The sequence below is a fragment of the Erpetoichthys calabaricus genome, chromosome 11 (genome assembly GCF_900747795.2).
Source record: "Erpetoichthys calabaricus chromosome 11, fErpCal1.3, whole genome shotgun sequence".
In the NCBI taxonomy this organism is placed as follows: Eukaryota; Metazoa; Chordata; class Cladistia; order Polypteriformes; family Polypteridae; genus Erpetoichthys; species Erpetoichthys calabaricus.
Window position 1 is genome coordinate 85,954,706 of NC_041404.2, and position 121,365 is coordinate 86,076,070.

Here is a 121,365-nt window from a genome sequence, read left to right on the forward strand (position 1 = left end):
TGTATAAGCCATTTTCTTCGCAGCATAGACTGTCACTGGTAGATTTTCATCAATTTGTATTATGCTCAGTAAGCCGTTGTGTTTGAAAAGTCTATATTGAAAACTGGTTGGGAGATGTCAGTTCAACACACCTATTGCCAACTATCTTTCCATGCTCAAAATCACTTGTTTCAGTCATTCAAACACTCAACTGAGCTTTAGTTGATGCTAAAAACGTTGATCTGCCTGATTTATACCACACACTGCTATCGCTTGAGTTACAACACATTGAAATGTAGGACTTGTGTGAAAGTGCAAGAGTACCTGATAAACCCAGTAAATATTTAAATGTGCCCAAGCTAAAAGAGATGATACAGCCAGGCTGCAAGGACACAACTGCTTTACCCTGGCTTGGTCAGGTCAGTCAGAATGACATGCAGCTGTCAAACACTGAAGACCTGGACAGAGGCAGCCAGGGGCAGAAGAACAACTGAGATCAGCTAAATCAATACACTCCTCAGCCAAGTGTCCCCGCACTGCTGCTTCAGAGCCCAGCAGGAGTGTGACACTAAAGGCCACAAGACAGCTTTAAAGCCTGCAGTAACTGCAAAGTTTTTACTTACAAAACTAAATCCATTCATCCATACTTTCTGCAAATTATTTTTGCTATGCTCTAATGTCTCTACAGAGAATTTCAAAGCATGCTGGAATCCAAATAGCAACGCTACCTACTGTGCCATCAGAACAGCAATAAGTAGCCTTAAGAAAGTAAATCTGAACTGAACCATTTAATGAAAAATCTATAGTACTAGTGTGTTGTGCCGTTTTAGCTATTATGAATGTAGTGAACAGTCAAGCAAAATGACGCCTTTTATTGGCTAACCAAAAAGATTACAATATGCAAGCTTTCAAGGCAATTTAGGCCCCTTCTACATCTTGCCTGAAGAAGGGGCCTGAGTTACCTCGAAAGCTTGCATATTGTAATCTTTTTAGTTAGCCAATAAAAGGTGTCATTTTGCTTGACTTTTCACTACATGAAAAATCTAGAAATAGCTTGAACTATCTGATCACATGCCATCCACCGTTACGTCCTGCGTTGTACCCAATACAGCCAGTATAGGCCCAGCTGCCTCCCCTTTAACTAAGCAGGTGAGAAAATGAATAAACTTGCAAAAAAATTAAAGAAAGGTGCCAAGGCAGCCCCTTGTGACAATGTCTTCAAGTAACTGACTGAATAAGTGAATCTATGAATTGTGCCATTTCCTAGGCTGCTACCCCATCTGGAGCTGATCCCTGATTTATGTCGAGTCCTGACAGAAAAGTTTCTAACAGCAGTTTTGCCCCTGACTTGGAAAAAGTGGGTTTGGAAAGTAAAAGAATGAATGAATGAATTGTGCCAGTCCTAGGTTATTTCTGCTTTGTGTCAAATGCTGCCAGGTAAACTACAAAGCCCCTGCCTTGATTTTTTACTGTAAGTATGGTGGCAAAAATAGATGCCATCATGAAAAATGCCCTCCAATCTACTCCAGGTGGCGCTCTCTCTGAGCACTTTTAGTCACAGGCTCACGGTGTGCTAAGGATCATCTCTGGGGGTCTTTTCTGCCCACTGCTATCAGGCAATTCAATGCTTCCACGCAATGTACTTGTTAAGTTTATTTTTATTTATTTATTGATTAATTGACTGATTGATTGGCCTTATCTGTCCTGTGAGTCTGTATTCTTGAGTCTGTGTTCTTGTTTTTTTATGTTTCTGCTGTTGTATGCATCTGAATTTCCCCATGGGATTAGTAAAGTGTATCTAATCTATTTTATGTAATCTAATATGGAATTAATAAATTCATGGAAGAATAAAATATGCTCTGTAATGTGCTGGAAGTCCACCCATGGTTGATTCCTGGTTTGTACCTGATGGTACTAAAAGAGGTTCCAGTCACCTGTGACCTTGCATTGGAATAAGTGGGTTCAGAAAATGAATGAATGATGTGTGCCATGTGATGAACTGCCATCCCATGCAGGTTTTGTCAGACTTTGTATCCAGTTATGCAAGGAAAAGCACTGGCAGTGCCTATGACCTTAAAGTAGGAAAGTAGGTTTGAAAAAGAAATGAATGAAAAAATAAATTTTAGCCTAAGAGGATAGGAATCCTAATCAGGTTTATTTCCGCTTTGTGTCCTATGCTACCAGAAAAGACACAAACCCTTGTTTTTGGTCTTTTATTGCAGGAATTCGATAAGATTGATTGATTGATTGATTAATTGATTGATTGATTGATTGATTGATTTGCCCTGTGATTGGCTGGTACCCCATCCATCACCCTTGTACCTGATGCTGACAGAAAATGCTCCCATCTCTCGTGTGTTCTGTCAGTGAATTGGCAGATGAACCTTTGAGCAAAAACCAATATATGTTTATAAAATTCAAAGCAAAACAAGTAAAAAGATATAAAACGAAATGAAACTGAAGCCCAACACAAGAGACAATAATCGTGGTCAAGATAATAAGTGAGTTAAAACTGAAAGTAGACGTGAGACAAGAGCACAAAGATAAACTTTGAATACTCCAGAGATATGGCATCTGCAGATCAAATAAAGATTTGCACTCATAGCCGTCCTTTTATCCCTTCCCGACGATTACGCAAAGGTCCTTTCTCAGAGGCCATGCCCCTAGCAATGCTGGAAGCGGACCTAACAATTGAAATAAACACGGGGGCCTTTGAGGACCCAAAAGCATACCAAATCAGTACACCATGATCTTACACTGAAATAAGTGAATTCAGAAACAATTAATGAATCAATTATGCCCTGTGATGAACTGGTACTGCATGTAGGTTTATTCCTGGTTTGCACCCCTGCCATCAGGATAGACACAGACATGTGTCAGTCTTGTTTGGAAATTAGTTCATTTGTAAAGATGAAAGACTGGAAGGAAGGAAGGAAGGAAGGAAGGAAGGAAGGAAGGAAGGAAGGGTATCCAGTAATGAACAGATACAGTAATCCCTCCTCGATCGCGGGGGTTGCGTTCCAGAACCCCCCGTGAAAGGTGAAAATCCGTGAAGTAGAAACCATATGTTTATATGGTTATTTTTATATTGTCATGCTTGGGTCAAAGATTTGCGCAGAAACACAGGAGGTTGTAGAGAGACAGGAACGTTATTCAAACACTGCAAACAAACATTTGTCTCTTTTTCAAAAGTTTAAACTGTGCTCCATGACAAGACAGAGATGACAGTTCCATCTCACAATTAAAAGAATGCAAACATATCTTCCTCTTCAAAGGAGTGCGTGTCAGAGAGAGCGAGAGAGAGAGAGAGAAAGAAGCAAACAGTCAAAAATCAATAGGGCTGTTTGGCTTTTAAGTATGCGACGCACGCGGCACAAAGCAGTTGAAGGTAGCAGCTCACACCCCCTCCGCCAGGAGCAGAGAAAGAGAGAGAGACTCATAAAAACAAACAATCAAAAATCAATACGTGCCCTTCGAGCTTTTAAGTATGTGAAGCACCGTGCAGCATGTCGCTTCACGAAGCAGCTGCACAGAAGGGAGCAACGTGAAAGCATTTTTAGACGAGTGTTCGTATCGTCTAGGTGTGCGAACAGCCCCCCTGCTCACACCCCCTCAGAGAATGTCAGAGCGAGAAAGCAAACAATCAAAAATCAATACGTGCTGTTTGATCTTTTAAGTATGCGAAGCACAGTGCAGGAAGCATATCGCTTGACAAATCAGCCATATGCAAGCCCAGCAAGAAAGAGAGCAATGTGAAGGTAATCTTTCAGCGTTTATTGAGGAGCGGCCATATCCTCTAGGGGTGCGATCAGCCCCCGTTCTTACAATATATTTGAGGAGTTTTATTTAATAGGTAATACGTGCTCTGGTTGGGTAGCTTCTCAGCCATCTGCCAATAGCGTCCCTTGTATGAAATCAACTGGGCAAACCAACTGAGGAAGCATGTACCAGAAATTAAAAGACCCATTGTCCGCAGAAATCCGCGAACCAGCAAAAAATCCGCGATATATATTTAAATATGCTTACATATAACATCCGCGATAGAGTGAAGCCGGGAAAGGCGAAGCGCGATATAGCGAGGGATTACTGTAATTACACTTTGAGGCATTCTTTACAATTTATTTTGTCCCCAAGGGGAAATTAAAAATTTTACAAATGCTCAATAATATAATATAATATAATATAATATAATATAATATAATATAATATAATATAATATAATATAATATAATATAATGTCTGTCTGTATGTTCCCTATACAATCTTACACCCTTTGACCAATTTGGACCAAATTTTACATAGTTGCTCTCAAGGACCATATACACAAGACAGATTATTTGAATCCCAAAATGCTGACCCTGGGGGTCCCAGTATGTTTTTATCCTCTGTGCTACAGTTTGCACACCAGTGCCACCTGTGAGTCAGAGCAAGTGAAACAACCGAATAGAATGAAGCCAGACTAGCAGACAAAATGAGCAGAACTTAACATTACTTACCTGCATGCTCCTTCCATCTACTGTAATATAAAGAGGAGTATCATGCGCTTTTGAAGGGGGGTGTTGAGTGAGGCTTGATCAAGAGTGAAATGAAGAGTAACACAAAGGAGAATCAAAGGGTTATTTTTTTAATTTCTTCTTTGTCTGTATTTCTTCATAAATTAAGCACAAGAAACTGACCACCTTGAACAAAGAGAATAAATAAATCATGGTTACCACCAAGCAGGGAGTTACTGTGATTCTGGAATCTGTTTAGGTCCCTAAATGAACAAATTCTCAACTCACGAGAGCAGAGACATTAATAGGCAATGTGGACGACAGATGGGACAGCTAGTAATAACAACAAAGTCACCTGTTAAAGAAAACACAGACCTTTGCTTTCTTTTCTTAACTCATTCTACAAATACACTCTCTGGCTACAGTGCTTCTTGCACCTTGTTTTGGAATAAGCAGGTCTGGAAAATGAAATATGAATCTACAGATTATATTCTATTATAGACTGTCACCCTGGTCAGGGCTGGTTCCTTCTCTGAGCCTGAGGCTGCTTTTATAGGCTCCTGCTCCCCACAACTCTGTTACAAAAAGCAGGCTCAGGAAGTGAATGAATGGATGACTGCACCAGTATCCACATATGCCGTTCATTGTTAGCCTCAGCACTGAGAATTTACGCCCTGCTTGCTTGTTGTGGGTGTGTCTTGTGGGGTGCAGGTGGCTGGGCATGGCAGAAGATGCTTGTTTAGACAGCTGGCACTGTTTTGCTCCTGCCTGGCTCTCTTGTTGCTACAATCCAAGGGAGATGAAAGACGTCATGATTCTTCCACTGCAGCCTGACGGGTGCCACGCTTCACTTAGAGAGGCGCAGGGATGACTCAGCACGGAGAGCACCTACTTATTCAAAAGAAAACGATTAGCCATGATGACATTGTTGCAGTATGTTGGTAAGACAGGGCAAGGCCGAGTCATCGTGTATCATTTGTTCACATGAAACTGGTGCAGACTGTGGAAGACAGGAGACCAAGACAATAGAAGGCAGACTCTGTGTCTTTGTCTTTCTTTATCTGTCCTTTGATTAATTTCTGGCATCTGCTTGTCCACATCAGGGAGATGTTATTAACTCAGTAGGATGTATAGTTGATTTGACGTGGCCTTGTGATTAAAGGATTAGGCTGAATGTCTGCATGACCCTGAGTATGTCATTTAATTTGCTAGAAATGGAACAGCAGAGGTATTAAAGGTGGTACATGACAAGAAGTACTATATATAATAATATGTATTTGAAAAATTCCGTGACATTACCGTCATCCAGGGTTGGTTCCCATCTTGTGCCCTGAGACCCTGAACTTGATAAATGGGATGGATGAATTAATGTAATGAAGACCATTGCTCTGTAGATGTGGATCACTACGCAGTAAAATCGGCAACATTAAATTGGCATGGCTGCAGAGGTGTAGCTAGGGTTTTCAGCACCCGGGGACAACTGAAGATTTCGCGCCCCCTCCTGTTTGCCAAAATGCAATGGGGAAGGGAAATTTGGCGCCCCCTGGATGCTGCGCCCAGGGACAGATGTCCCTCCTTGCCCCCCTAGCTACGCCACTGTATGGCTGCCAGATTAGGCAGTTTCAAGCTCAGTTGGTCTAGTGTTAAATGTGCATGAGAATAATGACTTGGGTATGACGTCTCATTTTAGGAGAACTTTTCTTGGAATTGTTTATGATTTTGTAAACACTATAATGTCTATTTGTATTTCCCCATCCCTTTAGACTACTGCTGCATTCGACTAAAACACGGAACTTGAAATTTCCGACCTTCAACTTGGAAAACAGAAAGAACATGCACCCCAAATTTGAAATTCCTAGTCACAAATTTAGGACTGGTATCTCAAGTCCTTGTTTGTCTGCCTTCAGATTATGACATCAATCCAAAATGGCAACATACACCACGAACAGTACAGTAACACTTTATAGGTTTAATGTGTTTATTAGAAGAGTTTACTTTAAGTTAATAACCTCAGTGTACAATACTAAATATTGAGAACATAAACATTAACATTACCAGAAAGAACAATAATGGACTAGCCTATAGCTTGATATGTACAACTGTTAGTACATTGGGCTTAATGGTTACTTTGTGCAGTTTTTTAATGGCAGCTCCCAAGCAGAAATGGTACTATTTATCGTAGTCAAGAGCATTAACATTTTTTTAGACATTGCAATGTACATTTTGTACCTTTCTTGTTCTTCAGTTTCTTCTTTGATCCATACTATCTTTATATATAATACGCTACCATGGCTGTCCGTTTGTCTGTCCAGGATTTTAAGTCACCTGTACCTCTCAAACCGTTTGAACTATTGACCTGAAATTTGGTACACATATACTACATGATGTCTACTGTCTACTTTCAAGGTGATGATTGACCTCCAAGGTAATTCCTCTTCTTATTTTTATTTTACTGTAGAATCAACTCATCGGCAGCGGTCAGCAGGGCAGCGCATGCATACGGACGCCGTTCTCATCCCTGCCACCTTCGCCATCACTTCCCCTACCTCTTCATATCTTAAATCATTCTTGAGGTAGATTGAAGACTTAAGTGCCATCTTAAGTGAAAAATTAAAGAAACTAATTAACTGCAACACAGACACTGATTTACTCAGTTTAAACACGAAAAGATGCTGATGAAAGAAGAGAAGAAGTGGGCCGCTAGGGTGGAGAAAAGAGCTGCTCAGGAAGTAGCAAGCGCATCAGCCTCTGAGCAAATGAATGCTAAACGTACAGAGAAAGAGTATGAAAACTATGAATGCTCAAGTCAAGTGTCTTCACTGCACGTTATCATGCAGTGCGCAGTTACTGGTAGAACTACAATTTAGCATTTGTTGCTCCAACACCAGTCAAATTCCTGCTTTCATAGGAGCATCCATGTTTACTTTCATACTTGGGTAGCGTGAATGTATGGAGGTTTGCAGATAACACAATTACAACTTCTGGCTACCCATTTCTATTGTAGGATTAATGCAAAATTTGAAATCTCCTTTTTCTTTCCAACCTATGACAGTGAAATTTCACACAACATTAAAGTTTAAAACGTGTCAGTTTCACAGATAAACTTCATTTACCCATTGACCTTGCAGTCAAAGCTACTACTACCCAATTATCTATAAACTTGGGCAATCCAGTGGGAATCAACCAGTTATGGCTGATAAAACAGACTGTCTAAAAGTATAAACAGGCGGGTACAGAACTCCGGTACAGAAAGTATTTTCTCCGTAACTCAACGACTGTCAGACCACATTTTGTCAAAATGTACGAAAAATATAAAAATGTGTCTAAAAATAGAAAGGCAATGTATTAGAAGGAATGGGAAGATAATCCGTGATTTAAAACAATTGATCACTTTTGTTCTTTCAGACAATACTAATGTTAAAGCTTGAAGTATAGTTGGTAAGTAATACTTGCTTATAAAAAAAATGAAAAATGTTAAAACGTGTATGCATTTGGTACTATGTTTTTTTAAAGGATGGGTGCAATGTGTTATATTTTACCATGACATTTGTAATTGTATTGCTTGGGTTTAGCAATTTCAAAATAAGAAGAAAGTTAAAATGTTACATCCAAGCTGAACAAGAAAGTCTCTAAGAGACACAACATCTCGGTGACATGCCTGGTGATGGTTCTACTTTGGGTCTCTTAATTTCTTTCTTGTTCAGCATGGAAATAAACTGTTACCGTTTTGCCTTTGCAGTTGTAAGCGGACACAGCCCTTTACTATCTGTTACGTTCAAAATAAATTCAAATGGATGTTCAAATGCATTCTCATTATATTTTTTTGTACCATATATCATAGTTATTTAAAGAAATACATTTAAAGGCTTCCCTCAGTGAGTTCTACACTCAGATCTTAGCCATTCAGGAAAATTTCTCTCAAAATTTTACTCTCTGGCCCCACCCCCTCATGCAAATGAAGGTCCGGTTGGCCAGTCACAGGAGTGACATTCATGAATGTTTGCAGATTGGGGCTAGGAAGGCATATTTGGGTGGCAGTTTGCTTGCTTAAAATGGATTAATCAGCTCTGGGCTACATTTTGTAGGACTGGGTGATTTTGTTTTGACTTTGATTGGGCTGTAAAGTCCCTATCAATTCTGGTAACCCTGATAAATGGGCTCATTCTTTACACATATACTTTTAGGGGTTACTTTAACACTGAAGGAGTTCATGTTAACACTGCTGATTTTACTCTGTACCTCTGCTCTGTGTATCAAAAGGTCCTGTTTTGTCTTGGTAGAGTTCTATATTACTCTACTTTTCCCCTTTTGTATTCTTTAATGTGTAGCCTTTGTCAGAATGCCTCAAACCTCATTGACTTAGCACTGTTGATAAGGTATTGTACTTTATAACTTCTCCCCACCTTCCCTTCTACATCTATAACCTCAGGTAATTACATAGAGTAAAAGACAAGCAGAAGTAAAGTTACAACATAAACAATGTATTATTGATAATATTCATAAAATAATAAGCTAAGTACATTTGAATATTTACAATCGTACAACCTGATAAATGGCTGATATGTACTGTAGTTTCAGGCGGCACTCAGGCTTGTTAGTTAGTTAGCTAAAATGTTTCTAGTTGAGTCAGCGTTTTTAGTCAGCTTTCTTCAGTACAGGCCACTTGCCTGTCTCAATATTTAGTCCATGCTGTGTGAGATGCTCCTTCATCATGATAGTGTGAGAGCGAGGGAGGGAGGGAAGGGTAAAGCAAATGTATACATTCTTTGTCCAAATTCTTACACCATTAGGGCATTGTGCTACAAAACGGATATGCAGTCAGGGGAAGCAAGTGAGGCAGAGTCTCACCTGTCATCATGAAAAGTAAAAAAACTAATAATGATAACATAAAATTAATTTTTCCACTGGTCTGTGCTATAAATTAGTTTTCTGTATGATTCCAATAATTTTGAACATTTTATTAGTCAAAATCGCTGAATTAGCGCATTTCCTGTTCAAATGCAGGGGGGAAACGCAAAATACGGCACCGATGAGCCTCACCTCACCTCGGACTGCATTTTCCATCACACATGGGGTTGATGCATGCAATTGGCGCGTGCCTGTTGCTGTTTCTCTGTATATCGCCAGTATAATGTTTGCAGACATGTTTATTGTACACCCTGACTTTGCACAGTCTGGCTAATATCGTTAATGAATGTAGTCTTGCTGATCGGGCATAAAACCGCAGTGAGAAGGCACAAGGTGAGGCAGACAGTACCGTGTTGTACTGAACAGTTGCGCGTTGCTGCTGTTCTTCTACGCAGAGGCACCAATAAGTTAGTGATATCAGGAAGTCAAGTGCACTGCAGTGGTCTGTTTATTTTTATTTTTTGTTCCAACTGACTGCCAAAATGGAAGATCAAGATTTTTGAAACTAAAAGAAAATTGGGATATCTTTTACAAGAAAGTGATGGAGATTTTCGTGGAGAAGGATAGGCGCATGGATTTCATTTACAAATAAAGACCGTAAACGGTTTTCAAGTTTATAAAAAATTGGATCAGACTAAGAAAAAAAAAATCCAATATTTAAAAACTAATTTTTGACCTTAAATAAAATATTCTTTTGTTTTTCTTGTTATCCTTTTGTTGAACAGTCTGTATTAAAATTGATTAAAGCATCAAGGTTTTAAAAATGACTAAATATTTCAATTAAGGTCAAAATTGAAATCCATTTTTTTGTACACCACTCTATACTTTCATTTGTATTGAAAGAGTATGGAATTGTGGAATTGCAACAGCAAATTTAGAACACATGGAGAGTGCAGAGCAAATGCGCTCTCTCTGCTTTCTCTCGCCGCTATAAATGTAACGTTCTTTCTTAGCCAAATATGCGCCTTATTTATGTGTGTGTAAAGAATGCTGATGAGATATGAATCATAACCAGTAGTCATTGTGCATGCTGCCATCTGAATGGTGAATAAGCTACTCTTTTGGGTTGATATATTTGTAAATCTAACTCTGAAGAAGTCAGTGCCTCACCAGCCATGAACCTCACAGCACGTTACTGCTACAGAATGGCCTCTGATTCAAACCAATCCCAAACAGCCATACTTCAGACCAATAGGGGCACACAATGCCTTTCACATCTGCCCCCAAAACCATTTGTTGAGCTGATGCTTGCCAGCTAGATAATTCGGCTTTCCTGTGGGGGTTGATTAAGACAGTCCTGTGGAGAATCACTTGCCAAACTGGTTTTAGGCACTTCCCTCGACTGTGTTATAAAATTCCTCACTCAGTCCTAAAGATTGGGGAGGGGGGGTTCTTAAACCTCAAACTATTGCTGTTCTTATCAATGATATAACACTAATATTACACTGCTTTGACTAAGTTACAAATAAAGACATACAAATATTTATCAACTTGTATACAAAATTTCACACCATAACAGACACCCAATGGGCCATTCAAAGGCAACTGCAGATGGGCTCATTGTGTAGTCAGGAGAAAAAATTTGGTTATGCTCAGTGTCTGAGAGGGTGGTACAGTTCAAGGATTAGCTTGCTTTGATTCCTGGCTTGGTTGTGGTCTCTACAGCATATGCACATTCCCCATGTAAGTCTTCTCCAGGCACATCCAAAAGACATGAAGGTTGAGATAATGGGTGACTCTAAATGGGCTCACTGTTGTACCCTGGCCTGAGATGGACTGTCTTCCTACTGATGGTTGGCTGCTGCTTTGCACAAGCTGTATGCTGGAATAGTCGTTGATGTTCCTCAACCCCGAAAAAGTTAAAGGTGGCTTCAGAAAAAGGATAGATGGAAACTGTGACCCTTTGTTTATCCATCCCTCATGGGCTTCTACTGGATTCGTTCATTCACTGGCTCAATTATGCCCTGTGATGACTGAATTAGTTCTGGGAGTCTAAAACAAATGCCAGGTTGTCACCAAACCATTGATGAAAGAAGTCTCCAGCTCCTGGTATTCTAAATTTCCCTAAACTATCTGGTGCTGTATCTAGAAAAGGTGATCAGGGCTGCCTTCTACATGAGGTTCGTGGGTATGGTCACTTCCTTATAGATTCTGAAGGATTTTCTCCTGGTTGACTTACTGCCAGAGAGTCTTGTAGCCTTTTGTCTAAAGTCTCTATGTCATCTCAGAATCCACACAGACAGATATTATGGAACATCCTGGAGAGTCTCTTTGGGGTCTTGTTTGTCTGATCTGTGTTTGAGCAATCCTGGTTTAGTAGCATAGTGGCATAGCGTTAGTTCTGCTGCATCATGGCTCCTTTGTTTACAATTTGGCATAGTCACTGTATGAAGTTGCATTTTCTCTCTCTCTTCTACCTGTACTTCAATGTTCTTCCCGCACCCCAAGGACATATATATTAACTTGACTGTTTATTCATAACTGGCCCTGTATCCCAGAATGTGACTCTGTGCATGAGTGTAGCCCAACTGAACTGCTACACAGCCCAGGACTGTCCCTTATGTTACCCCCAGTGCTTTCAGGATTCCCCACAACCCTGGTTCCTATGAGCTGGGTGGCCACAGAGCTAATGGACTCCTTAAACAATAATCTCATGTGCTAACATCAAGACTAGATTAGTAGACAGTAGTCCCATGTGGAGGCCATTTCCACAGCTCTATAATTATCTGGGCTAGGAAAAAATGAATCAGCAAGAGGGTCCCTTGAGCAGCGTGAATCTTCCATTTTTTATTATAAACATTGTCTTCCCTGCCATCTGTGTTCCTCTATTTGTAGTTTGCAGCTCCTAAAAGGATCTGCAATGAAAAAACCCACAAATTTAAAGTAAGGGCCTCTGCAGAGCAGACGGATGCAGGTCTGGGCAAACTCCTGAATCCCTTCAGCTCTTGGCTCTCCTTTTTTGTAGTCACTTGCTCTATGTACCTCAGGGTGACTACTGCACATTTATGTGACAATAATTGGAGAGGTGGAGTGGAGTTAGGTTAAAAATTCATTTAGGTCACTGAGTGCATCTGTCAGGCATCAGATTGCCACTATTTGATCATCACTCAAGGTGTCAGACTCAACCCTGGGTGAACATGTGACCCTCAGTACAGATACGTCTTGTATTCTTCTTACTTCAAACATTTAAGTTTGGCAGATTGCATCAAGCTTGTAGCAACACTGAGACATAAAGGGTGGAACAGTACAAGAAAATGCCTTGTCTGCATGACGAAAGCAGCTTCAAAGTCCATCATAGAGTAGGAAAATGGTCCTAACTGGCTCAAAAATTTCACAATGACATAAATTTGGCTTTACTCTTAAGAGTAATTTAGGAAACTACTCCTAATTTCACCAGGGTTTAAGAAAGCTCATGAGCTATCCTAACTTACTAGGAGCTGCCAGAAGATGGCGTTCAGGCAGAGATCAGCACGTACATTCCTGGAAAGGCTGGATGATTTGGAAACACTGGACAACAATGAACTCATAAAAATATATAGATCTGCCAGAGATGGAACAATATTTGTAACAATCTTGTACGTAACGTGATCAATCCATCTATACAGAAAAGCCGATATTGTCAGTCAAAATTAAAGTGTTGGTCATGTTGGTAAGGCAGCTTTGCAATATTAAAGATTTAGGTATGTCACAATCAAGCATTTCTCAAATTTTGCACCAAACTTTGAATGCCCTCACCATGTGTGAGGTAATACGCAGATTAATTTGCGAACTAATGCTAAAGCAAGCAGCATTCATGCAAATTGGAGTGCACATAAAGATCATTGTGGATGAGCACACATATGTGAATCACAAGCGATATCACAGTATTAACACACATGGATGAAAGCTGTACTGCAGTGGCCAGCATATTAACCTAAAGACAGAAGGAGCTGGTTGGGCAACTGACAGGGACACGCCACACAGGTATGCTGAGCTTTGCATTCCATGAACCTCTGGGATATTTGCTTTACACTTTACAAAGTTCAAAAATGCAGATGGAGATTTCCAAGGCACTGGATAAATAGAGCCTCATGTAAGATAAGGGGGGAATCACACAGATAGACATGGCATGCAACTTTGGAAGATTACTGGGAACACTAGAAGAGTGAACGCAACTTCACAGTACAGGAATGGCCACAGCTAGTTTCAGTAATTGTTACTTTATGAGACGTTTCCCATAGCCATAACAGCACAAAGGTGATTTTTCTGAAAGTATGGCTGTGGATCATTCATTGTTTAACAAACATGCCTGTTATCAGGCTTAACTCTCATTCGGTGTGTGTGTCTGGGTGTCTTTTCATCTTTTTTGTTTGTTTTAAAGTGGAAACAGTTACGTGCAGCTTAGCACAGTATCCTACATTGTTATGCTTTTCTAATTCTTCTTAGATTATTACAATTATTATTATTATCTTTGTGGTGAAGACTCAACATTAGTATCAGAAAATTACAAAATGTCATCATGAGTGTCAATTTGCAGCTTGGGGTGCCATTAAAATGTGACATTGTTCATTCTCAAATGTGTACTTCTACTTCTTGCTGGGAGTGGGCGTAGGATGCTTCATAACTTCTTCTTTGGTTCTAATCTGATGTAGGACAAATTCTTGTCCTAGTCAGACTTTAAGGGCAATTTCTAGGAGTTATTTTTGAGACACTTGATAAATATGTGCCCTGGTCAGCAGATCTTGAGATAGAAGGTGGTGGGGAAGTCACATAGTGTAGACATGGGGCCAAGAAAGGTCAGGAAAAGCCCTGTAATGCAACAATTTAAAGAAAGCACAGTGAAAATCTGCAGCTTGACAGATTGACAAAGCAATGCCCCATCAAGGATCGTGCCCCTGGATTTCCTAACCTTTCTCTGATCTTTACATCAGATCAGTAAATTCTGCCTTTAACGCCCCGCTGGTGAATCACCTCCAGAACCTCCCCAAAATACTTTTTGGGATCACAGCCCTCTGTCACAAAATCCTGGGGCCATATTGATGCAGCGCCCACTGCTGGTGCAATATTCCATTACATCCATGAGCTCTTAACTTTGTTTTAAAGGACCAGACATCCATAAATATTCCTTTGCTACCTGGCCTGCTTTATATTTTCTTGGGCTCCTCCTAGATCTTTTTAGGGTCTCACTAACTGCAGGCCATACATAGTGACTTCCCCAAATCTTATACCTTGCCCTAGATAATGACCTATCTTATGGACCTGCAATGTTTCCCACAAGCATCAAGAACCAAACAGATGTCAAAGTAGCATACTGGTAACGTATCTGTATAACAGCTCTTGTAACCTGGGATTGATTGCCAGCCTGACCCCATTCTTTCTGTGTATATGTGGCTTTTGTCTCTTGGTGCCCCAGCCTCCTTCCATATGCTAAACATGCACGCGTTACATTGACTGGTGGCTCTGAATTGTTTCAGTATAGGTGTAGCCTGCAATGCACCCAAACCACATCTAGGTCTTGATTCTGGCTGGAACAGGCACTGGTACAATGTGACTATGAAATGGATGGCTGGGAAATACTGTCATAGCTACAAGCCATTCCATTTTTATAGTCATGGGTTCAAACTACAGCTCAGTTACTGTCTATACTGGGTTTGTATGTGCCTACTGTTCCTACCAGAAAAAGCCCTGGCACCCTAAAATCGTGTAATAGAAGGAGCAGATTCAAATTGACAGATGGATGAATTTATGGTTTGTTGCATGGAAAGTGATGCCGTCAGTTCTTCGGACCATTACACTTGATTTCAAGATCCTATTTAATCCTGCTGAGGCAGAAATGGCTCCACAAAAACCCAGATCCATTAGTGACATATGAAGCTGCTGCCTGGGCACATTCAGCATGACCCCCATAGGTTTGTAAAGTGATTATGTTTGACCACCAGGGATTTTTAACTTCTCACATAATCAAATTGACACCAAATGTTTGGTAAATCAGGCCCAACAGCTGCCTAAAAGCCTGGTTTTCTTGGATTGCACTCCCTTCCTCCACTCTGCCAGATATGGCATTCTGGAGGACTGAAGACCACAAATCCCTTGGTCACATAAGATCAGCCTGGTTTTGTTTACTAAGCAGTCCCACATTCTTAATGGCCTTGAAGGGCCAGGTAAAGATGCTATTGCTGGATGAAACCTCCAAAGGATACACTATGAACAGGAGAGCCTCCAAGGATTATAAATAGACACAGGGCAGCCCTGCTGTGCACTACAATATCTAGGACCCTTATAGTCAGTAAGACATGCTTTACATTCTTAAAAAGAGCCCCCTTACCCCCACATACATCTGGAATATGGCATTGCTACAATCTTGAAACATCACACTCTGATTGACCCTAATCATAAATACAAATCTCTTCTTTTCTCATGTTCAGTATGGCCAGCTTCTTCCCACCCTGTCTGGAACCCACCTTACAATAAACCGCACACATTCATGTAAAGCTCAACAACTTTATTCAGGTTACAAGTGTACACATTTTATTAAATTGCATTGTTCTCTCAAACCCATGACTGTGAGCCGATCCCACATGTGCAGTTTAGCTGCTCCCACTAAGGGTGTGCTTGTCAAACAGGTACTCAGCAAGGCCATTGTGTGGTGCCCCCATTTTCTGAAGGTTGGTGATATAGTCGCCCAGCTTCTTCATGGCTTCCACCTGCTCATTCAGGTAGTGTGTGTCCAGGAAATCACAAAGCTGAGGGAAGGAGGAGACAAATTAGAGCCATGAAGGGCTATATAATAAGCGAGAGCCTGATGTCAATCCTATGAACAATTACACCAGTCACCCAGGCCTATAACTTACATGAGGGTCGACACGGTCAGAGGCAAGCTTGTGCAGCTCCAACAGAGCCTGGTTGACAGTCTTCTCCAGCTGCAGGGCAGCCTGCATTGCATCCAGACCGGAACCCCACTCATCCCTGTCGGGCTTCTGCAGAGATAAAGACAGGAGTTGTAACGGACCATCCTGAAACTAGCCATTTTGTTAACAAGAAATGTAAGAAAAGAGAGGAACCCACCTTGATATCCTGGAGAAAGATGCGGCCACCCCTCTTGTTCTGGAACTCCATGAACTTGTTAGCATGCTCTTGTTCCTCCTCACTCTGCTCTTTGAAGAACTTGGCAAAGCCTTCGAGAGCCACATCATCCCGCTTGAAGTACTGAGCCTGTGGAGAGGGATAGAGCAGTCGTAAGCAAGATGGAGCAGCCAGAGACCGAAAAAGAAGGAGGAGAAGGAGGAGCTCCTCTCTAAGCAACAAACTGACAACACAAAGATGACAGGGACGCACTGATGAAAGGTCACTTTACTCTTTCTATATGGTTTAAATGACATGTCTTTGTATTTGCATCTCTAAAAAGGTGAATTAAAAAAAAATGACATTATTCTTAAACCCCATAAACAGGCACAGATGACACATCACATCCAAAGCATCAGGCCCTTCAGACACACTGATTTATCTATGGATTCCACATTTTCTGTTTATGTGCATGTAAACAGCCAAAGTGGCAGCAAGTCCCCAGTACCGATATACCCCTGTCACTACCCCAGACTCACCATCGACAGGTAGGTGTGGAAGGCAAACAGTTCCATGTTGATCATGCGGTTGATGGCGGCCTCACAGTCGCGGTCATAGTTCTGGCGGACCTGGGATGTCATGGTGGATATTTGAAGGTGAGTTCAGATGCAGAAAATTCAAAGGCTGAAGTTGGAGCACAAAGTGACCAGGACTCCGTTCAATCACTGTTGAAGCGAGAGCTCTGGATGAGTTGTCTGGGAGAAAACGCAGATATTTATAGCGAGGCAGCTGCTGAGGCGAGGGCGGTCCTTCAGGTGTGCTGTCACACAAGCTGGCTGTTATGTGCACGGGGCCTCCCCCCACTGCTCTTCTCATTATCTGTTCTCCATTGCAATTGTGTAACTTGAGAACAGATCAGGGAGTGTGAGGCAAGCTAGGAAGTGCGGCCAGCAGCTTGTGTTCCTCTTTAATACGAATTATGGCAGCCGTTCTTTGTCACAAGATCCACTGAGGATTGGGGGAGTAAACTAAGCATGACTCAACAAGAAGGCAAAAGCAATAGTGACAAGGGGCATGTCAGACTACATAAAGTTTACACAAACTCACAACGCTGCATGACACATGACAACTGCAACTGCAGTCAGCCATCACTTCAGCATCTCTTTACCTTACGTTTCTTATAATGACCAAGTGTGGCCTTCAGAGTCCAACATTACCCACAAACATGGACTTCTTCCTAGGTAAAACCAAACTTAATTTTACTTTCAAATGTTCTTTCTGAAGTTGTACATACTACTCAGGAATAACCATGTAATAACTGTTTGTTTTCCTTTTTTCTGCTAAACTGGTCCAGTATGAGCGAGTGTTGGAGTGTGTATGTTAGTGTACGCTATGATGGACTGGCATTCCATCCAGGAAAGGTTTCCACCTTGTATCTCATGCTGTTGCAATAGGCTCCAGCTTCTTGTAGGAAAGTTAAAAAAGGGATGATCTAGATGTTATTAGGGTCTTTCCTAGCCAGTCGTGAGTGGGTAATGACAGATGTTTCAGCTTTGCAGCTCCTTGTTTTTACAGCAGATATGTGAAACTATTAATGAGAACATGTTTTAAGGATTGCATAAGATATACTGTAGTGTATTTCTTCACAGGACTCGCAGCTATGCTTCTTCATCACTTGTGGCACTATACAGTCCATCCAATGTTCATAGGTTAAGAGTCTTTGACAGTGAAGGTGTACAAGCAGCCACATACTGACCTTGTACATCTATCTATCGATCTATCTATCTATCTAATAAATAGTATTATTATAAACAGTATAAATAAATAATATTTTTTAAATACAATCTGCCTATTATGTAGTGCCGTTCCTACCTATCTATCTTACAAAATATAAAAAAGTTTATCATGGATCAGAGACTGATGACATGTTGCATGCAGGTCAGACATTCAAGTAATCCATTAACGTGACAATATTAATACTAATGGTATTACAATGTTTCACTGTTTCTGACAACTGTTTTCTAGGAGTAAAATGAAATGGAATAACTTGATAAACAAAATATTCTGAATAGCTAGGATAATACTTGGATTTTTGTCAGTCATACCTTAACAAGCACACTGACGAAAACATTTACAGCATGATGTTTATTATTTTATATTCTTTATATAACACTGGTCTCCAAAAAATGTAGGTGCTCTTTTTAGACCTGAGGATGCTGAATCCAAATCTACAGAATAGTTCTAGTACAGCTAGTTTTTCAGAGATTAAGTTTTACAATGAAAAAGCACTATTTTAAGTATTATTTTTAAAATAATTATTCAGACTTGGAAAAAAATATACATAATACACCTACAGTATAGGCCTGCAATGTTCTGGCGCCCTCTCCAGGGTTTGTTCCTGCCTTCACTGCACCCTATGCTAGCTGGGCTAGGCTCCACACTTCCCATCACGTACCGACAACCCTGGTCTGGATTAGGCAGGTTAGAAAATGACATGACATGACATACAATTATTTAAAATATAATTATTACAAAATAGTAGTCACTTGGTAGTGTTTATTCTCTTATAACCCTCTGAAGTTGTTTTGCTTTGGAATAACCAACAGGTGTCTGCTAACATGGACACACTCTACTTTCCATTATACCATCTAGCTATCTGAGTGATGTCCAGGTAGAACATCTACCCAAGTTCATCAGACACCAGTCACATGTTCTATTTTACCATTTGCTTACCTGTTACCTGATGCAGAAAAGGGGTGAATCAACTTGACCTTCCATATTTCTGTAAAAACAATTTAATCAACAGCTTTCTGTCTTCTGGACAATAAAAATGCCTCTTACTTACTTTCTAAATATAAAATCATGGCTAGACAGAAGAAATAAGAAGAAGGAAAAAATACTGATTGGGAGCAAAAAATATGTAGCAAGTACTTGATTTTGGGTTGTTTCCACCTCAACTGACGGTAAGAAAGAAGAAGACTGCCATTTTTCAGCTCAATTTATACTTCAGATAATATTCTGCACATGAAAAATACTTATGACATAAAACAAATGTAAATGATTTTTAAAAAAATCAGCTATTTTGTTTTCAAAACTGTGTTTTTCACTGAATCCAATATCTCATGTTACTGGCTTGTGGTAGAGAAGTTCCAATTTCAGAAATGGATTTAGCACACCTAAATGATTTTTTTGTGTATGAGGATTTTGGTGCAGACCAGTGTAACTGACACAGGGAAATTCCTATTTGTATTCTCTGTGTAAATAATAAAAGAGTAAAGAATTACAATGGGATGTGAGTGACCTCAGCAATGCACTGGCACCTCGTCCAAGACTGGTTCTTGCTTTGTATCCAAGGCTGCCAAGGTTAATTCCAGTCCTTGGAGGTTTAGAAATGATATTATGTGATAAGTACAGAGGGAAAGCCCAAAGTAGTATGGGAAATCAAAAAAAGGCACAATAGTGTATGGCACTTTAGTTAGGTAGGGTGCAAAAATGACATACACACAGTGTGAAGAGTAAAAACTGAACTGTCTGTGAACATGGCAATGTCCAAGTGCTAATTTCCAGACCATTTAGGTTATAATACTTTGTGCCGGGGTACGTTCATAGTGGCATGATGTCAATTGCTGTCGTACTAAAGCTCTTCAAATGAAGACAAGTCAGAGTCTATGATTTCTGAGCATGTATCACAAACTTCTGAATGACCTTTCTATCCACCACACAGTAATGCCGCCAGGCAAGAGACTATGTGTCATGCAGCAACAAAATGTAAAGAATCCACTTAGTAATCCTACTTATCCTCAGACGTCTCACAAAACGAAGGCACTCTTATATTCTTTCTACTCTGACACCTGCATTATAAGTTCAAGCCACATAATAGCTAAACAAAAACAAGAATTATAATAAAATGTAATTGTTGTATATTACAATGATAAAAACAAAATTAAGAATACAAGTTTGATACAAAATTTAATGAGTGATATACAACTAGACGGCTACCACAACCTCAAAACTGCTGAATCACTAAATATTTTCATGTCCTGAGTCAGCAACAGTCAGCACAGGTGTTGATTGTCAAGGTCAGGCATTAAATGTGTGGGTCATGAAGGCTAAATGTGTACCTACTGTACTGTTCTTGTTCAAGAAACCTGATAACTCAGGCCTACACCGGTCACAACCAGTTGCTTAAAGACTTTGCTCATTAACTCACAGAAAGTGCAGTTTAATGCTGCTGGGATGATCTCACTCCCAGTGGAGTCAGTTTGTAATGGTTGTACACTGTTGCATCAGGTGCTCCTGTCTATTGCATTCAAAGTTGAGCATCTTTAGAGATCTGCTCTAACAAGGAGGCTTCAGGTCATTCAAATTGAGAATGTATAACTATACAGAAGTGTGGGGGGCTTTCACCTTACTTCGCAGCAATGTAATAATTTACAGTATAGGACAGAGAAACAAACACAAAACTCAGAAATGCAATGAAAGACATGGGAGAGTAGTCAAGAGGGGAGCTGGTTAGGCAGGACGGTAATGCCAGAGCAGACTCTGAGTGAATGCTAAAAGCCTGTGTACCAACCTCTTTGGCTTAACTTGGGAATATACTGTACTACAAGACTGAGCAAGCATTTGCAACTGGAACAAAATGATCACGAGTGTTGTTGTTTGGTTTTCTCTTTTGAACAAAGAGATCATGAAGAGACTCCAAATAATAAACTCTTAGTGGATCTAAAGGTAGGTCTGGTTAAATAGAGTTGGATTGTAGTAAACAAAGTGCTCTGTTTCTGTGCTTACATCTTTCTCTCATTATATTTCACCATCAACAGTCTTGGAGACCCTTTCAGATTTTGTGGCTTTAACTAAAACCATATATCTTATTAAACTAATGCTCTCAGAGCTTCTGATTTCCACCTTTCTCTCAACAGACCTGCCAATATCACATACAGACTGCTTCTCGTACAAATCATCCTCAATGGCAGGATGTCTTGTGATCACTCTCTCATTTTCACTCTGCAGGTCCGTCTTTTTGCTATCTTTGCACTATTTACAAGACACAATGAGAAGTCCACTGATCTGAAAGTCCAGAGTGAGAAAGGGGGCAGTGACACAGCAGAAATAGGACAATAGCCCCAGTAAACATAACGTCCGTATGGTCATGTTTCCTACAGATAACAAAAAATAGTTGGACTGTGCATTTCTTTTTTCTTCACAGCTTCTTTGGCGATTTCATGACTCAAAGAAACACGGCCCTCACCTTCCTTCCTGTGTTTTTGCTGTTAACAGCTATGTGGGAATTTTGCCAGCATCACCATGCCAACTGCTTGACTCTGTGAATGGAAGCAACTTTCCGTTTATCAGGAACAAAAGAGAGCCGCTTTATGTGTAAAATGTTACAACTACAAAGAAAAGAATATCTTGCTCAGATCATTTTACACCAGTGTGAGCGTGGACCTCTGTTATTACTCACGGCTACCCATGCAGAAAGCACACATTAGGATCTTTTTTCCTGTCATCTTGATGTTTGCTTCAACTGCACATGATCAATATTGCATTCTGACTGAAAATTAACAATGACATATAAAAACACAGATAACAAGCAATATTTCGTATCAGCAAATGGTAAAAAATAACAGTTTTTCACTTGAAGACAATTATTTTAAAGAAATATTTAATTTTATAATGTAAAATGTAATTTATTTTAAAAGTTATTATTCAATGGATAAATATGTTGAACTTGGATGTCTGCTGTTCCACTCTTACACTTTCATTAACCAAAATGCACTTTTCAAAGGAGAATTTAAGTGAAACAATAAATCCAGCTGGTTGAAAGTGGCCAAAATAATATGAAACCGAGATGCTGTTCCAATGCATCCCTAAAAAGTGATTTGGCATGAAAATATGAACATGCACATCATTCTATTATACATGAACCAGAACCAAATCAGGGGTTTGGGCTTCCTGTTAAGACCAAAACCTGCCTTGGCTTTTTCTGACTGGAGTGCTGGTGTGGTTAACACTGGCGCCTCATAGATCCAGCATGCTTGTCCATACCCGCTTCTTATCAATGTGAATTTTGCATGTTTACCTTGCGCCCTAAAAGGCCTATAATGGCAGCTTTCTGGTGTTTAATACTACTATAATAGGCTATAGTCCCCTGCAAACCTGAAATCGGATCATGCCAGTTTAAGAATGTTATGTTTGTGACAGGGACCGAATGTAAGAGCTTTACTGATAAAGATGAACTCCTTTTGGAGAATGCACATTTTTAACCTCCCTTCTCCTATTATTCCTCCTTATCTGTACCCACCTCATGCAGTTTATTTCTAGCTTCCAAGCGTGCAGTATCTTGGAGAATGCAATTGCCTTACAGTCACTAAAACTCTATGGTTATTCTTTAGAAAAGTATTCATGCCTCCAATTTCTGTACTTTTATTTGTTCTTGCTTCCATGTTTGACCTACTTCTTACTACACAGTGTAATTGCCAAACAGAAAGTAAAGATCTGTTGTGGGCTAGGCATAGTATACAGTGCCATGATAAAGTTAAGTTCAATTAATGAAAATTTTAATATACTATTGTAAGTATTGTTCTGGTTTTAAGGACAATTTCTGGAAATAGGTATCACCATCCAACAGGGATTAATAGTAACTACAATGACAGAGAAACTAAGCATAATAACAATTCTCTAACCAAGTCATGTACACACCCACACTCAATTAGAGATATTTTGGACTCGCCTGACAATCTAATCAGCATATCTTTGGTGATGTAGGAGAAAACCTTAAAAAAAAAAAAAAAAAACATGCAGACAAGGACAGAGCATACAAGCAACACACATGTAGAATGTATGGGCACAGGATTCAAACCCTGGATTCTGGGTCCAAGAGGCAGCAGTGCTAACCAATGTACCAAAGTATCATCCACAAGTAAAGTAGCGAGAGTTCATTTGGACTTGTAAGCCCGGTCACAAATACTAGTGGATTACCTGTACTGTCCGCAGTCAGGACCTTTGTTACCTTGCCTGTCAAAGCCTTAATCTTAATTAGGAAGCTATGCCATGAATGTGCATAGCCACCGTTTGTATCATACTGTTTGTTTTTTTTTTTGGTATGTTTCTATTAATTACAACAAACTTCTGCATTTTACGATATTCTTATTTATCATGGCACTGGTAAGTGGCAACATATTGCATGTTGGTCTGACATGCAAATAAGAATTTCAATGATACATTAGCAACAGCCAACCATTCTGTACTATGCACTTCACTCACAAACATTATTTTGTGCCCTGCATTTTCAATCTATATAAACTGGTATGGGTTTTCTGTCTGTCATGCAAAAACTTGTGATCCACTGGGCCTTGAAGCTTGAGCTTGGTCTTAATCAAGAGCGTTGGATGTGATATGTGCAACGCAATCCATGAATTGGAGGTGCGGGCTACCTCAGCCACGTAATTGGACTTCAGATGCTTCTCATGGAAAATGGTGCTGCAGCTACATGCCATGGCTGACAGTAAAAGCAGCACTTCAAACTGCATTTCTGACAGGAAAAGAACCTGGGAGACATCTGCTGACAGTGAAACACACTGCAAAGGCCTACTTACTGTTTTTGTCACAAACACAAGTCATACACTCCAAGCACAAAAGAAAGTCATACACAAACAAAGAATTTGAGGTGTGTGTTGTCTCCACCACAAAACCGGGCGTGGGGTCCTTCTCACAAAGAGCAGTGCCATGGCCATGCAAGTCAAGAACAGAACAGTGGTGACATCTGCTGCCAGTAAAGCACATTTTACAGGCTGACTGATAATTTTAATCGCATATACGTCATACACATCATTAGGTCATGAAAGAGGTGATGGCACCCTCACCAGAGTGACCTAGGGTGCTGTGTTTCATAAGAAGCACATGAGCTACCTTTCTTTGAGGACTAGAGGTCAGAGTGTTTCCTAGTTTATTAATATTATGATAGGCTCCAGCTTCCCATGACCCTGCTCAGGATAAGCAGGTATAGAAAATGGATGGTTTATTAAAAGAATGTTAGTTAGTGAAGCAAATTGCCTGCTGTGTGCACCTCACATACTGTAGACACTGTGTGCAATGTACTATGGCTGCTGATTGTTTACACTTTCTGTTGGTCTTAATTAATATTATTCAAGTCCTTTACCGATTTAATGTCTCATTGGCTTTAGTGAGCAAAATATTTTATCCAGTAGAGCTAGAGCTGATGTTAAACCTCCCTAGTAGCATACACCAACTTTGTAGCTAGTAGCATGTGTGAATTTCATCACACATGGACATACTTTGTATCTACAATAAACCATTATTTGTTGCTTAATGATGCAATTTATATGGCTGCATCACATTTCATTGTAGAGTCTGTGTGATCTGTAATATCTAAGGCTTTCAGAATTTCAGTACTGCATTTTTATTTCAAATTGTAAACTGGGTAATAATTGACTTTAAAAGAACCCATAATAATAGTAGTTCTAGAGCCTCTTTGCTGCTGCTCTGTGTCAGCCATCTCACATTCATTAAGGTCCTCTTTGTTTCATGTGTGCATAAAAAAAGCACACATTAAATCCACTTACCAGTTTTAATGAAAGTGTTATCAGATACCTAAAGTTTATTTGAGGCTTTATTTTTAAAAAAGTAACGATAATACTAATGTTGTGTATTGTTAACTATGCTAGAGGTGACAGTGGAGAAAACGGTAACAAAACGGTTGCCTTTAATATGTGCCACGTCACATTACATGACCTGTCACACATTTATCAATAGCATAATAGCATAACATCATTCCACCACAAGTAATGCAAGTAGAGGTCACCATGCAGAAAATACATATCACAAAAATAAATATAGGTAGGGGATGCCATTCGAGGTCAAAGTGAAGGACTGCAGTAAAGTTAAAGCTACATAAAATCTAATGGTACTAGGGATTAAATTGACATACTTTTTGACATCTGCCCCTTTTAATTGACTTGAAATAATAAATTACTAATGTATTTTTAGTCAATGTAATCTCATTCTAAGCTAAAATAGTCAATCCAATTCAAATCAACAGATTTTAGAAAATGTTCGTGACTGTCCATCCTCGATTTGCTTCATACGTACTTGCTGAAAATAATGTCACTGTATTCAGTAACTAGTGTACAAAATTTTAGCAGTGTATTTTAAAAATAGGGTGAGGCCAAAATTATGCTAAAAAAAAAAAGAGTGCTACTAAAAAAAATGACAATGTTCCAAAAGTCATAAATTTTGAAATGTTAATGATTGATGCATTACATTTTTAGGGATTGTTATTTAGTATTAGTGTAAATTTATTTAATATCTAAGTCAGGGGTCTCCAACATGTTGCTCGTGAGCTATCGGTAGCTTGCCAAAGGGTTAATGAATCCTACATAAATTTGAAAACTTGATTAGTTAAATTAGGGGTGGGCGATCTTTCCAAAAAATCATATCACGATCCTTTTAACACAAAATCACGATCCACAATCTGAATTGCAATCTATCTTTTCAATGTGGCATACCGGAATATCCGGACTCAAACTCATCAAGACCTAAGTAACACTTTATTTTAAATATCAAACAAAGCTGAATTCAATTGTTCTCTCTTTCGCTAGCTAAGCGGAGTTAAGGAACACGCTCCGAAGCTGGCGAGTGAGTGAGAAAGGCCCCTCCCCTTGGCCCGCTGCGTGGATCTCGGATTCTCACAAATAAATCGGTACCACAAGCAAACTATGATACATAGCGAAATGAGAGAAGTCGCAACATCAACCCGGAATGTTCAAGCAAATTATAGAAAAAAACCCAATCAAAATCCGTTAAGTAGTTCTCTCATGAAAAGCAGACAGATAGAGAGACATTGGATTTTATATATTAGTAAACCTTCAAAATAATGTGCAGTTAAAGTTTCAACAGCATTCTCAGCATTTCTGGACCTTAGTAGAGCCAGAAAACGACAAAAGTCTTCACCAAGCAGCTCTGAAAATGTCTGCTTTGTTTGGGTCTACATACCTCTGTGAGTCTGCCTTTTCTGACATGAAATCAAAGTTCAGAACAAGACTGACAGATGAACATTTAAATGACTCCATAAGAGTGAACCTAAGTGGTTACACTCCACCATACACCTCTCTTGTTGACTCCATGCAGTGCCAGTATTGACTAAAAAAACACTTCACACATGCAACTGGACATGTGAATACTCTTGTGAAGTGAAACAGTGACATGTAACAAAATGACATATAAATAAGTAATATATGTGTATTTGGAATTGCATTGTTTTGCTTTGACAGCATTCATGTTTTAATTCAATAGTATGGGATACACTAGAAAATCCATACAGACATACAAAATGCACTTGCAGGTGAACTAAACATTTTTTGTGATGTTTTACTGCAAAATGTAAGTTGTGGACACCAACATTTTGTAAATGTTCAGGCAAAACAAGCTTATTCAGTTTGTTTGGGTTGAAATAAGCTATGAGAATAAATGTTAGAAAACATGAGTAGCTCTCGGCCATTTTTATTTTGTAAAAGTAGCTCTCAGGGGAAAAAAGGTTGGAGACCCCTGGTCTAAGTTATTTTGGCCACAGTTTATGATTGCTGAAAATTGTATAAAATAAACTATACTGCGCTTCAGGGCAACTTTGGCCCTCTATATCTTCACTCTAAACCACAACAGATTTTTCAAATTTTGATAAATATTACTCATGTTATAGTTCTTCTTTAGTAACTAGGCATCTGTCTGCAAGAATCAAACTTTCTAACTTATGAGGCATTAAAAATGGAAAAAATCACTTCATGCCTATATTCCAAATGCATATTGTCCATGTATGACAAAGTCTGCCATAAAATAAATTATAACACTGGGCAAAGCCTGGTTTAATTACTAAATTAACAAAATATGAAGTTGGTACCTTGAACAAATTTTATCAAGAAACATTTCATATGGTTAGGTAAAGAGAAAATGCCAGAGTGGATTTTGTAGGTCAGCCACCATTACTGAAACAAGAGACAAGCACTCATTTGTTTCACTTATTCCAAATCATCTGCAGGTCAGCAAGGTCTCAGGTGAATCCAGCTTCAATGTGAATTTGAGTTGGAATCATCAAAACTGGGCAGCATGGTGGCACAGTGGTAGTGCTGCTGAATCGCAGTAAAGAGACCAGGGTTTGCTTCCCGGGTCCTCCCTGTGTGGAGTGGGTGTCAAACCCCTGTGTCAGCGTGGGTTTCCTCTCGCAGTCCAAAGACATGCAGGTTAGGTGCATTGGCGATCCTAAATTGCCCCTAGTGGGTGTGTGTGGCCTGCGGTGGGCTGGCGCCCTGCCTGAGGGTTTGTTCCTGCCTTGTGCAGGCTGGGATTGGCTCCAGCAGACCAATCATCAAAACTACTGTGAAATTAGGAGTCTGCCTTACAGATACAATTCTTGAGAAATATGCTGTGTTGATAAACAACAATCATGCAACATTACAGAAGGACAGAGATGTACAAGCAATATTTATACATCTGAATGGTCCCTCCAAGTCTTATATTTGGCCCAAGAGAGGGGATACCTGTTGGATCTCTCTTGTGCAAAGCCTACACATAACTGATGCACCACTTACATCAGCGGTGTCGAACTCCGGGCCTGCAGTGGCTGCAGGTTTTCATTCTGATCCTTTTCCTAATCAGTGACCAGTTTCCATTGCTAATTAGCTCCTTTTCCCTTCATTTTAATAGCCCTGCTTTTAAGGATTCAGTTCTCTGAATTGATTCGTTTCTTCATTAAATGGCAGCCAAACAGAAATGAGACGTGAAACGAGCCAACAGATGACCAGCTAAACTGGGATTTCAAACTCCAAATTGTTTCTTAATGAGAAGCCAATTCTGTGTTAATTAAACTCGTTATTTAATCCCACAGCTTGTTGCTGCTCTCATTCTGCCACAGCAGACATTTACAAAACTGTTGATTTTCTGTTTTTTCTAAGATCACTGTCAAGATGTTTTAGTGAGCTGAGAGACCAGCCTTACAGAGACCTTCACCTTTCTTTATTTTTACATATTGTGTAATGGGCGCAGGTGAACTGGTCATGTGGCGGCTTGTTTTGTGTCTCAATATTGTTTGGCTGCTAATTAAAGAAAAAGAAACAACTAAGGGGTCTGAGACAAGTTAATTATAACTAAGGCAAAAGAAGTTAATTAGCAGCAAAAACTGGTCACCAATGAAGATGGTCAAAATGAAAACCTATAGCCACTGTGGCACACCAGGACTGGAGTTCGACACTCATGACTTACATCAACAGGCAGGCAATATGAACTTCCAAATGGCATGGGAAAGGCCATTTGTGCATCATGTAAACTCTTAACTCTTGCAGTTGGTTTAAATTGGAGATTTTGGGTACAACAATGTTTCCATCCATCCATCCATTTTCCAACCCGCTGAATCCGAACACAGGGTCACGGGGGTCTGTTGGAGCCAATCCCAGCCAACACAGGGCACACGGCAGGAACCAATCCCGGGCAGGGTGCCAACCCACCGCAGAACACACACAAACACACCCACACACCAAGCACACACTAGGGCCAATTTAGAATCGCCAATCCACCTAACCTGTATGTCTTTGAACTGTGGGAGGAAACCGGAGCGCCTGGAGGAAACCCACGCAGACACGGGGAGAAGTGTTTCCATGAAGTATAATGCAAATCAGGGATGGTTAGTCAGGAGACCTCTGTTGATTTCACATGGATTAATAGTAAAGCAACATTATTTTTATTATTACCAAAATGTACACTTGTCACTGAAATACAGTAGATAAACTACCGGTCAAAAGTTTTAGAACACCTCAGTTTTTCTTCAAATGTAATTGGTTGAAATGCAATGATGACCTAAAATGATGAAAAGGTAAGCAATAAATTGACAGAGGTTTAAAGTTTAGGTTTGCAAAAACTAGACAAAATGGACGAACCAACATATTAGAAATGGGCCTTGTTTAGGAAACAATAGGTTACAACCTACAGCTGTTTTGCAGCAATTAAAGTAAATTAACAATTTACCCTGGTGTCCCAACTTCTGCCGATTACTTAAAAACCCTGTCTGTGTGTCTGTCTGTCTGTCTTAAAGCAGAGTTGGAACAGACTGTTACTACACCCTCTAAAGTACTACTTGGACAATATTCCAGTGATACTGGCCAGAAAATTATAATTTACAAATGAAATGAGACAGAGCCTAATTACCCTTAGAAGTATAGGCCTTTCATTTAGAGAAACTGAGGGGAAAAAAATCAAAGTGTCATCGAGTACGATGTTCAACACAATCCAAAGGCAACTGGAAACTGGAAGAAACTCTGATATGAAGATATCAGGCAGACCCAAAGTCACAACTCAATCAGAAGACAAGTTTCTATGGGCCATCAGCTTGCGCGATAGGTGGCTCAAGGTACAACAGCATCAAGCACAGCTTCACAGTGGTCGAAAAACACAAGTCTCAGTTTCTTTTATACAGAGGAGACTTTGTCTAGTCTTCAGTACAGTAATCCCTCGCTACTTCGCGGTTCACTTTTCGCGGATTCACGACTTCGCGGGTTTTTAAATACAAGTAATTGCTCGCCTATCGCGGAAGTTATGTTCCAGACCCATCAGCAACAGGAGAAAGTCCGCGATATAGAAAGACCATATAAATAAACATTTTTATAGTTTAAGCCTTAAAATACCCATCCTACATGCTTTAAACACATGTAAACTTATAAAACACACTTTGTTAACACATATGATATGTGGATGTCGGGCTAAGGATATGAGTAACATCTCACTATTATAAAACATTTTAACTTCACGCAAGACAAGACAGTGTGACAGGAAAATACAAGGCTTTAAAATTATTGACACGCAGAGCGACAAGCAGCACAAAGTCCACTTCTCCTTAATGTTCATTCAGCTCCCCACCCCCTTGACAATGCGAAGTGGCAGGAGCCTACTGCGCCTCCGGGGGGGTTTGAGCGAAAGTGCGTTCAGCCCTCACACACCCCCACTCCTCCTCATCCTTCCGAACGCGCAGAGCGACAAGCAGGCATTTTGGCAGAAGCAGCACAAAGTCCATTTCTGCTCAGCGTGAGTTCAGCTGCCCCCCTTCACAAAGCGAGTGCAGACACATCGACGTCTGATCGCTGCGTGCAGTGTTGGTCTGCGGTGTTTAAGAATGCAGAAAGTGTTTTAAGAGCATAGGAAGTGTTTATAAGAGTGTGGGAAAGGTTAACAAGAGAGTGAGAAAGGTTTATAAGAGTGTGGGAAGGGTTTATAAAGCCTTAAAATATGTATAAATAATAAAATAAATATAGGTCGCTACTTCGCGGATTTTCACCTATCACGGGGGGGCTCTGGAACGTAACCCCCGCGATAGGTGAGGGATTACTGTAATCCACAGACCGATATTTCAAGGCCCTATTTTGTCCTTTAAAGAATGGCTTTCTTTCTGCCACTTGTCCTGTCACACCAGCAGCACAAAGATACTTCTGGAGCCCTGAAGCTTAAGCTTCATTATTATTTCCCTGTAGTCTACATTGCTTAAAGGAAAGTATCTACTGTATGAGAAAGTTTTTTTTTTTAATTAATAATTTAATAATAGTGTATTTCAATACAAATCAATAGTTAGAGTAAAAACTAAAAGGTCATTAAAGTATCATGTAGGCTAGCCGTAAATGAAAAAACAAATTTTGCTTTTAAATATTTTTAAAACAAAATAATTATTAATAATTTAAAACACTATTAAAATTTGAGAGAAACTGAAATTTGTATTAAAAATTATTTCTTAGGCTAGCCATAATCAAAAACTGAAAGCATATTTCACTGCTTACGGTCATTGGAAAGAACATTTTGCTAACTTATTTACACAAATAATCGTACAAATTTTAAAAATATACTAAACATACACTATTACAATAAATAATTTTACCTGTGCACAATTAAAATGCAGTAAAGATTAAAAGGTAAAAACAAATATTCTTTGATGGATACTAGCAGGCATGTCTTTGGAATGTAGGGGGTGTCACAACAAAAAATGGGAGTTGTTGAAAACGTAATCACAGTGCTAACTACTGCCTTTTCAACGTGATATCACTAATGTTAGCAATCCTGACAAACATTGTTTTCTGAATAAATTGTTCATAAGGTTACAATACTTTAATTAACCCTACTCAAAAATAAACACTTTATTTAGAAATTCAAGATAAGTTAAAAAAAAGATTAGCCTAAGTCTATTGTTGTTATGAACAGTCAGACCAGTTGTTATGATCTACCAGACCTTGTCGCTTGATGCGAAGGGCCCCCCCACAACTGCTCGAGCTTCATGCCCCCAAATATGTAATTCCGCCACATCTGTTAAGGGATGTTAGCTAGCGGGCTGGCGCAGCACATAATGATGTCATCAGGCTGAGTCAGCATGCGGCTTGCTTATGGTGTGTATCATTACAGCAGTTTACAACACGACCAGCTTTGAACTGATTGCTCGAGTACTGTCATTATTAACATGAGAAACATGGTGTCAGAAGTTTAACCACACGGCTCCGAAGACTAAAAAACACATTGCTTTTCTTTCGCATCCTAAGCACAGACAAGGGCTGCGCCGCTGCGAATCAATTCAAGTTAGTAGTCGCGCTCATCCTGGACTTATCCACGGATATGGCAACACACATTCCGCCTCCTACGGCAATGAAAATGAGTGGCGACCTGGGCACAAACTGGGATGTTTTCAGGTCAGAATTTGAAGATTATGCCATTGCTATCGAGCTTAATAGGAAGGACGCCGCAATTCAAGCGGCCACGTTGCGGAGTATCATGGGCGCCGAGTGCAGACATGTCTACAAGCACAACCTAAATCTTTCAGCAGCGGACCAGTCCAATGTTACGGCTATTCTAAATGCATTGGAGGGACACTTTAAACCTACGAAGAACGTGATTTATGAACGCTATGTTTTTGGGAGTTGCAAACAGGAGGAAGGGGAGCCATTTGACAGTTTTCTTACACGGTTAAAAGAAAAATCCGCCACCTGTGAGTATGGAGCATTAAGAGACGAATTTGTTCGCGATAAAATCGTGCTAGGTATAGCAAATGAAGCAACCCGCAGACGGTTATTACGAGAGAGAGATCTCACCCTGGCCATGGCCGTGGAGACATGTCGATCAGCAGAGCTCACTGACATGAGACTTCGGTCAATGGAGTTGGATAAACCTTCCATGGATAGTGTTAATGCCACCTCAAAGCGAATTACTAGGAGGCCACTACCCATCACCGCAGCAAAGCAGGCAAGTCAGTTTTCAGGCCCAGATACAGATCGACCAACATGCAAATATTGTGGCAGTCCACATGGACGTGGGAGGGAGCACTGTCCAGCATATGGAAAAACATGCAACTTATGTCAAACAGCCAACCACTTCGCTAGAGTGTGCTTGAAAAGCAAGAGAAGACAAATGGAAGGTAAACTTCTTACCATTGAACCAGAGGTAAACCAAGCAGGCAGCTGTGCTGATAATGATGTTTATTCTACTGAACGCATTGGCACTATGGGTGCTAGAGGTAAGAAGTGGCTTGTTACACTGCAGCTTCACAAGAAACCACAGCAATGTCAATTAGATTCTGGGGCCACTTGTGATGTTATGTGCTTAAAGGACAAAATGAGATTAGCACCAAGAACTAAACTACGTCCCAGTAATACCAAGTTAAAACTGTACTCGGGTCAAACAATGACCTCCTTAGGACTCTTTGACACAGAATGTGTCATTCGTGGTTGTAAGCATAGTTTGGAGTTTGAGATCGTTGAGGGCAGTCAGAAACCTCTTCTGTCAGGCTCAACGTGTGAAAGGCTTGGCCTAATGTGCTTTACCATTCCAGCAGAGCTATACCTCATAGACAGTGCCTCATCTGTGCCCCTCACCTGCAGTAGCTTGATTAAAATGTATGCTGATGTCTTCACAGGACCAATTGACTGCCTCCCAGGCACTATACATTTCAACCTAGACAGGTTAGTACAGCCAGTTCAATGTTCCCCACGTAATGTGCCAGTTGCTATGAAGGATGCTGTTAAAGCCCAGCTTGACAAATATGAAGCTGATGGCCATATTGCCACGGTGTCTGAACCGACTGATTGGATCAGCAACATGGTAATCGTGAAGAAGCCTGATAAATTGCGGGTGTGCATAGACCCAAAATTTCTGAATCAAGCACTGCGACGTGCTCACTATATTATGCCCACTCTGGAGGATGTACTGTACAAACTCCCTAAGGCTAGGCTGTTTACCTTAGTGGATGCCAGAGATGCCTTTCTCCAGTGTAAGCTAGATGAGGAAAGTAGCTTCATGACCACATTTTGGACACCCTGGGGGCGGAAGAGGTGGCTGAAGCTTCCCTTTGGTGTTAGTGTTGCACCAGAAGTGTACCAACGTAAGCAGCATGAGTTGTTGGCAGGGCTCGAGGGTGTGGAGCCAGTCGCAGATGACATCCTTATCGTAGGTTGTGGCGATACGGATGTCGAGGCTAATAAAGACCATGACGCAAAGCTGCTTGCTTTCATGGAGCGATGCAGAAAGGTCAAGCTGAGGCTTAGCGTTAAGAAGTTGCGCTTTAAAGTGCCTGAAGTTCGCTTTCATGGACACATTTTGTCATCCAGTGGCTTAAAAGCTGATCCAGAGAAAGTGCGGGCAATTATGGAAATGCCAACTCCAACAGATGCAAAAGCTGTGCAACGATTTGTAGGGTTCATCACGTACCTGAGCAAGTTTTTACCACATCTTTCAGAAGTGTGTGAGCCCCTAAGGAAACTCTTGAGCAAGGATGTAACTTGGCACTGGCTTCCCAAACATGAAGCTGCTGTGCAAGAGATTAAGAAGCTTGTCACCACAACTCCAGTTTTGCGATACTATGATGTGTCTAAACCTGTTGCCATCCAAAGCGATTCAAGCCAACACGGTCTTGGCTGTTGCCTCATGCAAGGGGGCCAGCCCATTGCTTTTGCTTCGAGAGCATTGACTTCAGCTGAGCAAAACTATGCACAGATAGAGAAGGAATGCCTAAGTATTGTATTTGCTTGCCAGCGTTTCCACCACTACCTATATGGCCGAGATCAAATCATAGCAGAAACAGATCACAAACCTCTTATCTCAATTTTCAGTAAATCCCTTCTCTGTGCACCATAACGTCTTCAGAGTATGCTGCTTGCCCTCCAGCATTACAACCTCAAAGTGGTATATAAACCAGGTCCTGAAATGTTTTTGAGTGACGCCCTCAGCAGAGCCACTACAGCGGACACAAACAGTGGTTCAGGTGAAGCATGGCACTCAGTCTGTGCGCTACAGCAGGAGCAGTTCGATCTCGAACACGTGAATCAGGCCGATTATCTCAATGTCACGGATCAGCGCCTTACTCAAATAAGACAGCACACAGAAAAAGATGAAAACCTCCAAGCGCTTAAATCCACAGTTCTAACAGGCTGGCCAAACCTGAAAGAAGACACCAACTTAGCAGTCAGAGAATACTGGCCATACAGGGAAGAGCTCAGTGTGCAAAACGGCGTGCTTTATAAAGGTCAGAGAGTGATTATCCCAAAATCAATGCGCCCAGAAATGTTAAGACGGATACATGCAAGTCACATTGGCGGAGAAGCCTGTTACAGACAGGCACGTGACACCTTATACTGGCCCAGCATGCAGAGCGAGATTAAAGACTTTGTGAGCAAATGTACAGTCTGCAATGAATATGCTATAGAGCAGCAAAAAGAGACAATGATGTCTCATGAACTTCCTACCAGACCTTGGCAAATCATCAGCATCGATCTCTTCCAGCACAACGGTAAAGATTTTCTGCTGCTGGTTGACCACTATTCGGACTTTTGGGAGATAGAGCTCTTACCTGATTTGACTGCAGAAACAACCATCAAACGTTGTAAGGCACAGTTTGCCCGGTATGGTCAACCTGATAGAGTAATCACCGATAATGGGCCTCAGTTCGCTTGTTTTCAATTTAGACGCTTTGCTGCAGCATGGGAATTTGAACATTGCACATCCTCCCCACGACACCCAAAGGCTAATGGCAAGGCTGAAGCAGCTGTGAAACTAGCAAAGAATCTCATCAAGAAAGCACTGCGTGACGGCACTGACGCCTGGAAGGCCATACTCCAGTGGCGTAACACACCAACTGAAACAATGGACAGTAGCCCAGCACAGCGCCTAATGTCCAGGCGCTTGAAGACTGCCCTTCCAGTTGCCAATGCACTGTTAGAGCCCAGCGTTGTGACAGGTGTTGTGGAGAAACTACGTCAGAGAAAACAGATAGCAAAGCTTACATATGATCGCAGTGCAAAATATCTCCCAGAGCTTTCAGTGGGGGAAGCAATTCGGATGAAGCCACCACCAGGTGATCATACGGGCATCTGGAAACTGGGATCCTGTGTGCAGAAGGTAGCCCCGAGATCCTACTTAGTAGGAGTAGATGGCTCACTGTATCGTCGGAATAGAGTGGACTTGAGGCCTGCAGAGTCCTCTATGCAAAATTCAGATTTAAAGTCTGGGACTTTGGCAACTTTCAGTCAATCGGAAGGAAATGGCAAGGCAGAGCAACACAAGGAGAAGGAGCAGTCATCTCCTGCAATAGTAACAACACCCCCTGTTCATGACTCCGGTGCTGATGTTAGTGATGCCACCCCCGCACAACATACCACAGTCATCTCACGCTTTGGTCGGGTATCCAGGCCTCCCAACAGACTCAATTTGTGATGTACCCCCCTTGTTCTTGCAGTTATTTCTCAGTCATTTTTCCTACTTGTGATGTTATTGTTGCTATTACATTGTTTGAAAAAAAAAAATATATATATGTATGTACACATGTATATAGACATAGACGTACTGTGTTTATATTTAAGAAAATGTGCTACTTCCTATAGGTCTATTATGAAAAGAAAAAAAAAAAAAAAAACAATAGTTTTACTTGGTGTCAACGGTAATTCTAGTTATACACTTGATGGCTAATTTCGTTCAGAAAGGAAAGATGTTAAGGGATGTTAGCTAGCGGGCTGGCGCAGCACATAATGATGTCATCAGGCTGAGTCAGCATGCGGCTTGCTTATGGTGTGTATCATTACAGCAGTTTACAACACGACCAGCTTTGAACTGATTGCTCGAGTACTGTCATTATTAACATGAGAAACAACATCCTTCCACTCTCACATTTAGGTAATTTATTTATACAATGTGCTTGTTTTACATACCCACCCCTCAACACCCAGACACCCAAAGTCATTCTTTTGTCACTTTATGCCGTCAGAACTGGGGTCTCTATTGTTGCATATGCTTCCACATCGCAGCCAATCCTTTCGTACATTGCAATAGACGGTAACTTGGTGGCAAGCCGGTCAATCCATTCGGTGATATAGGCGGCCGTCTAGGGCGCCGTTCAGGTTAGGTTTTACCTGGCCCAAACTCCCTTAAGGTCCGCCATTTTGGTGACAAAGGTTGCGCGTACCCCGGACCTCAAAGTCTAATAATACCGAAAGCGTGGTATGGACAACGAGGAGCACCGTTTAAGTTATTCAAGTGGCGCGCGCTTGGAAATGCCCCCTCAAACTCTGTCCACGATATGGAGGCCGAGGCGTGCCGTTTTCTTAAGTCATAAGGCGCGCATCCCACCTCCGCCTCGTACTCGATACGGGCTCAGTTTTATCCGGCACTGCCACTCAGTTGACCGTTGCAGATTGAAATGTATGCAACGTTGACGTCTGATTAGCATTTATCTACCGGACTACCCGATTATTTACTTGTACGCAACAATGCGAAACATTTGGAACCAACTCCAACGCGCAACTACCTGCAGAGTTTTTACTAAATTCAAACCGTAATCTTTTTACAACACAAGCAGTCAATCTTTACTGTGGAAAGGAGGCGTGCTGTTTTCTTCCAAACGCTTCTCCGGCAGAGCCCGCCTCCAGCCCTCGCTCATTGGCTACGCCCTTTCCCTTAGGGCTTCTCTCGTTCCCTAAACGTACTCATCCTGACCCCGCCCTTGTCGCCGTGCTTTTTTATATACCGCTTCAGGCGGTTGGACACGACTTCAAATCGGTAGGAGTGAGAATAGTTCCTGCTTCAACAGTGATTGAACGGAACCCCCCCCAAAGTCCTATGGTGTCCACGTTTTCTGACTTCATTGTCTGTTGTTTATTTCAGTCATTAGAGGAACTCTCACAATGGCATCCCAGGTTCGCCAGAACTACCACAGCGATTGTGAAGCCGCCATCAACCGCATGGTTAACATGGAGTTGACTGCCTCCTACACCTACATGTCAATGGTGAGTGCGGCCTGTTCACTGGCTGCATCCTCGATAGCTACAGCCCACTTGGCATCTTTACCAGAAATTCCCTTAGTTGAAGTTTTTGCTTTTCCAGGTTGGTTTCTGCCACGTGTTGGTGAAATGAGCAGCCGAGCTCGTATTGCTCTTTGTGTGCCGTGTAGTCCCGTAACTGACGCGTGACGTCAGATTTTCAGCATCTTTCTTTTCGCCATGTTCACAATTGAAGTGTAAAACGATATCGAATGAAAAGGTTCTGATAACCTATCTGCACATATAAATAACGAATGGATTTCCGGAAAGCATTTAACTTGAAGTAATGGCTAATTGTAGATTGTTTTAATGGGGTTTTATACAGATGTTGCAACATGAGCATGGTACTGTTTGCGTATGGGTAGGCATAACCTGGGGAGTTGGCTAACACAAGCTGGTATTTTATGTTAATTTACACCCATTGTGTACAAATACTCCAGTTCTTTTAAATTGGTGTGTATGACTATCAGTCCAACAGATTAGTCATGGAGGGCGTATCCAGTTCAGCTGCTTGAATCGGTTTTCTTAACGGGTAATGAGACTCGTTTCACCTAAGTAACGAAGTTATTCTTGGGCTGCTCGTCAATCTTGTCCGCTGTAGTTGGAAGTTTACAATGCATTTGTAATGTGTATTGAATGCTGCAACGTCTGGCTAGAGCGCAGTCAGTTTGACCCTACGCCATAAACATTTAGTAATTAACAGTCAAATTGGCTGCGATACCAATAACCGTCGAAAAACTGTGAGCATATAGAACAGTGTACACTGTTAACTTTAAGTTGCATCTTACGGTTGTCGAATCAAAACTGAAGCTAAATAAATGATTTTACTTGTACTAGATGTTCAATACACAGCTCATTCACCTGTATGAGATTTAACCAGAACATCAACCAACAAATGTTAGTGATTGCAAGTAATCTAATATATACAGAATGTAATTCCCATCTCCAGTGGATTATGTAAGTGTTGTTTTTCTGACCTTTCACCAGTATTTTGAAGATAACTTGGCATAAATCAGCTTCCTTAAACACAAAAAAATCTGAAAACTCGTTATTTTGCAAACCCTCATTAAATGTTTCCCCAAGTGCAAAAATGAGTTACAAGGAAGAGTTTGCAGCTTTACTGCAAATGGGCTGTTGTCTTAGGTGCATATTAACTTTATGCAAATCTTAGAATTCTGTACCACAGTTTATGGCAATACATCAATTCATAAAATAGGCCTTCCTCTTCTCATTTCAATGTGAAAGACTAAGAAGGTTTATGGATGTGTTGTGTGGGCATGCATGTGATGGGTGTAACAGAGCAAGATGCAGAGGACTGGAAGATATGGAAAATGACGATCTGCTGTGGCAACCCCTAACAGGAGCAGCCGAAAGAAGATTGAAATAACTTGTCCATGCAATTGAATTGAAGCACCGTTTTAACTGACAATACATTTGTCTATAATTCTATGCTTGTGTTAGGGTTTACTGTGAAAGTACGTTAATGTATTTTGCGTTTTACAGTGTAGCTGACGTTTGACCTTCAAAGTGTAATATGAATATGATAATGAACCTTGAGTCTGGCTTTACTTTAGGCAGGCTTTGGCTAATTTAGAATTGGTGTACAAATGGATAAGTGACTTGCAAATTTTATTTTTTTTTTATTTTTATAATAGTCTCACTACTTCAGACGTGATGATGTGGCCCTGGAAGGCTTTGCAAAATTCTTCAAAGAGCAAAGTGATGAAGGGAATGAGCATGCACAGGAGTTGATGGAATATCAGAACAAAAGAGGTGGTCGCATCTTCCTTCAGGACATCAAGGTTTGTGTGCTGTTTTGTGGCTTTGACATATATTAAACTAGCTATATTACCAGATAATTCATATGTTCTATCTCTTACCCTATGTGTACTTTCAGTGCCTTTCCTTGGTATCTTTGTCTAAGCCTCTCTTGACCAGCACTTCCTCTGTCACACTTTCCTATAAAGTTTGCTTCTTTGGCTGTCTTAAGGCTCCTTGCTCACCTCATGTCCTCTCACATTCACATTCCTCCTCTTAAGACTAAGTGTGTCTCCTACACCGTCACTCCTTGCGTGTAATGCTATCACTTCCTCTTTCAGTTGTGTTGACTGTTATGACCAATCAGTTTCCTGTATGGAACTGGACATCCACAGACCTTGACATTTTTTATATAGTAGGTTCTTGTCCTGAAATGTTTTTTAATTAAACTTTAAATCCATTCAGAAACCGGAAAAGGATGAGTGGGGCTGTGGTCTTGATGCAGTGCAAGCTGCTTTAAAGCTAGAGAAAACGATCAACCAGGCTTTACTAGATCTTCACAAAATGGCATCTGACCGTGGGGACCCTCATGTAAGTATGCTTCAGCATGGTGACATAGCAGTTAAGTGTGTGTGTGTTTTGTTTTTTTTTTTGTTTTTTTAAATATATAAAAGCAGTGTCTGGTTATAGTAAGTCAGTCCTGCCAGTTACATAAGCAGTTACAAAAGTATAACTGATGGCATGTGCTCTTTTTGGGTGCACATATCTGTTCAGTATTAGTCTGTTTAAATATTACATGGTTGTCTATAGCAAGCTTAGTGAAAGGACATTGTCTGTTTAGGGCTTTTGAGGTGTGTGTGGGTCTACAACCCCAAACCCTCTTAGTTTTACTGAAAGTATTTATGATAGAACCCTAAAGAAACTGTTTTGATTCCCTAGCTCTGTGACTTCCTAGAAAGCCACTTTCTGAATGAAGAGGTGGAAATCATCAAGAAAATGGGCAACTACATCACCACTTTGAACAAGACTGGAGCTACCAGCAGTGGGTTGCCAGAATACTTGTTTGACAAACTCTCCCTGAAGGAGAGCAGTTAACGGAATTTTATATAGTGCTCAGTAAACCATTCCATTGGTTGCACAAGACTTGGTATTGTGTCCTGATTTCTCTTTAGTGGTATGCTACAATGTGGCCTTAAATGTTGAGCTTTCCTATATACTGCACGGAGATTTCCAGAAGTGTGACTTTTTTCATTCCAATAAACCTGTCATTTCATGAAACTGCTTGGAGCATTTTGTATGTTTAACTGTTGGTGGTTGGTCAGTTAAACCTGGCTTCAAACTGTCAGTCAATTGACATGAATTTGCTTCTGGGGGAGGGATTGAGTTGGATACTGTCTGTATGGTGAATGGGGAGCAGGGAATAAACCATATAAAAAAATTTAAATGAATCTTCAAATTAGCAGTACAGAGCTATGACTTTAAAAGTGAGTACAGGTATTTAAGGCAATCAGAACTGTGGGGACAGAGTTCAACAGGACACATGGGCTATTACCAGTTAAGAAATAAAGCTTCCATAAATGAAGAATGATTATAATAAACTCGCACTTCTTGAAGACTACACATAATACAAATGTAGCCCATAGTACTTTATAAGGTCAGTTGCATAACAACCAACATTGTGAAATGCCCAGGTAAACTATGGTAAAGATTAGGGTTGTGTGAGGATTATCTGTAGCAAAGGTGGTTTTCTGATCTGTAGGCATTTACCTAACTTACCTCTTACATACTGCAGGCAGCAGTTTAACCCATCTCATAACGGCTTGACTCCGTCTCAATTGTGTTTACATACTTGCATCTCTAAAATGACTATGTATGGATTTAACCTGTTTGTAATTTGCTAGCCTGGGTAATTTAGGATCTGAAGGGACATCAGCCTGTGAATGAAAACCTTAAAACCAGTCATGTTAACATTCGTGTTGTCACCATATCTAATTTCTCATGAAGTGAAGACTTTGTTGAGAAGCATGCTTCTTCAAAGGTGAGAGTGTGAGAGAAGATGGTCACCCTCACCCAGAAAGGACATCTGCATTTTCTTCTTAAATTAGCGAGGCCTAACACTGCAGACTGAAGAAAAATCTGAAGCAGCTATGTACCCAGACTTGACAAGACTCCACTTCAGCATCATCAGTGTGCATGTGTTCCCTTAATTTCATATATACTGTACTTCATTCTTTTGCTGCTGGTTTTATTGTGAAGCGTTCTTTTCACTTTATAGTAATTATTTTTGGGTTGGGTTGAGGTATATTGTTTAGAGCACTTAGTGTGGGTGATTACTATATTCGCACAGGGGTTAGCAGCTAAGAATGTACACTAAAAAAAGCAACGCGGCGAGTCGGCAGCTGCATTTGTAAGTGGCACAGGCAGGGCCGGATTTATATGAAAAGAGGTCCTAGGCTATTCCACTTATGAGGCCCTTTCACCTTCCATTTTTAAGTTTGTAAATTACATGAGAGATAATAAAATTTTGCTAACAATTTGAATGTAGGCCCCTCTTGATCTTGAGGCCCTAGGCTGAAGCCTAGTTAGCCTATAGGAAAATCCGGCCCTGGGCACAGGTATATCTCCGGTCTGAAGAGAACTGTTTAGTCCGATTATTCCGAGATCGGGAGTCTCTGCTTGATTAAAGGAGTTGTCCAGGTGCGGCGCTATAAAGCAGCAATTTTTAAAGTCCAGGAACAGTTCAATGGAAATACACGGTCCCTTTGGAAATCATTTAGATTATAAACCCAGTTTTGTCAGACTCCTAAATAACTGCCTAGCACTTTCATTTAACTTGTCACTTATTGTAATTCTTGGACAGTGTTATATTACATGCTACGCTTCCAGGTTTCTTTGGAAAACACGTAATTGACGAGATAGTTACCCCAGGGTCCATAAGTTTATTCATGTAGAAGACGCGCATTTTGAACATGCAAAAATAACACGTCACAACGTATTTGTATAAACTCACACTAACATCAAACGCTAAAAATGACAACGACATTATTACTAAGGAGCAGCACAACGGAAGAGCAGAACTTTACTAACTGCAACCTGTCTTAGTTGTTTTGCTTACTAATTAGGAACAAAAACGTTCAAATCGGTATTTTTTATTCTGTAGTGCCAGAACTAGATTACTGTCAAAAGTCCATGTCAGAGTACCACGTAATCTAACTCCATACGCAAGCAACTATCATCGTCAGATATCCTTAAGTGCGTTTTTTAACCGCTCCTGGTCAGACTGTTCATACATGGTGTTTTTTCATAGTGCCTTATTTCACTCAAAGGAATGTTCGCTTCCGATAACACGTTATACTTGGAGCTGTCCAAAGAAGCTAATATTATGTTTAGCACCTTTCATAATATGCACAATCAAGTTGCCAAACGTATTACCATTTTTGTTTGTGAGCACTTAAACAATTTGTCGTCCCGATAAATCCAATTAATGAGCATCTGGGTTGTCGAACAGGCAGTCCGTCAGTTAAGCCGTGTTTTGTATGTAACGTTTATAACGAATGCTGTCACAGACATCAATCAGGTGTTAGAAGGTATTGTTATACCTTCATGGCAAGAATCATCACACCAATTGGTGTTTACTGCTTCTTTTATAGTAAACATTACAAAAATCAGCTGATCGTGTAATGAATGCTAACTTCTATTTCACATAATAATGTTCACGATGAGCGCTGTGTGAAAATGTTCTCAGGCAATTTGAAACCCAAATATCAGGTATTTAAATGCAATATCCTCACGAGGTTCAATCAAGTCCATCAAAGCGGCTGTAAAATTCCGAGGGGAGCAGACATTAACGAACGCGACTAACCACACATCGCAGCGTTCATAACTAATGCTTGGAAGGCGCACTGGAAGTCACGAGGGATGGGATTAGTCATCATACTGTAATTGGAAAATCCTCTTTTGTAGGCTTTTCAGTTAAGATGCCGAGTGTGTATTAAAAATTCATTTAAATTTAACAATATATTATATTTATAAAGGTTTGCTTTCCGAATATAGTTTATGTAGAATTCAGGGCATGTTGAAAATCTTCAAAAATTGTCAGATGATACTTCAGAATGATCTTTTAGCGCAGTGGTTCCCAACGTTCGTAGGGCAGTTTTATACGCGTACTATCAAATAGTGTGCATTTTCTCCCTGTGGCCACTTGGGTTTTTCTCCGTGAGTCCAGTTCTCCGCCAATGTCCCAAATCCTTGTGTGGGTTTAGACGTCACTTGCGGTGCCTTGCATTGGACTGGCGCCCCCTCGTCGCAACCGCTGTTGGATCGTGTCGTGTATTTCAGGAACATGAATTAAATTTAACCGCTCAAATAATGGATGAGTGAAACTCACCAGAGCAATTTGCAAGATGGTCTGAAATGAAAAAAAATCTTAATAACTACAGCTGCACAAGGATTTTAAACGAAAAACATGTTCTGGAACCAACACTGTCAGAATAGGTTGTGGGTCCTCATGTTCAAAACGGTGAATTAATCCGGTTTCGAATTGGTGGATTAAATAAATAAATAAATATCGGCAAGGCTGCGCGGTGGCGAAGCGCTTAGTACTCCTGCCGTACCTCTGTAGAAAAACAGTTATCTCTCGTTGTTTGCGTGAAATTTGTGCTTTCTCCCCGTATTTTTTTCTCAGGATTACAGCTACCTCCCATACCCAAAATACTAGATTGTGAGGTTTGTTTTCGACTTTTAAACTGGTCCGTTGTCAGTGAATGTTCCATGAAGATCTTTATGATGCTAGTTGCTGAAGCATAGTGCACGAATCAACCTTATATAGTGCGCCAGTGCTTTGCAGCCCAAACTCGTTAAAAAGTCACTTCAACGAATCCAATAGGAATGCTTTTGAGATGTGGGACCAACCGTTGTACTCGAACGAAAGTACAGACTAGGAATCGAACCCGATTCCCTGGAGTAGCGAGGCCTTATCGGAAACCCCGTGCAGCCCCGCCTTAGCCCCCCATTGAGATACACTAAGAAATCTCATGGGAGTGCGCTGAGGTGGAGACGAGGGTGGGTTTCGTCGGAGTGAAGGTGGGAGGTAATTAACGAGTGTGTGTGTGCGTGCGTCACGGAGGCCCTGCCTTGCATACAGTGCTACATCTGAGTAGGGTTCGGCGATTATTAAATAACGCCTATCCATAGTCTGAATGTCCCGAAATTCAATCTTACAGATAAATGGATTAACGATATGTACTGTAACTACATACAAAATAAATATTAAGAAATGGTATAGTAAGATAATAAGAAAGGGACAGTTCTGTGCTGTCTTTGAGAGTTCGGTATGTATTTATTTATACAGTATTACGATTAATGTAGCGGCCGAACAAACACGCCCGTAGAATAGGAGCTGTCAAAGTTACACGGTGCTGAAATAGAGCAACGAAAGATTGTAGAGAGTATGGGATCAGTGATGGAGAAAATCAGAAGATGAAGAAAGAAAGAAAGAAAGAAAGAAAGAAAGAAAGAAAGAAAGAGAGAAAGAAAGAAAGAAAGAAAGAAAGAAACTCCCCATTGTGTGTATGTAATCAATCAGTTTTTCGCCTTTGCAATAAAAATAATCATGTCATAAAAGAATGAGCTCATTCTGGGCGCCTGTTATCTTAACTACACTCTTCGATTAAAGATACATTTAGTAACTAAAAAGCACTCAGGATGGCGAGAGCAAACCGGGATTGCGAAGCAGGAAGGGCTGGAATAGAGACACGGAAAGATGGAAAGGAAATGTGCAGATTAACGGGGGAGGTGGAGAAAGGGGTGGGGGTGTGTATGTAGAGGGCGATCCAGAAAGTGTCGAGAGACAACGACGGAAGCGAGAGAGAGAGAGAGAGACACAGAGAGAGGGAAAGAAAAAAGGGATTAGCATCTGTCTTACACGGAAAGAGGGTCGTGGTCGGCGCACAGGGGTGCTCGACAAACGCGCGAACTGGGGAGCTGAGTGGGCGGACAGGAGAAACCACCAAGAGACTTCGTGCAGACACACACCCCTCCCGAACGAACCCCAGTCACTTCTCGGGTTGTATCATCGAGAAGTGGGTCACACAAAAAGGTGAGTGGGAAACCCAATCTGTCCAGTACAGTGAGTGCATGGATCCCTAATGTACAAAACAGACGAAATGAGAGAAAGAAAGCGAGCGAGCGAGAGAGAGAGAGAGAGAGAGAGAGAAGCTGCGCAAGAGCTATGCCATTGATGCTGCTAAGCAACAGAGAAAGACTGATATTGAGTAATTGAAATGTCTATCTATCTATCTATCTATCTATCTATCTATCTATCTATCTATCTATCTATCTATCTATCTATCTATCTATCTATCTATCTATCTATCTATCAGACCCAACACAATTGTTCTGCAACAATATAGCTTACTGGTTTTCTCATTATTAATATGATATTGTTCACATTCCTATGTTTCTATGGGACGCTATTTTACGGAGACGTGTATCAGCTACATTCTTGCATTTGGTGTAGGCTACAGAAAGTGAAAGGATTCATGATGTGATGAGTGTGGTTGTGGGCACTTCAAGCAGGAGGCAGTAGAATGCTTTTGCTGGGACAATGAGATGAAAAAAGAGATCCTTTGAACTCAAGGATTTCAACCAAAGTGGTAAGAAAATAGGAGGAATAAAATGGTAGGAAAATAACAAAGACTTATGCAGTAGTCCTTAAGGCGGACTGTTTGTCTTTACCATTGAAGTGAGTGGATTGAAGGAAGGAAAAATCAAGTATATTTGAGGATGGCTTTAAGATTCAATACTTAAAAAGCTGCAATTACAATGAAAATTTATTTTTGTATAGCACTCTTTATTGCATATAGGCAAAGATCACTGTAAACAATTCTCAGTTAAAAACATGTATGGATTACGCTAATTACTAAATACAGAACTAGTACACATAAAAATACAGATTTGTTAAAAGACACAAAGGATGTAGGAACTGATTAAACAGAAATGGAAATCAACAATATCTGTCCATTAATGAATAGTTGAAATATGCCCAAGGAGATTAAAATTGTAAAAGAGAAAGTCAAAAACAAAGTCAGACATACAGTCCTGGAGACCCTGGCCAGCTAACCACTTACCCCTTCCTTGGTATTTAATAGTGGAATGTTCGCTGGCCGTCCAATCTGATGAGAGAAACTTTCCATCCAATTATTCCAATGCTCCTTTATCTAAGATGGCTTCATGTTTTGTGTTCAATTCCACACAGGGCTTTGGATTGTATTCCACTGACTTTCAGTATGGGAATTACACTGTGATTATTGTTCTTTTCAACAGCCCTTCCAAATTTCATGTAAGGAATTTCTTGTAAGTTATTTTATTTACTATAAAAAAAGATGAAGTATAGCACTAAGAATACATAAGGACATTTAAGCTTAAATAATACTCAAATAAAATGCTTTGTGATTGTGTTGTTAATATAAGATGCTATTGAAAATTAATATAAGCAGAGATGAGGTACCCAGATTCATACTCTCAGGCGTCAGCAAAGATAGCTCGCTAGCCCATTAATCCATTACTTTGACAGGTTAAAGGTCATCCTGTTGTTAGTTTACATATAAGCTGTTTACAAAGAGAGATCAAGAAAGTTGTCAGAAAGAAAGAAAGAAAGAAAGAAAGAAAGAAAGAAAGAAAGAAAGAAAGAAAGAAAGAAAGAAAGAAAGAAAGATCACACATTTCCCATAAAAGTAATGGAAGGAAGTCATATGAAAGCTTTGGTTGGCACATCAGGTTACACTGTCTTTTTACAATATATATATTTATTTTTTTAGTTTCCGCTCATATTTTATGTATTGCAATGTAATGAAGAAGAATACGAGAAGATTAATGTACTCACTCTGCTAATTTTGGAAAGCAGACTTATGGAGCCAAGTCGCTTCTTGCCATCACTTTTTTTTCTAAAGGAAAAGAAGACAAGCTGTTTTATCCATGAAGATAAGGATGATTTGATGAAAATCACCACTCAGTATTGCATTTTGATTCCCAATCATTTAATGCTTTCAGAGTAATGTCAATTTGAGATTTGAGGTGCTGCTATATTTACTGCTCTTTATGAATTCTGCACAGAATTTCTCCTTAACTAATGTAAGTATAAAGGGTCTAGAGCAAAAGCAGTTTTGATGAATATCTACAGGTTGGTTAAATGTAACTAATTGCTCATTTAAGTGGCTGATGGTTAAACAGCCATCTGTGCCTCCTTGGTTTTGTTGAGGAATGCCTTTTTAAAGTATTTCCTTTTACCTTCTTAAATTTGATCACTTCTACCATGTTTGCTGCCATCAGACTGAGCTTTAAAGACTGAACTCCTTCAGTCTCTCCTCACAGCTCATAGCTTGCAGCTCTGCAGTCCTTATAGAACCTCTTCTCTGGACTTCATCTCTTATTTCTTTCTGTAATGCAGAGTCCAAACTGAGTTGCAGTATTCCAGATGAAGATGGACAATTGTGCCGTACAGTTTAAGTTAAAGCTTTCTTGACTTCTTCTCCACACGATCCAACTTCTGCGAGCCTTTTCAGTCACTTGATGAATCCAAAAATTAGGCGTTTCTAAAAGATGACTTCATTTGGAATAAATCCCAGTGGGTTTAATAATATGCAATTTTTTTTACTTTCTTTATGTAAAATGCATCGTTTATTAGTATTAAATGTAATTTGCTACATCACTGTTTGATTCAGTTCATATTCATGTAATGATTTCTCTGGTACCTATTAAATCACATTATGTACTAGCTTAACATAACATTCATAGATCTGCTTAATCCAGTTCACAATTGCTAGGTGCCAGTGCCAGTCCCACCATCTGTAATATGACACCAGTCCATCGTAGGGCCTAATCTCACACACATGTAGTACAATATCAAGTCAGCAATGGCCCTAATGTGTGTGTCTTCAGAGATATGGAACCGAAAAACTGAAGCACCAAAAAGACTGTAAAGTCATGGGGAGAATGTGTCAGCTCTACACCAATAGCTACAGGACATTGGATTCAAACCCTAAACACTGAATCAACAAGGCATCAGCGCTTGCCACTGTGCCACGTTCATGATGCAGATTTGATCATCTTGTTTATTATGATGTGATGCAGTTGTTAGCACTGCTGTCTTATGGCCCCAGACACCTGTTCCAGTAGATATATTTGTGGAATGTCCACATGCTCTCTGTTTCTGTGTTATTTTTTTCTGCAGGTATTCTGCTTTCCTATCATATTCTAAAAACTCTGTGTTTGGTCAATTAGTGGCACTCTGAGTGCTCTAAATTGTCCCTATGTCAGGTTGTGCTTGAGTGTACCCAGCAACAGCTTGGCCTCCTGTGCAGGGTTAATTCATGCCTTGCGTCTGATGCTTCATCACTGCAGGATTGTAGAGCTGAATAAATTGTTTTGTGAAGTGAATGAATTGATAGCTAAAGTGAGTTTTTGAGTGTGCATATATCAACTCGATGGCATTAATATGCCACAAGCTGGTCAAACATTTGGGAAAAATGTCATTGTATTGTATTTTTTGTAGCAAATGTACTTGATTTATTTAAAAATTGCATGTTATTGGTCATTGATTGGGTGATTAGAAAGTCTTCAGCAGCTCTGTGAGAAGAGTGTGGGTGTGAGCCACAGTTAATCAGATTAGCAGTCAGACAGAAAACTACTGACACGGACATGCGATAAGCTCCAGGCTGCTAATCCACTTGTCCGTGTCTCTGTGAAGGCTAAGATTTGGGGCAGAGCGCTCCTAATATTTAGACCAATGCCCACGATGGACAGCATTTCCATTTTCTAGATTCACTAAGCACTTTTTTTTTTGTGGAAATGTGAACTGAAAACAATACTTCAAAGCCCTGACAGAAAAATCCTGGAGATACACATGGATATAATTTGGCCTCGATTCAATGTGTTTTTTATTAAGTGCATTTCTGCTGAAGAGCCCAAGGAAATATGCAATAGTTTTAAATTTAGTCTGGCTAAAAGAAATATAAGATAATGCTAAAATATAAACAATGAGGCGTCATGCAATATATTTAGAAACGTAGCAGTTCCTTGTACATGCTGCATATGTAAGGCTGGTTGTAAGTCCTGTGTCCAGTCCAGGTTTGTTGTATTTACAAAAGGCAATAGCTAATACTTGTATATCATGCTAAACACAACACAAAGAACTTTACATTTGAAGCAACTTTTCTTATTTTTGTAAGATATATTTGATGCTTGAGAAAGCAAATTGCAACTAGAGAAGCATGACCCTCCTTTTAGAGTTAAGAAAAGGCCACAAGATTGGTAGGAGCATAAACCATCTCCTGGCCAATAAACAGTAGCACTTGGAGTGGAACCATATTGATCTTTTACAGGTGAAGTCATTCCTACCTTGTGTTTATTTTGTACCTAAGAACGTTGTTTTTGTATATTATCATATTCATGGGTGCAGAGTGTTCTTATTAAAATCTGATATTTATGAATGTGTGCATCACTATGACAGACTATAATAGATAGATAGATAGATAGATAGATAGATAGATAGATAGATAGATAGATAGATAGATAGATAGATAGATAGATAGATAGATAGATAGATAGATAGAAGGGTAAGGACACCGGAGAGGAATATTCCAAACAAATTCCGCAAGAGATCTTCATGAAAGAGTGAAGGAGCCACACTATTGTAGGAGACGTCATGTCTAAACAAATGTCCAGATGCTGCATTTTAGATAAAGATTTGACAGCAAGCTGGTGTGCTGTGACTTGACTTCCATATATTTTTTTCTTATCAAGATAATTTATGTGGCAGATGTTACTAGATGTAAACAGAGCCAGGTTTCTTTCTTGCAAGGTTTCAGGTAATGGGAGCACAGATGCTATGTTGTTGAAGTTCAGTATTTTAAGACATTTTTCTTCATCATGACACCACAAAGTGATGATATATTGCGTGTTATTTGGACATGCAAGTAAGAATTTCATTATAATCTGTACATTTGACAACAGGACTACTACAGTTACTTCTGTGCTTTGCAGTATTACTGTAAGTCCTGCATATGTTTTGAGGGATCAAAAGGCAGTGCCAGAGCCAGATCACAGGGGGTTAGCAGGAGGTCATTTGATAAGAGCCAGCACATGGTGGCAGGCCATGAAAAATGGACCACCTTTATCTTTTTAAAAGTGATGACTGGCAAGAGGCTGCTCAATAACTTCCAGCTTCGCAATGGCTGTACCCAAACCCAGAGCCTCCTTAAGTTTAACAACTGAGGAATTTCTAGACAGATTCAGTCCAATAAAGGCAACTGGTTGACTCAAGGGAGTTCAAAGTCAATTTGAACTAGAAGGACCACAAGTCCATGCTAGGGACTTGTTGTTCCTATTTTGCACTTTCTTTTATTTATTCCTTCATTTGTATATATGTATATACAACCTTTCGTTACCCTCATTGATGTTGTTTTGGGTAAAGGGAGCCAGAAAGATGGAGTAGTGGCGCAGCCACCAATGTAGAGGATGTTGCTGCAACCTCTGCTGAAGTAAGAAAGTGCATCAGACCCAAAGGCTCTGCCCATTAGACTTTTACAAATCCAGCCGCAAAACTATCAATTTAATTTTTAGAATCAGAAAAAGACACAGTGAGAAACCACTGTGACATTAGAGTGGTACAGAACAACAACAACAACAACATTTATTTATATACAAAATTTTCAAACAAATGATGAGAAAAAAGATAAAATATAAAAATAAAATTAGGCAATACCAATTAACATAGAATTAAAGTAAGGTCCGATGGCCAGGGAGGACAGAAAAAACAAACAAAAAAAAACTCCAGACGGCTGGAGAAAAAAACAAAATCTGCAGGGGCTCCAGGCCATGAGACCACCCAGCCCCCTCTAGGCATTTTACCTAACATAAAAGATCTCAATCAGTCCTCATGGTTTTCAGGCTTCACATGGAAGAACTTGATGTGGACCTCTGGCCTTCAATCCATCAATGTAGGGACAGCACAGTGCTTTGATTGGGTGGTGGTGGCGCAGATCATCACTACAGAAAACTCTTTACAGACAGGACTTAAAAGATGGCAGTCTGTGAGTGCTTCACAATCTGGATGGGGCAAGATGAGTTTCTGGGAGCAGGCTGGATGGGGTGAGATGTTTGAGAAAGAGAGCCGAGACTTCCTTAAAATAACTAAATTAGAGCCCTCCATGTAGGTGTTAGTGCTTGCCTGTATGGAGCAACTTCTCAGGGATGGTGAAGAGTCCAACAGCAATTGTTGATACCCAAAGAATCAGTTTTGGAGGTATTTCCTGTCATCTGTAAAAATGGAGACATAAAATAACTGGATTCATTAGGCTCTTCGAATGCAGTGTTCAATAAACAAGTCCATTATTTGGATGATTCTGTGGCAGTACTACCAAGAGGACTTTAATTCTCAGCTCTCACCGAACATGTGCAGGGACCAATGGCAGACAAGTGCGCCTTGTAAGAAGTTGGCATTCAAACTTAAGCAAGAAACACAAAAGTCAAAGCAAAGTTGCATGATTCTTTGACAGACATACTTTAAGTGTGCATCATTGAAGAAAAGTGGCTTTTTCCCATGTGAAGCTGGTGTGTTTTTTGTTTGAAGACTCTTTATTCGTGTATAATCCAATTCGTATGCCTAACACAGGCACATCCTTCATAGTACGGCAATAAGATTTCAGTGTTCAGCCAGCAGGACTCCCACTATCAATATGCAACATCTGAAGACAAAATGAGTACATAAAAACACAGGAGTTTCTTTATTATATTATGTTAATGCTAACGCAGTTTTCCCCTGAGCTACAGCAAAACAGCCAGGCACAGCGTGGTCTCTGAAAAACTGTTAATTTGAATAATGTCTGACTTGAATTTGTTTAAAACATTTTTTTTTGTCATGGTGTGGGCCCACCCTACCCTTTTACAGGGCTGGGGTGTATAAATTTTGTGCTGTTCCAGATAGTGAGTGGCTTGTCAAGGATCTCAGTTCAGTCTGTACTTTCTCTGTTTACGTTGTGTTTATTTTTTTGCTTTTCTGTGTGTGTAGTTAAGGGGAATTGGTGTCTGGATGGTTATGTGTGTGTGTGATTGTATATGCTATGTGATTGTTATAGTTATATTTTACTGCAGTTCCATGATTTAAAATTGTTATATTCAAAAATTGATGTATATTTTGTAGGGATTGGAATCGATTAAAAATTAACTAATCACATAATTATTTAATTGTAATTAAACACATCTAACATTAAAACATGTAATTATAAAATTAATTGTAGGGATGAATCACAAAATTAATGTAGAATCAACACAAAAGAATTTAAAAAAATAACGGTATAGTTTAAACTTAAACAAAGACATTAAATATGAACTTTAAAAAAAATCCTACTTGAGTAAGTACAGCCAGATTTTGAATGCCTTCCTAAAAGGCAAGTTGAAAATAAGGCAATAAGAAAATGAGGCCAATGTATTAATTCTCAATTTGGCATAGCATATGAGACACAAATGTCTCAAAGTAATATATGATCGAAACGACTGTTGACTTTGAATGCACTGCTGAAGACTGATTTAATTGAAAGAACAAGTTTCTCTTAAGTGGGCATACATTAAAACTTGTGTTAAAACTCCGCAAATAGTATCCTAAATTGTTCATCACCATCAACGACTTGATAATTATATTCTGCAGTGTTTTTCAACTGGCGCACCATGGAAATAATAGTGTAGTGCCCCAGGTCCTGACCTGAGAGAGACATGCTCCTCAGGTGGTCGAGACCTGTCAAGAAGGATGGGACTACCTGGAGAAGCTGACATAAAAGCAGCTTCATGATCGCCATTTGTGGACATGACACTTAGAGAGTAGAAGCCAGGAGATGTATCGAGGCTCCATCTGAGTGGGTGCATGTTTGCCAGTGAATCTCGCAGAGGCAAGGGCCAGTGGGCATACGAATTGCCTCTGACCCTTGAACAGTGGAGTGAGGCAGAGAGAGGACCGCCTGTATGAGTGGACAAAGGGATGAAGCAGCTGGGAAATGCATCCAAAGTGCTCACTAAGTGTTGTGTCTGCGAATGTCAATGTTTCGAGTTGCTTTTTTTATTACCCCCCTACCCCACCCCTTCGGACAGTTTAGCATGTCTAAATGATTTAATGCTTTTGGGGTTGGTAGAATTGTGGGGTGATTTACAATTTTTTGGGTTATAAAAAGTGTGCCACCACAGAAAAAAAGTTGGAAAACACTGCTCTACCTACATCTTTGCTCCTGGATCTCAGTAGCTGCTGTCTCACTGAAAAACTGACACTATGCATTACTTGGATGGTTATGTTGCATTCTTTGCATACATTAGTGAAGATACTGCAAACTGGAAAATGTCTAAGGATAATCATTACATTTCTCTTTCATTTCATCAGTATATTAGGACAGTCAGCACTGTAAGCTACCTGGCAGACTGGCGAGTTAAATACGCAGGTACTAAAACAGGGCAATGAATTCAAATTTAAAGAGGTCTGACCAACAAAATTTTCTCCTGTCTAAGATGCGAACCTCACATTTGTGCTATGATTCAGATCCCTATATACTGTATGTAGTCATTGAATGTCTCAAATGTCTCAAAAAAAATAAGTTATAATTACCACAGCATTTCAACAATATTTATTTTCAATTTTCAGTAAGGACTTTAAACATGTGGCCCCTTAGATTTTAATTGGCCTTGTATTTGTATGGAATACAAATGACTATCTTAAACATAATATACCAAGCAAATAAACAGCTCTATTTAATAAAAAATAAAAGTAGGCCTATCACATTCACATTTACGGAAAATAAAATAGAACCATGTGATTAAAGTTAAAAAGTGCACTCCTTTACAACAGTCACCTCACAAAATGTTTTTTATGTAGCCCCAAAATCCACACTACTTCATTCAAACATTCATTTTCATGCTGCTGGGCTGTAAATGAATGTGAGAGGACTCTGGAGGATCCGTCATAGTGGGCTCTCGGTTAAGTTATTTTATGTTCCCTCACTTCGGACTGCAGCGAATACGTTTGCACAAACAATCCGTGTTTTTTCTCATAGTGGTGCGTCACATTGCTACTTTTTACTAAAGCCAGAGTTTCGGAGCACAGGAGACAAAGGAAGGATTAACATATATTGGTTCATCCATTAATCTTTGAAAGTTCAGTCTTCTGTATCTACTTTCCTTTTTTTGGAACAAGCCCTGTTCCCTGTTGCTGTTTAGTTTCTGTTATTTCTTTCTGCTGCATCTACACATTTAACCCATACACTGTAACAAATGCATTGATTCTCTCTCTGTTCAGGGACATAAATAGACATACACACCTTAAGAAGGAAAAAAAGAATTGCTGCATGAATGTTATCATTGTCATTCATTTCTCAGAAATGCGTCACAGTCCGGATAGTGCTGTCACTCAGTCTGGGTCCACCATTAACGCTGCCTTTAGTAGAACCTTATTTTGGTTGTAGTGACACTCAAAGATAGCTTATTTAGCACTTGTGTGATATGACATTGATTCGATCTTCTTACACAAACATGAAATGAAAAAGAAAGAGAGCATAACTTTTACTTTCGCAACTTTTCTCTAGCATTACTCCAGGACTGGCATAAACCACCCTCCCCGCCCTCTTTCCTCCCACTCCCCTGCACCTATGTCAGTATGTATAAATCAAGAAAATGAAAACCAGTGCTACGTATTGATAAGTGGTGTTATCGCTGTGAACCACGTAATACAAAATTTTAAACCTTTATTATTAAAGGTGGTATATAAATACAGTACTGGATGTGTATGTAATTTTTTAGGTACACACTTAACTCTTTTGTATTATTGTGTCATATTGTTAAAGAAAAAAATTACATGAAAATGCCGTCCTCACTAAAGCACTACCTGATGCATTTGCCTCATTGCCTGCCCTGGATGTGACAAACGCGTTAAACAGGTCACATTAACTGCAAAAATTAATGCATTAACTTTCTCAGGCATAATATTTTGTATGGATTAATTGTCACCATGATCAGAAAGGGTACAGACGCCAGCAGAAGTGTCCGCGTGTGCACCAAAGTGGTACCATTTATCAAGGATGGAGAGCAGCCAGGCATCCACTAAAGCACAGTGAGACTGATGTGCTACACACAGCACAGGATTGTGTGATGTCAGTTGACTTAGAATACCATCTCATATCATTCAGACCACATTGAGACCTGACATCTTTATCAGTTTGGAGGCCACAAAACAGCTTATTCTGGTAGAGCTTACGGTTCCATAGAAGGAGAGGATGGAGGAGACCCGAGAGAAGAAGAAAGCAAAATATGAGGAGCTGGTTGAGGCTGTCAGCAGTGAAGGTGAAGAACAAAGTGCTTGCCTGTAGAGGTGGGCTGTAGGGGGTTTGTAGGGCAATCCGAGTGGAAGACCTACAGCAGGCATGTCAAAAAGACCTACAGCAGGCATGTCAAACTCACTACCATTGGTGGGTCGCTTCGACTGCCATACGTGTGTCAGCGGGCCGCACTATAACAAATACTATTATACTATTATACAAAGTTACTGTAGCTTTCTTTCCAATACTGAAAACTTTAAAAAATGTAACACTTGAAGTTTAAAGTTTAAAGAAAAGCAATTTATTTCCATACAGTCTCCATACAACAGTGTAGAATTAGAGTCTTAGCCTCTTAGCTAGGTCCTTATATTATATTCATTATATTATATTCATTATATTATATTCATTATATTATATTCATTGCTTATATAGGAGCCTTACAGTGTGAGATTTATTTCTTTTGTCTCAACACTTGGTATCTCCTGTTAGTAACCAGCTCGTCAATATCAGGCTTGAAATCTTGTGCAGCTGCAACTTTTATGAGGGATGAAAGGTGCTCGACGGTAAATCTTGAGCGATGTGGGGTTTTGGTAGCTTTCATTAATGAAAACAATTGCTCACAAAGGTAAGTGCTTCCGAACATTGACAGTACTCTCTGTGCCAACTTACGGATCTGCACATACGAGGGTGGCAGGTAAGCATACAAGCCTGGCACACCAACTTCGTTGTATTTTGCCTTCAGAATAGAATCTGACTGCATTTCAATCAATTCCATTTGGATATTCTCAGGCGCATTCTCAATGTTGTAAGAGAACAGCGCAATGCCCTGCATGTTTGTGTGAACTGAAATCACGAAAATGCTCACTGAATTCATTGCTCAGTAATTCAAGTTGGAAAACAAATCCTCCAAAAATCAAATTTTACTTTACTAAGTTTACTTCAAAGTTTATATTGTAAAATAAGCGATATGCAAAAAGCCACCTGACCTACTTTAATTTTACAAACTCAGAATCACAAAAATATATTAATAAACAACTCACCAACTTCTTGCGTCCACTTCAGATCTTCAGCTGTAGTCTGCACTAACTGTTCGTTACAATACTAGAATCGGTGGCCCCTTAGCCTGGCAATATCAATACGGTATCTTATGCACAGCGGATGGCCACATCCGTTGCGGACACTGCATAGCCGCCTCGTGCTCATGACACACTTCTATATACGCGTGTCCGTAACTTGAAAACCAAGTGGCGGCCCATGATATTCTCATTATGGCAGAACGTTATAATACTACATATAGCTTACTGCTCCGACTCTAGCGACATTTGTAAATACAGCGTACTAATTAACAAGAAACAGAATGTTTTTCGGCCACATTGCCATCAGCTGTGTCGTTATTTTCTCTTTCTGTTTTATATTCAATATATATTGGCATGGCGGCTCCAGGGATTTGGCAGCACTGTGCAGGTGCACAGTTTGCACATGCCTAAGGCCACCCCTGCTGCCCGCTGCTGCAGCCTAGCACTTCAGTTGTGACGCTGCGGCTCATTAACTTTGGTCAAGGCTCGTGGCTATACTAGCAGATGACGTTTCCGGTACCGTAATGCCATGGGAAAACGCGCTTTTGTCAGAAGGCAGAAGTAAGAAAAGTCAATAAGTAACACCGCAGATGCAGAATGATTCAATCACAAATGATAATAATCATTTTGTACAAGTTCGGTGCTAACTAGGATCTGTCATGCAGGCCACACAGATTTCTGTTGCGGGCCGCATGCAGCCCGGGGGCCGAGTGTTTCACATGCCTGACCTACAGAATCCTTGGCATCATCAGGGCAACCAAGGCAAGAGCCATCAGAAATAACATGGAGGCTTCAGAGAAAGTCTCTGATTGTATTTGTGTTTCCAATTTGTTTTTGTGTTTTCTGATTTGTTTTTGTATGATTTAATTTGTTTTTGCGCATTGCACTTAAGGGCCACAGGAAAATGCTGCTTCCTTTGACACATTCAGTTTGCCAATGGTAGATTCCCTGAGGTGGGGTGTTTCTGAAAGTGGAGCCAAGCATTCAGGTTAAGAGGAACCTCACATTACACTCTTTATCAACAAGGTGGGACAAGTTATAACTATATGGGTACACTAGCCATGGTACCCGGCATTGCCCAGATATAAATAAACAGACTAAAACTGTACCTACTGATCCCACTTTTGCCAGTAGAAATGTTTACAAGCTCTGATGGTGATGTCCTTCCATCAGCCTCAGTGCACCCCTGCTGCCTGATGGGAATTGCAGTCACTATATTGGAGCTGGTTTAGAGTTGTCTCCCTCCCTTTGCAGCCTCTCATCTGTATATGCCATATAGCATTTTATCTGAAGTTGGACCAACAGCACCAGTTTTTGCATTATTAGTGATCAAATTAACAGACATACAAACATGTTATGATTTTATTTCTGTAGATAATGCATAGAGGAGTGCTATGATATGAGTCTGCAGCTGGAACTGCCAAACAAACCACTTGGGAGTGAACTGATTGACACACTGCCTGCCATTTTGAGTTCAGATGGTTTCTGCTTAGACTCTTACCTTCACTAATGGGTCTTTTCTTTCTTTTTTTTCAGGGGAAAATACGTGTGAGAGCCATGCCAGAGGAGAGAACGTTGAGGAGGTCATCCATCCAGTCGAAGGATGCAACATTGGCGACAGAGTCGGCGCCCAGTGGCAACAAAACACAAAGCTATGATGACCTAAAGGCCCGTATTTATGAACTACTAAAACCCATACCCCGTGAGTGAGCAAATCTGTTTGTGGCTCTTGAAGTTCCATGTAGATTTACTGTATTTTGAGTTACAGAAATGCCTCTTTGATGACAGAGTTTGCCCTGTTCTGTGACCAATTTAATTATTTCTAGTATAGCAGTTGGCAGAGAGATTCAGGTTTACTGTGAAATTTCTTGATCTTTATTTTAAGAGGAATGCTTCAGGTAAACAATCCTTCCCTTATTTTGAGAATTGGCTGGGACTTTGTCTTTAGCCTTTCTCTTTGTCTATCATTTGTCCCCTGACCCCTCACATCTGTGTCTGTGAGATTTAACATATAATTGAGGAGCAGGGACATTGAAGGATCTCAAATGGCGCTTTGCTTGAGCATTGTCTATTGTTACTTTTTCAACAGCCCATGTGGAGCTCCCCCTTTGTACCCCTTTTGTAGTATCTGGCAGTTTTGATCTTTGGCTTTCTTCTTGTTTTTGTTTTTGTTTTAATATGTTTTACCATTCTGTTTTTGTTTGAATTGCTTGTTAATAACTTCTGTTTTTGTATACTATTTTTGAATTTCGCCTCTGTTGTTTTTCCATTTTTTGTTGTACTTTCTCACCACATTTGCTTCATTGTTACTTTGCCCAGATCTGTGTAAATACTTTAATGTGCATGGTCAGCATGGTTGGCACAGTGGTGTGCTGTGCTGCCATCTCTCAATTCGCTCCTGAATCTTGGAGACCTGACACAGGGATGAAATATTACAATTCCTGTTCTAGACTCATCTACATGAGTACTGCAAGTAAGAATTTCACTGTGCTCTGTACATTTGACAATACTGATCCTATAAACCTTTAAACCTACACTCACTCACTCACTCAGGGTAGGATCTTTTTTCTCAGAGCACCTTTCGTTTTTTTTGTGGTATAGATTCCATAAGACACTGGAAACATTCCGTTGAGATTGTGGTTTATGTTGGCATGACTGCATCAAATAGTTTCTGCAGATCTGAAAGCTGCACATTCGTGCTTTGAACCTCTCATTCTACCTCATCCCAAAGTTGTTCTATTGGATTCAGATCCAGTGACTGGGAATACCACTAAAGAACACTGAGCTCATTGTCATGTTTATGAAACCAGTTTGAGATGACTTCAGCTTTGTGATATGGTGCATTATCATGCTGGAAGTAGCCATTAGAAGATGGGTAAACTGTGGCACATGGTCAGCAACAATACTCAAAAAGGCTGTGGCATTCAAGAGATGTTTGATCAGCATTAACGGTCACAGAGTGTGCCAAGAAAATATTCCTCACACCATTACACAACCACCACCAGCCTGGACTGTTGACACAAGGCATGCTGGGTGCATGGATTCATACTATGAGAGCCAAGGTCTGACCTTACCCATCTGTGTGCCTCAGCAGAAACAGATTCTTCAGACCAGGCTACATTTTTCTAGTCTCCAATTGTCAAGTTTTGGTGAGTCTGTGTCCACTGCAGCCTCATGTTTCTGATCTTGGCTAACAGGAATGGAACCTGATGTGGTTTTGTGTTGTTGTAGCCCATGTGCCTCAAGGTTCAACATGTTGTGCTTTCTGAGATGCTTCTCTGCTCATCACATTTGTACAGAATGGTTATCTGAGTTACTGTAGTCTTTCTGTCAACTCATACCTGTCTGGCCATTCTCCTCTGATCTCTTTCATCAAAAAGGTGTTTCAGTCCACAGAATGGTTGCTCATTGGATGTTTTTTGTTTTTCACACCATTCTGAGTAAACACTAGAGAGAGGCTGTTGTGCACCAGCAATCATGCCACAGTTGAAATCATGGAGATTGTATTATTTCCCCATTCTGCTGTTTGATGTGAACATTGACTGAAGCTCCTGATGTGTATCTTCATGATTTAATGCATTACGTTCCTGTGACTTGATTGGCTGATTAGATAATTGTATGGATAAGCAGGGGTACAGGTGGTCCTACTAATTTGATCAGAGAGTATATATTGAGATTAATATCTACCCATGTTCTTCTCACCTCCAACAACATCACCTGATCATGACCACCTACAATTAACTATCAGCCAAACGCTCCCCCCAGCTCTGCATTTTCCAAATGCACAGTGCCTATACAAAGTATTCAACCCTGTGAAAGGTTTAACATTTTATTGTTATTCAATACTGAATCATGGTGTATTTATTTTGGCTATTTTGACATTGATCAATAGAAAAAGACTCTTTAATGTCAAAATGAAAACAGATTTCTACAAATTGGTCTAACACACAATCACTGATTACATATGTTTTTACCCCCTACAAGTCAGTGTTTAGTAGATGTATCTTTGTCAGCCATTACAGCCTTAAGTCTATGTGCACAAGGCTCTATCAGCTTTGTACATCTGGATGCTGCAGTTTTCGCCATTTTATTTTTTGCAAAACTGCTCAAGTTCTGTCAGTTTGCATGGAGATTGTGAGCGAACAGACTTTTTCAAGGCCAGCTACAAATTCCCAGTTGAACTGAGTTCTGGACTCTGATTCGGTCACTCCAGAAGCCATTCCTTTCTAGTTTTGGATTTATGCATGATGCCGTTTTCTTGCTGGAAAACGGATCTTCTCCCAAAGTGGCAAGTCTCTTGCAGACTGCATCAGGATTTCCACCAGTATTTCTTTGCATGTGCTGCATTCATTTAACCCTCACAAGTCTTCTAGATCCTACTGCACAGATGCAAACCCCACAGCATGATGCTGCCCTCTCTATACTTCACAGTGGGAGAGGTGTGTTTTTGATAATGTGTAGTGTTTAGCAAACATCAAATATGGTGTTTAGTCTGATTTAGTCCGATAGTCTTTATATTTATCAGACAATAGAACCTTCTTCCATCTGACTTCAGTCTCATATGTGCATTCTGGCAAACTGTAGTTGAGATGCCACATGCATTTTTTAATCTGAGGGTCTCCCGTAAAGCTGTGGCTGGTGATGCACCCAGGCACCAACTGTTGTTTCTCCAGTCTCAGCCACTGTCACTTGTGAGTCCTTCATAGTCATCACAGGTCTCCTTGTGGTCTCCCTCACTGGTCTTCTTCTTGCACAATCACTCAGTTATGTGTGGTCTGCTCTAGGCAGATTTATAGCTTTTCCATTTTTAGTGACTGATTTCACCATACTGCAAGGGATGTTCGGTGACATTTAATATTTTCATGTCTCCATCCCCTGTCTTGTGCTTTTCAGTCATCTTTTTACTGAGTTGTTTGGAGTCTTTTTTCATCTTTGTTGTGTAGGTTAGGTCACCATACTAACCACCAGCTGGACCTCCCAGATAAGGTGAATCTATACTACAACCAACGTAAACCCCTTGACAATAGGGCAGGTGATTGCCTCTGAACTAATTCAGTGACTTCTAAAACCAATTGGCTGCACCAGTGAAGGATTAGTTGTGCTATATTCACCCTTTAAACTCAAAGTCCTATTTGTTTGTTTTCAGCTACTTTGAATTAACTGGCTATCACTTCATCACGCTTCACTCAATATTCATGTTTACCCTTGAATATAAAGCTCAGGCATTTCTCTTTCAGAGGAATATGTTACAGCATAGTAAGTTGCAAAATTCACTAACATTTTTACCAAATAATGAACTTTGAATGTTATTCTTATTTACACAGATGTTGGACTATGTTTCCAAACACTATAAAAGTGTCATTGAATGCATCAGGAACACCCAGAAAAAATGGATATAACATATCTACAAGTATTGTATATAGTTGTACTGCAGTACAAAAATTAGATTCTTTTTCACCATTTTTACTGTTTTCGAATAAGTACCCATAGCATACATATCCATTTTGAAGACCCAAGACCTATGTGTCATTCTGAAGGGTGGATCTTACTCTGTTAGAACATGTATAGTTGGCAAAGAAATGTTTTTGTGTATCCGAATTACAACACATGTAGTTGCAAAATTCAAAAACTTCTTTACAAAAAAAATAATTTTTTTAAATATAGAAATTAGAAAACATAGAAAGTGGAATTTTCTGTCATTTACAAGTTGAAACATCCCTCTCTTGTGGTAGATAGTAGTCTGTCCTTCAAATAGTACACAGCTGAATCAGGATATCCAAGAAAGCCATAAGGGTGGTTGGTGCAGATGCTGCTGTCAGTCAGTCAGTCAGTCATGATCCAACCCGCTATATCCTAACACTGGGTCACGGGGGTCTGCTGGAGCCAATCCCAGCCAGCACAGGGCGCAAGGCAGGAACAAACCCCAGGCAGGGCGCCAGCCCACTGCAGGGCACACACCCACACACACCCACACACCAAGCACACACTAGGGACAATTTAGGATCGCCAGTGCACCTAACCTGCATGTCTTTGGACTGTGGGAGGAAACCGGAGTACCTGGAGGAAACCAGGCAGACACGGGAGGAACAATCAAACTCCACGCAGATGCTGCTGTGATACAGCAATTCGTCAGTCTTTGAGGGAAGAAATAAATCCTTACAATGGCAGGAAGTATGGTGTAGTTGTTAAGGCGTTGGATCTCAAAGCCTGAGGTGGTGGGTTCAAATCCCACTACTGAGGCTGTGCGTTCCTGAGCAAGTCACTTGACCTGCCTGTTCTCCAATTGGCAAACCATGAGAAATGTAACCAATTGTATCGTAAATGTTGTAAGTCATTTTGGACTTACAGGTGTGAGCCAAATAAGTAAATATTTCTGGGGTATGCAATACAGCATTTTAATAGCAAAACACTGAAAGTTTTTTTACTTTTTTGTTTTTTTATATTACTAGGGGGCTTTACCACCTGCTCGCTTCGCTTACCAACACTCTAAACCCCCCCCACCAAATCCCCACCTGCGCTACACGCCAGCCACTTCGTGTCTCTGTTGCTTGAGTTGTGGAGATGGGGGCTGAATGCAAGGAGACGTGGTTGCTCCTCCAAACCCCCCTCTTAAACGTTAATACAATGGGAAACAAATACAATTATTTTTTTACCTTTTCTTTGCTCGATCAGCTGCTAGCTTGCTGCTGCTGCCGTGCCGCGTGATCTGCATCTCATGTGGTGCTTCGAACGTTTAAAAGCCTGTACAGCAGCTGTCCTTTTGTCTCACTGCCTTGTCTCTCTTCTCCCCCAGACATCCTCTGCTCCTGTTGGGGGTCCCGCTCCTGAGGTGTGCCCCTATGAGGAGGAAGATTTTCTATTCTTTTAACTGAGAGACGGAACTGTCCCCTTTAAACTTAAAAGTTTAAATCCGAACAATATATTCGATCTCTTTTTGCTGTTCCGCTATTTCACCGAGTAATAATTTCCATTTGTTTGCACTAATACGATGTTTACTATCATTTTTTGAGACTTTCGAAATTTCCTGCTTCCATTATCTCTAACCTGCTATGCATGTGTATCATGCCAACATTTTTGAACTCTTTACGACGTTCTACTTTGTCATCTACTCTTTGTCTTTTTTCGGCCCCGGGCATGGTTAAATCTCTTGGCACAAAGTCTTGTCTCACAGGACATGAAAGTGTCTTTCTGAGAAAGTCACGTCTCGTCTCTCTGAACAGGTCTCGTTTCGTCCCAAGATTTTTTTATATAATAGAGAGACATTATTGTTCAATCCTGCCAGTCAGTCCAAAATAATGAGGATGAGTTTAAAGGGTTAAAGGTGTGAACACTTATGAGATCGATTATTTTGTGTTTATACTTGCAAATGATTTAGATCACTTTGCAGAGATCTGTTTTCACTTTTATATTAAAGAGTCTTTTTCTGTTGATTAGTGTCAAAGAAGCCAAATTATATCCACTGTGATTCAATGTTGTACAACAATAAAATGTAAAAACTTCCAAGGGGGTATCCAAGAATGCTTCTAAAAGGCAATGTGCTCAAGGTGGCCCTTTATCTGCACTTGATCACATCTCACTTATGCAACTGTGGATCACAAGGCTTTGTGCCCTCTGTGCCAGCTGGGTCAGTAGATATATTCTCCATGTCTTCTTGTCTTCTCAGAAAAATGGAAAAAAACAGACCTGGGGCCTCATGTATAAATGGTGTATAAGCACAAAAATGTTGTGTATGTACGCCCGTTTCCACGCTCAAGTCAAGATGTATAAAAACTAGACTTGGCGTAATGCTACTCACATTGTCTTCACACTGTGCGTACGCATGTTTCTGCTTCCTTTCTTTTTTAGATCCACATCCTTGACGCAGGCTTTATCAAAAACACCAAAATTAATTGAATATCATTTACAATTTTAAGGCGCTTGATTGTAATCAATCCACTGTATAACAATATAATGCTACACAGAAGGGCCAGGTGTTCCCTGCCTGGATTTTGTATGTTTTCCTAGTGGGTTTCCTCCGTGTGCTTCAGTTTCCTTCCAAAGGCATTCAGGTTAGGGGATTTGGTGATGCTAAATTGACACTACTAGTGTATATGTGTGTTTATATTCATCCTGCGATGAGCTGGTGCCCTGTCCTGGGATTGTTTCTGACTTGCACTCGATGCTTGCTGGGACTGGCATTACCCTGGGTGGATGGATGGATGGATGGATGGATGGGTGGATGGATGGATTGATGGAATAGTTAAACATGTATAACAAAGATTTTTCAATGTTTCTTAAAAGTTTTGAAGAATCGAAATGCTAAGCTAACAGCTAGTTTAATTCCAAAGCAGATGTATGTTCAATGCAGAGAACATTTATGGCAGTTGTGACGAGGCTCCAAGAGGCTAGATGTATGAATGAGTATCCCACTGGTTTAACTGAAATTAAGTGTTAAATATAGTTTTTGTGCTCCTGAAAGAAGTCCTCCTCCTTTTTTCCATGGTACTCTAACACTAGAATATGCAGGTTCAGGAAAATTGCACCTGAAGTGACTGAAGAACTCCCAGCTAAGGAGTTCATTTCTAGTGAGGTTAAACTTTGGCCTCCTTCTTCACCTCAACAAATTTCGTGTGCTTCAAGTGTTCTCAAGTCCAGCAGATAAGAAATGCTTTAGGCTTTGGAAATTGAATTGGACTAGAAATGGACATAGGGTTTATTCTGCCATAGTTATAATTTACAGGCTCTACAACAATTTATTGGGCTGGGGAATGGATGAAGTCAGACCTTAACATTAGCTTAAGAAAAGTTGTAAACTGCAAGACTGCTCTAGTGGTGTAGTCACCTTTACACACAATCACGTATAATTGTAGTGATTTCATCAGGTCTTCTGGAGAGTCCTAAAACCATGACAGAACTACAGTGAGAACTGTCTTCTTAGCAAGTACCCCTTTCATGCCCCAGATGAGGGTCCCACTGAGGGATCTACTTGGCATCATCAACTTGCCATTGCCCTGCTTCTCTTATGCTAAGCTCTTAGAAATTGCCATCAAGACTCTATCTGTCTTGCAGTTTAGTGCGTTGATTTTGAGGAGGGTATATGGGGGTCAAGTGGTCATTCCTGTTCCATTTTGGGTACCACTAAGTGCTGCCAACTAGGTACAGTGCAAAACAGAAGCCAATGCCAAATTAGACATATGTTCAACTCGTTTCTCTAGCCACCACTAACATTTTCAAGAGCTCAGCCCCAGCATTTGATTGATCTTCTTGAAGTGCTGCCTACTTTTGTCACCCACGAGTACTGCATTACACTGAGTGTCTAAAAAGAGACAAAGGACTATCCATGGTTTGCTGTGCATCAATTCAATCTTATCTCAGCAAGGCTTTCTAATGTTTGTTTTACTGGTTGCTAAGGAACTGGCTGACCATAACCTTACCGTAACCCTGGAAACCAGACTGCCTCTACGTCATTTTGAGAATGAGTGTATTTGTTTGAATTAAAGTGCACTTTGTCATTGACTCCCATCCTGTCCGCAGGCTGATTCCTTCTTTGTGCCCATTGCTGCTCTGGTAGGGTTTGGCCCTTCTTGACTTTGCGTTGCAGGTTCAAACAATCAGTGGATGGATGGATCTAATCATCCCACAAAAGACTGTTTGGGTTGCATTGGATGAATCTTCCATCAACCAAAAAGAAGAGTGTTGGCAGTGGTTAGATTAGGTTTTTCACATGATAGGCCCAAGGTTTTGGCTGAAACATATTCTATTCAAGGATAATTACTAAAATACTAACTGTGGGAGAAAGATTTACTTGTGAACCTGTGTGTCATAATCAGAGGTCACGTTAGCACAATTAACATTAAATTCTCAACCCCACCTAATCCAGTTTATATGTGTGGAAGGGCCAGGAGCCCATTTTGGAGGTGTCACAATGTATAGCAGAGCCCACTCACGCACACACCCATGTTAACTGATACTGGGGCCAGTTTACAATCACCAGTTAACTTAATTTGCATATCTATGGAGATGTGTGATGAAAAACAGAGTACCAGGGAAAAAAAACCACGTAGACATGATTTGAATGTGCAAACTACAGACACACACACGCAACAACTGGACACCAACCTTCAAACCTAGGGCAGTGGATCCGTGAGGCACATTTATTCTTTTTTGTCCTTTTCTTTGCAAGCGGTTGGTCTTTTCCTTTGTCACTGATGATGATGGCACTGAAAACAGAGCTGATAGTGTGAAAGTTTGCTGTGTTGGTAACATCACAGATGCCATTTTGCATAAAACTCCAAGGCAAACAGAGTGTACTTGTCAGCTATCTAATAAAAGCTGTACTGGCAAACATATAGTGCTTTAAGGGTATAAAAATCTTTAAAAAAATATTTCTTTTTGGAGCATGTGACATTTTATTTGAGATTGGTGCCACTAACCTGTTTCCCACTTGCTTGGACAGTAGTTGGATCTGCAGCGTTGATGTCATACGTTTGTGCGCGTGTGCACATGTGCATCCTGAAACTTTCATTTTCACCTTGGGCTTGAAGGCTAAAGCTGTTAGTAACCTATTGGTTTATTTTTTTGCAACACAGTTTATAGTGTGTGTGAACCTGCACATCATGCTATTTTGATTCTCGCAAATCACCTCAATTCATTATGTACAATGTAATTTTGCTATTTCCCCTTGAACAAAAATAAGAAATTTTCATTTGTTTTTCTGCTTCCATTGTTGAATATTTAAAGTTGATGTTGCAGATATGTTCTAATACTGTTCTTTGGAAGGTGTACAAAATACTATTTTGATACACCTTTATTCTTTAAGACATTATTCCGCTAACGTTTTATCATCACTTGTGCTAATAGTCTACTAGCCACTGAACGCAGTGCTGCTCCCACTCACATGAGGTTTACTGGAGACTGCCATCTTCCTCAGCCATCCTCTACTGCAGGCATGTCAAACTCACTACCATTGGTGGGCCGCTTCGACAGCCATACGTGTGTCAGCGGGCCGCACTGTAACATACTGAAAACTTTAAAAAATGTGACACTTAAAGTTTAAAGAAAAGCAATTTATTTCCATACAATCTCCATACAACAGCGTACAATTATAGTCTTAGCTAGGTCCTTATATTATATTATATTCATTGCTTATATAGGAGTCTTACAGTGTGAGATCTATTACTTTTGTCCCGACACTTGGCATCTCTTGTTAGTAACCAGTTCATCAATATCAGGCTTGAAATCTTGTGCAGCTGCAACTTTTATGAGGGATGAAAGGTGCTTGACGGTAAGTCTTGAGCAATGTGGGGTTTTGGTAGCTTTCATTAACGAAAACAATTGCTCACAAAGGTAAGTGCTTCAGAACATAGACAGTACTCTCGATGCCAACTTACAGATCTGCACATACGAGGGTGGCAGGTAAGCATACAAGCCTGGCACACCAACTTCATTGTATTTTGCCTTCAGAATAGAATCTGACTGCAGTTCAATCAATTCCATTTGGATATTCTCAGGCGCATTCTCAACGTTGTAAGAGTATGGTGACGTAAACAGTGCAAAGTCCTGTTCGCGTGAACTGAAATTACGAAAACACTCACTGAATTCATTGCTCAGTAATTCAAGTTGGAAAACAAATCCTCCAAAAATCAAATTTTATTTTACTAAGTTTACTTCAAAGTTTATATTGTAAAATAAGCCGATATGCAAAAAGCCCCCTGACCTACACTAATTTTACAAACTCAAAATCACAAAAATTTGTTAATAAACAACTCACCAACTTCTCGCGTTCACTTCAGATCTTCAGCTGTAGTCTGCACTAACTGTTCATTACAATACTAACACAAAATTACATAAAACTAGAGCAAAAAAACGTGAAAATATGCGAGCTATTACTACTTGTGATGATCAGTTCTGCCCAGTGGCCAGTCTCAGCAGCCCAGCCAGTAGTGTAGCCTGCCAGGGGCGGCTATAGGCTCGTGGCAGCCCTGGGCAGAAAAAGAATCAGTGGCCCCTTCGCCCGCCAATGTCAATATGGTATCTTATGCACGGCGGATGGCCATGTCCGTTGCAGACACTGCATAGCCGCCTCGTGCTCATGACACGCTTCTATATGCACGTGTCCGTAACTTGAAAACCAAGTGGCGGCCCATGATGTTCTCATTATGGCAGAACGTTATAATACTACATATAGCTTACTTCTCCGACTCGAGCGACATTAGTAAATACAGCGTACTAATTAACAAGAAACAGAATGTTTTTCGGCCACATTGCCGTCAGCTGTGTCGTTATTTTTTCTTTCTGTTTTATATTCAATATATATTGGCATGGCGGCACGGTGGCGCAGTGGTAGTGCTGCTGCCTCGCAGTTAGGAGGCCCGGGTTCGCTTCCTGGGTCCACCCTGCGTGGAGTTTGCATGTTCTCCCCGTGTCTGCGTGGGTTTCCTCCGGGCGCTCCGGTTTCCTCCCACGGTCCAAAGACATGCAGGTTAGGTGGATTGGTGATTCTAAATTGGCCCTAGTGTGTGCTTGGTGTGTGGGTGTGTTTGTGTGTGTCCTGCGGTGGGTTGGCACCCTGCCTTGTGCCCTGTGTTGGCTGGGATTGGCTCCAGCAGACCCCCGTGACCCTGTGTTCGGATTCAGCGGGTTGGAAAATGGATGGATGGATATATTGGCATGGCGGCCCTGTGCAGGTGCACAGTTTGCACATGCCTAAGGCCGCCCCTGCTGCCAGGCTGCTGCAGCCTAGCAGTTCAGTTGCGACGTCGCGGCTCATTAACATTGGACAATGCTCGTGGCTATACTAGCAGATGACGTTTCCAGTACCGTAATGCCATGGGAAAACGCGCTTTTGTCAGAAGGCAGAAGTAAGAAAAGTCAATAAGTAACGCCGAAGATGCAGAATGATTCAATCACAAACGATAGTAATCATTTTGTACAAGTTTAGTGCTAATTAGGATCTGTCATGTGGGCCACACAGATTTCTGTTGCGGGCCGCATGCGGCCCGGGGGCCGTGTGTTTGACATGCCTGGCTTAGGGGCCAATACCTTATACAGTAATAACAAGTCATTGCTTTAGTTAGCTGCTATAAGCCACTATCTCTGTCAAGCCAGGATTTAGACCTGCACAGATCCCTGGGTGGCTTAGCTCCTTAACAGAGAGTTGATCATACTTTTAACAATGCAGCACACGAATACAGTATTTCTTGGATTTGTCATGCAAGCAGGGTTGTAGATGAGTACCTTTGGTCATTTGACACTTGGTGTCTTTATCATTTTAGCGAGTGTGTTCCCTTTGATCATTTCGGCACATGGAGACTTGACTGTTTCATCAAATAGGGGGTCCCCTTGGTCATTTTGCCATAGGGAGGCTCCATCATTTCATCATTCAGGGTGGTAGACGAGTCCCCTTAGTCATTTGGCACTTGGTCTCTACATTGCTTCATTGAGTATGTTCCCCTTGGTCATTTCTGCATGGAGAGACTCGATCATTTCATCAAGCAGGAAAATAGTCGAGCCCCCTTTGGTCATTCGGCACTTGGTATCTGCATCATTTCATTGAGCGTGCCCACCTGGGTCATTTCAGCATTTGCTGTGGGAGAGAGATGTGGATTGATGAAAATACCCCTGGGCACACTCCCAGCATGCCCTGGTGGTAGATTTGCACCTGATCACAGTTGGTTGTTTTATCTGCTTCACTGTATGACCTTCACTGACAGAACACCAAATTGACTACACATATTATTCCACCTAGCAAGGGTGAAATGATGATGGCCGATAGGTGTAGACCTCTCATAACTGTGTTGAATAAAATAAATGAGCTGAGATTGCAATTTGCTAACATAGAATTGCAATGTTCAAGGCTCAGTTTTGATTTTTCATGGGAAAAGCAGCTTGCTGGACAGATTAATAGCCAAATGGATTCTTTTGTGAAGCAGATGCAGTCAACAATGCCACTGTAAATGAAGCAACTCACTCCTGCATTGTTCAGGTATTTGGAACAACTGTTTTCTTGTCAGAGATGCTTGCCATTTGATCGGTTAATCTGTTTCATGATTGATTAACCAAGCATTTAATTAGTTAATTGCTTAACTGAGCAATTGACTCGTTGTTCAATTAATTAACAGTTAACTGAATTATTGATAAATTAATTGATGTCCTGTAGTCAAAAGTGCTATGTGAGCATCTTATAACTTCTTGTTTGAGTTTACCCACACCCAGTGTTGTATCGGTGGAAAATTTGTATTCTTATTATTATTTGATTAAACTCTGCCTTCTTTGACGCACTTCTATCCAGTCCAAGATTGGTTCCCATATTTCACCCAATGTTGCAGGGATTAGCTCCAACCTCCCATGACCATGATTTGGATGATTTGGGTTTGAAAAATTTTGGTTGTGTTCACTTCATCACAAAGCCTGGCATTTCATTATCCACTCTGACTAATGTCCTGCCACCTACTCTTCCCTGCAGTTAGGACACTCCGTGACTTTTATGACTTTGATGAGTCCTTTTTACAATTTTAAGGCACTAGACTTCAATTCTTAAGGCTGACAGCCAAAGTCTGCCTCCAAGTTATTGTTTAACACTGAACAAGCCGCTTGAACAGCCTGTGTAAGTAAATGGACTACATATTTGTACATGGCTGTGATTTGATTTTCTGCAATGCTGTAAATTCTTTCCTTAGTCAGATGTTTTTGTGGACTATATAAAGGATATTCTGAGATGCATAATGACACCAGAGTATAATGTTCTGATGTTCCGTATCTTGTGTAAATTATAATGAAAAATGCAATTTCATGGTTTGAAAAAGTTATTGCCCCTCCCCATTTCTCCATGAACTTGACTTATTGGGATAATAAGTATTAGCTGTTTTGATACCTACTGTAGGCTAAAACTCAGGTCTGATTTAGATCAGCCTTGGCCAGAATAAATATATTGCACCAGAACATAAATGGTATATCATCTTTGCTAACACTGTTCTGTATCAAAAGATTTTGCTGGGAATTTCAGGCCATCCATAAATGATCTGAAGCTATTCAGTATTGTTGGGTCATGTAGCAAGACAAACATCTGAAATTTTAAAGTAATCTACATCAAAATTGATTAACAATAGGAAATTTAGAGTTTTTGAATGGCATATTTAATATCAATTGTGGGGAACAGCCCGGACACAGACAGGTAGACATGAGCACAAACCCAGTGCCGCAGCACCAATCACCCCTCAAGTCCTTGGCCACACGCACAATGCCTTCTCTCAGTCTCTGGTCCGCCTCCACTCCTCTCCACCAAGCTTCGTCCTCTTCCACCCGACTCTTGCCCCTTACTGGAGGGAGGCGGCCCCTTTTATTCACCCCGGAAGGACTCCAGGTGTATCCTGAGGGCTTCTGTAGCCACACCCCTGTGTGGCGGAAGCTCTGTCAGCATATACGGAAGTCCTCCGGGTGTCCCCAATACTCTTCCCCCCAGTACTTCCGGGTGTGGTGGAAGTACTGAGGTCCAGGGCTCCCAAGGCATCGGGGCGCCCCCTGGCGGTGACCACGGGCCCCTACAGGGTAGAGCTTCCAAGCTCTGTACCCGTGCCCCCCAAGGCAACCAGGGAGGACGCCCCCTCGTGTCCTGGAAGAGGCACAAGCCCTCCTCCGCTCCTCCTGGGTATCCCGGCCGGGCGACAAACCTCGCCGGGTGCCACACAATATTTGAACCACTTCGTAAAAAATAAGCTTAAAAATGTTCAGCTGTCAATGATTTGTAGTAGATGTGCAAGAAGGAGCGCACTGACAATGCTGTGAGATACCTGGCAATAACTGCTGGAAATAGCTGTTTGCAGTTTTTGCTGATGAAGGTGCATAACCTGCAACAAAGTGTGAGTGGCACTTACAATTTCATATAGCATAGTGGGTAATGAATAACTTTATTCATTAAATGAGAATCATCCTTAGCTGTGGCATAAGTAGAATTTAATGGGCTATAGTGCAAAAAATAAATTAGTCACACACCCCATGTGAATTTAAAGTAAAGTCAATTAAAAAATAAAACACCGTCAATGAGATATGTCAAGCATATAAGCTACATAAAAGGTCAAAAGTCATAACTAGGCTTTATGGAGTTGTGGGAATACAACCACTAACATTTTCATTAGGATTTCAAGTACGCAAGCATGTTAATAATAAAGCCTTGTGAAACAATAACAGTGCAGTCCCATGGACCCCTGTGCAACTGCCTCACCAGCACTGCCTACAGTTATGCTACTCAACCTTTGTGTTATTTGTTCTCTCAGGTCTCATTTATTGAATATCTGACATCTTACACTGTAAAAAAAAAACAGATGGAAAATCAGATACAAACACAAATACAAACTCTTTAATCCTACACTTGCAATGCACCTCGAGTGTTCACTCTCAGAGCAGCCTTCCAATATGCAAGTTAAGTGAGAGCAGAAAATGTAAATAAAGCAGCAAATTCAGAGAAATTACAAACCCCCCAACTCCACCTCGGAATCCGTGACAGGTGCACCACATGAACGATCATATATGAGAAAATCGGTCACATTTTAGAGAGGAACCTAATAACAGGTCATGCTTGTATAGCACACCAAGAGTTCCAGGGCTTTTGTTTGATGATTGTTTTTTAATGTGAAATTGTTCATGAAAGGTACTTTAACCTCCAAGGTTATTTTTAAATTGGTGGGCAAATTATTACTGGAAATGCCTAAATTATTAGCTTTATTTACATGTACACCCTGCATTACTTATGTTACATTCACTCATCACTTATGTCTCAAACACAACAGTGACCAAGGGTCTGTCACAGCCCCTGCCACATTACAGATCAAATACCCAGTGAGAATACCATAACAGGACCAAAGGCCTATTACTGCCCATAGGTCACTTCCCGTGAAAGAGCTACACTTCAGAATACCTCAGCAAAGGCCAAGCTTGCACTGCTGCTGGGACTTCCCAGATCATTACCTTTCAAACAGAGCTATTTGGCCGAGGCTGGCAACCTCAACTTCCATACCTTAGCAGAGGCCAGAGGCTGGCTACCTCATTGTTACCCCTGAAAGGGCCGCACAATTCTACAAGAACAAGCACAGCTCATACCTGAACAAACATCCAACACATACTCCAACAAAGACAAGAAGGTTCTCCTGCCAGGTAACCATTGTTCCAGTTTCCTGGGACCTCATGCATAACGCCGTGCGTAGAATTTGCACTATAACATGACGTAAGCACAAAAGCGGAAATGTATTTACGCACAAAAAAATCCAGATGCAGGAATCTGTGTGTTCGCCAACTTCCACGTTCTTCCACTCCATAAATCCCGATCAGCGTGAAAAGTAACGCACGCGCCTGCTGTCCCACCCCAACTCCTCCCAGAATTACGCCTCTTTGAATATGCAAATCAATATAAATAGCCCTTAAGCTCAGCCTTCTGTGAAAAGACAATGGGAAAAGCACGGGGGAAAATATAAGAATTTCAGCGAACACCAAGTGGAGGCAAAGAAAAACATACTATTTGTTGGTTTAAATGGTGATATAAACAACAAAAGGAAGTTGATCAAGTGACAGTGTCGGAGAAACTGGAGAAACTCGAAAGCTCAAGTTCACAAAGTCGCACAGTGCCCAAAATAAAAAAGAAGTTGTCACATATCAAAGTCGCCGTGAAAAGGCGAGTCGTAGCCCACCGTCTGAGTGTCATATGAAAGCTTATTAGGGTACAGACAAAAAAATAGGCACACAGTGGGAAAAAAGCATGAAATGTCAACTTTAATCTCGAAATTTCCACTTTAATCACGTAGTTTATTTTGCCATTAAAGTTGAACATCATAAACTTCATCTTAAAATCGTTTAATTTACTAGTTTCTCAAATCCCATTGTAACTAAAGTAGCACTTTAAATGCTTTGTTCTGTATTTGATCTTCTATGTGCTCTACATGTGTGAATCACTACCTGCTTCTTAAACGGGCTTTCTCTTCCTCCAACAGGACACAGAATCCATTACATTCGTGATATTACAGCTCTCTGAATAATTCAAATAATGACATGTATACAGGATATCTTTTTCATGATGATAGGAATGAAAGCATGTTATTAAACATGGGAACACAGTGGAGGAGTGCTTGTTCCTGCCTCATGCAAGATGCTTGCTGTGCCATGTGTGACCTTCGATGAAATATTTTATCACAGCAGTACTGTCTCTTTCAAACATACTAACCTCTTATTCTTGTCCTTACTTTTCTTTCTCCAAATACCCAATCACCCCACAATCAGCTCTGTAATAGACGTTAAGACATCTGTAAGCTTAGAACAACAATTCTTCAAAACGTTTAAGGAACATTGAAATGTCTTCGTAGTACGTGTTTAATTATTCTATCTATCTATCCTACCAGTGTCGCGCCAGCCCAGCAAGAATAAAGCACGAGGTATAGAATAATCCGTGAACTAGCCAGCGCTGCGGTACCATGTCCTCACATGTTTAATTATTAACAATATAGATTATTTAAATTAAGTTAAATTTTATCTGTATAATATAATCAACATATTTTGCTGCATTTCATCTTAAAAATGATACGTCATCATATGTACAGTAAATACACGCTTTATAAAGTGGCGCAGGTTGTGCAATATTATAACTGTTGTGCAAGTTTACAGTGAGGTAATTGTATTTATAAGTACAAACAGTTCTACAAGGAGCACTTGATGGACTGACTGAGTGCGTTTAAAGTTCTTGGGATGAAACTGTTTCTGAACCGCGAGGTCCGTACAGGAAAGGCTCTGAAGCATTTTGCCATGGCTGAGGCAGTTTGTGCTTGATGCTGTATCCCAATCATTCTCTTTCCGATCAGCTGCTGCTGTGATTCCAAACTCAGATACAGTGATATAAATACTCCGAGTGGTGCAGTGAGAGTAATATGGAAAAAGATGATCCGCTGTGGCAACCCTTGACGGGAGCAGCTGAAAGAAGAAAAAGAAGGTGCAGTGAGAGTAACAATGCTAAAGCAGTTATGGTATTTAGAATACTATGGCTATTTCCTAGACCATTATATTGCTACAGGTTAATTACAATCAGATGCATTACACTAATAAACAATATGCAGTTAATTTCAGTGTATTTATAAAGCCACGTCAGGAATGTGGATCTAAGAAAGAAAGGGTAACCACACAGGAACAGTAGCACTGCTTTGACGCTGGGTGCCGCCAGACTGCAAAACCGAGCAGAGAACTTGCATACAACAGGGTATGAGGTACCAAGGAAATGTGCGTGGCTTTACGTCAAGTTAAGGTTTTATACAGCGTGGAAACGTTCGCACATAACACTTTTGTGCGTACGCACCGTTTATACATGAGGCCCCTGGTCATTTCCTTTGAAATGAACTAAACAATGAATTACTTGAGCAAGCACACTGGGGCAGATGAATGATTTAAATCCATCCATCCATCCATTTTCTAACCCGCTGAATCCAAAACTTTGCTTCAGTATAACCCGGAGAGAGAAAGATGTCTGTGTAATTTAAAGAGTTCATTATTTTTAACCCAACTAAGGTTTTCCTTAAAGTTATGGCCCTTCATGTTGCAGCATTTCTCCTTCTATTCTTTGTCGGGGCGCACAGTAGGCAGCTCTGCACTTTCAGCCTCAAAATTCAGAATTGCTTACACCCCATCTCTCTTCATATACAGTTAGGTCCATAAATATTTGGACAGAGACAACTTTTTTCTAATTTTGGTTCTGTACATTACCACAATGAATTTTAAATGAAACAACTCAGATGCAGTTGAAGTGCAGACTTTCAGCTTTAATTCAGTGGGGTGAACAAAACGATTGCATAAAAATGTGAGGCAACTAAAGCATTTTTTAAACACAATTCCTTCATTTCAGGGGCTCAAAAGTAATTGGACAATTGACTCAAAGGCTATTTCATCAGCAGGTGTGGGCAAGTCCGATGTTATGTCATTATCAATTAAGCAGATAAAAGGCCTGGAGTTGATTTGAGGTGTGGTGCTTGCATGTGGAAGATTTTGCTGTGAACAGACAACATGCCGTCAAAGGAGCTCTCCATGCAGGTGAAAGAAGCCATCCTTAAGCTGCGAAAACAGAAAAAAACCCATTCGAGAAATTGCTACAATATTACGAGTGGCAAAATCTATAGTTTGGTACATCCTGAGAAAGAAAGCAAACACTGGTGAACTCAGCAACGCAAAAAGACCTGAACGTCCACAGAAGACAACAGTGGTGGATGATTTCCATGGTGAAGAGAAACCCCTTCACAACAGCCAACCAAATGAACAACACTCTCCAGGGGGTAGGCGTATCGATATCCAAGCCTACAATAAAGAGAAGTCTGCATGAAAGTAAATACAGAGGGTGCACTGCAAGGTGCAAGCCACTCATAAGCCTCAAGAATAGAAAGGCTAGATTGGACTTTGCTAAAGAACATCTAAAAAAGCCAGCACAGTTCTGGAAAAACATTCTTTGGACAGATGAAACCAAGATCAACCTCTACCAGAATGATGGCAAGAAAAAAGTATGGAGAAGGCGTGGAACAGGTCATTATCCAAAGCATACCACATCATCTGTAAAACACGGTGGAGGCAGTGTGATGGCTTGGGCGTGCATTTTTGCCGGTGGCACTGGGACACTAGTGTTTATTGATGATGTGACACAGGACAGAAGCAGCCAAATGAATTCTGAGGTGTTCAGAGACATACTGTCTGCTCAAATCCAGCTAAATGCAGTCAAATTGATTGGGCAGCATTTCATGATACAGATGGACAATGACCCAAAACATACAGCCAAAGCAACCCAGGAGTTTATTAAAGCAAAGAAGTGGAAAATTCTTGAATGGCCAAGTCAGTCACCTGATCTTAACCCAATTGAGCATGCATTTCACTTGTTGAAGACTAAACTTCAGATAGAAAGGCCCACAAACAAACAGCAACTGAAAGCCGCTGCAGTAAAGGCCTAGCAGAGCATTAAAAGGAGGAAACCCAGCATCTGGTGATGTCCATGAGTTCAAGACTTCAGGCTGTCATTGCCAGCAAAGGGTTTTCAACCAAGTATTAGAAATTTATTTCCAGTTATTTAATTTGTCCAATTACTTTTGAGCCCCTGAAATGAAGGGATTGTGCTCAAAAAATGCTTTAGTTACCTCACATTTTTATGCAATCGTTTTGTTCACCCCACTGAATTAAAGCTGAAAGTCTGCACTTCAACTGCATCTGAGTTGTTTAATTTAAAATTCATTGTGGTAATGTACAGAACCAAAATTAGAAAAAAGTTGTCTCTGTCCAAATATTTATGGACCTAACTGTAAAGGCTACATGTCATCCCTCCATTTTAAAAAGCTGTGTTACATCTGTTTCTCTCAATAGCTGTGCTTTCTTTGATACTGTGGCTTGATAAATTCTTCAAAAATCAGACAATGTGATTTTCTGGATTTTTTTTTTCTCATTTTGTCTCTCATAGTTGAGGTATACCTATGATGAAAATTACAGGCCTCTCTCATCTTTTTAAGTGGGAGAACTTGCACAATTGGTGGCTGACTAAATACTTTTTTGCCCCACTGTACATGTTTATGGTACGCATATTATAATTTCAGTCAGTCAGTCATTATCCAACCCATCCATCCAACCCACTATATCCTAACTACAGGTTCACGTGGGTCTGCTGGAGCCAATCCCAGCCAACACAGGGCGCAGGCAGGAACAAACCCCCGGGCAGGGCGCCAGGAAGGAAGCACCCGGGTGAAACCCACGCAGACACAGGGAGAACATACAAACTGCACGCAGGAAGGAACTGACATACTATAATTTTTTCTTGCTAAATAAAAAATACAATGTTTTTGTCTTGTATAAACATAACACTCAGGAGGGTACTAAACTGAAAAAAAAAACTAAGATTTCATCCTCATTACACTGATGTTACACACAGTTGTTTGTAAATAGTATGATTATAACATCCAAAAAAGAAAAAAGCCATGGGTGAAAGCAGAGGCCCTCTGATTTCTTTTTCAAGATTCAAAAGGCTTCCGGAGGCCTTTCAGGTCATCATGCTTGTTTGAGAAGTTTCTTAAAGTAAAATCATGGCCTCTACTATCTTAAAATGTCCTAGGATATTTTCTCTTAACACCTTTTTTTTTTGCACGTTAAACAAAATTTTACTTTCAATGGTTGCCCCCAGGTGAGAGAGCTGAGCTAAGCTGCAAGGGATGTGCTGGAAGACCAGCAGCTGGTGTAGGCACATGACAACAACCATGTGACGAGTAACTGAAGACAACTTGTGAGACTTGCCCGGACACCATCAGACAGAGACCGCATTTTTATCAAATGCACGTTTATTTTCTTCTCCAGCACACAACTGTCCCGCACAGCACACTGTGCTCCTTGCACAATTCACCGTTATTCTGGGCCTTTCTCTCACTGTCCATGGGCCGCCTTTCCTCTCTCCACAGGAGCTTTGTCCTGCTCCTGCTCCCGACTCCAGCTCCCTGAATGGAGGGAGGCGGCCCCTTTTATTCTCAGCCGGATGAGCTCCAGGTGGTCTGCCTGACGTCACTTCCTGGTGTGGCAGAAGCGTCAGGAGAGCACCCAGAAGCACTCCGGGTGTCCCTGGAAGGATCAACGTCCATGGGTGTGGTGGAAATAAATGTCTCCCGGACTCCATGAGGCTCGGGGCACCCCCTGGCAGTGGGCACGGGCCCCAACGGGCTTGAGCCTCCCTGCTCCCCTTCCGTAGCCCTCTTTTGGTCCAGGGCAGTTGCCCCCTCGTGGCCCGGAGGACGAACACTCCACCTCCTGGTCCTTCAAGGCGTCCCAGCCAGGTCTGACCCCCAGCCTCCTGCAACAAACTACTTAATCCATCCATCCATCAATCAATTAATTAATCAACCTGGAGTACTGTGTGAAGTTTTAATCAAAAGACATACCAGCACTAGAAAAGCAACTAGACAAATTCCACAATTGCAGGGGATGACTTATGAGGAAAAATTAAAGGAGTTGAACTTTTTCAGTTTAAGGAAACAAAGATCAAAATGTGACATGATTGGAGTGTTCAAAATTATGGAATGATTAGTACAGTGGATCAAGGCTGTTACTTTAAAATGGGTTCAATATGAACACAGGAACACAGTTTGAAACTTGTTAAAGGTAAATGTTGCTCAAACATTAGGAAGGTTTTGTTTACACACAGAAATATATTGTGAGCCAAGTAGTGTGCTGGACACTAGGACTTTAGGGATCTTAAAAACTAGACTTGATGTTGTTTTGGATGAATTAGGTGGACAGGATTAGCAAGCTTTCTTTATACTGAATGGCTTGTTCTTGTCAAATGTTTTTCTAATGTATTAATGTTCAAACACTAACCCTGAGCTTTACAGCCTGTATTATGGATCAACTTTCACAGTGAGTATTATTAGTTACTAAATCCTTCATAAATTTCCTTTTACACAATAAAAGATATCATAAAATTCTTTAGAGGCAGTCTTAGTTTATATACTGTAGCATAGCACCTTTCATAGTGAGCACCTGTTTGAATAAGCTTAATCCAATAATTATCTGTACCCACTTTATCCAGTTCTGCAGCCATTATAGATGGATTCTCTCCTGGAAGCAGTGACAGACACCATTCCTGGGCCAGCATCAGTTGTTCGCCAGGCACATTCATGCACACTCATAACAGTCAAGCACTTTACAGTTGGTAATATTGTATCTAGCAATCTCACCCATGACAAACCTGACGAAACAGTTTCCAGTCAATCTTCATTTCATGTTGCCCCTTTTTCAGTGAGGACTGTGGCAAAACCCTTTGCAGTAAATGTGACCAAAGTCTTAACTCTGTTTTTCTATGTAGCATCAGTGACAGTGGCCTGCATGGTGGCCCAGTGATTTATGAACTTAACAATTCAGAAGACTGAGTTCAGATCCTGCATCCAGTCACTTTCTGTGTGGAGTTTATATTCTCCCCATGTCTTCCTGGGTTTTCCTGTGGGTACTTTTCTTTTCCTGAACACGTTTGTTATGTTAATTGGCAACTCTAAGCTGTGAATGAGTGTGGGTGTTCGTGTCAGTGAGCCCTGTGATGAAATGACATCCCACTCACAGTTGCTACTTGCCTCGCTCTCCTTATTTGTACTAAAATGGTTTAAAAATGGATTGATCTTTGAAAGCGAGCACTATGGGTACAATGATTATTTAATACAGTGTATTTTACCATTAGCATCGTAATCTTTTATTTTGAGCAGCATCTTTAACAAGACTACAGATTGCATTCAAGGCAGTTAAGATTGTGCTGCAAGATGGATTTCTCTGCATCATCCTTGTGATGAGTAGGGTGTCTGTTTGGGACAGACTAAATATATAAAAGCCATTGGACAGAGGCATAGGTGCAAGTGCAGATGCATGGCAGGACACACAGGAGGCCTCAAATGGCAGCTACTTTGTTTGTTTTGCTACTTCCATTGCACTCTTTGAAGTCCAAGTGACATGCTGTCTTTGCTATTCGGGGCTGAACTCAGCCTGATCCTCGCTCTCATTAACTTCTCATTCTGTCATTTTCCTTCTTTTGTCCTGTCCACAGACCACAGTAGTAAAGGTAAGATATGCCAACTCCCACTCCGAAATGAGTAGGTCGGTGGTTGCCCACTACTCCACTCCTTTAGTTTCCTTCGTACTTTCTCTCCTGTCTGCTTTTCACCCATGCAAGTGTAGGTGGGGGTGTCCCAGGTGGCCTGGACCTTGGACTCATGTTGCCATAGGGACCAGCTTTGCCTCCTTTCTGTTAGCTCTAGTTGCCCAGCAACTAAATCAGCTTACTCCTTTCTGTTCAGTAAATGGTAGCTTCATATAATGTCCACAAGTCTATTTTTATATAGTGCCTTCTGGACTACAAGAAAGCCTTTACTGTGGATTGGAAAGATTCTGACAGGCATAGACAAAAAGCTGTTTGTGGATCCTCCTGTGGATGCCCATATTGCCACTTGTTTAGTTTTGTCATCATGCATATTGGCTCTCGTGTAGACCTGCTCTCTGCCTTTCATGCTTTGTCTGATTCCTACCACTTTATTCTTCTTCTTTGGAGTCTCACATCTATAAAAATAACAACCTTTGTCATTTGCTACAATTACAAATTGTTATACAAAGAAAAGTTAAATAAATATATGATGCTTCTTTGACTCTATTCTGTCTTCCCATTCCTCAGTACCATCATGGGTTATAGCTTGCACCTTCATCTTGGTGGCCCTGCTGCTCCTGTGCTGCTCTGTTTGCATCTATAGGAAGTGCTGTGGTCGGAAGAAGAAAGGGAAGAAAGCAAAGGAGAAAGTGCGGGCCCATATCAACATCCGGGAGGTCCACGAGATTGGCCAGAGTTATGTTGACAAGGTGAGAGGGTGATGTGTGTTGCTACATGGGAGGGAATCTACCCTGTCCAGGTCAGCCTTGGGACACACAAGCAAGGAGGATGAGGTGACACAACTCAGATATTACAGGCCAGGCATATAGTATGACAGTAAGTTCCTGCTTTTGCAACATGGGGCTCTCCTAATAAAACTCTAAAATCTCTTCAGCTGTTTGAAGGCATCTTTGGACAGGAGCCTTCTCTGTGGGATTTCTAGGTACCATCTGATCAAGTCTGGTTGTCTTTCCTCCTATCTTGAATACCCATTTCTACCCTGGCCAAAAGGAATTCTTATCAGCAACACTTATAGGCCTCATTGGAAAGTCATTTTTAGGGCAACAATCATTTAAGGTTCATTGCTTTTACTCCAGGAACAGAAGCTCCAGAGTCATACACATCTTGGAAATTTTGAATAAAAGACCCCATCAGTTTTGTGATTTTTGAATTGCAGTGCAGCCATAAATCATTCCACCCACAATCCTCTTTTGAGTTCTGCACCCAAAATGTGTGTCAGCAGAATATTCCAGATGCTGACACAAAGGGGACTGGGTGCACTTCTCTACTATAAAAAAGAAAGAAAGAAGGAAAGAAATTCCACACTTTTTCTTAGAATGACATTATTTTCCCTGCCATGTTTATGCTCGGTGGAGTCAATATCTTTTGTTCCAGAATCCTTGGAAATATGGGGTTCATTCCATGATCAAGTATCTTCTTGTGAACCAGCAAAATAAGCCTATATTCCATCACATTTTCATTGGTTTTGTTATTAATATTTAATTTGCACAAAGAATATGCATTATAAAAGTGTCATAATTTGATGATCAAACATAAGTTACAGAGAAACACAATTAAGATATTTAAAAAACCTGTTCATTTAGATATTCTTTTCAATGCCATATAACTCAGACACAATAACTATAATCATAAATTAAATGTAATCATAAACCAAACAAACACCACCAACCTCACCCTCAGTAATATAAAAAAGCCCACTCTGTCACACAACCTCATATTAATTAAAACAATAGGAGTTTAGCAGAGATTTTGGCAGGAGCCCAGCAGACTTATTTTAGAACAATAATAATGAATGTTTGCCAGTTTCTTCAGAGTCTCTGCACAGTTCCACACAAAGGAAATGTTTTTTTTTCTAGTTTTAGATAAAATATAATTTTCCTATTGAATTTTGAAGGGTGCATTAAGAATCTTACAACCGAGCAAAATCAGTCGACAGGCAAACAATATAGTGTAGGAAATAAAAACCAGTTTATTACCTAATAGTCCAAACACATCAGAAATAACTCCAAACACTGATGTTAGAAAATTTGCAATGATCATAAATTTTACACTTATTATCTGATAAATAAGATTGCATAGTATAGAGCACCCCGTGACCCTGTGTTCGGTTGGAAAATGGATGGATGGATGGATAGTATAGAGCATACTGAGGACTTCTGACAAGATTTTCTTTCTAGATCCAGCTAGTTGGTACATATTCAGCACTTTCTTCTTCTTTCCATTGTCTCAAACTATGAATATTTATAACCCAGAACCATGCCACTCTGTGCTTTTAATATTTTTAATGCTGATTTTTTTATTACATGTTTTTTTTGCCTTTCTTATAAACAAGTTTCCATAAAGGTCAATCTTTTAAAAAATCTTTTTATATAGTGCGCTACTGTGGCTGTTCGTTTGTCTGTCCAGGATTTTAAATCACCTGTAGCTTGCAAACTGTTTGAACTATTGACCTGAAATTTGGTACACGTATACTACGTGACCTCCAAGGTTATTCCTCTATTTATTTCTATTTTATTTTATTGTAGAATCAACTCTCAGCAGCGGCCAGCAGTGCGGCGCATGTATACAGGCACTGTTCTCATCCTTACCACCTTCGCCGTCACTTCCCCTACCTCTCCATCCATCCATCCATTGTCTCCCGCTTATCCGAGGTCGGGTCGCGGGGGCAGCAGCTTGAGCAGAGATGCCCAGACTTCCCTCTCCCCGGCCACTTCTTCTAGCTCTTCTGGGAGAATCCCAAGGCGTTCCCAGGCCAGTCGAGAGACATAGTCCCTACAGCGTGTCCTGGGTCTTCCCCGGGGCCTCCTCCCGGTTAGACGTGCCCGGAACACCTCACCAGGGAGGCGTCCAGGAGGCATCCTGATCAGATGCCCGAGCCACCTCATCTGACTCCTCTCGATGCGGAGGAGCAGCGGCTCTACTCTGAGCCCCTCCCGGATGACTGAGGTTTTCACCCTATCTTTAAGGGAAAGCCCAGACACCCTGCGGAGGAAACTCATTTCAGCCGCTTGTATTCGCAATCTCTTTCTTTCGGTCACTACCCATAGCTCATGACCATAGGTGAGGGTAGGAACATAGATCGACTGGTAAATTGAGAGCTTCGCCTTGCGGCTCAGCTCCTTTTTCACCACGACAGACCGATGCAGCGCCCCGCATTACTGCGGATGCCGCACCGATCCGCCTGTCGATCTCACGCTCCATTCTTCCCTCACTCGTGAACAAGACCCCGAGATACTTGAACTCCTCCACTTGGGGCAGGATCTCGCTACCAACCCTGAGAGGGCACTCCACCCTTTTCCGGCTGAGGACCATGGTCTCGGATTTGGAGGTGCTGATTCTCATCCCAGCCGCTTCACACTCGGCTGCAAACCGATCCAGAGAGAGCTGAAGATCACGGCCTGATGAAGCAAACAGGACAACATCATCTGCAAAAAGCAGTGACCCAATCCTGAGCCCCACCAAACCGGACCCCCTCAACGCCCTGGCTGCGCCTAGAAATTCTGTCCATAAAAGTTATGAACAGAATCGGTGACAAAGGGCAGCCCTGGCGGAGTCCAACTCTCACTGGAAACGGGTTCGACTTACTGCCGGCAATGCGGACCAAGCTCTGGCACCGATCGTACAGGGACTGAACAGCCCTTATCAGGGGGGCCGGTACCCCATACTCTCGGAGTACCCCCCACAGGATTCCCCGAGGGACACGGTCGAATGCCTTTTCCAAGTCCACAAAACACATGTAGATTGGTTGGGCAAACTCCCATGCACCCTCCAGGACCCTGCTAAGGGTATAGAGCTGGTCCACTGTTCCGCGACCAGGACGAAAACCACACTGTTCCTCCTGAATCCGAGGCTCGACTATCCGACGGACCCTCCTCTCCAGGACCCCTGAATAGACTTTTCCAGGGAGGCTGAGGAGTGTGATCCCTCTGTAGTTGGAACACACCCTCCGATCCCCCTTCTTAAAGAGGGGGACCACCACCCTGGTCTGCCAATCCAGAGGCACTGTCCCTGATGTCCAGGTGATGTTGCAGAGCCGTGTCAGCCAAGACAGTCCTACAACATCCAGAGCCTTGAGGAACTCCAGGCGTATCTCATCCACCCCCGGGGCCCTGCCACCAAGGAGTTTTTTGACCACCTCGGTGACCTCAGTCCCAGAGATGGGGGAGCCCACCTCCGAGTCCCCAGGCTCTGCTTCCTCATTGGAAGGCATGTTAATGGGATTGAGGAGGTCTTCGAAGTATTCCCCCCCACCGACCCACAACGTCCCGAGTCGAGGTCAGCAGCGCACCATCCCCACCATATACAGTGTTGACACTGCACTGCTTCCCCTTCCTGAGACGCCGGATGGTGGACCAGAATCTCCTCGAAGCTGTCCGAAAGTCGTTCTCCATGGCCTCCCCAAACTCCTCCCACGCCCGAGTTTTTGCCTCAGCAACCACCAAAGCCGCATTCCGCTTGGCCTGCCGGCAGGGCCGGATTTTCCTATAGGCTAACTAGACTTCAGCCTAGGGCCTCAAGATCAAGAGGGGCCTACATTCAAATTGTTAGCAAAATTAAAATTACACTAATAAGGAGAAATTCTACGCATATGACTAATAAACAAACATAAAAATGTATTGGTTAAGATCAACGCGTATTACGTATTTTATTATCTCTCATGTAATTTACAAACTTAAAAATGGAAGGTGAAAGGGCCTCATAAGTGGAATAGCCTAGGGCCTCTTTCATATAAATCCGGCCCTGCCTGCCGGTACCTATCAGCTGCCTCCGGGGTCCCACAGGACAAAAGGGTCCTGTAGGACTCCTTCTTCAGCTTGACGGCATCCTTCACCGCCGGTGTCCACCAACGGGTTCGGGGATTGCCGCCACGACAGGCACCGACCACCTTACGGCCACAGCTCCGGTCAGCTGCCTCAACAATAGAGGCACGGAACATGGCCCATTCGGACTCAATGTCCCCCACCTCCCTCGGGATGTGGTCGAAGTTCTGCCGGAGGTGGGAGTTGAAGCTACTTCTGACAGGGGGCTCTGCCAGACGTTCCCAGCAGACCCTCACAACACGTTTGGGCCTACCACGCCTGACCGGCATCCTCCCCCACCATCGAAGCCAACTCACCACCAGGTGGTGATCAGTTGACAGCTCCGCCCCTCTCTTCACCCGAGTGTCCAAGACATGTGGCCGCAAGTCCGACGACACGACCACAAAGTCGGTCATCGAACTGAGGCCTAGGGTGTCCTGGTGCCAAGTGCACATATGAACACCCCTATGCTTGAACATGGTGTTCGTTATGGACAATCCGTGACGAGCACAGAAGTCCAATAACAAAACACCTTACCCCTACCTCTTCATATCATAAATCATTCTTGAGGCAGATTGAAGACTTAAGTGCCAGTTTAAGTGAAAAATTAAGGAAAACGTACTTGCAAAAGTAATTGCAACACAAACACTGACTTAATCAGTTTTAACACGAAAAGATGCCGACGAAAGAAGAGAACAGCGGGCTGCTAGGGTGAAGAAAAGAAGAGCTGCTCAGGAAGCAGCAAGCGCATCAACCTCTGAGCAAACGAATGCTAAACGTACAGAGAAAGAGGATGAAAACTATGAATGCTCAAGTCAAGTGTATTCACTGCACGTTATCGTGCAGTGCACCGTTACTGGTTTCTTAATAATATAAAAATACCTTGAAACAGGGATACACATTTGGAGAGAATATGCATTATAAATTACTTCTCCTGCCTAGAGTAAGGTGAAACATTAATTATATATTGATAGCTTGTTTAGTGCTTTCCTTCAAACTGTTCAAATTGTATTAAAAAGATCTGTAAACTTACTAGTAACTGTAGTGCCCAGATTGATGTCAGCAGTTAGCCTTCTAATATAAGTGTTAAAGCAGACTTTTTGCTGATTAATTTTAAAATCCATGTAATTCAATGCATTTATTAAAACTGACAGTGATACATTAGGGTTAGTGATGAACAGAATCATACTATCGGCATAGAGAGGGTTTTACACCATTCCTTCATTTAAAATTCCCTTTTTTTCTTTACCCAAAGGCAAATGGCTAGTGCTCCTACCATTTAAATAGGTATACAACTCCCAGATGGCATGTCCACATATAACCCAGAGAAGCTCCTTGATACCCTCTGGAAACCGTTGATAACTTACTTACCATCCTCTCCAAATTATTTGCTCCATTGAACGATAACAATGGGAACCAGTGCTTCTTACATGACACTGAGAGTGAGCCCTGCCACAGTCTACCTGTTATAATTTGTGATTTTCTTTCATTTTTATGTATGAAATCCACTACCTTTTCTGAGTTCGTGGACTAATTTTGAGAATTTTTTTTAATACCCTAGATTCCATTTTTACCGTTGTTTGTGGATTAGCAGCTTGGTTTCAATTCTATACATTTATTTGGGCTGTTTTCACTTCCTTTTTTGTTGTCACCATTTGTGCTCCTTTGTTGCTAGAGGCATGTCCTCAAAGGCTGTAACCTTTGTCAGCAGCACAATGAGTTTAAAAGATCATCAAAAAGATGAATTAGCAGATTCCAAAACCCCTTTTGTCAATTGATCTTTTGTTCAAATTAAATCCATTTCTTGAAAATGTTGTCTGCCCTCAACTCATGCTAGTATTTTTGACTTTGTTTCTGTTTTGCGATTTTGGCTTTGGTAACTGTGCATCTGAATTCCTTGTTTTCAACTTTTTTTGGCATTAGACTATGACTTTTCTTCTGGATATGTTTCAAAAAGCTCTCGCTAGTTCTCTAGTGGAGCACTATCCATTTCTTTTTTGCTAAATCTCTCAAGGTCTTTCCCTGCAGTCAATGTTCTAAACAGACACCTCTTTACATAGGCTACGGTGACATCTCTCAAGGTATATGGGACTAATTGATCTCACTTAGTAACTATAAAGTCAGTCAAGAGTAAACCCTTGGTGCCTTTTCCTTTCATTTCAAAGGAAGGGGGATCTTCTGTTTAGAGATTATTTTACCCCCTGTTTTGTGCAGTAGCTGCTTGAACTCTAATCTTACAGTCCCCTTTACAGAAGTCTTTGCCACCTGTGGCTTATTTTACCAGGAAAAAAAGTAACACCTAAGGATATTGAGTAGTTGGATTCTTCACTGAGAACAGCCCATACTTCCAGTTATCAGTAGATGTCTCTTTGCCTTTCAAAGGTATTATCTTAGTTCTTTTGGATATTTAGAGGGCCTTTGCATATAAGGATTTAGCAAAACAATCCCAGCCCAAGAGGTCACAGGTGTGCTCTCCTTTGTCGTTGAAGGGTGGGCTTCAGTTTGCCAATAATTCTTTAGTCTGCATTTTAGAAAATCCAACAACCACTCAGATTAAATAGTTCAACTTGCTTTAAGCTCTTCAATTGGCTAATAGAAATGCTATTAGCCATCTCTCAGTTGCTTATAAATGTTAATTGGTGTAATATTTTGGGGCTGGTGCTGCTTTTCCTGTTAATTTAACAATGATGTCATTTCATTAAAAATGTACCAGATTAAAAGTTAAGAGATCGCACCACAGCACATCATCCTGTATGGCAGCTGTTGAACACCACAAAACAGAGGACAGCAAACCCAGATAAAGATGAATACTCTAGGGCATATATATTTAACTTTCATTATCAGGCATATTTTCTATCGCCGAATGTTTTGTCTTGGTAGAGTAACAGATTACTCTATTTTCCCCTTTTTGTATTATTAATATGTATCCTTTGTCAGAATGCCTCAAATCTCACAGTCTTACCACTGTTTATAAGGTACTGTACCATATAACTTATAACTCCCCACCTTCCCTTCTACATTTATAACCTCAGGCAATAAGGTGTACTAAAAGACAAGCAGGAGTTATGTTACAATTTAAATAATGTATTATTGATAGTATTCATAAATAATAACAATATGCAAAGTACATTTGAATATTGGCAACCATACAACCTGATAAATGGTGATGTGTAGTTTCAGGCGGCACACAGACTTGTTAGTTACTCAGAATGTCTCTAGTTAAGGCATCATTTGTGGTCAGCTTTCTTCAGAACAGGCTGCATGCCTGTCTCAACATGGCTGCCGAGCTGTGCTCTTCATTGTGTTGTCCTTTTCAGTTCATGGTGTGAGATGCTCCTTTATCAGTTGGTAAGACAGAGAGACAGGGGTGAAGCAAGCAAATTTATAGATTTTCTGTCCAACCCCTACAGCCAATAGGGCATCATGGTACTTAAAGGCTTCTGATACAATCCAGTTCCAAACAGCCATACTTCAGACCAATGGGACAGAAAATACCTTCACACTTGCCCCCGTGAAGCTTGCCAGCTAGGCAGTCTGACCTTCCTGTGGTGAGGGTTGACTGAGAGACTCAAGCAGAGAAACATTTGCCAAACTTGTTTGAAGCACTTCCCCCCCAACCCTGTCGTAAAATTCACTATCCTGACTTAGTCCTAGGGGGGTAAACATGAATGCTTCTTATTAATGAAATACTAATATTACACTGCTTTGCCTAAGTTACAAATAAAGACAAAATATTTATCAACTTGTATGCAAAACTTCACATCACACCTCAAAGAACACTTGTGTTGTGCAATTCGTGAACTAATGATATTATTTTTTTTTCCATGAGCCAGCATTACCAGTCAAGATTGTTCAGCTTTAATTGTATTCTGTTACGATTTTCCACAAATTTCAGATACAGTTAAGCAGTCAAGCTCAGTTGGTTGCAACTGCTATGAAAACAACGCAAACCTATGAGGGGACCACAAAAGGAGTCAAAGAACACTGCAACTAAGAACAAATGCCAGAGCAAGGTAGCTGTGGCAGCAGGCATCTTAAATAGGGTTCTCATATAATTGAGAACTTGAAATGATTAGAAATGAGGTAAGGGACTGAACACAAAGAGAAGAAACAGGAAAAAATGTAAACCAGGATCAGAGATTGGGGATAAATGATAAAAATGACAAAAGAACAAAACTAACAGAGAAAGGGAAGTGCAGTCCTGACTGAAACCCATTCTAATAATGAATATTTACTAGCAGACTTATTGTACACATTCAGCTAAGAGCTTTACATGTACACATTTAATAAACTGAACCAAGTAAAAATATCACTAATTGTATTATACAAATGAAATTTATCAAATCTGTTTTTGTTTTTTTTGTTGTTTTGGTCGGCTTTCCACTAACTAACATACAGCATATTTTATTTGTTAAAAGCAATCACTGCACATTATTTGAACTTCTGAATCTTCACCTAAGTAAGATGAATATTAATTTGTTTTTAAGATGATGTTTGGTTTCTCTACAGTGTAAATTATGTTTCATTATACAGTTGGTTAAATGCTCGGTTCAGCTCAACGTTGATTGCACACTGAAAATGCCATTTTTTTTTTCAAATTGCTCATTTATTCAAGTCAACGCTCCCACTGTTAACACAAAAGAAAGTTATAATTAAACCCTTCACTTTGAATTATAATTAAAAAAAACACAGTCTGCTCCAGTTTTTCATGGCAATTGAAATGCTGAAAGCTGTGTATGCTTAATTTATGACATTTTTATATGTTTTTGAGTCCATTATTGTTGCATGTACAGTGTACATTCTAAAAAATAAAAGTGCCAGAATGATTCTTCAGAGCAATGCCATAGGGTAACCATTTTTGGTTCCCAAAAAACTCATCCACATGAAGGTTCCAGAAAGAACCTTTAATTTATTTAGATTTGTAACAGGCTCCAAACAATAAATAACTATGTAGTGATTTGCTAATTTTTTTTTTTCAGGAACACACCTGTCCTTAGGAAGGCTAGCACCACTCTCACACAGAGACACAAAATACAGCAAATCAAAGAATATGTCGTGGAGGGTCAGGGGACACCCTCTCTCCTAAGAAAGGCACACGGAGTCTCAGGAATGGCAGTAGAATCAAGCTTTATTGCATGATGCACACACAGACTCTGATCAAGTGAAATGAGTACCTGGTGATGGGCAAACCTCACTTTTAATATAGTTGTTATCTCCCAACACATTCGTCATCCTCATCTGACCCACAACATTCCATTCCCCTCATTCCAAAAATATTTTCCCAACTTACTGGGCGTAGCACACTTCCTATACATCATGCTCACTTGACAGGCCCTATTCCTGCCTAGCCACTGTCCAGAAACTGTCCAATAGTGCAACCCCCAAGGGTCAGGTGGGATATGAAGTTCCTTAGTCCATAACACCACTACAGCTATGACTAGATGGTAACAGATTTGTGAAATACCAGTGGGTCATGATTTTAAAAAGACTCTTGCTGCATACAGTAGCACTGGCTAAGTTCAGGTTTTCTTAATCCGTTAGTGCCCAACAGCCTACCATACATTAAAGATTTCAGCTTGTTTTTCTATATATTAGGAAGTTTTTCAAAGCACAGAGAACCAGCTTCGTACTGTATGGAAAGAACCCTTCCCAGAACAAAATGGTGCTTGTTTTATGAGGAACTACACAACCCAAAAAAGAACCATAAAGTGTTGTTAAATCGTTATTTTTAAGAGTGTACAATGAAAGTCTTACTTGCATGTGATAAACAATCACCTTACTTTGAAACTTCAGTCTTCCTTACTGAAGTCAACAACACTTTTAACAACAGGAAAGCAGCAGCGTAGCTAGAGTTCGTGCCGCTCGGGGCGGAGTGGTGCTTCAATTTGCCGCCCTCCAGCATATGTTCACCTATTTAAATAGAAAATTAAAATGACATATAGAGAAAAATTAAGCTAAATTTTGCATAGATTTATTCATATATAGAGAAACAGCAATCATTTTTCACATATAATTATTTGTAAGCATCAGCTAGACAAGAATATGGTATAGACGCACTGATAAGCCATGTTCTGATTATTAGTTTAATATAATTACGCTACAAAAACCAGAACCAGTGTAGTGTACAAATGATAGGTGGGGATGTTTCCTGCACAGCGCAAGAACACATTCGGATTGATAATGAAACAAAATTATAAATTGTAAATTAGTTGTTTATCATCCTAGAAATTAGTATCTGTGTAATGTTTATGTTTATTTTTGTTATTGCCTCATAAATTTCAACTGCTGTGTCTGATGCCGTCACAGAAAGACAGTCTGAAATTTATTTTTGAAGTATTTGTGGAAAAAATCAGAGACTTTTACTATTTTCATTCATGAGTGATATTTTTCCAAACTCTGCTGCTTACACACAAATTGTACTGGGCCTTTTGGCCAATTATGCCGCCCCCAAAAATGTGCCGTCCGAGGCGGACCACCCCCTCCACCTGCCCCTAGCTACGCCACTGCAGGAAAATTGACTTCTGATAAATAAGAAATTGTTTTAATTTATTTTTTGGCCTTGTTATTTTTTTCTGTTTCTTCACACCATTAAAATGTACTGGATTATAAAAAGGTGACATATTCATGGTTGAGATAACAAGTGAAATGTCACATTGCTACACTACTCTTAGTGGATGGTACTGGATATTTCATAGTGGTGCTCATGTGACTAATAAAGACAAAATAAAGTTTAAAAATTCTTGGGTTTAGACACTTTAGTTCCTCTTGCAATTCATGGAGGTGAACAGCATTTGCCAAGGTTACAACCTAAGTGTGGCTTGGTTTTTCATTTTAACACTCAGTGCCTCTGTGCAGTACAATAGAACCTCATCTGAAGTAAAATCTACATTCTTAACCACCATGTATACCTGTAGTGGAAAATACCATAAAGAAAACAGTAGGTGGAGTTCTTTTGTATCAAGTCAGGTTGGGGAGCATGCACTGGTACAGCATGTTGCCACGTCCACCACACTACGAAACAGCTCGGAATCCCAGCTGGCAACCCTAAGCCAGGCAGACACACAGTCCAGTCCCACCATCCGAAAAATACAATCTATCTGCCTTAACCAGGTGTAATGTGGGTGTCCTCTTAGCCTGGTCCAGCCACTTGGGTCCTCAGCAATGAGGATCCTACGAACCAGATCACCCTCAGGGAATCTCACCACATGGCCGTAGTGTTGCAACTGATGCTCCCTCATAATACAGGTAATGTGCCTCATTCAGAACACCGTAAGCAACCGCCCCTTCAATACAAAGTCAAGTCCTTTTGCAGAGATATCCGGAGCACCACACACCCCTTTCCAGCGACCTCATGACCCCCCCATGCTCTCCCAATCCGTCTACTGACTTCATAGGAAGAGTCACCAGAGACATAAATGTTACTGCTGAGGTAAGTAAACCTCTCGACAGGGTCAACATTCTCTCCACAGACAGACACACTGCTGATGGCTGCACCCAAGATGTCATTAAAGGCCTGGGACCTGTTGTCTTGAGTATGGCATTAAACGGTGTCTGGCCCTGCAAGTGGTCCTCAAAATTGCAGAGAAAACTTTGTGGTTGGTGACAGGATTGGCATTCCAGTCACCATAAGAATTTCAAAAAGGACAAGGACTCCTTTCTGCTCTCTGTGGGACTAGCTCTGCTGTAGCCGCCCAAAGGAAGGCTGCTCGCGTTATGAAGGGGATGGGGGAAAACCCTCAAGAGCCTCATCGCAGGAAGAGTATAAACCGAAAGACAGCCAGTGGGGTCAGGACTCTTGGGGACTGGAACTGGTGTGGGGCTGAGGCGTCACCCACTGCACAACAGCACTTGGGTCCCGATATGAGGTGGCCCATCCAGGTTCTTTTGTATGAATTAAATAAATTTGACTAAAACACGTGAATTTAATGAAACATTAAAGACCCCCAGTATTACAAGTTACTAACAATTTATTTCATAAGAAAGTAACTGAATCCAATTCCATTGGCCTGAACTCCTTTTATGTATCCTAAGAGCCATTCCCTATAGATACAGTACCACCTAGTAAAATCTTTGAAAAACTCTTTGATACATCTCTAAAACAGTAAGTACAGTGTTGACTCAAACTTTAACAAAATGATTAGGTTGACAAGCAAAAGGAGACTTATAAGTCAATTAAACTTCTTTGGTTACTTAGCTATTAGCCAAGTTGACCCAATATCTCAGTCAGATACCCTTCAAAAGTTGTTAAACTTTCTGCTTCAGCTACATGACTTGTTAGATTGTTTCCAGTTCCCACAATCATTTGTGTGAAGAAGGTAAACTAACATCCTCTCCTAGGGTCCTGAAATGCACAGTTACTGTGTTCTTAAATGTGGCAGCTACTTCTAAAGGAACTTTACCCTGTTGTACCAAACCAAACAGATCTGTTATCTCATCTTTTTAATACTTGGAAATGTCTTCTGTGCTATTTTCTGCCATGTTTCGCTTTCTTCTTCGTTGGGATTTAATTATTTGCATTAGTGTCTGATGCTAGAATGACATTCCTGATATCAGTTTTTTGATTCGTAGTTATTTCCAATTTATTTGTGTCCACATGGAGTTATTTTCAATTTATTTGAGCCTTCCTGTAATGCCATTTTGTTTCATTACAGGAACCGCTATTTTCTACAGTTGTGTTGACTGGTTTCCATCTGGTTACTAGTGACTTCATTAAATGGTCACAGATTATATTGACTATAAAGTGCACTTCCTGAAGTCAATTACTTTGCAAAATTTCTCAAAGGAAAGGATTTTCAAATTTTATTTGGGTTTTCTGGATCTCTCATCTCTTTTTTCCTATTTGAATTCTGACTGCAAATTTGGGTTCTGTTTTGGGTTTTGATGGTTTGAGCCCCTGTTCTACCGATTAATATTTAGCTTTGTTTTGACATCCGTTTGTCTTTCTGGCCAATGTGAAAATTCACCTCATTCATTTTTTGTCATTAATAAGAAGGGCACTCTACCCTGTTTTTTAGAGTTCACCTAATAATGCCACCCACTCTAAACAGAAGAGTGATGATGACTGTAATGCTATAATCTTACGTATTCCTCTGAGTTGCCATTTTCATTAAAGCAAATGGCTACACACAGGCAGATAGAAACCTGTCTTTTCATTCAAAGTCTTCAATAAATGTATTGTGCATATCCACAGGTGCAACCTGACGTAGAGGACCTCGACGCAGGTCTGGATGAGAAGAGGCCAGAACAAGAGAAGCTTGGAACACTTCAGTATTCCTTGGACTATGACTTCCAGGCAGGACAGGTGGGCAAATATACAGGGCTATCTGCTAAATGCAAGGTGGTCCCAGTCTTTGTAAATGTGTTCCCTCAAAGTGCTGAAATAATGGGTGTGCTCTAGATGAAAACATCAAGAATTTTCTCAAGAATAAACCATTTCCCAATAGGCCACTGCACCCTGACCAGGCCACAACAGACTAATGAGCTCAGAATTTAGTCTGGATATACGTGTTGCTGGTGATGTGTAGAACACCACAATGGGACCTTCAAGCCTACTATCAGGGTGAAATGCACATTTTACTTTTTATTTGAGTTGTTAGCACCCCTTTGTATGAACAAATTTTAGGATAGCTCTATGCTTTATGGTAAAAAGTGTTTGAAATCTAAAAATTTCCTGGCCAAGTCACTTTGCAGGTGTTCTCCCTTTGAGGTTTCTCCTGGGACTCCAGTTTCCAAAGATGGGTCTATCAATTGACTGGTAATTTATTGACTGATTTTGCACTCCAGCACACTGACACCCCATCCAGTACTGAATGAATGAGTGAAGTTCAAAAAATAAGCTGATCATAAAAATGAATGTTGAATGTTAATTGTATATACTGTATTATAGCATATTTTCCCCATTTGACATACAAATACAGGAAATAATTATTTCATTTCCAACATAACCGTAAATATATAAATATCATAAGCACTGTGGAAATGAGACACAGATAAGTATAGAAATTGGTCACTAGCATTACCACTAAATATGACTGTGACTCTCAGTGGAAAAAGATGAGTGTTTGGCACTGTAGAGGATAGAGTGGGCATAGAACAGCTTGACAATTTCCAGTTTTATAGAAAACAGGTGGACAGAGATGTTGCTGATAGGATTATGCCTTGAAATATTTGTCATGAGAGACAACAGAGAAGAGTTTAAACAATGGCAAAGGTCACATAAGTTGTCAGGATGACAATAAACACCTCCATCTCTCCGGCAGCTCATTGTGGGCATCCTTCAAGCCAAGGATCTCCAGGCGATGGACATCGGCGGTACGTCAGATCCCTATGTGAAAGTATACCTGCTGCCTGACAAGAAGAAGAAGTATGAGACAAAGGTCCATCGAAAGACACTGTGTCCAGTTTTCAATGAGTCTTTCTACTTTAAGGTGGGGATTTAACATTATACAGTATATTCAGTTACACTTTGTACCTTATAAAGGTTTATCCTTTGTGGACGCTAGGAGTTACTGTTGCCCCTTAAACCCAACAGACAGACATGCAGGACACAAGGTAAAAACACCAAGAACATTTTTATTTCTTGCACAGTACTCTGTTAGCACCACAGCCACAGTAAACTGGCAAATAATCAAGCACAAACACAAATCTTTTCTATCTTTTCCTCCTCCATACCTCCCAGCAAGCTTCATCCACTTTCACCTGACTCTGGCTCGCTTGTGGGTTCACAGCAGTCCTTTATATAGTGTCCATAAGTGTTTCTGCTCTTTGGTCCACATGATCTGCTAGCACTTCCGGGTCAGATGGAGAACTTAAGTTTTTTAATCATCTCGGAAGTACTTCTGAGCTTCTGTTCCCATGACCTGCTAGTACTTCCAGGCTAGGTGAGAACCTTGTCTCCCAACGTCCTTCCACAGCACCCCCTGGCAACAACCATGACACACAACAGGGCTAAGATACCAAACTCCACATCCCAGGATGCCCTGTGGGAATCCGGGGCACCTCTACACCCCAAGGGAACTGCCATCTAGTATCTTGGGGGAGGCAATGTCCTAAAAAAGCTGCCTTCCCCCATTCTTCCATATCAAGGGGTTGAGCTACTGGCCGTCTCTTACACCTTGGACACTACATGGGACTCCAGCTCCTTGCATTAAGGTCTGCTTGTAATCCTCTAGGGTCCGGCTTTCTTCTCTTCTATTTGTTCTATGGTTACTGTTAAGATTTTCATCGCTCTCCTGTCCTCCACATGTTCTCTGCTCTCATTCCTCTACAGATCCCCTATGCAGAGCTTGGTGGAAAGACCCTAGTGATGGCCGTATATGACTTTGACCGATTCTCCAAACATGATGCTATAGGAGAGGTGCGCATCCCCATGAACCAAGTGGACCTGGCGCACCTGATTGAGGAATGGAGAGACCTGCAAAGCGCTGAAAAAGAGGAGGTGAGGCAAGGGTGTTGTCTCTCTGTATGGGACATCAGCAAAGAATGAAAACACTGGGATCACATTTTCAGTTAAAAAATAAATAAATAGAATAATATTATTTAGTGCAAGCATTTGCAGTCCACTTGGACTTGAAAGTTTATAATCAGTTGAACATAGCAGCCACAAGTAAGAACAAACTGAGAGTAAAACCTCCACAAGGTCAAGGTGACTGCCAGGGGAGTTATCAGCCCTGTCAGTGTCCCATCAAATGAAGCATGAGCAGTCTGTACCCCTCTTTTAGTCTGCCTAACTTCCTTTGTCCTTTAGTCTGTCAGTGGGAACTCCTCACTCTCTGTCTGTCTCTGCAGCAAGAGAAGCTTGGAGATATCTGCTTCTCCCTCCGCTACGTGCCGACCGCAGGAAAACTGACGGTGATTGTCCTGGAGGCCAAAAACCTCAAGAAGATGGATGTAGGGGGGCTGTCTGGTATCTATCTGTCTGCATAGAATCGGTATCTGTCTGTCTATTTGTCTGTCTGTCTGTCTAATTTTTTTATAGTTGACAATCTGTCTATGTACTCTGTATGTTTGTGTTTATTTCTGTTTATCTATGGTTGGTTATAGTCAAGAACAAGATAATGTCTTTGTGTGTCTGTCTTTGGTATTTTGTGTATTTCTCTATCTGTGTAATGCAGCACCTTTCATAAACCTGTCTGTCTTTCTGAGATAACTTCTTGACCTACCTGGCTTCTTAGACTCAGCAGCAGGAAATGTCCACACTAGTCTGTTTTTTGATACAATGGTTGCTCATTCGAATTGTGAAGTAAGAATTCATATAACCATGCCTATAGTTCTGCATGGTTTCAACATCTAAATATTAAACTAGTTTAGTGTATTTTTATTCAAGTAAATTATGTTTTGATAAAGTTACTCCATCACAAATTAGTTGTTATTTATACATTATATTATTGTTTTCTGCTATATAATCTGATTATGTACGCCTTGCAAAATTCACTCATTATTCTGCATCATTCTCTTCATTCACTTCTAATGGTTTGAGTTAGTGAAAACATTCTTAAGTTTTCATTTAAAAATGAAAGAAATGGTTATGATTCAAAAGCTTTATTCCAGATTTCCACAAGTGACCCAGGTGAACAGTACTCAGTGCTTCTTCAGATACAGGCCCTCCTGTCACATAGGTGGGGTCTTTTAATCCATGTCCTTGGGACCCTCAGCTCTGCACACATTTAAGTGTTTCCTGGCCAAACACACCTGACCAGAGTCAGCAGACGATTATCAACGTTGGATCAGATGTGTTTGGACAGACAGTACCCAGTCCACCTCCACCATCTTTGTCCAAATACATTCCAGCTGTTTATTAACTCCATCACATTGTGATCAAATCACTTTTTCTTGCCTGGCCTGTTTTTCATTTTGACTTGATGCAATATAATCAGTGTTTAAGTTCAGACACTAAACTACTGAAGTTAATTCATGTGATCCACCTTAGTAGATTCTCAATGTATCTGCTGTATGTTTCTGCATAGACTCGGTATGTCTGCCTGACTGCCTATATCTGTGAGATAGTTTCATAATCTGTCTTTCGTTGTTTTTATTTAGCCATATCCAGTGAAAGTCAACAACAGGACATGGCTGACCCCACATGAACATTGAGACAGTGTAGTTGCCACACATGCTATTTGCCCTGCACACTCAGTCTCCTGAACTGTTCTCACTAACTTTCTCTTCAGATCCGTATGTGAAGATCCATCTGATGCAAAATGGCAAGCGACTCAAGAAGAAGAAAACAACCATAAAGAAAAACACGCTTAACCCCTACTATAATGAGTCCTTCAGTTTTGAGGTCCCATTTGAACAAATCCAGGTAACGTACTCTGACTTTGCCTTCTTGCCCACCTCTAGTTCCTCTTTGTGTTTTGCTGACACTGTGATAAGCATGACCTTTGATAGGGAAAAAATCTTGATCCCGGGTTCTACTTACAGTACATAAAAAGGTTCTGCAGACTCCAGGAACATATAAGAAATTTATTTAACAAAGACGCCCATGGAGCACAACAAACAATATATTACATTTGCAATGCAACAATGGTGGTGCTGGTGTTAGACAAAGGCTTCAAAGGCTGGAGTATGAGTATAAAAGAGAATATTTAGCATATGAATGTGTGACCGCTAGAGGGCGTCACCAAGCCCCAAACCCCAGACACAAGTCCCCAGCTTCAAAATAAGTTTTTTAATTGAACAGTGTACCTTTAACAGGCTGCTTTTCGCAAAGCACAATCCTTTATTCTCTTTTTCTCTTCCACTCCTTCCAGGCAAGTGTCATCCATCTCCTCTCCTCAGGTGAGGTGGAGAACTTTCTTTTAAGTCCCAGTGCTAAAAAACAATAAAAGAGTTTTATATCAGTGTGCAATAGTAGCAATTTTAAAAAACAAAATTTCTTTCATAGCATATAGTGTACAGTATATCGCCTTTGAAGGTTTGCACTTTCACAGATCCCTTTGCATAAGCATCATAATTTGTTGCAATGTATACCTTTACATTGGGAGCACAAGCAGATTTAAATAAGGAACTGGAAATTAAAACCTTTTTATTTTTTCTTATCCAAACATCTGTTCATTGTTTAGCCTGTTTATTTATTGCAGTTCAGGGTCACAGAGGCTGCTGCCTATCTCAGCAGTATCAGAGTCAAGAAAGAATCCAACTCTGGAATAACGGACACACTCACTCACTCCTTCACGCTCACAGGGCCAGTTTAAACCTGCCAGCTAACCCAACAGATGTGTTTTGAGTGTGGAAGGAAAATCTGTGCAGACATGAAGAGAAGTTCCACAGAGATAACTAAACCATGGGCTACCTCATACCACCCTTGCTACTCATGATACCTTCTCATGATTTCCACCAGATTTCCTCCTACTTCTGTGGTTTTTTGATTTTGTTCTCTTTCTTTGTATGATTCTTTCAAAAAATACTCTTCAATTGTGGCCGTATATTTGTATTTTTTTCATTTTTTCAGCATTCACTTTTTTTCCTATTTGTTTAGAGGTGAAGTGTAAATGGGGCGGACAAAATAACTGTAAAAATTAAGCTGTATTAGCATTAAAGATCTCATAAGAAGTAGACCCCCCCCCCCCTCCCCCCCCCCCTTTGCCTTTAGAACCACTTCTATCCTTCTTGGAGTGCTGTCATGCAAGTCTTGAACTGTGTGAAGAGGGATATTAGAGCATGCTCCAAGAAGAAAAGCCCCAGCTCTATGAGAAATGAAGGAGGTGGAAATTGTCTTTACATTAAAACGTTACATTAAAAAACAGTGATGTCCAGATCTGGAAATCATGGAGGTCATGGGAGGTCAGGGAGGACAGTACTTGGGTTCATCCAGGTGGTCCCAAAATCATTCCTGAACTAGTTTAGCATGGTTTTGGTGCCAAGATAACTCTGGAACAAGGGAACAACATTGCACCAGTGTTTGGCATCATATTTCTTGACTGTTATAAAACCACACAGAGCAATCTGATGGCTGCTACACAACAGCTGCTCATATCATTATGGATCCCCCACTATGTTTAACAGTTGTCATTAGATACTGTAGGTGAGGGCATCCTTGTCTCTGTGACCCTCCTCTGGATAAGCAGAATCAGAAAATGGGAGGATGGAGACCCAAATTTCCTTTGGCTTTCTCCAAATAGAAACCTGCCCAGATGTAGGAAGCTGGGTGAAAGACAACTTGTGTTGCTTTTTTGGTTACTCGGTGAAAGACAACTTGTGTTGCTTTTTTGGTTACTCGGTGAAAGACAATTTGTGTTGCTTTTTTGGTTACTCAGTGATCCAGGTTTGTGCTCCTTACACCAGGTTGTGCATCTATGTGCACTGGCCATAGCTACAAGTCATTTCTGAATGCTATAAATCCCATATCTGTAAACTCACAATGTACAGTTTCTGTTGACACAGAGGTTGTTCAGGGTCAGAGAAGTGCTAATTCAATTCTGTGGTGCTTTTTGAGGTTGTACTTTAGAAGCACTTAGGAGATTCCTTGTAAAGTGTCACTCTATCCCTTCTGGAGAGTTTCAATGTGTGGCCAATGCTGCAAAGTGTCATTATTTATGAAACTGCCCCCCTTGACACATGAAATAAGCTTGCAGTTTTTGTGACTGATGGACACTGACTGTATGGTCTCTCTGGAATTCTGCTAGTTGCTTAACTCACACACTGAAGTTTGATTGTTGGACGTCTTTTATAGCTGACACACATGGCCAATTGGCACTCAGCCTCATTTGATTAACTTTTGCAGGGGTACTTACCATAGAGATGTTGATACTTTGTTACTTTTGTATCTGGTCTTTCCATGAATTTGTCCATCAGCTGTAATTTCATCATGAGCAGATTGCGGTTCCTCTATCTGTGCCTAGAGGGCATTGTTTTCAAGGCTTTAGCATCAGTGTTAAGGAGAAGACTATGAAATGTACCTTGTGTTTTTGTCATAATGCTGTTATTTCTTCTGGTATGTTTCAGTAAGTGATGAGTGGATATCTGAGAGAAGTAGGTTTTCAAATGTGTGACAAACCAAAAGAACTATTTTTCAATCCTGTAGACATTCAGTTGTGGATGGTGCATTAATACATTGTATGCAAACGCAACTGCACCAGTTAAAGGCCACTTTTGTCATTGTCAGTTAATTCATAGCCCTCTTTTTTATCAGATGACAGGGCATCTCTACTTGCCACCATGTATGTCAGCCTGCACAATTTGACTGTAGGAATTGTCACTGTAAATCCACATTAGGTTTTAACTGCCAGAATAGACACTTTGAGGCCAGTTGTTCTGGAAGTACAGTGGCACAGTAATTAGCACTGAAGCCTCACACCTCCAGGAGACTGGGTATAAACTCTATTCTGGTCAATGTCTTGGTGGAGTTTGCATGTTCTCTGCTTTTCTGTGGGTTTTTTCTCTGGGTTGTCCTCTTCATACCACTCTCCATATCCCATGTGAGGGCTGTAAATTGCCCCATTAGCTGTACGCTCCTTACAGTGGAGCAGTCGAGTGATTTCCTATCCAGGTTTGTTTTATGACTTGTGCTGATGCTGTCTCGTGTAGATTAAGCAGGTGGGATGGACCATGGATGTCATGTCATACATGTCATAACTGCACAAAGCAGCTGGTTAAGTGGTTGCAGTTACAGAATGTTAATTCTATCAATATGGATTAATATGGTCTATTAGCAACTAACAATCCTATATAGAATATAAGATTCTATCCTAACCTATATTAGAGTAATTCCATTATCCTTTTAATATTTTGTATTTTTTGATCATCTTACATTGGCAGTAGTGGAAAATTGGGTTATTGATGTTTTTGTATGTACATATGGCTCAATGTCATTGGTAAATGCTTAAAATGTTCTTGATCATTGGAATTGTAACCTGCTGGTCTCATTGAGCAGAGCTGCACTTCAACCACTGTCCTCAGAATCCTTGCAATGGTTGTTTTTTCCCTTTCATTTTAGCTTGTCAATCTTGTCTATCCACTGTAACTCTGTCTTCTCTCTCTCTCTCCCACATGGCAGAAGGTTCAGGTCGTCCTCACAGTCCTGGATTATGACAAGCTGGGCAAGAACGACGCCATTGGTAAAGTGTTTGTGGGCTGCAACTCTTCAGGCACTGAGCTTCGTCACTGGTCAGACATGCTTGCTAATCCGAGACGCCCCATCGCCCAGTGGCACACCCTTCAACCAGAGCAAGATGTAGACAGCATGCTAGGCATCAGGCCAAACTAAATTCACTGCCAGTTCGCACTCGGTGCACAACAGCATGATTATTTGTGGGTGGCAATGAAGTTCAGTTCACTTCCCTTTGATTGATGCTATAATTATTATCATTGTTTAACTTATTCACTATTAGAAATAGTCCCAAAGTTGCTGTGCGCAGCAGTATGTGGGATAACATGACACTAGGAGTTCTTGTCCAAGTGCCATGCAGCTTTATCCCATCTTTTTGTCTGATTCAACATTTATGTCCGCTATGCAATTGTGAGTTGCCATTCTAATACACAAAACCCGAGTTCTCAGATTGCCAGCTTGACATTTTGTTAAAGGGAAGTGAACACAGTTTGTGTGTTCTTTGGCTCGTGTTAGGGTCACCTCACATCATAGACACACACACACACACACACACACACACACACACACACACACACACACACACACACACACACACACACACGACACAGAGCTTGCAAGCACACCATGTGCCCATGCAAAGGAACTCAACTGAATATGTCCTGCCATCAGATAAGTGTTTTTTCTATGGGTTTTGCTTTCACTGGGATACACGACCCTGAGTGAACCTGTCACCCCCTGATTTGTGCTGTTTGAGCCCAATTTCCCTCATTGCTCTCCTATTTCCATCGGTTTATTTGTATAAATATCTTTTCTTATGCCTCCCTTTTGTATTTTCAGTAACTTTTCATACAAATGTTCACTTACCTGTCTGAGCTCTTATGCCTCTGTACCATGCTTTGGTTTCTTTTTGAAGTTCCCACTTTTTGCCCCATATTCTTGGAGATTCTTTTACTTACTGTTTGAATTTTGTGATCTTTGACATTCAATACTCCCTTTCAGCCTTGTTCATTTCAAACTCATGCATTTTCTCTTCTTTTTATCATCTTTTTAGCACTATCTTGTCTGATGTTATAGTGTACTTGCATTATAATTACACAGTGATTACCTGCTTAATTACAGTATAAGGAGGCATTATTACCATTTGACATGACTAAACTTTTCTCAAAGGTTAGTACACATTTCTCATTCTTGTTTGATGGACTGTTACCTGCATAACAAGGCAAGAATACAGAAATACTTCCAAGTACAAAAGCAGTTACCCGCTTAGTAGGGGCTTCCCCTGAATTATGAACCACCACATTATGAAAATGTTCATATTTAAAGAACGTCATTTAGTACCACTTTCCATCTTATGAAACAAAATGAAACTCAATTTTCTCAGTTACGCAGACTGAGCCTGGGACAATTTTCAAACGTGAACCCCTAGCACTAACATCTGATCATTTTCACAGTCATTCCAAGTAGATCTCACTGCAGCCTGCAGAAAGGTCGCGGCTGGGAGTTGGTGATGCCTAATCATAGTCTTCCGTTGCATTCATGTACTACCAGACTTTTCGTAACTCCCTGCTGCAAAATTTCACTTTTGTACTTCAGTCGAACTATTCAGAAAAATGCAAAATCACTGTTGATTTGTCACTTGGTCTGCCAGAAAAAGAAATTAAAGATAAATGACATTTTTCTGTGTAAATAAAGAGCAAAATAAACATAATGAATATGTATTACTTCAGTCCAAATACATTTTGACCAAAAAAGGTATTTTGGGACAACCAGGTTATACTGTATGTTTTAGGGTGAAAGGTCAGTATTATGTTAAAAAAAGCTTGCTTTGTTTTGTCTGAATTGTCCGAGTTGTAATTCTGAGCTTGTTGAGTGTTCACATGGTATTTCTGAGTCGACAACTCAGATTTACCGCCTGTCCAAGAGCACATGAAGGCAGTATTAATCACCCTAACAGCTGATGCTGTGTTCACGTGCTGTGCTCCTGTCCTGTTTTCTCATGTGTTGCTCACGTGTTATCTTGTATTATCGTGAGAGTCATGACACTTAAAAAGATTGTGAAAGAATTGAAAAAAAAAGGAAAGGCCACTCCTTTGAATGTGAAGTCATAGAGTAGGTTAAAAGCTAAATAAAAATTTGACCTTACAAAAGAGGTTTTCAGGAATGGATTTGCTTCACAAAGCAGGGGAAGCCTGCAATTATAACATATATATCTCTTTACTTCCCCTTTTTATTTTAAAGATTTCATTAAAGTGAGTACTTTACCTGACAACAAAGTGTACAGAGCAAGATTTTATTTAAAGCAGTTCACACACACCATTCATTGGTAACTTCTACCTACCACCCCTCTTTCCCTTATACTGTATGTCTCACCTTTGTTGTTTGTACTTATTTCTTTCTACACATTCGTCAAATTTTTACTGGATTTTCATATCTGCAGATTCTGTCTGATTCTTTCAATTTCCCTTTTACTCCTCCTTCTTTTATTTTTTATTACTTATTTGTCATCTATAAATGTGTGACTTCACACATTTTCAAAGACACTCTTTCTAGCTGTCATCACTCATTCCTGTCCCTGCCTTTTCTATTTTCATCTAAGCCATTTACACTTCTTGCCTAGCTCTAGTTAACACATCTTCTCCCTTTGCTCCTCCCTTAAGTTTATTGGTTTTACTCTGTTGTTGGCCACCTTGCTGTAACCCCATATATTTCATTCTTCATGATTCATGTCTCTCTTCTTCTCCTTGCTTAATGTCCCAACTCAGAATTTCTCCTTTGCTCACCCTGCTTTGTGGCTTTCTCACCTTTCTCTGTCAGTGCCCTCAGCCTAACGTTTCTGTAGAGCATAGTAATAGGCAACACCGACTCAGAAGAAAAGGCCCACACCCCAAGCATGGATGGCATTCTCAGGTGACCAATCTTGTCTTACTTTTCCTCACTTCAGTTAGAAGCCAAGGTTCAGATACACTTCTGTGAGCAGACACTTCAGTCCTGGATACTTACTCTGTTGCCCAGCTCTGTGCTTCATCTTTGACGATATGGCAGGTTCATCTACCAAGGTCTCTCTGCCTCCTTTTTACTATTCCACCTCTAACCCATTTCCCTACATATGACAGTATTGGGGTGGGAGTTTGGGATATGTTGATGCCATTTCATCTCATGAAAGTATTCAATTAAGCTTTATTGTAAATAGCAACTTTCATATCAAAAAACAACCACAGTGTACTCCATGTGATTTATCACTCCTACAAGCATCTGCTTTTCAGCTGCCACGGACAGGCTTTTGCAGCTTGCCCATGAGGATGACCCCATCAGCCTTACAATTCAATGCTGCATCAGCAGACCCATCTGGGCATTCAAGGACCAGTAGATTAATAAAAGCACATTTGGGACTGGCCACCAAACTACTTGGATTCTCCCCAGGAAGCTGACATGCAGCCATGTAACCACCTGGTGTGTTGAACTTTTCAGCTGACTAGTAAATAGTTGCTAGCAGTCTATGAGCCCAATGGACTTGCATCACCGGTTTTGTGGGCTTGCCGGCCATCAGCAGCAGCTGCACTTGGGGCTAGGGTACAAGCATGACAACATCTCATGGCTTAAGCTTTCAGACTGTACCTCTTCTCACTTGTAATATGCTTTATGTATTCTTTATTAATGTAAACCAATGCAGACACATACAAAGACGCAACATTTTAAGCCTACTGTAATGTATTATAATATTTTTAGCTGTGAATTTCAATAAAAATGACTTGATATTGATTGGTGTCAATACTGCTTCTAACACTGGATGGAGTAAACATTGGGGATTGGGTGGGAGGAAAAAACCAAAGAGATTATTTGCTATTCATTGACAGAGAGAGAGAGAGAGAGAGAGAGAGAGAGAGAGAGAGAGAGAGAGAGACAGAGAGAGAGAGAGAGAGAGAGAGAGAGAGAGAGAGAGAGAGAGAGAGAGAGAGATAATTTGTCCCCAGGGAGAAATTAGGCTTTTAACAGAATCTCATTAAATAAATACATACAAACACACTATTGACTGAACACACACCAGCATGACTAAAAAGAAAGAAAATTTCCTATTTGATATAAAGAAGCCCCAGTAGCATTTCTTGACTCACTTCTGCTGAATAACTTGTTGGCTAAAAACGCCAGTGTTAGTGTGTCACAGAGAGGATGTGCAGTTTTGTTCATAATGGCACTTTTGTTTTAATTTTCTCCTTTGCTACTGCCTCCAGGGGGTCCAGAGTGAATCACATAACTGAAACTGGTGGGCCTCTTTTGAAGTGATGTTACTATGCCAGCACACCAAAGCATAAAAAAAATCGCACTGGTCATCGCGGAATTGAAGAATATGTGAAGGATGACACTACCCACATTAAAGGAACACCATCGCCTAAGAAAGGAAGAGTCTGTTCTGTCCTTTGTTATATAGTTCCTCCATGTTACTTGACCAGTCTAACCTGTCATTGATGTGGACCCCAAATACTTGCAGAGAGGGGCCAACTCTACAGCCACTCCTTGAATACTGACTGGACACAGAGGTTCTTTGGGGCAGCAAAAACTAATTCCTTGGTTTTGCTGATGTTAAGTTACAGACAGTTCTTTCTGCACCAAGAAACAAAGTACACCCCAACAGTCCAGAATCATCTGAGAATTTCTGCAATGTGACCTGGCCTGATGTTATATTTATAGTCTGAGGTTTACAGAGACAGGACTGCCCCTTGTGGTACAACAGTGTTGCTCACATCCACATCAGATACACAGTCCTCAAGTCTTCAAATCTGTGGTCTGCCTGACAGAGAGTCCATTATCCAGAACAAAATAGGCTCATCCCTCTTGCACAACTCTGAGCTTAACTCTTAACAGGGATGTCTGGATGGAATTGAAGGCACTGGAGAAATCAAAAAACAGAATCCTCACAGTGTTAACTGCTTTGTCCAGATGGGAATAAGCCTTATAAAGTAGGTAGATAATTGCATCTTCCACTCCTATCTTTACAGTAAGTAAACCGCAGTGGGTCCAGGTGGTCTACCACAAGAGGACTCACATAGTCCCAAGACCAGCCTATCAAAGGTCTTCATGATGTGACACATGATAAGATAACAAGGATAAAAATACATAAACAAATAAATAAATTGAATCCACATCAACAACAGATGTAACAAAATACACATAAGAGCTTGCAAACTTCCTACCATACACAATTAAATGATTGCGCGTAGCAACCTCTACATGGTGTAGTAAGGTAAAGAATAAATTGAAAACAATAGGCAAATACAGGAAGTGCAACTATTAACGTCAGGAGTTTTTTGTGATCAAATTACAATTAAGTTCAAAAAGAAAACACAATTTTGAAAATCAATTTAAGCAAAATATTAACAACAAAAGGTAAGTTCGTGAGAACCTCCCACTCACAACCCACAACAAACCCTAAAAAGAGGGCTATAAAGGATCAAACATTATTGATGCCCATGTAGACTGGTGAGAGGAACATGACAGACACAGTGAGCCCAAAATTAGTGAAGAGACATAGACAAAGAGACAAAGATCTATCTATCTATCTATCTTCTTATACTGACAGGCTACACTACAGCTGGTTCTGTTGTGTTCTAAAAAACTAAGCGCACCAATTTGGTGCAGTTTTTAAAATGACCCTTAAAATGTGCAGATGCTACAGTGGTGTGAAAAACTATTTGCCCCCTTCCTGATTTTCTTATTCTTTTGCATGTTTGTCACGCAAAATGTTTCTGATCATCAAAACACATTTAACCATTAGTCAAATATAACACAAGTAAACACAAAATGCAGTTTTTAAATGATGGTTTTTATTATTTAGGGGAGAAAAAAAATCCAAACCTACATGGCCCTGTGTGAAAAAGTAATTGCCCCCTTGTTAAAAAATAACCTAACTGTGGTGTATCACACCTGAGTTCAATTTCCGTAGCCACCCCAGGCCTGATTACTGCCACACCTGTTTCAATCAAGAAATCACTTAAATAGGAGCTGCCTGACACAGAGAAGTAGACCAAAAGCACCTCAAAAAGCTAGACATCATGCCAAGATCCAAAGAAATTCAGGAACAAATGAGAACAGAAGTAATTGAGATCTATCAGTCTGGTAAAGGTTATAAAAGCCATTTCTAAAGCTTTGGACTCCAGCGAACCACAGAGAGCCATTATCCACAAATGGCAAAAACATGGAACAGTGTGAACCTTCCCAGGAGTGGCCGGCCGACCAAAATTACCCCAAGAGCGCAGAGACGACTCATCCGAGAGGTCACAAAAGACCCCAGGGACAACGTCTAAAGAACTGCAGGCCTCACTTGCCTCAATTAAGGTCAGTGTTCACGACTCCACCATAAGAAAGAGACTGGGCAAAAACGGCCTGCATGGCAGATGTCCAAGACGCAAACCACTGTTAAGCAAAAAGAACATTAGGGCTCGTCTCAATTTTGCTAAGAAACATCTCAATGATTGCCAAGACTTTTGGAAAATACCTTGTGGACTGATGAGTCAAAAGTTGAACTTTTTGGAAGGCAAATGTCCCGTTACATCTGGCATAAAAGGAACACAGCATTTCAGAAAAAGAACATCATACCAACAGTAAAATATGGTGGTGGTAGTGTGATGGTCTGGGGTTGTTTTGCTGCTTCATGACCTGGAAGGCTTGCTGTGATAGATGGAACCATGAATTCTACTGTCTACCAAAAAATCCTGAAGGAGGAATGTCCGGCCATCTGTTCGTCAACTCAAGCTGAAGCGATCTTGGGTGCTGCAACAGGACAATGACCCAAAACACACCAGCAAATCCACCTCTGAATGGCTGAAGAAAAACAAAATGAAGACTTTGGAGTGGCCTAGTCAAAGTCCTGACCTGAATCCAATTGAGATGCTATGGCATGACCTTAAAAAGGCGGTTCATGCTAGAAAACCCTCAAATAAAGCTGAATTACAACAATTTTGCAAAGATGAGTGGGCCAAAATTCCTCCAGAGCGCTGTAAAAGACTCATTGCAAGTTATCGCAAACGCTTGATTGCAGTTATTGCTGCTAAGGGTGGCCAACCAGTTATTAGGTTCAGGGGGCAATTACTTTTTCACACAGGGCCATGTAGGTTTGGATTTTTTTTTTCTCCCTAAATAATAAAAAACACCATTTACAAACTGCATTTTGTGTTTACTTGTGTTATATTTGACTAATGGTTAAATGTGTTTGATGATCAGAAACATTTTGTGTGACAAAACATGCAAAAGAATAAGAAATCAGGAAGGGGGCAAATAGTTTTTCACACCAGTGTATATCAAAAATATTTTTTTAAAGTATAGACTCAGTCATCATCGCACTATTATAAAATAAAATCTTGGAAGGTTGGAAGGAGACAAGACGAGATTTTCTCAGAGAAGACACTTTTACATCCCACGAGATGAGTCTTTGTGCCAAGAGATTTAACCACATGCTGGGCCAGAAATAAAACAAAGAGTAGATGACATTGTAAAACGTCGTAAAGAATTAAAAAACGTTGGCACGGTACACATGCAGAGCAGGTTAGAGATAATGGAGGTACGAAAATTCGAAAGACTCCAAAAAGGAGAGTAAAGATTGCATTAGCACAAACAAACGGAAATTATTACTCAGCGAAATAACGGAACAGTGAAAAGAGATCAAAAATGTTGTTCGGATTTAAACTTTAAGTTGGAGACTTTTAGATCGTCTAATTCATGTTGCCATCAGGGAAAAAAAAGTAGTGCTTCTTCCCAATGAAGAGGCGTATATATGAGAATTAAAAGATTCCAAAAACGTTGGCGCTGTACACATGCAGGCCAGTTTAGAGACAATGGAAGTATGAAAATTCAAAAGTCTCAAAGAAATGATAGTAAAGATCGCATTACTGCAAACAAACAGAAAATATTACTCGGTGAAATAACGGAACAGCGAAAAGAGATCACATATATTGTTCAGATTTAAACTTTAAGTTGGAGACTTGTAGATCGTCTAATTCATGTTGCCATCAGGGAAAAAAAAAAGTAGTGTTTCTTCCCAATTAAAAGATTTGTTATTTGGTGAAAGTGAAATCCCACGAGAGAAATCAATTCTCATTTGTGTGAATGCTATTGTCAAGACACATTTCTTGTAGAGAGAAAGAAACAATAGTCACTCATGGGCAGTTATAAGATGCGTTGCCACGATGTAATTCCAAGCACGGAATCAAAATTCAATGCGATATTGATGAAAAGGTAAAAGCAAAAAGAGATTGAATATATGGACATAGGTGATATAACCGAAGTGCGCCGCGCAAGATGCAGATCACGTGGCAGGGCAGCAAAAGCAAGCCAGCAGCTGATCGAGCAAAGAGGAGGTAAAAAAAAAAAAAAACTATTTGTTTCCCATTATATCACCATTAAAGAGAGGGTTTCAGAGGAGTGACAGCGTCTCCATGGGGTGTGTTCAGCCCCACTCTTCACAAAGCAAGCGACAGAGACACAAAGTGGCTGGTACGTAGCGCTGGCCGGGGGGATGCTGGCGAGCGAAGCGAGCAGGGGGCACCCCTAGCAGACCAAAAAAAACCAAACCTGTAGGTCCATGTGCTAAACTAAAATCATACCATCTGAATCAAAAGGTAGAAAAACCATACTTACCAAAAAAATGATTTCTTGTTGCTACATTGATATCTAACGACTAGACTACCAACCTCCATATACAAAGTGCATCAAGTAAGACATTTTCATTCTCAAACAATCATGCTTTTACATTTAAAAACTAACCTAGGTAAAATGACTATTCATTGTATAAAACCTGGTTGTGATTTTTTGCAACAGGACACAGCTAGTTTGAAATTAAGATTGTGGATGCAGCGCTGACCACTGATCAAATGGTTCTGAACCAAACCAATTTTCTATACTGAGTAGAAGATACATTGATATGTGCCATTGAACTTTCACATTTGCAAAGTTTACAAAGAAAGAATCAAATTATTACCAGTGAGAGGCAAGGATATTAATTTAGCAACAACCATGCTACGAAAAATAACCCCTGCTCTATAAAAGTGAGGATAATAATTAATCCCGGTAGAAGAAATGGAAATATTAAAAGAGAGAAAAGAAAACAGACAGAGATTACAGACTGAAAAGCAAAAACAGGGGGACAATCCCAAATCAGATGAAGAAATTTGCCATAGACATTAAGGGATACAAGTGACAAATAGGTTCAGTTGACAAATGTAGAGCAAATTGTCAGGCATGATTTGAATTTTATGATTGATGTCATCTCAAAGACAGAGCTTCATGGGCCCTGCACCACATCAGAGGAAGCCTCTCTCTGTCCAGTAAATCAAATTAATCATTACTGCATACTAAGGACAGAGTGGGATTGTCTTACAGCCCTGGAGGAACATTATACAGACCAGCCCACCCCTACTGCGGGATATTACTAGGCCACCATGGTAACTGCTAACAAAAGAAAAGAAACATATAATTCTTCAATAAGCTGTCTCTTGCTCTTTTAATGTTCTCATGTAGATGTTGGTGCAAGCGAGTGAAATATTTACTGAGGAGCAACAAGATGAAATGTTCAAGAGTGCTATCCTGTACAGTACAAGTAACTTCAGCTTTGTACCCCAAATATCTAAGATCATAATTTCCAATCACTTTTACCACATCCGTAACATACTCTGTTTTGGGGATTGTTGGTGCAGACAGAAGAAAAACTGATGAAGATCTTTGGATGGGAGATGTGTAAAGTAATGAAAGCTTGTAGTACCCTGCCTGAGTTCCTTTCTTTATCCTCCTCAGTTGTTGCTACCTCTGGCATGTACCCAGAAGTACAACCTTCTCTTCACTCTGGCATTGATCCTGAGGTTAAACTAACATCCTCTCTTCTCACAGGACCAGCCTCATCTTTAATAACAAAGAAATCAGGTCATTAATATGACTATTGCTATGTAATGTATACTACTACTATATATACTATGGCTAATTATAACTTTGCAATACATAATACATTATGCCTTGTAAGAGAAAAAAAGAGGACAACAATAAAGAGGGTGGTTACAGCCAGGTAACTCTGTTTAATTGAATTGCAAAGCAAAAGAAAAACATGAGGATAGAACTGAAAAAAGATGGCGGAGCATCCAGTGTTCAGTCTGGTAGATGGACGCCAGAGATGACAGACGTGTTATAGCCATCAAAGAAGGAGGAAAATAAAATATTTTAGGACACAGTGCCAGCCTCTGGATTGGTGGTAGAACTGCAGTCCCTAGAGCCCTTCAGTTGACATCCTGTAGAGCAGGCATGTCAAACTCACTACCATTGGTGGGTTGCTTCGACAGCCAAACGTGCGTCAGCGGGCCGCACTGTAACAAATACTATTATACTATTATACAATGTTACTGTAGCTTTCTTTCCAATACTGAAAACTTTAAAAAAATGAAACACTTAAAGTTTAAAGAAAAGCAATTTATTTCCGTACAGTCTCCATACAACAGTGTAGAATTAGAGTCTTAGCCTCTTAGTTAGGTCCTTATTATATTATATTCATTATATTATATTCATTGCTTATATAGGAGTCTTACAGTGTGAGATTTATTTCTTTTGTCCCGACACTTGGCATCTCTTGTTAGTAACCAGTTCGTCAATATCAGGCTTGAAATCTTGTGCAGCTGCAACTTTTATGAGGGATTAAAGGTGCTCGACGGTAAGTCTTGAGCGATGTGGGGTTTTGGTAGCTTTCATTAACGAAAACAATTGCTCACAAAGGTAAGTGCTTCAGAACATAGACAGTACTCTCGATGCCAACTTACGGATCTGCACATACGAGGGTGGCAGGTAAGCATACAAGCCTGGCACACCAACTTCATTGTATTTTGCCTTCAGAATAGAATCTGACTGCACTTCAATCAATTCCATTTGGATATTCTCAGGCGCATTCTCAACATTGTAAGAGAAGAACAGTGCAATGCCCTGTTTGTTTGAACTGAAATCACGAAAATGCTCACTGAATTCATTGCTCCGTAATTAAAGTTGGAAAACAAATCCTCCAAAAATCAAATTTTACTTTACTAAGTTTACTTCAAAGTTTATATTGTAAAATAACCCAATATGCAAAAAGCCACCTGACCTACAATAATTTTACAAACTCAAAATCACAAAAATATATTAATAAACAACTCACCAACTTCTTGCGTCCACTTCAGATCTTCAGCTGTAGTCTGCACTAACTGTTCGTTACAATACTAGCACAAAATTACATGAAACTAGAGCAAAAAAACGTGAAAATATGCGGGCTATTACTACTCGTGATGGTCAGTTCTGCCCAGTGGCCAGTCTCAGCAGCCCAGTCAGTAGTGTAACCTTAGCAGGGGAGGCACTAGGCTCATGGCAGCCCTGGGCAGAGAAAGAATCAGTGGCCCCTTCGCCTGGCAATGTCAATATGGTATCTTATGCAAGGCGGATGGCCACATCCGTTGCGGACACTGCATAGCCGCCTCGTGCTCATGACACGCTTCTATATACGCATGTCTGTAACTTGAAAACCAAGTGGCGGCCCATGATATTCTCATTATGGCAGAACGTTATAATACTACATATAGCTTACTGCTCCGACTCTAGCGACATTTGTAAATACAGCATACTAATTAACAAGAAACAGAATGTTTTTCGGCCACATTGCCGTCAGCTGTGTCGTTATTTTCTCTTTCTGTTTTATATTCAATATATATTGGCATGGCGGCCCCTGGGATTTGGCAGCACTGTGCAGGTGCACAGTTTGCACATGCCTAAGGCCACCCCTGCTGCAGCCTAGCACTTCAGTTGTGACACTGCGGCTCATTAACATTGGACAAGGCTGGTGGTTATACTAGCAGATGACGTTCCCGGTACCGTAATGCCATGGGAAAACGCGCTTTTGTCAGAAGGCTGAAGTAAGAAAAGTCAATAAGTAACACCGAAGATGCAGAATGATTCAATCACAAACGATAGTAATCATTTTGTACAAGTTCAGTGCAAAACTAGGATCTGTCATGCGGGCCGCACAGATTTCTGTTGCGGGCCGCATGCCGCCCAGGGGCCGCGTGTTTGACATGCCTGCTGTAGAGTTATAATATATTATTGCATATATTTCCATAGATAATTTCTTCATATCCTGCAGTCATAATCATGTTTCACACTGGTCATATTATTTTCTGTAATAGTGAAACATTCCTGCAAACCTACACCCAGTCATCATCACATCACAGCACCACAATGTTGCAGAAGCCTGTTGCTGACCTTTCTTTATGATCTCCTGCCTTGCCTCACCAGCACCACAGGACTGACAGTCAGTGGCTGTAAAAGAACAGCTTGCTAGAAAATTGACAAACACTGACAACATTTGGTCTTCCTTGGGCATTCATAGCAGGTTTCATTTCGGTTCGTTAATACTTGTATCATAAGTTCACTAAACATTTTCCCTTTCTTAATAAGCTGCATACAGCCTAAATTCTAAAGTCAAGAGCTACCTAGGGATGTTTGCACTAAGGTACCAGTCATTTAGTGTAGTGACGTTAACAGTGTTGTCATGTCAAGCACAGCACATCATCGTCAGCCACACACATTGTGTTAATAACGCTAGAAACTGTGTTTGAGGTAATATGACACACTATTAGACCAATCACATTTGTTACTGTAGCTATGCCACTTGGTACTAATGAATTTGTGTACCAGTGCAGTGCTGTAATGTTAACGAATAACCACTTTTTCTCACCTGTTCTAATTAAAGCTGATATTTTCGTTCATTACACTGCATCTTCCTCCAGTGCCTTTTTTGTTTTTTTGCTCAATTCTTGCTTTCTCAGCACCACCTTCCTCTTCATATAGAGTTAGATTACTGCCAAAAGTCCGCATCCAAATATCACAGGTTAAGAAAATACAGGGATAGAAAGTTTCTTTTTCCACACATGCCGGGATGTACCATTTCGGGTGGGGGGTGGGGGGGGTCATCTCCGTTTCCTGGATACCTGCCCGAGAAGCAGGGTTATACCACTTAGGGAGGGTCCGTCTTGTTATGGATTCGCTAAATGTGTGTGCATTTATTTATGAGGATTTGAAAGGGTGTGCACGGCAGCTCGACTGGCCAAGAAACTTCACCGGCTCACTGGGAAATCTATCAGTGTTCCCGATGGCCACTCCGCCCCTGTTGCATTAAGGAAAATGCCGCGCAAAAAAAGGAGTTTAGTCCAGGGGCGGTGCTAGCTTCTACACTTATAGTTTTGCGTCAGCTCACTGACGACATGGTGTTGAGTAAGGGGGAGTTAGAGTTGGAGTGGGCGGGCGGGTTTTGGGGTTAGTGTTACTAACGGGAGAAACCAGAGCTAGCCTATAGGAGATTAGGGGCTTTAGGCATACAGTGGAGCAAAAAAGTATTTAGTCAGCCACCAATTGTGCAAGTTCTCCCACTCAAAAAGATGAGAGAGGCCTGTAATTTTCATCATAGGTATACCTCAACTATGAGAGACAAAATGAGAAAAAAAAATCCAGAAAATCACATTGTCTGATTTTTGAAGAATTTATTTGCAAATTATGGTGGAAAAAAAGTATTTGGTCAATAACAAAAGTTCATCTCAATACTTTGTTATATACCCTTTGTTGGCAATGACAGAGGTCAAACGTTTTCTGTAAGTCTTCACAAGGTTATCACACACTGTTGCTGGTATTTTGGCCCATTCCTCCATGCAGATCTCCTCTAGAGCAGTGATGTTTTGGGGCTGTCGCTGGGCAACACGGACTTTCAACTCCCTCCAAAGATTTTCTATGAGGTTGAGATCTGGAGACTGGCTAGGCCACTCCAGGACCTTGAAATGCTTCTTACGAAACCACTCCTTCGTTACCCGGGCAGTGTGTTTGGGATCATTATCATGCTGAAAGACCCAGCCACGTTTCATCTTCAATTCCCTTGCTGATGAAAGGAGGTTTTCACTCAAAATCTGACGATACGTGGCCCCATTCATTCTTTCCTTTACACGGATCAGTCGTCCTGGTCCCTTTGCAGAAAAACAGCCCCAAAACATGATGTTTCCACCCCATGCTTTACAGTAGGTATGTTGTTCTTTGGATGCAACTCAGCATTCTTTCTCCTCCAAACACGACGAGTAGAGTTTTTACCAAAAAGTTCTATTTTGGTTTCATCTGACCATATGACATTCTCCCAATCCTCTTCTGGATCATCCAAATGCTCTCTAGCAAACTTCAGACGGGCCTGCACATGTACTGGGTTAAGCAGGGGGACATGTCTGGCACTGCAGGATTTGAGTCCCTGGTGGCGTAGTGTGTTACTGATGGTAGCCTTTGTTACTTTGGTCCCAGCTGTCTGCAGGTCATTCACTAGGTCCCCCCGTGTGGTTCTGGGATTTTTGCTCACCGTTCTTGTGATCATTTTGACCCCACGGGGTGAGATCTTGCGTGGAGCCCCAGATCGAGGGAGATTATCAGTGGTCTTGTATGTCTTCCATTTTCTAATAATTGCTCCCACAGTTGATTTCTTCACACCAAGCTGCTTACCTATTGCAGATTCAGTCTTCCCAGCCCAGTGCAGGTCTACAATTTTGTTTCTGGTGTCCTTTGACAGCTCTTATGTCTTGGCCATAGTGGAGTTTGGAGTGTGACTGTTTGAGGTTGTGGACAGGTGTCTTTTATATTGATAACGAGTTCAAACAGGTGCCATTAATACAGGTAACGAGTGGAGGACAGAGGAGCCTCTTACAGAAGAAGTTACAGGTCTGTGAGAGCCAGAAATCTTGCTTGTTTGTAGGTGACCAAATACTTATTTTCCACCATAATTTGCAAATAAACTCTTTAAAAATCAGACAATGTGATTTTCTGGATTTTTTTTCTCATTTTGTCTCTCATAGTTGAGGTATACCTATGGTGAAAATTACAGGCCTCTCTCATCTTTTTAAGTGGGAGAACTTGCACAATTGGTGGCTGACTAAATACTTTTTTGCCCCACTGTACATGTATTGAATGGGGTATGTGCAAGACTAAAATCATGGGCTAAAGCCTCAAGGCCCCTGGAGCCACTAGTTAACTGTTGAAGAAACTAAAGAACAATTTCAAATGAGATTCCTATTCAGTTAGCAATATGTGATAGCTATACAAGAGTTCTGACAATTAATTTGATGTGGTGTTATTGAAGAAACATGAGGTGACTAACAAGTGGCCAAGCACACTCTTAAAAATAATGGTTCTTAAATGGCACTTTGTTGTTCTTTATTGGGTTGTGTGGTTCCTCATATAACCATTGCTGACAAAGCACCATTTCATTCTGGGAAGGGTTCTTTGCATAGGAAGTAGGTTCTTTGTGCTTTGAAAAAGTTTTTAATATATAGAAAAAAAAAAAGAAATCTTTAATGCATGATGGACTACTTAGCAGGGCACTAACAAAGTAGAACTTGAACCTGTGCTGTTGTATGCAGCCAGAGTCCTTTTAAAATTGTAAACCATTGTTATTTCACAAATCTATAACCATCTATTCTTGGTTGTTTACTGTAAGGAGCCTGTTACGGATCGAAATAAATAAAGGGTCTTTCAGGATCCTTCATGTGGATGGGTCTTTTGGGAACTAAAAATGGTTCGGCTATGGCATCATTCTGAAGAACCAGTCTTGCTCATTTAGTTTTAAGAGTGCAGTAGGTGCACAAACTGCAGGTGCAGCTGTCACCAAAACTGCAAAATGATTTTTAATATTAAGGAGAACAGTCTAGAAAATAATGGCAGCATATACTAAACATGGAATAGCTGCCCTGGCAAAGAGAAACAGTAGTCACAAGTCAAAGATCAACGACGGGGACAGACAAACACTTCATAGACTAGTGAAATGCCACTAAACGACAGCCTTAAAAATGACCTTGGTGTCCCGGTCTGAAGAGTCTGAAGAATTGTATGTCATGAGCTTAGCAAAGGTGAAATGTATGGCAGTGCTGCAATTCAGAAGCCACAAGCATCAAGGCCAATGCACAAAGCCATGTAACCTGGCATTAACAGCAAAAAAACTGGAGCAATGGAAACAAATAACGTGGCCTGATAAGTCTTCTTTCACATGAGGCCTTCAGCCCAAAATGTCTGTCACTAGCTGTTAAACGTGTTTGGGGATCAGTAATGTTATGGGAAGCCATCATGTGGGGGTCATTCATTCAGTGATTGCTAGGCCTGTTCTGTAACAGCCAAGGAATTGGAGGCCATTCTAAAGGACCAGGAGGACCCCACTAAGAAAAGACTGTTTCCTCATAGAGGTCCCCTATTCCATAATGATATTGCCAACCCGCACTTCGCTTAACTAATTCAAAAGTGGTTTCATGAACTCCAGAATGAGCTCAAACATATTCCATGGCCTTTCCAGTCACCAGATGTAAAGATCACTGAACCTATACGCACTTCAGCACTTGTATGGCAGCATTCTAAGAAGGTGATATGAAAGCAAAGGATGGTCCAAATCCTTGATACTAATACATTTTAGGTCATGTAATATAACTTTCTAATCTGCTTAATCCAGACAATGAGTGTTGGGGGGTGTGGGGCAAACCCTGGACAGGGTGCCAGTCCATCAACAGAAATACACCAAACACACATAGATAGATAGATAGATAGATAGATAGATAGATAGATAGATAGATAGATAGATAGATAGATAGATAGATAGATAGATAGATAGATAGATAGATACTTTATTAATCCCAAGGGGAAATTCACAGACACACACACTAGAGCCAATTCTGTGTCACCAATTCATCTAACCTGCACATCTCCGGACAGTTGCAGGAAACTGAAGCCCCCAGAGGAAAACCACACAGACATAGAAAGAACATGCAAAATCCACACAGGGGGGACCAGGATAGGATCCCTGGTCTCCTTGAGAGGCATCAGCACTACCACTGTGCCACCATGACCTACATTGTGAGGTGTTTGTTATTTTGTCAATCCTCTAGGGGTTTGTTTATAGTGAGATGTGTTGTGTAAAGTAATTAAAATGTTATCCAAGAGTTCATAATTTTTATTACAATATATATGGTGTCTTTCATAAAGAACACAGAATCAAAGCTCTTTCCAAAACAATTTTATGGTGCTCATCAATGAACCTTTATTTTAGGCATGAAGCCATTCCACAAAGCGTTGCCTGCATCATTTAATTGTGTCAGTCAGGCAATTCTTATTTTATATTGGGCATTTCTTAGCAAGTCACAATCTAAAATCCAAAGCAATTAAAAACATTATCAATCATTTAGGCCTGACCTCATAAAGCACCCTTCAGTGTCCACTGCCATTACATGCTTTCGTAAAAATTGACAACAAACATAATTTACATCAGTCAATCCTTATACAATTGGTGTCCATCATATTGAACACGATCTTAAGCAATTAACCATTGTATTAGACAATAAAATGAAATGTATATAGTATCTTTCACCATAAGCATTGTCACAAAGCTCTCTCCAAAGCATTTAACTACATTATCAGTCAATACTGATTAATAAAGTGCAGGGTCATGGTGAGCAGTAACACAAACTCCAAAATAATTAACAAAATTATTGTTATGGTAAATTTATTTTTAGTGCGAGCACTGGATTCAGTTTGGCTAATTTCTTTGACAGACAGCAAACATTCACAAAAAGCTTCCCGCCTGACCTTTTAAATGATGCAGAGAGTTTAGAAAAGGATGGAAGGAAGGAGGACGCATTAGCTCATTAATAGCCTTCTTTTAACACTCGTTTCCTGTATATTATCTGTGGTCATCGTATTGACTTCATTTGAATCGTTTTAAATGAAATCACATAAAGCTCCCGATAATTGCAACCAACGAAAAGATGCACAGCTTAAATCAACCTGAGAATACAAGCCGAGAGCACAAACATCAACTTAAACCAGCTAAGCCTTCATTCGGGACACAACTGAACAGTATAATGGATAAAG

At 40.6% G+C, this 121,365-nt stretch overlaps 3 protein-coding genes across 3 annotated transcripts; 2 read left to right on the plus strand and 1 right to left on the minus strand.

Annotated features, from left to right (window-relative positions):
* Nucleotides 1–15,846: 15,846 nt before the first annotated feature.
* LOC114660669 (ferritin, middle subunit-like) lies at nucleotides 15,847–17,196 on the minus strand. The gene is made up of 4 exons (XM_028813519.2): nucleotides 16,961–17,196; nucleotides 16,425–16,571; nucleotides 16,211–16,336; nucleotides 15,847–16,102 (listed from the first exon to the last, which is right to left on the minus strand). Exons 1-4 carry the CDS (start codon nucleotides 17,060–17,062, stop codon nucleotides 15,947–15,949), a joined length of 531 nt encoding a protein of 176 aa, XP_028669352.1. The 5' UTR covers nucleotides 17,063–17,196; the 3' UTR covers nucleotides 15,847–15,946.
* Nucleotides 17,197–37,465: 20,269 nt separating this feature from the next.
* On the plus strand, nucleotides 37,466–40,768 carry LOC114660670 (ferritin, liver middle subunit-like). The gene is made up of 4 exons (XM_028813521.2): nucleotides 37,466–37,720; nucleotides 39,409–39,555; nucleotides 39,977–40,102; nucleotides 40,451–40,768. Exons 1-4 carry the CDS (start codon nucleotides 37,619–37,621, stop codon nucleotides 40,604–40,606), a joined length of 531 nt encoding a protein of 176 aa, XP_028669354.2. The 5' UTR covers nucleotides 37,466–37,618; the 3' UTR covers nucleotides 40,607–40,768.
* Nucleotides 40,769–45,357: 4,589 nt separating this feature from the next.
* On the plus strand, nucleotides 45,358–107,199 carry syt5a (synaptotagmin Va). The gene is made up of 9 exons (XM_028813523.2): nucleotides 45,358–45,608; nucleotides 58,470–58,635; nucleotides 82,099–82,280; nucleotides 95,581–95,691; nucleotides 96,650–96,817; nucleotides 97,660–97,827; nucleotides 98,178–98,295; nucleotides 99,560–99,693; nucleotides 103,387–107,199. Exons 2-9 carry the CDS (start codon nucleotides 58,491–58,493, stop codon nucleotides 103,594–103,596), a joined length of 1,236 nt encoding a protein of 411 aa, XP_028669356.1. The 5' UTR covers nucleotides 45,358–45,608; nucleotides 58,470–58,490; the 3' UTR covers nucleotides 103,597–107,199.
* The last annotated feature ends 14,166 nt before the right edge of the window (nucleotides 107,200–121,365 follow it).

Excerpts from the sequence above, each read along its gene's own strand:
- LOC114660669 (XM_028813519.2), bottom strand. The coding sequence starts at position 17,062 with ATGACATCCCAGGTCCGCCAGAACTATGACCGCGACTGTGAGGCCGCC. Across the intron at positions 16,337-16,424 it reads TCTTTCTCCAGGATATCAAG|AAGCCCGACAGGGATGAGTG; the intron begins GTGGGTTCCTCT and ends TTATCTCTGCAG. Across the intron at positions 16,103-16,210 it reads CTGACCGTGTCGACCCTCAT|CTTTGTGATTTCCTGGACAC; the intron begins GTAAGTTATAGG and ends TCCTTCCCTCAG.
- LOC114660670 (XM_028813521.2), top strand. The coding sequence starts at position 37,619 with ATGGCATCCCAGGTTCGCCAGAACTACCACAGCGATTGTGAAGCCGCC. Across the intron at positions 39,556-39,976 it reads TCTTCCTTCAGGACATCAAG|AAACCGGAAAAGGATGAGTG; the intron begins GTTTGTGTGCTG and ends AAATCCATTCAG. Across the intron at positions 40,103-40,450 it reads CTGACCGTGGGGACCCTCAT|CTCTGTGACTTCCTAGAAAG; the intron begins GTAAGTATGCTT and ends TTGATTCCCTAG.
- syt5a (XM_028813523.2), top strand. The coding sequence starts at position 58,491 with ATGCCAGAGGAGAGAACGTTGAGGAGGTCATCCATCCAGTCGAAGGAT. Across the intron at positions 95,692-96,649 it reads ATGACTTCCAGGCAGGACAG|CTCATTGTGGGCATCCTTCA; the intron begins GTGGGCAAATAT and ends TCTCTCCGGCAG. Across the intron at positions 97,828-98,177 it reads AAAGCGCTGAAAAAGAGGAG|CAAGAGAAGCTTGGAGATAT; the intron begins GTGAGGCAAGGG and ends CTGTCTCTGCAG.